General features: G+C 41.3%; 2 protein-coding genes across 3 annotated transcripts; both read right to left on the reverse strand.

Annotated features, from left to right (window-relative positions):
• Positions 1 to 42,273: 42,273 nt before the first annotated feature.
• Positions 42,274 to 75,834, reverse strand: HAO1 (hydroxyacid oxidase 1). The gene is made up of 8 exons (XM_063331239.1): positions 75,666 to 75,834; positions 67,530 to 67,681; positions 58,378 to 58,633; positions 54,779 to 54,954; positions 53,779 to 53,870; positions 50,734 to 50,892; positions 50,395 to 50,464; positions 42,274 to 50,005 (listed from the first exon to the last, which is right to left on the reverse strand). Exons 1-8 carry the CDS (start codon positions 75,800 to 75,802, stop codon positions 49,935 to 49,937), a joined length of 1,113 nt encoding a protein of 370 aa, XP_063187309.1. The 5' UTR covers positions 75,803 to 75,834; the 3' UTR covers positions 42,274 to 49,934.
• Positions 75,835 to 83,946: 8,112 nt separating this feature from the next.
• TMX4 (thioredoxin related transmembrane protein 4) lies at positions 83,947 to 106,553 on the reverse strand. Of its 2 annotated transcripts, none has more exons than XM_063331241.1 (8): positions 106,313 to 106,553; positions 98,301 to 98,416; positions 93,261 to 93,306; positions 92,621 to 92,749; positions 91,587 to 91,632; positions 89,285 to 89,386; positions 86,923 to 86,986; positions 83,947 to 85,642 (listed from the first exon to the last, which is right to left on the reverse strand). In XM_063331241.1, the coding sequence occupies exons 1-8, from the start codon at positions 106,513 to 106,515 to the stop codon at positions 85,356 to 85,358; spliced, it is 993 nt and encodes a 330-aa protein (XP_063187311.1). In that variant the 5' UTR covers positions 106,516 to 106,553; the 3' UTR covers positions 83,947 to 85,355. The 2 variants fall into 2 exon arrangements, with proteins under 2 accessions (XP_063187311.1, XP_063187310.1); XM_063331240.1 differs by having other exon boundaries at positions 92,639 to 92,749; positions 106,313 to 106,529.
• Between the last annotated feature and the right edge of the window lie 37,626 nt (positions 106,554 to 144,179).

A 144,179-nucleotide genomic window follows, 5' to 3' on the forward strand; every position in this document is an offset into this window, starting at 1 on the left:
AAGACAATTTATGTCCTCAGAATTACATCAGATCTTTAAACTCTATTTTCATGAAAATAAAAAAATGTATAAAATTTATGCTTAGCAAAACTTATCTTCTTTTACCCAATTATATTAGCAAAATCAAAGTACAATAAAAGCAGATGTCTTTTTACACTTCCTAATATGTGGTGTCCTTTCATTGTTCTACAACGCATTTTGCCATTTTTAATGTTCTCTCTTCTGTCTCTTCTTAATCTTCTTCCAATCTCAACAGAGGAGCAGTGAATAAGGTCCATTCATGGTACAGTAAGAAATGACCTGAACATTTATCCAAACTGCTTGCCAAAATGCTTGTGTCTTGACAAAATTTGGTTAACATTTTTTTTCCGGGTTTTGGCTCACATTGGAAGTAAAAGTGACAGAAACTCTACCGAGAGAAGCCCGTTCTTATAAGATTCCCTTTCTCACTTTACACAGGTGTGAGGTGCAGATCGCCTGGATATCCCCTGCACCCACGTGTTTGTGTAACAGCAAATTCAAGAGGACATATCTTGTTTCTCTTGCATGCTGAAGTAACCCCAAAGGAGTCCAACTCCTCAGTTATAAAGCATACATTTACACAGTTTGTGTGTATCGCTCAAGAGATGCCCGTACTGAAAATTCTCCAGTTCCTCAACAGAGCAGTACTGGTAATTAAGTCATGTGTTTGACTCAACAGTCAGGATGGAGTTTACGTTTTTGTTTTCCAGGCATGTCCCACATTTCCCAAATGAATATTCTGCTTTGATGACTTGCTTTTGCTTTTAATTCTAATAATTTTGGTTAAAGGAATCTCAGTAGGTAAGTCCAAGGGAGCCTAGTTCAGTTAAACAAGCTGATATTTATTGGCATAAGGGTGCCACCTATTGTCACGACAACTGATGTGAGAAAATCTTCAGTAGAATTTTTTGGAAAGCATACCCCTATTCATTCCTACTTTTGATCACTACCAACACTTTAGATGATTCAGCGTTGGCAAGATTATGTTTCTGTATAACATACACAGTCTATATACATACATACTGCTTCTTCCCCTATGTCTTAAAGCTGCGGAGCACAGTGATAGCAAGCTCCAATTGTGCCATTACAATTATATTTTCCTACTTGACTCTCAGAAGTTGGTCTGCTAGACCCAGTACTAGGATAACAAATAAGGTCCCAAAAGCGCCTGTATGCATCGACATCAGTGCGAACACATTTTATGTACTTATCTATGTACATAAATACAAAATTGGCAGGATTTTTCAGTACAAACATATGTATTTGACAAAAACATATCTAACACTTCCCATTTTTCATGATTACTGAAGTTTTGAAAACTAAACCTGGTTCAATATCTAAATTCTACTAGGTACCTAGTTTGGGAAGACAGAGGAGAGAGGGGAAGGACAGTACGGCAGGAACAGCAAAAGAACAGTTTTAAATAAAACCCTGAAAAAGCACCATTACTCCACTTCTGGAATTTTAAAGTGCTTCCCAACAGTATTGTCCCATTTCTTTGACCAGCCACAAATGCAATCTTTTTAACCATGCAAAGTGTAGTTTTCAACTATAAAAGTGACGATAGCTTTCTTCAGTGCTGACATAACAATATTAACAACAACAGCTCTGATTTAGCCCTTTAACTTTGAACTTGAAGACTAGGTTTCAGTGGACTTACAGCAGCTCAAACCATAAAACATTACATATGAGAACTACTATTAACTATGTAGGGAAGATAAAAGTGTATAAATGAGTGTACTTTTATGCAATGAAGTGCAAGCTCCAGTTCCGTGGACACTCACCTTTATACAGTGGTCTTCAATAATGGGTAATAAATAAATGTTCATGAGTCAGGCCACCCAGCCGCTGCTAAGAGGAAAGAAACATCTATTTCCAGGCCTACAGTTTTGAGGGCCTTTATGTTGACAAAACACTGGCAGAATAAACACTGTACTATGTGTCAACAGATCAGTATCTGCTTTTTTTTTTTTTTTTAAAACCACCAGCCTTAACTTTAAGCAGATCTGTGGGAACTGAAAATGCACCAAGACACCATGAAGTTGGCCCACCATATAAAAACCTAGCTAGAGACAACAGACTCACCGGATTTCTCTATCATCTAAGATATTCCATACTTTTGCCATTCTTCAGAGATATCAGGATACAGATGGACACTTCTCTCAGAGCATGTATTTGGTTTGGTATAGATTCATGCCAGGTTTGAGCTTTCAGCTTAAGGCTTTTGGTTTTTCCCATCCCAAAGAAAACTTACCAAATCTGAAGTGATGCAGGGCTGTTTTTTTCCTGAGTGTACAGGTAGAGCGAAACAGACCATCAAAGGCAGAATCAATCTGGAAAATACAAATATCACTGCTATTAACATGCTAGTTTAAGATCATTTGAGGAGACATGACCCTCGTTTCATCACCTTTTCCTTCCAAACCTGAATCTCAAAGGCCAACATGACTTTGTTTCTTACACGTTCCAGCCACAGTTACTCTGAACTTAATGCTTGTTTCAGCTTCTCATCCAGTGCGCAAAGAACAAGAAATTGTGTTACTCTTCACAGCAGCCAGAGAAAGAAGAAAATGCCATTATAATTTGGCTGCTATTTGTAAAAGTACTTTCTAATTTTTTAGAACCCTTTTTACATTAAAAAGGGGAGAAAAGGAGAGAGAAAAAAAGAAATTCCTAGTTCCAGGTTCATGCTATCTCGAGTTACAAACTTAAAGGAGATGCTTAAGGAGCATCCTATCCCGTTGTAGTCAGCAGGAAGAGAGACAACATCTACTGCCTGAGATGCTCCCTGGCAATACCGGTCTCTGTGACCACAGAAGAATTCTTGGACTACAGGGATCATGGCTCAGCTGGTTCAGTTAGCTTTATAACCATAGATTACCACTCACCATCAGCAGATCATTATCTATACATATACAGTTGTAACAGAAACTTAATTAGTTCTACAATATTAATATTTTCTGCCAGAAAGTATTTCAGCAGCATTTTCTCTGTCAGAATTGCTCGGCAGCTCTTGTGGTACTGAAGCCTGCAAGAATTGCATGGCAAGTCCACAGAAGGACCTAAAAAAAAATAAGCCTTGTGTCAGCACTTCTGGCACTCAGAGTACTGCGATTCCTACACGCCATGAACCCTCTCCTGACCTAATATGACTGAGTCCTGTCCCCCAAAATCCAACTGAAACTGGTACAGGTTGTTGATAAGCCATAATAATTCCTACCTGTGACCTATAACATTTTTTTCTTATATATGGCAGACACAAAATGAGTCTAGGTCAGGATCCACTTCACAGTTTGGAGAATATTTGCAAGGCAATAAAGAAAAACTCTCCATTTTGTTTTGACTTGGTTAGCAGCAGCAAACACACGTTTCCTCAGCTGGTAATACCTTCAATGAATTTGCTGACTCGTCACTGATCAACAGATGAGATTAAAGCCTTATTCATTTGTATCTTGAATGAACGAGTTTAATAAGAACAGCTGTTCCTAGTAACACACCAGAACCTTTAATTTGAGCAACTAATGGGACTCCTGAAGGCAATGCCAAAGCACACATCTTCACTGGAGAAGCCACATTATTTCCTTGCAGCCACATCCCCACAAATAAAAAGGGAATTAAAATAATCAGATTGAGAACTTTGTCTTGGTTCCTGCCAATAGATAATCTCTGTGCATGCTCTAAGGAGTCATAAAAAGATTTTATTTTTTATAAACCTTGATAGAATAAGAGTTTGCCTCTGAAATTAAGTCTTCAAAGGGGTTTGCAGGTTAAAAAAAAAAAAAGTGTATAAGATTCTGGGCCTTGTCTTTCAGCGCTTTGCAAGAAGTCCGTACCCATGTAACTAGTTTCAGGTTGTCTTTTCACAGTGATCCAACTGGCTGCAGTGAAATGAGCCAAGTGAATTAATTCTGACTTATTTTGCTATGGGCAATCCTTTCAGGAAGAATTCCAACTGCTATCCCAGGTGAAGGAAGGGAGAAAAAGAGCCAGTTCGGGTTCCCAGAGCATCCAGAGTCGGTCTCAGCCTTGAAAATTGTATAAAGGATGTGAAAGCAGATCAGCTGCTAGGGCTCTGCATGGCTTAAACATCTGCTGAAAACTCAGTAGTGTCCCAGCTTTCTCCTTCGCTTTCTGCTCTGCCAAATATTTGAAGTTTCCAAAGAGGCTGACAGGAAAGCTGATGGCCCCCATTTACACCAGTAAACTCCGCTAGGTTACAGCAAACGCCTCCAGAAGCAGATAGGTGTGACCACAGTGCAGAACAACAGGAACAAGGATATTCAATGCAGATGTTCATGCGGGTCCAAACTCCACAGCTTTGTACAAGGGCCACTAGTTTTTTTATAATGGCATTCTGCATTTTGGTTTTAAAATCAGTAAAGTTATATCAGCAAACCAAATGAAATTGGAATAAGGACATTTATCCCGGCATAACCGAATCCACCTTGCTGAACTGTAGAGTTATATCACTGAAACAATAAGGGCATGTGCAGAGAACCTCCTAAAGCTGGCCCCAGTCGTAAAGCTATATATAACATCCCAACACCACAAGGTGCTTGCTTAGATGGACAGGGAATGCTTTAAAACCTTTCCGTTAGGACACTTCACCTCTGTAGTACGCCTGGCTACTTCACTTCCACCACCCAGAAAACCACACATCCTTTCAACAAAATTAAATATTCTTGGTGCTGCAGCTTATAATTAGCAAAAACACTGAGGGCAGAAAAAAATGCAAAAACCAAAATAAATCTAGCCAGCAGTACTTGGTAAGAGCTCCATATTTATTTAGCATTCCCTTTGTTAGCAGTTACGTGCATAGTATTGTCATGTATATGTTTTGCTTTATCAGTTCTGCCAGCTCTTTCTTTTCCCTCTTTTCCCCACTTTACATTCCATTTTCCTCTTCAAGAGAGGAGGGGAAAAAAACACACCAAGAAAGCAAACATGGACTCTGACTCTCACACAACATTTCCGTCCCTTGAAATATAACATGCAGTTGTATATTGTTGGGTTTCCGCTTGCACTTACAGTTACTTTCTTGGCAAAGGCGAGCTTGGAGCTGGCTAGTGAAAAATCTCTCCCCTTTGCTCCGTTTTGCCCACCTACTTGCCTTCAAAAGCCAAAAATCACAATCCGATGTACAAAGGGAACACTCAGTGGCTCCGAGTAGCCTTCTCCATTTATTTGCACTCCCTTGAGTCTAAGCATGCACAACAATTCCCTTCCTTGTCTAGTCTTTCTGCTCTACTGACACGGCAGCATGATTGACACTGTCCATTGTCCACACCAAAATGAACAAACATGAAACGACACCAGAAAGATGCCTGTCTAACGTTTCTAACTGGAGAGAGGAAAAGAATAGTCTTATTCTTGCCCTAATTCCTGACTGAAAATATGACCACAATGTATCTGAAAAGATGACCACAGCTTGTCTCTCATATAAATATCACTTGAGAGCTGAAAGCCACCTGGCCAAAGACCTCTTAGAGCTGAAGAACTAGAACTAGTTGTAAATACTAAAAGAGAAATAATAATCCATGGGATTACGTTATATTAAGTGTGTAAAAAATGTAACAAAAACCTGAACTATCTATTGCCAGCTTCTTCATTTCTGTATGCAATGGTCATGCTCTGTGCTCCTTCCCTCTTTGTATTCGGGAATCTGACACAGGAGGATTGCTCAAGTCTACCTTTGTTGGAATTCCTCCATGTCTTGGGAAGCAGCACATGGCCTACATGTTGTGTATGTCTTCAGAGCAGGGAGCACAAGTAGGAAAGGAGCCAACAGATGCCCCAATATGGATGACCACGGGGCAGAATAAACATGCCCTTTGGGATGCCTGACACTGTCTGTGTACCATCACAAAGTTGTTCATTCTCACAGGATAAGTCTTCCCTTCACAGACTGGAAGTAAATCCCAGGAGAAAGGCGCAGAGGGAGAGCTACCTGCCAGCATCAGTCTTCATTTTAGTGAAGTCTTTGTTGGTGCTTTTCACTGGATATCCTCCAGTATTACTGAAGACAATAGCAATCCATCTTTTGCCATGTCCAGGTATTCACTTGGGCTCTAAACTCACATGACATCAAATTAAAAAATCCACACTAGGTCTGATTTCTGCTGCTCCCAAAGCCAGTCATAAATTTGATCAAATTGGAGGTAGAGGAACCCCACTTGGCAAAATCCCCTCCGTCACTCGTTAGGTATATTGCAACCTTGCAAGACATCATAAATTTTCTTCACATAAACAGTGAATAATCTGCTTAGCGGTAATCACAAGAAATGCAAATACTTCCTTAGCCAAAGACAGACTAATACTACGCTGGCAAACGCGTGCTCCCCACCTTAGTTTGGGAATAGTTAAAATGATATAAAAGTGTAACACCAGTGGATAAAGCCTGTAGCATGCTGTACAGCCAAGAAGTAATATTTTAATTCATGTGGGGAAACATTTTTGTGTGTTGCAGAGACCAAAACTCAGCTTTAAAGCCCCATGGGAGAGCTGATCTGGAAACGCTGTATAATTCTGTCTTAGTTGCCTCATGGAGCTGGAGTACAAACAGGTGACGTATTGTGTATTCTGGACTTCTCTTTGGAAAACTGGGCTCTAAACCACAAACATTTGTACACAGTCTCACCCTCTCACCAGGGCCATCATCTGTTTAAAAAAAAAAAAGTGCAGGAAATTCAGTGTGACAAGAGGATTGCCACACTCCTGATTTTTGCTACTTATTCTGATACTGGGTGGGCTTTTTCTAAAAAGAAAAAGAAAAAATAAAAGAAAAGAAAGCCCCAGCTCTTGGAATCTTGAGAACTTTGGTGTTTCTTTTCTTTTAGCTTTTGGTCCACGCAATTACAGAGAAAAACCTGGAAACATGAACCCCAAGTTATTTTTGCTTGAAAGTATTTTATTTTATAACTGTCTTGACTTTTGAAGCTTTGGTCATAATATTGCAAGGACCAACTTGTGATTTAAGAACCACTAGAAATAAGAAGATTGTAGATCGCTCCCCTGCATATTCCATAGGTTACAATCAAATCACTAGAATTATCCAATCCACCTATTATTTATGATGCAATTTTTTTTCTGCCTGGAAAGAACTTCCATTTCTTTATCTGTGAATTTTATTTTTTTTTAAACAGATACAATGAGAAAAATAATTACTCCTAAAGACAAATATAACTCTCCTGGGGAATTCCCTGTTTGCTAGAGCACTTTATACACTTAGACCAGCCAATTCAAATTGTCTTACATATATACAGGTGCACAAGCAAGTACTGTGGATGTAATTCAAGTGAGAGAAGCAGACCCAGTGCCGACTGACTGACAGACCAGGTTTCATCTAGTTTTGTTTTCTCATGGACATCTGTGCTGTGGGAACTGCAAGCCATACACAGTAAAAACGTTTGTTTAAAGTAGAGAAATTATCTACAGATTTTTAACATCCCCTGTGGCTCAGCAAACAAAATGACTCTACACTTGTAGTCTGGCATCCTCCTGGATTTTGTAGTTTGTATGAAGTACGTTGCATCCTTCTCCAGAAAGTACCAAACTAATGACTTTGCCTGTTCATTCCTGCCAAGTAGTAGCTGGCAAGTGAGGAGCACACTTCAGTGAGCAATGCCTTTTACTGATGACATTTTTACCCATAAAGCTACATTTTTCCATTAATTTGATTGACCAAACAAATCAATAGGGGAACAAGAACATCACTTTGCATGTGTCAGCGTAACATCATAGTAAACCAGGACCTGCACATACAGATCCAAGCAATGTTCGAAACCAAAGCTGAGTCTGGAGATTCTCACATCATTCCTAAACCTTGTAAGCAGCTCACAGCATTTAAAAACCAGTCAGCAAACCATTTCCCTTTATGAGTTAATTTCCTGGCATTGTAATAAGACTGTTTTCAACTACAGAAAGGGAATCGCAGGCTGTGTGTAAAGGTAGCTGATGCGAGCCACAGCCTATCTGAGCCTGTCTCCCGGAGCAGTGTTTGCAGCGTGCAGATTACCTGCTCCACTTGGCTTTAACCCCGCTGTGCAATGTACTGACAGGAGTCAAGCTTGAGATAGCAGGAGCTGCAAGAGTCTCTCCAGGTCTCGGGGCATAGATAAAGCTTCATCGAGGAAACAGCTTCAAGATGCTTTAAGACTTCCTTGTTCCAGAAGTGTTCCTTCGGGACACTTTACTAGGGATTACTGACTTCTCCAATAGCTATGAGCAAGAATACCTGTCTATATCCCCTGGTTCTTTCCTAGGTGGATGGTGTGAGCTATAGGTGATCTTGCCAGGTTTCAGCGCTATTTATGTCCTCCGCGCTAGCTGGATTAAAAATGACCCTGTGTGTATATCAAAGTCCCATTTTTCACCTGGTGACATGAGCTTTAACAAGCTCTACTACTTACTGAAAGTCTCACTGTAATTGATTTGCTTTTTTCTCTACGGATCCTCTGGCATTTGAGAAAGATGGTTGTCTGAGCACTTTCTCATTTTTGATTCTCCACCTTGAAATTAAAGCATATTCTCAAATTTTCAGTATATTTAGATGGGAGAAAAATCTCATGCTAATTTAGACCTGAACCCTGCAACTGCTTCCACACGTGCTTGTCTTTACTAGCGTACCATTCCCTGGAACGAGTGGATTCCAGCAAGCTGGTGTCAGCGGCAGCAAGCTGAAGCCTGCTTCAAACTGTTTGCAGGATCAGGGCTTTCTCCTCCTGGAATGCATCATTGTAAAGGAGCACAAAGTTTTCAAATAAGGCATCTGCATTCAGACACTGACACTCACTGGAGACTCTTAAATGCTTCTTTTATGTAACTAAAGGTCAAACTGAACCTCCAAATGTGGAATTTCTGACATCCAATTAAGTAGCCCACGTTAAATATCGGGCCAGTGTTTAATTATGTCTGGAGAATACATGAGTTCAGCTGAGACAATTCACACTCACCTCATGTGTTTCTCAGTGTTTTTGATGGCAAAACTGAATAAATATTCTTTTGCTCCACAGATGCACTGGATCAAGGTTTAGCTTGTTACACATAAAAAATAAATCAGCTCATATTTCCTTGACTTCATTTTTCCAGCTTTGTCATTCTGTCTAGGAGCATACTGCACGGTCAAGCCAGGCATGGCTATGCATGTTAATAACCCTTGGAAAACTACGGATACTTCTGTGCAAAATCCTCTTTATTTTTTCCAAATAAATAGTCAAAGTGCACCTGGTGAAAGATACTTTTCTTTCTCTTTTTTTTTTTTTTATTAAAGCCTGTGCTTCAAAAACCATAAGTGGAACCACAACTGTGGTGCTGCTTTTCAAATCAAAAGGACAGTACAGTCTTCACAGGATATGGCTCCCAGCCAGTTGTTTAATGCTTGTAGGTCAATATACAACCAACTCAGCTTCTGCTGCCTAATTGACAAACCACATATCAGGCACAAGAAGGTTAACAACTGCGCTTTCTTTCACCTAAGATCCTCTGTCAGTCCCTGGGCCCTCAGCCCCTTTTTATTTTATCATTCACAAATATCTACTGTGAGCTCCCTCTGGGCACAACAGACTAACTGCATGCCTTAGAAAAAAAAAAGAGACCCTTGGTAAGCAGTGGGTGTCTGGTCACTCAGGAGCCAGGCTAGCTGTTCATCATGCTCCTCGATTTCAGTCTGCCAAAGAGGTTTAGACCTACTGCTCCCAGTCTAAGTTATTTGTGGATGAATGAACCAGGAAGAATTTCCTCCAAAATATTTTTGATTAATGGAGTCACGACACCAAACGTCAATGCATCAACAAACAGTCTTGATACAATCCAGTAACCTACTCCAGCTTGTTTGTCAATTGTCTGTGGTTTAAGGTAAATATCTCTTTGCAAAAACAAACGTTAAATGTCTTTACACAGAAATGATCCCCAAAACACCAACAAAGAAGTAGCCTTCCTTTTATTATGTTTTTTCTTGGTATTATTCCCTGCCCGTTTAAAGGGAAGAAACCTAGTGGTAAGGGAAGATTTCTGGAGGGGCGCACCTGAGAAGAGCAGAGAACAGAGACGGCAGGAAAGTCACCTGATTATTTCACCCCTCCTGTCCCCTCCACATCATGGCAATCACAAATAAGGGAAATAACGGACAGCACTAGACCTCCACCCAACACTGTAATACCTTAGTATTATAGTAGTATAGTAGTACACTACTTAGTAGTATAGTAGATATGCCTCAGACTAGATACACCAGCACTAAAGGGGCATGAAAAGCTACTAATATTATTCCAGTTAATATTCTTGTCCAGATTGTTGGGGATACTGCCCCTACTATATCATAATAGTAATACCTTGTACTTCACTCCGACACAAAGTACTACGTTGGAGCGCTGCAGCAAAGTCTGACAACGTAAGCACAGAGGTTTCAACTCTGTCTGTGGCCGTAAGACACTGTATAGTTACATAAAACCATCTCTGCGCACGATGCTTCCACTAACGTTGAACGGAAAACCGTCATCTGGAAGAGAAATAACCTCGTGAAGACTCTAACAGTTAGTTCTGAGTGCAACATGCATCCAGTTATGCCCTGTGTTGCAAAGACTTCATGATTCTTAGTCCCTCAGGGCTGAGTGCTCGTGTCTGAGTGCCTAAACCCTTATATTTTTCCGTGAGTTTGATGTGCACCTTCTTTGAAGGAGACACTGAGTAGTTCTATTAGCAGCCCGCACAGCTGTTTCCACCTGCTTTTATTAGCCAGGAGAGACGTACTGCTGTCTACTAGCTGTTGTTTTCAATGTTTTTAGGGTTTCTGACCTTTGTTGTGTTTGATAGTGGTGAGCTTGAGGTGTGAGGACTGTGCCCATCCAATAGTCTCAAAATGACAGAATTATCTTTCCCATCTAGGTCCAATAGAGGACACAGACAGCTGTGCGGAGATGCAGAGTTTGGCTCTACAGTTTGATTAGGCTAAGGGAAATAACCTTCCCTGTGTTATCTGTGAAAAGTAGATCCCTCTTAGGCCTCCTTTCTTGCTACTAGTGTTTGTGCTACCGAAGGAAGAGATCAGCATGGCTCTGTATCCTTCCGTCACCTGTTTCAGGCAAAAACATCAATTTCTTACCCTTAAAGGTTCCTGTGGAATGTTTTGAGGATATTGCCTTTCAGCAAGGACCTCCTTGTGTGCATAGTGAATGTGTAGCAAAGCAACGGGAGTAAATCAACCCATGCAAAATAAAGCAAAAGCAGATACAATACTGCAAAACCAGTCAAAACCAAAAAATACTTGCATTCAAACATTTGCTGATGGCTCGCAACATGCAGAACATGAGACAGACAGGAAGAACCGGGCTTTGTGTCTAAGCTTTTCCTGTGCCTCAAGAGACAAACCCTAGCCTGCTTGATCATTTCTCTCTGCTTCCCACACAGTTCCCATTTTTTCTGTAATGCATAGGATTGCATCTGTAACAAGGTCAACACAGTAGAAAGGGCACAGACACAGGAGTTCTAACTTTAGGTCACAATGATTTCTGTCAGGAAAATTACTTCAGCTTCGGAAACACAAACGTATCTTCAAAGATTTGAGGGCCAGTTGCTGTTTCTGCATGTTTGTTTCTTTGCCTTATGTGACACTGAGAAATGCGATTCCTCCGGTAAAGGGGGAAAATTCCAGTATCCATCATTTTGAAGGATTACAGTCAGTGTCATTAACTTGTGAATGCAGCTCTAGTCTAAATTATATTTTCTCTTAGGGCACTCTGAAAGTGAAACTGAGCATGAGACTTCAAATTAAACTGAATTGGGAACAGAAAGCCTGGGAACCTCTCCCCTTCCCATAAAGTCGCTGAAGCCATTTTACTTTGCAACAGCACTGTATAATATGTTTCCATTGGCCTGGAAGACAAAGCTCAATTTGTTTGAGTAGCTTGGAGAAATGGAATTGTTATGATTTACAAAGTTAAGTAAGAAGTTCTTTTTAGTTTGATGTTCAAAAGCCAGTTTTCACCTCCCTCAGTTTAATTTTTCAGGCCTTCATATACTTCTGAGCAATTTCATCTGCATAAAACTATGTTGGTTTCCCTCAGAATGAACCAGGTAGAACTGTCACATCTGTTTCTGCACAAATGCAGGGCCTAATACTTTTTTCCATCTTTGACATTTTTCACAGAACTGAGATTATAAACCTAAAGTTTCATTTTTAAAATAAATTGCAGACAAGATTTTCAGAAGTGCCTCTGCATTGCTGTACTGGGAAGGTACCACTTCCACTAAGGACAGCAAAACTCTGACACACTCTATTAAGCACCTGAGCAAGAGTTCTTGACACTCTTCAAAAATTACGTATCTGTTAGTCGGACTATGTAAAGCCATGGCATTGTCCTCAGATGTACTCTCCCTAGGATTTCAGAAGTTCGCAGGTTATAAATACAATGACATCAGTATTCTTCTTCCTCTATTTGGAAAGACAGTTCTGTATTACTAAACAGCCTTGTTCTCAGGTTGCCCAGTTGATTCTTATGCCATTCTTGCTGCCTCTTACTCAGCTGACACGGTGCCACGATGGTAGCATTAGAAAGGTTTCTGCTCTCATACTAAAAATAATTTCACAACCCTGGTCTAGGCAGATTTACAAGCAGTTAATGGCCTGATAATTTCAGTGGATCACATATTTGGTAGGATTTTGGAAACATAACCTATTTGTTTTCATTTTAGTTTTTTCCTGTTTTTTTTCCCTATCGTTTACAAGTCTGTTGAAATGTAAAGCAAATCTATTTTATATACTGCTACAGCTTTTTCAAACCACAGCCATCAAGTAAATATTTGCAGATATTCTGTGGTTTAATTAATTGGCTATGGTCTGTTCAAAGTGTGTGCATAATGTTGGTCTATTTGCAGAAGAACACCACTAAGGAATGCCTCTGTTTCTTCTCTTTCGTGTATGTAGGATTTGCCATTACCTGGTATATCAGATTAGGAGTGTTACATGAATATACTCATTCTGGCAATGAAGTTTGGAAGTAAGTGTGTAGATCTCATCTGTTATGTTTCTATGGTTATTCATGAATATTATGGCCAACCTCAGTCAATATATGCCATTTGCAAATGAAATATATATTTATTTTTTTTTCAAATTGCAGAAAGCTGTTTTCTTTCAAAACTCATTTCAGAGTACTCAGAGAAATTCGGTGAAATTTTTATTAATGTCATTTAAAGGATGCCCAATGCAAACACAGTTATTCGGTGCCAGTGTTTTCATATTTGGACCAACACACCGCTACTATGCATTGTTTACCTCCACACTGAGTTTGGAGGGGAGACAAGCGGGAGGAGTGGAAAGGCTGCTATAATGAAATTTAAAATAATCAAAAGGTCCTTTGGCAGTTTCCCTGTTCCCTGAAAAATTAATGCACTGCTTGGAAAATTAAAGGAAACCTCATCTGTAACTCCAGTGGAAACCACTTGTCATCTAGTGTCCAGATATGAGAAATGTTGCTTTTCCTCTTCCATGCATGCTGCAAGTAGCAATCCAGCTGAATGCTTTGCGGGGACTGGAAGGCCACTAGAGACCAAACACAATCATCTACTCTGGCTTCCTGGATGACACAAACCATGGAATTTCAAAGCCTATAACTCCTGCTACAGCAACAAGAACAGTTTTCAGAAAGACATCCATTCTTGATTTAAAGACTTCCAGTGATGGACATCCACTATGTTCCTGGATAAATTTTTCCAGACTTGTTAAATAACCTCATTGTTAAAAATGCAGCCTTACTTCTACTTTGAATGGATCCCTCTTCTTCTATTTATTGTTTCTTTTTATACCTTCATCTGTCACAGTAGAGAAAACTCCATGATTACAATCTTTTGACCCTTAGGAAATTGCACACAGTGAACGTGGCACTTCACTTTATTGAGGAGAAGAACCTGAACTTCTTTCATCTTTTGATGCATAGGACTGTTATTTATTTACTCCAGTTTATCTTTCTCTTTGAATAGTTAGTGTATGGAAACAGTCTCTATACAGAGACTATGTCACGCTTTACCACAAGGATAGCTGGTATCTGGTTTAGTCTTTCCAGCCTTTAATATTATAATTACTATTAATATTATTTTAAGAGTCAAGAATCCCTCCGTATGCCTTCACCTCCATCCATCATGCCTTCCAACATAACTGAAGTAGATAAAAGATCAATATGAACAGTCAGCATGAAGGTCTCATTCATAGATATCAGAACGATATGAGACTTGCAAACATTTGATCCTACTTCCAGGCGACATCACTCAATGCAGGAATACCCACCATCTACTCCATACTCCGTAACCCATCCTATTTAGAAATTAAAATTGCGAAAGCAAGAAGTGGCTGTTCATTGTCCCAACCTTTTGGACAGGAATAGAGCTAAGCAGTAAAATAAATCTCTTGGAAAATCTCCAACTCTTTTCTTTTGTTTGTGAGATATTCTCAGATTTATTTGAAAGGACTTGTGAACTTCTTTGCCATTTCCCTCCCAAAATAACTTATGAGAAGCTTGCCGTTAACGTTTCGTTATTTAATTTAGTACACTGCATTGTGTAAATTGTTTACAAAAATTAATCATTACTTTTTCCATCCCAAGATTGGTTACTTAGACTAGATCTGCAAAGGTCAAGTTAGGAACTTTACACAGAAATGATAAATGTTTCAGCCAGTGTTAGTGTAGTCCTATATAGAATGGTCTTGTGAACCTTACAGAAAAAGGATCACCCTGCGCTGGCAGGGGGGTTGGACTAGATGATCTCCAGAGGTCCCTTCCAACCCTCTGATTCTATGATTCTATGATCACAGGAGAAGAGATCAGACAGCAGGAGGCACGTGTTTTGGTGTGGGACCATAAGCTCAGGATGAAAAGAGACAAGCAGTAGAGCTGCGTACGCAGCTGCTAAAGAAATGAAATCCTGATTCATCCAGCACCTTTCTGGTTGCTGCATCGTATATTGCTAATCACACTGTACATGCTCTTGCTGCTTCATGCACATGCAGGAAGAATGGATGCAAAGGCACTGCAAACAGGCCTGAATTTTAAAGTCAGCCTGATACCACCTGCTCAGGAGTGGAGAACAGGGTCAGGATGTGGACAGCCAGCTGGCACTTTTTGGAGAAGCATTTAGACTGACCTTAGACTAATTTAATAACACCTTGACAACTGGCACCTCTAGGACCAAGGGAAGAGAGCCATGAATTACAGCCACTCGTTCTCCTTCCTCAGAGTTTGTAAATGGAGGATATCACCCCGTATTTCTTATGTAGAAGTACCCTTTAAAGACAGCATTATTTCTACATTTAGAGCTTATTCTGGAACTCTCTTAACTAGTGCCTGAATACAGTTCAAATCCAGTCCCAATGCTGACATTTGTGCATGCTTCTATCCAGTATTTTCTCAGGCAAAACTCCATTGGCTTTGAGAAAGGTTTTACTTGAGCAAGAACATCAGGTTTGACCTTTCAATTGCACAGTGACAATTAATAACAGCTCAAAATAGATATTTTTCTCTTTTTTTTTTAAGCACAATACAAAAATCCCAGTCTATTACAGAACGTTTGCTGCCACTGAACCTCTCTTCTCCCAAAACCAACAGAAATAAACTTTTTTTCCAAAGCTGCTTCGACATCCCTTGAAGAACCTCTACAGAGTTCAAGAGTTATTAAATCAGCACCTTTCTGAGTGCCCATGCATGCATCAAATTCAGCAGCACAGTCAGAAGTCTCTGATTCCCAGATATAAATGCAGCCTAAACCAGCTATACATACAAGTACTTCTGTGGCAGAGCGGGAGTGAGAGCTCAGCTCCCACCCAGTCCCCTATCCGTTAGTAAATGTTTTTTTCCCCTTTCGACCTTAAGACAAGCAAGGGAGATGATGTGGTTGGGAGTGCAGTCTAATTTATCGCCTCTGTAAATCTTGTGAATTGCTATCTAAACAACTATTCTGTAAAGCAAACCCTTTGACTGATTGGTCCCATGTGTCATCGGGCCAGGTCAGACAGGTATCTCTTCACTTATTCCATGCATGTGAGAGAGAGGCCAGCATAAATCTCATGCCAAATCTATGTTTATTTAATTAGACTATTAACTACATGTGACAACAAAACCTGCCACTGAAAGAAGGAAGGTGACTTTATACTGTGGAGGAGACCAGGTGAGAAACTGTAAGTTTATGAGCTAGTCCATCATTTCATTCCATTCATTCATCCATTCACACTTTTTTATTTTTAATTTCTGACATTTGAGTCAGAGCTCCATTTTCCAAAACAGCCTGAAGCTCCCTCATCTTTCCAGTGGTTGGAGAAGAAATACTGAAGTATGCCCAGATTACCCTGCTTAGCCCAGTGTTTGCCTACACAGTTGAACAAGAGGCACTTGACTTGCTCTTTCAGTCTTGACCGCTGTTGAGGCCCGGGTAAAGTCTTGTCCCCTTGGAAGACAAAAGGAAAATTCCCACTAGTTTCATCAGAACCTAGGTTTCCCTCCTCGTATGTCTTAGCTAAGAAAAGGAAGCAGTTCCGAGTTGTTTGGGTTTTTTTTTCTTTCTACTGACACGTAAGACTTAGAGTGACTCTTGTCACTTAGAGGCATTCGAAGTCTTAATTTTGGAGCCTGCCTCTTTTACCAAAAACGTTGCCAGGCAGTTTGGAAGCTGTAGCCTAACAAGGAACAGTAAATCATGAATTTGTAAATCATGAATTTAGATCGACTACTCTAGTCATCAACTTGTGGGGAAAATAAGTGCCCACATGATGCTTCAGTCAGTACTAGAATTGTGCTGCGTCGTGACTTAATTACAGAGTGTGATGCTGTATGGAAAAGCAGATCTCTTCCAGTTCTCTTTGAGTATGTTTCTGGTGAAGTGCACACAGAACAGAAATCTCCTGTTTTAACATTTCTATTAGTTCTAACACAGAGCTCATACAAGCACGACATGTCCCTCCTGGTTCGCCTTGCAGATCAATGGGAATTTGCCATGCTCTCCCTAGCTTGCTAATATTTTCTTTGGAGTGTGGATAAACCTCAGATGAGAACTCTATTCATGCTTGGATCGATTTCCTTGAGATGGATGCTACATTACTCGGGAAAAAGAAGCTGAACTTGTAGATGAAGTGCTGTCCAACACCTCAAGCACTGCTGGTAAAATACCTGGTTCTACTGTGCTTTTTAATGCTATTTACTTGATCTCTCTCTTTTACGGTACCATGTTTCAGTAGCACCTGAGTACCCTGATGCATAAAACTGACAAAAATTGAAAGCGCGCACAGTGTCCATAAAAGATTGGTTTCTATCCACCTTGTCTTTGGGAGCTAAGAACTCTGCTTTGACATAATGTTTTTGATTTAATGGCTTTTTTGTTGTTATTTAGTATGAGGTAGATTGGGTTGGTAGGGTTGGAGAATCTTGAAATAGGACACTGTCAGTATGGTTTTACTTTCACAAGTTTTTCAAAGAGGAAGATTTTGTAGTGTTTCCCACTGATGGTCAGGCCCTTTACTGCCTTTTGAAGACCTTGCATGGTCAGATCCTTTTGCCAAATAATAGTTTATTGTTCATCTCTCGTTCCACAGAAATGTGGCTGTAATTGTCTTTATTGCTTCAAAACGAGCCCTGTGGGTCCAGAACTTAAAACAGAGATGGTTGTTCCCTATTGTGCCTAACATCGCTTAGAGTAGCTACCACAAGCGTGCATACTTAACTGTGTCAGCACTTAGCACAGAACTCTAGATATCGTACCCTCTAGTTACTTCTGTAGTGACATCATTAATATTTTTCAAATCTGATCAATTTAATTTGGTAATTTCCATCTCCTTTTGCAAATGTTTTAGACCACGCTGCACTACAACAGCTAGCTGACAGGGGAAGAAAGGGTTTTTGAGTGCTAATGAGTGCTACAGTGAGGAGAGGCTTACCGGACTGATGGAGTTAGAGAAAACATGGAGACCCTAAAATTCTGCTAAATCAACATCCAGTCTGAAATGTTCTTCTGTACTCTTCTACTTTCCATTCCAGACTATGTTCATCTTTATGCTTACTGTCATACTATCTTTTAATCTTTTACCAGTTCATTGTAAATCTTGATATCATTATAACAACAGAACTGAATCACGCTAAGGCACACATCTTGACAGGACCGAAAGCTACAAAACAGGAAGTCTTTAAGTCAATAGCTCAGAAAGTATCGCACAGAGGCCCTAATAACTACTGAGCTGTAGAATTACCAGTTTTGCCAAAAGCAACAGATTTCCTTCTGATCTCAGAGCAACTGTTTCCACACAAATCACATGTGGAGACATTTTATAGGGGTTATGTTATCTATGCCTCTTCTGTTTTCTCCTTGCATAGATTCTTGTATTTTGACACTACTTCTCCTCCCATATAAATGACCTTGTAAATGAAATTTATAGCTTCACAACTGGGGTCAGATCAGTACAGTTTGTTCTAGTTTGGAATATAGAATAGGAAGGAGTGTTCTTAATGGTTTTAGGACAGACATTACTTCTTGGGAATGGAAACAGACTCCACCGATCACTAGAACAACAAACTGGGAATTGGGAATCCCTTGTTTCATCTTGGCTGGCTGTGTGAACAAATCATGAAGTCTTTCTGTGGCTCCAGTTCACCCATCAGTAAAGAGGAAATCTGATCATTCCTGTCTACTTCAGAGGGAACTGATCTGCTCTAAGCACTGACATATTGACATAGAAATGACTATAAGCACATAAATCTAGGTCTCGGTGGTAAATGGTAAAAGTTAAATCAACTCATTGTTCAGGAGAATCACTCCAAGCCCAACACTCCTACCATACCCTGAGCATGTTAATTCTTACCGACACAGTATTTATCAGATACGTCTTTGGAGCTGGCAGGCACTTTGCTTTATTACCGTATGCATAATATGCTTTATCCATTTCCTACAGTGAACACAATGAATGCTGCAGATATCATGGTATTGTTCACTGTCAGAAATGGAAAAATAGTGGTAATAAGATTATGGCAACCACTGTACATGTGCCAATGTGTAAAGGCTTCAGGAGGACAGACGGAACATTTGTCCAACTCTTCCTGAAAAGATGATTTGCCAGGCTTTAAATTTCCATCACGTCACCACTTACAGATGCCTAATTTCATATATTGCTATTGGGTGTATACGCTATTCATCACCGGCAAGTTATAAAACAATCAAATGATGTATCAGACTGTATAGTCACTATGCAGAGAGAACTGTCGAAATAAAGGGAGCATGAGAAGCCAAGACCTACTAGCAAAGACAGACAGAAACTGCACGGGTAGTTTTGTCGCTGCTAGTTACAAATCATGATTATGGCAGCTTCATAAAAAGCTGAACATGTTTTTTTCTCTGCATCTTTCCCACCGCTGTTCCCACCCCAGACTATTTTGGCTGCCATTTTCCTGCTAAAGGAGGCAAAGTTTAGTAAGCAGGACACAAGACCAGGAGTCAGCACACTTGGGCTTTACTCTTGGCTGTTCCAGTGACCTGCTGTTTGACCTTTTCCATCACCCCATGGAAACAAATAGCACCTTTGTGTGTCTTTATTTTTGTTCCTACACTCTGCAAGTCCTATGAGCAGAGCTGTCCCTACATGTCCAGGGTGTAATTCATAACAAATCTCCAGTCTTGGTCACGGCCTCGACATCCTCAAATACTAAAATAAACCAAATAATTGTTGCTAAATGTCAAAAAATGCACTCTCAGAGAAACCAAATGGTTGGCAGCAGATGCTGTACAAAAGTGTCATTCTTTCCATTTTCACTTCCTCTCGCTCTCTTTCAACTTTCAAATTTATATGTTAATCCTACAAATATTAATCCAAAAAGTAAGAGTCATTCATTGCTCATCTTTCGGGCCTAATACTGGTGCAGTCTTTACTTGGGTAGTCTATCCATTTTCTAAATTAGTAGTTGCTTTTTTGAGGACCCCATCCTGACCAATGGTTAATAGATCATGCAGTTCACACTGACATAGGACAGGAAAAAAAATTTAAAAAAAAAAAAGAAGAGAGAGCAGCCCAGTACCTTATAGCCTTTTGCATGTTATTCTCCTACTTTCCTCTGCTAGGCTTCTTTGGATCTTGTTTTCAACACCTGGGAATAAAAAAATGAAACACTTAAAACCTGTCTAAACAGAGTGGCCAAAATAATGAGAAAGTGATACCACATGACCCATTGGAAAATTAAGTTTCGTGAAGGCTACACTGTAAAGCTCAAATCTGTCCCTAGTACATATCCTGCAACATGACGGGACTTCCAGACTGTCTACGTTGTAGGAAGATGTTCATCCTGCACTCCAAGCCAGCGTCAGTTTAGTGCGCATTTGGAGGAAAAATGAAGTCTTTGTTGCCATTATGATTTTTTTCATTAAATCTGATAGAAGTCTAGACATGTTATAAATAACCGGGAGGAAAGCAACAGGCAGAATACAGTTAGAACAGTCAAAAGCTGTGTGATATACATTGATTATCCATACCCCTCTACAGTTTCATCACAGTGAATATAAATAATGCATTTGTGTATGTCCATGTTTGGAAAATGTAGTTAAATAATACAGACTATAATGTATCTAGTAATAAATAGTTGTGAGTATATATATTATCCTATTTATGTTTGGAGACTCCAAATAAAAATAACGAGTAAATTTTTCCAAACCTACAATAAAAAAAGAAGCCCTTGTTCTCTTGAATGTGTAACAATGGTATAACCCAAACTTAACCAAAGTGCCAGACTCTGGGATCTATTGAAAGCTATATCCAAATGAGCAAGCTTGAGTCCTTCCATAGCATAGAGAGTGTGGTAGCAGCACTAGCACCCTGATCCTTAGAGACTGCTTTACAGTTCACTCTTGGCTAAAGCTGCTCTAGAAACAAACAGGGCTGAAGGCATCTGAAAACTTACTGTTCCTCAGCAGTGAGGTCATCTCTTACATTCAATCAGCCAGTAGGTAAATTGTATAACAGGGGAATCCAAGTTGAAATATTCGAACTGCCAAGGATTATGAATGCTTTGTTTTGCTTTGGAAACAAATGCACAGTAGAGACCAGAGTCACAGTGCAAGGAAGACATAACAAAGGCTTTGTTTGTAAGGGGATGGAACCACTGCTCTCTGGTCAGGGATGAGGCTGGCTGATGTGTTTTCCATAATAGTCAACTGAACAATCTCAGCACTCAATCCCGGCCAAATACTAATCTGCTGAATTGATTACATTTGGGGTTTCAAATTAAAATTACCATCTGTAACTCAAGTGTGGTAAACAGCACAGAACATGTGACAAGAGAAAAGAAGCACCTCATGAAAAGGTGGGCAAATTCCACTTGGTTTGAGGAGAACTGTGACACTGCCCACTGAACATTTCTTGCTGAGCAAAAAGCACAACAGCTTAATGAGGTTATTTGTTAAAAAACCCTCTGTTCACCTCAGTAATGCTCTGTGCAGCCCAGGTCTGGAAATGTAGTTGGTTTGACCAAAGTGATACTATCAACTGAACAAAGCCAAATTTCATAGGAAAAATGCCATGGTAGCCAGAAATAATACACATACACACACAGAAGAAAATCCCAGCGTGGGTTTTGGTTTTTTTTATTTTGTTTTGTTTTTAAGGTTTCTGTTCTCACAATCATAAATATTTTCCGGCAACAAAAGCTGATTCAATGTTGCAGCTATGCAGTTTGAGGTGGGTGAAATCCCGGGCCACTAAAACCAGGGTATCTGGACTTCTGCAGGCCCACCATGTCACCCAGCATCCCTGGTCCATAAAGCTGCTGGTGGTGACTCTATGTCTAATTCCTATTATTTCAAGCAAGCCTGAATTCACTTTTTTTCTCTTTCATTACAACTCTTATACAAGTGCTCTCTTCATCTGAAAACAGCAAGTCTATTCATCTCCAGTTCAATAAACCTGCAAGGTATGAATGCCAGTTGGTTACCCGCTTTGTACTTTCAGTTTGACTTCTGCCAAACCATGTGTTTGACATGATTTCTGCACTGAGATGGAAGTGGGTCTGGGCTTAGCGGAAACATGTCACATTGCACATGCACACAGCGGTGCAAATTACCTGCAGAATGATGTTGGGTAAAACTGGCCTAAAAAATTTTTTCGAGAACAAGTCTGTTACCAGTGATGCATTTTTATTAACCTTGTTTTGTCCAAGTGTCTGCAAATCCTATGGGTGAATGTTTGAATTCATTTTTCTAATGAGGGTATCATACAAGTGATCCTGTTTTACAGATCCCAGAAGTCATAAGAGTCTTAGGAACTACCCAGATAGGGTCTTCTAACCCTCCCATGATATCATTGTTTCCAGTTCATATTTCTTATTACAAATCAAAATAAATAGGGTGGGACCCCAGTCATGCTAGGTGTTGTACAGAGTGTCCATGCTTACAGTCCCCTGTGTAAAAAATGAGGCACTGGCTAAGAACTGGTCATAAAGTCTCCTCGTACAGTCAAAGGAGATGGGCAGGTTCACATGACAACTCATCCCATCCCATGGCTCAGCTCTGTAGGTGCTCATCTCTCTTTGCTCCCCAGGAAGAGAGTAACTTCGACAAAAAGGTTAACTTCAGTTTTTTAGGGGTTTAGTGATGATTAGTGCTAGATAAGGCTAGATAACATTTAAGGCTAACAAAAAGGCTTCCTATCCTCATATTGCAAATGAGAACAAGTAAGGCTAAAAAAATGATCAGTCACTTGCTCAGAGTCACATAAAAGGTTAGTAGAAAAGATAAAAGTTAAAACTCAAATGTTTTTCAGTTCAGCCCTTCCTTCCTCATGGTGGCAGTAAGCAGGAAAAGAGGTTCTCACTGCTTTCCAATAAGCAAAAGTGAAAATACATAATTGATTTATTTCACACTTTGTGCTTCCTGACCATTTCTCTGTGAAAAGAACACTGTCCCTGTTGTGTTTTTTTTTTCCTGACCTAAGTCAAAGACGTAGAAATTTAGGCCACTTTTCCTGTTTCCTTGGCATTTACACCTAGAGACGTTGTCTATGTTGTTAATTTCACGATGGCCCGATTCGTCAACTGAGATCAGTGCAAGACTTGCAACCAACTTGAATTAACTCAGTATGAAGTCTTAGACATAACTGTTCCAATGCAGAAAGACAACAGAAATCCTATCGGCACTTTCAGGGAAGGAGAGGGTTAAGGTTTTTTCCAAGCCTATAATGTGAACATAATCTTTCACACAAGATTTCGGTTTCATTAACTCCCACTTCCCAAATTAGATCTTTGTTCTTTTCAGAAATAGAAATAATATTTTTAAAATTATGTTTCTTCTATCTGTTCAGCTGAGGCATCAGCACAGAAAGAGCAGGAGCAGAAAGACCTTTGCAGAAAAGTCCCTGAACGAGCATTTGGTTCACTGCCTGGAGACCGTGAGACAAGTTATTTTTAATGGTGAATTATTACAAATAAAATGGCACCTAAAACTGACCATTTGGCAAATAAAGCATCAGTAACACGAGAGCTCATGAAATTACCGAAATGGTGTTGAAACCAACACTTACTGATAACAGAAGCTAAGCAGAAAAGAATACATTTCTCAAATTTTCCAAAAACCTACCTACTTGCTTAGGCGGGCCATCCAAAAAACTGTTAGAAGCAAGATCTGACTTTCTACTTCAAGACGTCAATCCACAACATCCCAGACCTCCGATCTCACACCAAAGTACACACGGATTGGGAGACTCTTGAGGCTTACGAGAACAATTGTGAATGCCACAGCAGATTCAGAGGAACCCTGGTGAGAGAGCATTGCACAAACATCAGAATCGCTGCAGGCTCTTACATTTGACATTCACACTGGCAGGAAAAGCCCGCAAGTTTAGCTCTGACTCCCCGGTATGATGAAGTGGCCTACATCAACACCAAATCCAGTTTATATTCCGTCCTTTAGGACTCGAAAGCCATTTAAAAATAAAATAAGATAAATTTGGCCATTTTACATGTCAGTGAGATATGCTTAAAAAGAAATATTTATCCAATAATGGCAAATCCATGCTAAAGTCTAAACCCCAAATATTTTAAATTACATTTTAAAAATAGAATTAATATATATATTTATTGCCAAATTCGAACAGAAAGTTAAACAGTGAGTAGATCGATGACACTGTAACCAAAACTTACTGAACTTAGAGCTAACTTCTGATAGCAGGACCTCTTCTACAAAAACCAGAAGAAATATCGTCCTAATTCTTGTCCATTTAATCAGTTCTCTAAAATGACTACTTCATTCAGAATCAGTAAAGAGACTGGGATTTGAAAAAGAAGGAAACTCTCTGTTCCTCTCATGATCCATGCATGAACAGGAAAGCTTGGTTTCCTCGTAGCTATAAATAAAAGATAATTATGAGAGGATGATGCCTAATAATTCTAAAATGTTGAAGAACATGATAACCAGAAGCTGAACTTTTAATTTCTTGACTTTTGTGTTTAACAGGTTAGTTTTACATGCAAAGTACCTTCAGATAAAAAAAATATTTTCCCATGTAATCAGGAACATTACAATATTTTAAACAACTACCAAAACCTTTTGATGGTCTTTTTGTGCATTATAGTTTAATTCCAAATTTTATCTAAATACAGTCCAGAATGATGAACAAGCGAATACTAGGCAGCTAGTAAAATGAAATATATTCTTCATCCTTTTCTACTATAATTCAAATTCTAGCAATTTTTGATAGTTAGGAGTCCTAACTTTATTATTACATAATTTCCTATATACCTTATTATATACATATTCTATACTTATGTATATGTGTTATATAAATATATACTTATATACATCATTTCTTATATACATGAGAAATTACTACATGATTTCTTAAATATACACATAGGGAAAATACTATAGCAAAAAAGGTCATACCAAGGAAAAACTTCAGTAGAAATATACCAGTGAACATCAAATTTTCAAAAATTTTAAAGTACCTCTAAGACGAGGCTGAAGTGGATTATTCAACAGATTGTTTATATGAGGACTTCATCACTGATCATATTTAAAGACAGAAAGAATATCTCTGCCACCCGCTGCTTTTCCAGCAAGCAGCATGGACTTGCCGGTGCACCCCTGCATTTTTCTGCCTTCTCAACTCCCCAGAGGTAAACAAGCATATGCAGGTAGCCAAAAAAAGAACCATGTGGAGAAAATACAGTTCAAGAGGCATCTCAGCGGCAGGCTCCTGGACTACACATCTCTCTCTCACACCATTTACTTCAGCCAGTTCTTCTTCCCCTCTCATAAACCTAAAGATTCTCCCTTGTCTATCACATTTTCTCTAACGTCTCCCCTGCAGCAATCTCTCCCAGTCTCAAGGAACTCTCAGTAGGAGACAGAGGAAGCCTCTGCCAAGGTTTCACATCACTTTGCATGAAGAATACGTGCCCATAATGTTCATTACTGTCCAGTGCTGTGGAATCACCTTAAAAGACATAACTAAAAGCGGAGAGCTGCACGGAGTTTGGGGACGTGGAACGGGACGGTTAGGCTGTTATTTCTATTTAGCTGCTAGAAGTCTATGTGGAGCAGAGAGAGTTACAAAGATTGACATTTGTGTTTTTAAGTTGACATTAACATAATGGAAATGGTGTGTAACTCCCCATCTCCCCAGCCATCAAGGGTCTGTCAGCCTTAGTCAGTGTCCCAACGCCCTCTCACTCATCCTCCTCAAAGTAAATGAGTCGTTATGCATCTGACGTTTCTTCCAGAGGCAAGCCCAGCAGGGTCCTCCTTCCCTCTAACTTGCCGTCGTCCAAAGTTTTGTGTTTTAGTAACTTGAAACATCCTGTAAAATCTATCAGGATTAGTTTCCAGTATAGAAGCACTTGTACTTGATCCAAGCTAATCAAATGTTCTTTAGATACTAAGCCCCAGGGTTTAAGTGAGCACACCCAACATATTAAGCAAAAATGACCTTCTTAGTGTGGCTACTATATCCTCCTTTTTGACCCCTTCTGACACAATTTTGGCTGAGACAAGACAGACAATTAAAGCCATTGTGAATGGGCCAAAAATAATATAGTAAGTGTGTCTCTGATGTCACCAGAATGTTATATCCTAAGACAAAAAAAGCTGGTTTTAGATGGAGCTGGACATTTTCTACATACTAGTAAAATGGGCTTTTCAATAGATAATATTTTGTTTTCAGACTCACATTTCAGTCTTTCCCAATGGAATTAGTAACCAAATTAAGGGGTTTAGGAGCTCGTATTATAATCAAACACAAGTCTGAACTTACAAGTCATGTATGACCTGGCAGTCAAGAGGTTACGGTGAGTAAGAAGGTAGACCACAGAAAACCAAAGAACAGGAAACTTTCAGTCTAGTGTTGATGGAAAAGCTTTGGATTAGATGGATGCAGTACTGAATAACTTATTTCAAAGCAAACAGCTCTAACAGAAGTTTCTGACCCTTTTATAGAGGAAACGCTGAAGATGTATGATGTAAGAATTCAGAAGTGCACATGTTAAGCTGCAAAGTCTTATTTTGAGTTATATACAGCAGGATCTGTGTTTACACAGCTATACAGAGTGACTTCCCCTTCTTCCATTGATGGGCTCCATCGACTGACTGACTTCCTTAATTTCAAAACCCAGTATTTATTATTCCATGAAAGTTGGTTTAATGCTCAGCCCATCTATACGCCCAGACAATTTAATGGACTTTTTGGAGGGCCCCGGATGTACAATACTTAAATAATTAATTCAGTTCAGTCCTCTGTCAAAATCACTCTTCCTGTGCAGCCATAAAAAGAATTCCTTTTTTTACCAGTCACAGTTCCAGAGACATCCAGATGCTGACAATTTAAAAAATGGAAAAGCATTTCAGGAGAATTAAAATCAATTCAATCCAACATTTCCCCATTCTTCAGGGGTAAGCGGGGGGCTTAAAATTGGAACATCACACATAAGCACGAGCTTCTGTCGCTGACAGATATTAAGGGGCAACAAATGAAATGGCTTAGAAATTTATGTTTCCAAAGCCAGCTCTAAAACCACATGAGGTTGTGTTGCGTTAGCTTCAGTATTGTCTTGGATTCAGGTGAATAGGAGGTTAATTTTAATTCTGCTCACTAAAATGCAAGACAACTTGTCAATGAAGAATTTAGAGTAAAAGGAGGCCAAGCTAATAAGAGGAGCTGAGTTTCTTGAGTGAACTTAGGCTTGATTAAATTTCTGAAAATATAATGTAACACTAATAACAAATTTAAACTTTGACCGAGGTTAGCTCTTTAATTTCCATTGGAATAAAAGCAAACAGATGTCTCTGGAGTAAAATGAACAAAATAAAAAATATTTTAAAATTGGACAAAAAGTCCAAATCTCACTAGGGAAGCTGTACATGCAGTTCCCGTTCATATTAATTGTAAGCATTTGTCTAAGAAAACATGTGTGATCAGTTGCTACAGCTCAGCTGATGACTGGCAACCTGATGATGTGCTTGAGGCCAAAGTCTAGAGGCAGACGCTTGTGCTGGCTGACAGAGATGCCTGATGTTTAAAAGGATGTTAATTTCCATTAATATTGAGGGTGTTCAAGTTAAAGAACAAATATCAAAAATGAAATCTGATAAAACTCAAGATACATTCATTTCAGGGAGGAGAGCCCTCCCCACCCTTTCTATTTTGGGGCAAACCTCCTCTGGTTACTGGTAGACTTTCACTGGAAGGGCCTCTCATGACAATGACGTAAGAATCCCAGGTCCACTCACTCTCTCTATAAGGTAGAAATGAGTTAATTGAATTCAAAGAACCTAGTCCTATCTAAATCCAGATGAATATCAAAAAGAGACACTCCAGTCACTCCCAGAAAGTCCAGACTAACGCATATTAAGAAATCCAGGGACCAGGGGAAGGCGAAAAAGGCTTATACAACGTCTTGACTGAGTCAATATTACTATTTAACTTTCACAGTCGGTAACAAAACTCAGCCAAAACCCCCAAACCACTAAATGGCCAGATTCTTTTCTGGTGTGAATCAGTATGGCTCAAACATATGTACCGACTGTATGCTTTTTAAAATAACAACTCAGGTACAAGGCATTTGAGATCTGATTCTGTATTCCAGGTAGTTATTAGATCCATATTACCACACACTTATAATAATATTTTTTTTATTTTTAAAAATATCACAAGATTTTGGGCCAAGTGAAAAAGGAAAAAAACCTTTCTTTATTTTAAAACCTCCATGCTATTTTCCTGGTTGTAATTTTGTGGGTTTATGACATGACATTTATTCTTAGATATCAGATGTTAAGAAATATCAGATCACTTTAAGAGGCAAATTAACTTTATTTTCTTCCCAGACCTAGATCACCCGACCTGGGCCACAATTACTAAAGCTAATATTCTCTTCTATCATAAAGGTCAGAATTTGCTGATTCCACTGATTTTTGCCATACTCAGCCTACTAAAATCTCTGAGAAAATATATGGTTTGTTTGGAAACATGCAGAAATAGCATACTTGGGTATCACTTCTCTGAAGCTAATTTATAGATTAATTTAAATATTCTGGATTTGTTCTTGCTTAAAATCCTTCCCCATCAGAGCACAGCAACAGTGCAGGAGGCCTTGGGGTGGGAGAGACAGTGGGACTGACACCGTGGTGCACTATGGTGCAACTGAGCTACTGGGATCAACACAGGGTTACTGTTCGGAGGAGGGAAAGTTTAGCGCAGAAAGGGAATGGAGGGCAGCCTGGAACAGAGATCGGTGTCAAGGGGGAATCCTGCTGCGAAGAATTTACTGAGCCCAGAAACTGTCTCTGGTTTTATTACTATTTATAATTATAAATAAAAAATGGTAATTTTTAAAACTTTCCTTTCACAGCAAAATACCAAGGTCATGGGAATCACCAATGCCACAAATAGATGACGGAGACAAAGACACAAAAACCCGCAGCTGCACAGGGACTGTCCACTACGGGCTCCCGTTCCTTCTCCCCTTTCTCCTCACCCCCACTGGATGGACTCCCTGCACACTGCAAGGTGAGCACTACGTCAATTATAAGCTCATGCAGGACTGGCAAATTATGGAGTAAATCAAGGTTCACAACACACAGGACACTGTTCTTGCTGCTTCCCTGCGAGATCCTTTTGGGTTAATCCAGGCATTCATTTGACCTCTGCTCTCTCTGTTGATGGTAATATAACTGCGATTGCCACGAGGACCTTTGTCATCAGTAGGGACTGGGACTGGAGCCCAGTACAGATAGCACATCCTGAGTAATATCCATGCCTGGAAGAGCACTTCAGCTGTGACCCTAGCAGTTTCAGGAGAAAAAGCAAGTAGGCCAGGAGAAAAAGACACATCTGCTTTGAGTGATGGCAAGGAAAGAGCATAAGGAGAAAACTACCACGATTACGTCTTCCCTGATGGACTAGCTTCTTCCCCACCCCTCACCTTCCAACCTTCTTTTCCTACAGATCCCAGTCGTCTAAGATCTTCACGTCTTTCATCATTTGTACTCCAACACTTGCCCTGACAGCCAGACCGACCTGAGAGAAGATTTTCCTGCCATGTACTGCTGGCTAGTATCTTACTCACGTTACTTTCACATCCACTAGAGTTCATCTTCCTATTTATCATCTGCTGAAGGGAGGTTCAGCTGCCTCTCGAACTACTCAGCTCCTGTAAGTTTTAAAGTCCAGAGAAGGCCAGAAAGATGCTCAGAGGTCGGGAGTACCTCTCCTATGAAGACAAGCTGAGAGACTTGGGGTTATTCAGCCTGGAGAAGAGAAGGCTCCAGGGAGACCTTATAGCCCCTTCCAGTACGCAAAGGGGGCCTACAGAAAAGGTGGAGAGGGACTCTTACCAGGGAGTGTAGTGATAGGACAAGGCGTAATGGTTTTAAACTGAAAGAGGGGAGATTCAGATTAGATATTAGGAAGAAATTCTTTACTGTGAGCGTGGTGAGACACTGGCACAGGTTGCCCAGAGAAGCTGTGGCTGCCCCATCCCTGGAGGTGTTCAAGGCCAGGCTGGATGGCGCTTTGAGGGTCCTGGTCTAGTGGGAGGTGTCCCTGTCCAAAGGCAGGGGGGTTGGAACTTTAAGGTCCCTTCCAACTCTAAACATTCTATGATTAAAGAGCTATGTCTTTATCAGTACTCAAATGTAAAAAATAATTCTGCAGGAAATTATGGAACCATTTAAATTTGAGTGAGAGTGAAATCCCACAAACTACCTTCAAATCATCACCAGAAGAGCATAGAGAAACTCATATAACGTTGCCATGAATCAGTTTGTTTGTTTGCAAAAAAGCACTAGCGCTTTGTTTACTACAGGTCCTAGCAATCATAGCTGTTAGATCATATAGCTCAATATTTTGAGTTACTTTAGAGGAGTTACTATAGATAACAGTAAATTTATTACTGAAAACAAGGTGGTTTGTGGCTGCTCTTGCACAATGCAAAGAGTCCTGAAATGAAAATTACTTGTCCTAAAAGTAACTTGAAGTTGGACAGCTTAAAATGAACATAGCCATATGCCAATCCCGGGACATTCTGCCTGCCTGAGACTTACTGGAGTAGCTTCACTGTCACAGTTTCTTTTGAATGTGTGGAGCTGGTAGGAAGTTCTTCCATCTAAAGCCATCTCTATGTCCATCAGAACAGTTCCCTCCAAAAAGAGGTTGTGCCTTCCATAGAAAACTGCAATTTTTCATCAGGAGAGCTAAAATCCACTTGGCAAAAAGATTTTCAGCTTTTCAAGACAACAAAAGTTCCCTAGAAAAATAAAATGTTTCCAACATCAGCACCAGGCACAAATTGCCTGGAAGCCCAAGGCTAATTGGGCCACTGTTTCCCTCTGTAGTCATTCCCTGGGTGTCTCTCTGCAGCACTAATCCCTAGCTGAGCCTCCAGCTAAGAAATCATAACACCCACCATGAGTAAGCATTATAGTTCAGTGAAAACTTTCCTCAGCATTTGTTCCTTTGTGCATGACTAATCAGGATATAACTCAAGGTACTTTTCCTACCCTCTCTTTTTAAAATATAGGTGGTGCAGTTACATTATAGTAGAAACATTATTCCAGCTACTGCCCTTACCAGTAAAGACACACGTGCTCCTTTCCTCCTATCTAGCCTGAATGTAACAGCTTACTAGCACCGCTTATGTAGTGCTTGCGGAAGAGCTGCATCCAGCTACCAACCAACAACTGACAACAGTATCACCACAAACCGCATTTCCTACTTTTGTGTTACCTTCTCCCATGCCCTGTTTTCCTGGTTTGCCTTTCAAATGAGCTCTGCTTCCATATGCACCATGACACAGGTTTTCATGCCCCAGTAAATCAATCACCTTTTAAACCTCACCACCTGGGATGGCAAAACCCCCAAGATTAGTAATTTGCCACTCCTCTTTCTTAAAAGCGAGCTACATCATGCTCACTTGCAATGTTTCACTGATACTATTGCTTCTTATCTAGCTGTCTAAAAGTAGGGAAAAAAATATTTCAAGTATAGTTATAAGTTTTTTCCAGCTGCACAACTACTGTGTTTTATTTCATTTATAAAATACAGGGGGAAAGGTACCAGGTTCATTTCCACTAATCAGCAAATATTTCTCTGTGGGCAGTCTCAAGGAAGTCAGGAAGACAGCTAACTGAGAAAGAACAGAACAATATTAGCCTAGGTATTTCTTTATGTCACTACAGAAAAATGCAAACGAAGTGGAGAGAGACTAAGGATCAGCTTTTCAATACTGTTTAAGCACAGACAGGCACTTAATAGGGTTTTCAAAGGTCCCTACAGAGGTTAAGGATCTCACTCCCTTTGATAACACAAACATTTAGGAGATCTAGATTTCCGCTGAAACACCAGTGAGGCCATGAAAGCACTTAGAAAGACACATACCTTTTCCTGAAGCTGCTTAATGTAAAGCTACATAATCCCATGTAACGATTTAATTTTGATAAAAAAACCCAATGTAGATGCCATTTCCACAGGAAGAAGATACACGTACATCCTGTAACCTTGACAGGCAATGATGCTCAAACCTTTACACTGAGAAGTGTACTGTGATCTTTCCAACAAGGCTAAGAGCCTATGTAAGTCGTAAGTCCGCAGATAGAGAAGGTGCTATTTGCTGTAAAATCGGAGTTTATGATAATGTATTTTGGTTTCTGTGGCTACAATAAAGCAGATTTTAAACGTAAACTGAGCTCAGAAAACTTTTTCATTTTGTCAGGGTGCTAAATTTTGCTGTTTAATTCCACATTCTCTGTCAGGTTGTAGCCAAAGAGAAACCATGGTGTATCTAACTGTCTGTGGGAACATGAAAAGTGAGCTATCTCTGTACTTTTCTATATTTGGTGTGCTTACTTCAGAAGTACCATTCTCTCCATTTTACAATAAAAATCTCTAAGATCCTCCTCCCCTCCCTCCCTCCCTCCCCCATCCCTTAAAGCAGAGTTTGGAAACTAAAACCCCTAACTGTGCCATCTGCAATAGATATGCCATCTCAGCAGCCATCCAGCTACGCTCGGCCAGGTGGCAAACACCACCTGAGTGCTCTGTCTTCAAACATCTCAGTCTGTCCAGGGAGTCTTTCACTCACACCAGATAAAATTCAGGGCACAAAAAGGACCTGGCTGAGGGAGGGAAGGAGAAATAATACAGGATTTCCAGTTCCTTTTTCAGTCACTAAGAAAATATCCTTTGAAATAACAATCTTTAAGGTAAAAAAAACATTTGTAGTGCTCAAAGATGTGATTTTTACACACACACCCCTTTTTTTTTTTTTGAAGCAGAACAAGACTCATGCATCCTTTGGTCATTTTTGGGCTCTGGCAGGCTTCAGAGAGGTTCAAAACTGTGGGATATACAGTTTTATTCCTGCATCTGCAGGCTTGCTGCAGGGAGACCTCTAAGAGCTGAAGGGACCTTTCCTGTGCCTCTCTACAGGGTCCGAGCACTGGAGCACCAGGGGACTTCAAGCTACAGCACTATCAAGACTGGCCGTTTTCAGACCAAAGGCACAGCTAAGAGGCACAATTAAATCCAGTTCTCACTTCCCAGACACACAAAGCCTAGCCATGTCACAACTGAACAGCCAGAATAATCTGTCCTTCCCAAATCAGACCCCAAATCAGTAGCAAACAGCAAGTCGCAGGGGCAGCATCAAAGCTGATGAATTCAAGTTCAAGCATGCAAGTGATGGGCCACTGCATGGACCATAGTGTTCACATACCCACTCAGAGACAGGAAAGGTAAAGCTCTGCTAATGCACCCCAGTGATGCCGGCTCCAAGTTCACCTGTGCCCCTTCTGGTAACTCTGGTGCTCACTCAATCGTGTTTCCCTCTGAACACGAGTAGGGAGCATTCCCCATTTACCCATCCTTATTTTACATGAGGCACGATGGGACCCTGACATCAGGATGTCATTTTTTCAGTTGAAGTGATCGTGAGGCTAATTTGCCATTCACTACAGAGAACAGACGGCCTTCCTGTACAAGTCCCAAAGTCATAGTAGTGACCTTGGTTATTTTCATGTCAGCCAAGAAATAACCCATCCCTGTTACCACACAAGGGCATTTGTTTAATGTTGACGGAGAAGGAAGTGTACCACCTACTGAGTCACCAATGCCACATCCTAAACACCTGGCTTTTGCCTTTCTGGGCTTCCATTTAAGCATGAATCTATGCTGAGTGGAGCTGTAGAAAAAGTCTACAATAAAACCTCAAACCACACAACACTTTCCTGGATGGGAGGTATATTGTCATCTGCTAAAGTTCACAGACTTCCAGAAGAAAACTGAAATCCTTTCCAAAGTAGACCCATCTGCTTTGCTTTTGTCCAATTTCAGAGATAACAACTGTGCATGTCACATCCCAAAGCAAGATATAAAATTAAGTTTCTTTGAAGTGAGAAATAAAATCACAGCTACGTTGCTTTTTTAAAAAAAAAAGGTAATTGCAGAAAATTATGGCCAAATCTGCCAAGGTTTTAGATGCCTAATCTCCCACTTACCTAACTACCTTTGTGGAAGCTCACCCAAATTCTTATCATTCTCACAAGACTTATGTACAAAAAATACAGATTTCTTAAAGCCAAACTAAAGACATTTCTTACAATTTAAACTCTTGGCTATTAGGCAATAAATAATTTGCCACCCACAGTACATCCCATAGTTGACAAACAAAGCAGCATTTGCCACCCTATTTCAAAACACAGTACAACGTATTTTGGGAAATGATTCTTCACTAAAGAAAACATCATCTCGGGCAGTACAATGCTGCAGAAGTCACACGAATGTGCTATATCCTGTGACTGGCTCTGAAGTAAGCGTAAAAACAGCCACAAAACATTTTGGGGACAGGAGGAAGCACACTCTTTTCTATGGGACACCGGCTCACAGATGGGCTCGCTCACCTTTGGTTTGTCCTGAGTTAGACCATGGTCCCTTGAACCCCCACGCTGAGGAGATCAGCCTCTTGGCAGCTCTCCCACAGGCAGGATGATCTCGCCAACACCCCTCGAAGGCACTTTCTGCAACGTGCTGCCACAAGGCAGCGTGTGGTTTCCACAATGAAATTAATGTTTATCTACCTAAGGCTTCACTTATTTCTGTATCTGCTACCTGAAAAAATGAAACAGCTATGTGCTCAAGCTCAGAGGCCAAAACCATAAATGCGTGGTTTGAAGGGAGGAAGAGGTAAGCTAGGGAAGAGAGGAATGACAAGGAGGGACATTTCTGTAATTCACATCCTTTTTGAGTCTGAAATTCTTACCTCTTTTAAACTAATGTTTGCAATGGGCAATTTTGAAAAACCTTGTGTTGCAGGAAGCATTTGCAACAGCTATGCTTTTTATATATAAACTATAAGGAGCATCACCCCAAATTAGAGCATCATTGCACCCCAAATTAGAGCATCATTGCTCCCAAGGGAGAGAAACCAAGCGCACTCAGAGAGTTCCAAGAGCAAGATCACCTCAGCACATACCGCCAATAGAATTATTAATAACAATTCAGTGAGACGTCCCAGTACAGTCTGGAACAAGGGAAACCACGCCTGAACAAGGATATGGACTTGAGACATTAATAACATCATCAGCGCATTTTCTTTTCTCAATGCACATCATTTTCAAATTGATAGCACTATACTTAAGTAGCAATGAGCCCCCACCTCAGCAGGACTACAGCACCACTTTTCTCAAGAAGTACCCAGCAAACCACGGCAGGCAATTGCTCTCCAGGAGAAATACCACTGGCAGAATATCTAATGGGACAAGTTAGCTTAATCAAGACTTTGCTTATATGCAGAACAGGAAGATAAGATTCCCCTAGTAGCATAAAAATCCTCTACACTGATATTTCCCAGAGGAAAATGCATCAAAGATTAAGTCATCATAGTAACTTCTTGTTTGCTTTGTTTCTTTCTTTTTTCTTTTTTTTTTTTTAATAATTTCAACATAAAAAAGACATCCACGCCCATTTTCTTTTCATTTTGTCAAAATAAACTTCAGTTTTCTAGGAGAAATAATTACTTTAATTGTCACTCAGACTCAGCCTAAAGCCATATTCTGAAATCTAAAAATGCAAAGTTAAACAAATTATTTGCCCTTTGCACAGAGTTCAGCTTCTCCAGACCCTGCACACAAGGAGCCCTGCAAGGAACCATCCTCTCACAGGCTGATTCCTAGTTCCTCAGGCCTCCTGGGGTACAGGCATGGACAGGCGCATCAGAAAAGGGCAGAAAAAAACCACCTCACAGCCATCTTATCCTGCAAAAGGAACACCAGTACCCATTCCCACACTGAGACGAAATCCAAATCTGCATCGTACAACAAATCCAAGAGTGACAGAGAAGAGTCTGGTGAGGAGGAAAAGATGAGATTACTTCCAGGTTTTGCCCAAGACAGGCAGGAGCCATAGCAGGATTAGGGCTGCAGGCCCTGACACCATGAGGCTGCTTCACCGCCGCAGCACCCTCTTGCTTTCTTGCACTAAATCCACCTTCTACCTGCTAAATCAAAACACAGGGACTACAGCAGAGACCTCTAAATTTTGTGTTTGTAATAGGAATAAACCCATTAAACAGCTCAATTTTCTTTAGATTATGGACTAACTTCCAACTCCAGAGGCTTTGGCTGCAAAGCCAGAGCAACCTGGCTTCAGGGGAACTATTTCACATTTCAACCTGATGCCTCTCACACTGAATTCAAGTTGTGGGGAAGAGGCTATCACGTCAGCGCTCTGGCTTAACGTTTTGAGTCACATATTGCGTTAGTCACAAGACACAGTAATTGTCTTTCCATCCCTTTTCCCTCACCGAGATGAATAACTCCTCTTAGGGGCAGGTTTTCCTAGGTGCTTTTGGTCGGAAACAAATGGGTCACCTTCCAAACAGGCTCCCGAGCAGCCCAAAAAAGCCCAGACACCTCCACACGCACCCCTGACTCACAATTATCAAATAATCCTGCTGAAAAAAAAAAAAAAAAAAAAAAAAGAAAAGAAGAAAAAGAAAAGTTGCATATTGCTATTTACTTGTGAAAGGGATGCAGGCAGTCTCGCTGTGAGCCCGGTCTGCAGAGCATCAGTGTACAAACCACTGGGTACAGCCAATGGGCCAGACCTGCCCCCGGTGCAAATCACTCCGTCTCCGGACAGGTCCCTCCAGTCACTCCCCTGCTGTCCGGAAAATCATGCACAGGTTATCCTTCCTGTCACGGCTGATTTTATTCTTTTTTTTTAATAGAAGAAACTGAGAGCCTTCTCACGTGCAACCTCCGCACTGAAATAAACTCCCCATTTTGGATCACAGCAATGAAAAGACAGGGAGCAGCCGGGCTTTGCCTCTGTCCTCAGCTCACTCTGGTGCAGTTCGGTGCCAGAGGGATCAGGGAAGAAGCTCTGCACTCCAAGCGCGCTGTTGCTCTTCCCTTCTACTGCTGCGATACGAAGCCATCCAAAAAAACGGGGTGGGGGGGAAAGTTCAATTTACACAGAATGCCCCGAGCGCCCATAAGCAGGACACGCCAGTACTCCTGGCACATCCCTTGCTTTTCAAATCATTTTTCAACTTTACAGCTCGGTGGTATAACAAAAACAGCTGCGCAGCGTGGCCGGGTCCCTCCCCGAGCACATTTCTGCCTTGTCCTTGCTGCTGCTGCCTGAGGGTGAGCAGCTCCTCGGCCCCTTCTCCTCCCGGCACATTGTTGTCAGCTGGCTGGGCACCAGGTGCCGGCTGGCAGGCAAGGACAATCTCACAAATAAATGGCAAATGTTTTGAGGACTTCCCTTTCTTTTTCACAGGGGGAGGGGGAAAAATGATGTATCGCATCCGGGCCTGTCCTGGTTTACACCGCCATGTTCTGCAGAGCCCACCCGGCACACACACACGCACCTTACTTCATCATGGCGCATCGCATGTGTCTCTGTGCCTTGCTCTGAACTCCCCTTTTCCTCAGCTCCCCTTTTTTTGGGGAGTTTTCCTCACGATTTTCACCTGGCCGGCTGCAGGCCAACAGTGGAGGTGGCAGCTGGGAGGCCCCCAGTCCCCTGAGAGGGGAAACGCCAGAAGGTTCCAGGGCTCTGGGCTGGCCTAGCAGCAGGGCCCACACTGCTGGGCACAAACTCAGCGTTGTTTCTTGGGGGGGGTTTTTGAGGTATTTTTAAAATTTTTGAGGAAAACTAGACCTTTCCCTACGCCCCAAATACCTCCGCTCCTAGTTACGGGCACAAACCCAGCACCAACGAAAAAGCCGGGGAGGGAGTGAGGCATGGCCACCCTCGCTGAGGGCTGCCCGCCAAGCCTGTGCCACCGGGCAAACCCCTCACCATGAGGAGGGCCCAGGCTGGGCAAAGTCCCACGGGATCATGGCCACCTCGCTGTACCCACACCCCTCGCCAACCACCCCTGAAGGGTGTTGCACCCTGAGGGGAAGGCACACACCTTCCCACCACCCGGCCGCCCTCAGCGCCCTCCTCATGGCCGCCCCAGCTTGCTGCTGCGTGAGGAAAGATGAAGCAGAAAGACCCCCTCAGCATCAGAAACTGCTTCCCGTGTTTATAAAGATGGCGGGACGTCCAGGACAGGACACAGAGCTGCACCATCTGCCTTTGCAATGTTACAATGGCTGCCGGGGAGAGGGCAGTTTGCCTCAGGGGCCAGGGGTGGTCAGAGGGCAGCCCTTAGTACATCTAAGTTTTCCCTGCCCAGGGAAATAAATACTTGATGTATTGCAGCACCATCTGCTGGTTTCTGTAAATGGGACACGAGGACATCTCCACACAGAGCGGGAAGGAGCAGAAGGCCTTTGCTTTCGTGGGAGGGAAGGCCCCTGTGGTTTCTTGCACACGGGTGTTTCCTGAAGGTTTACCTCCTTTTAAAGGAATTAAGGCACCTCTAAACAAGCAGTCTAAGAAAAGCCGCCTCCCGGAGAAACAACAGACAAATTGGAGTTTAGGAATTTCACTGAAGAAGCACAACAGGCAAAATCTAGGCTTTTCCCCTGTTCTCTACAGCAGAGCCTGATATATTTTGCAGAGCCCTTAGGGAATGATTTTCTGAGGTGACCGACTGATTCTGGGCACTTCTATTTTTGCTGTATATCTAAGCCAGGCTGCCTGCCTTTAAAGGCGCTTGCGTTTCATGCAGTCCCGAGCTGCTGCTTTCTGGCCCCGCGGTCCTGTGAAGGGGGCTCAGCCTGGCCACCCGCAGCCCACCCTCGCTTCAGTAAGCCCTGGCTGGCTTTCAGCAGTTACTTACTTCAGACGGTTTCCTTCCTGGGCTTGATTCATCCCAACAGTGAAGTTATGTTCGTGAACTTTATTGGAAGTTGCTCCTTGCTGTTAATTTACAGCCTGGTGAAGGCAAAAGGAAGAGATTTGGATTCCCACCCCCCCTCAGTGACTGACTCGAGATAATACAAATACAAAGAAATACATTACTTTACTTTGAAATTATGTTATACAGAGGAAGGACACTCACCTCTTTTGCTTCCTTAAAATTCAAGTGCAATACCATCTAAACCAGTAATGCTGGAGACTGCTGATATACACAGGAATTACTGGGAAACTGCTGTTTTGCAAAAAGCAACATAACTTCCATTTTAACCAGACATTTATCGCCTGCAGCAGTTAAATGCAACACAGCGTTTGTGCTGGGGATTTGTGCAAAGAGGAAAACATAGCTGGCTTTTAGTCTCTCCCAGCTCTGTGCCCAAATAATTCATTTCCATTTGCCCTCATCTCCTCTGCTTACCAATAGCTGTGCAGCAACTTGCAGGACAGAGGTCTGGTTTCAGGTGTGTTTCTGGCACAGGGGATGAGCCTATAGACACCATCCAGACACCGTCCTAGCCTGGCACAGCCAGGCGCTGCTGCAGGTCTGTTCGTTAGTGACACCCCGACTTTAACCCTTTCCATATATTCTCCCTCAGCCTGCCTTGCAGCTGCACCTCCTCAGTCCCCACACCACCCTCTAGCACTTCACATTCCTGTCTGGCCCCCTGTTTTCCTACCTATGACACCCTGTTTTACAATTAGAGCCATCACAGCAATGACTAAACAAAAGAAAATTGGCTAGTTTTATAGCGTATTTGAATGGAAAAAAAAAAGGTTTCCCTTTAGAGGGCCCAGCAAATATCCAAGGTTCAAACAAAGTACAAGGTGCTAACGAACAGAGTCTTGACAAACCTTGTTTTCCTGCAGAGGGGCTCAGTACATAATGATTTCATTCAGCAGCTACTGTTCAAGCATGGAAAGTGTTGGTAAAGAAATCCCACAGAGTTCAGACAGCCATTTTCCTAACTTAAGCTTCCCCCTCTGCTCCCCACCCCCCCTTTGCCTTTCGGGCCTCTGCCAGTCAAAACATAAATATTCATCAGCTGATATTTGCAGTAGCTGTGAAGTTATGAATGAGGCCAAACGCCTTTCCCTCCTGCCCCATCTGCAAAATGGCAGCTTCTGGTCTTAGCTCATGGCCAAACGACACTTTCCGAAATCCCCAAAGTGCACTTGCAGGCTTTTCAAATTCAGTTGGTTTTTTAATGCGCAAAGCAGAAATGCTGTCTACCTAATATTTGCCCTGGGATTACTGAAAAAAAATAAATATATATATATTACTTTGCTACGCTTTAAACTTTGCGATGCCTTGACGTAATAGAGAGAAGTGTTGGCAGCTCAAAATGTTGGTTGGTTTATTTCAGGGGACATGACTGCTGCAGGTTTCCTTTCTGAATCGAATACCAGACACTTGAACCATTTGTTGTGCAGAAAAGAGAAACAGCTTTTCTTCTTAACGCTGGTTTCTTAACCACCTGGGTGCTGTCAGAAGGAGCCACATGCACTGGAAAACACTTTTAATAAGACTTCTTTAATCCTGTCTTAGACTCTGGATCCTGAAAAATGGAATCCCCACTGCCTGTTATATGTGCTTTCCCTCTGCAGATTAGTGAGGGGCTGCTGCCTTACAAATGTTCCCTTCTCACAAAGCCCGGAATTATGCTCTCAAGCCTACCGTGGGTCAGCAAGACAGCGAAGCATCTGACATATCCACACCAGCAAAGTCAAAACCAGGGATATCAGAGAAACAAGAAGACAGCCCAGAGCCTTAATGAGTCTAATTCAGCAAGGTACCAATCCTGCCAAAAGAGCTGTACTGATGCACACGGATGGGGACCTTAAGCCAAAGCATCACTGGATCTTAGAGGCTTAAAAGTCCTAAATGCCCTAAATGTAACAGTGAAGTTCTGATAAAGAGTCTCAGCACCATTCAGAATCAGGGAACAGGTACACATCTTTGTAGCTTGGGTCACACGCATCAATCATACAAACTATCCTATCTTGCCTGATTCACAAATAAAATAAAAAACAAAACAAAACAAAAAAAAAGTCAAAGGAAAAGCAATAGGCTTAGTAAGTTTCAAGGATCTTGCAGCCATCCAATTTGATTTTCACCATGAAAAACCCAGAACATTTCACCCAACCAGTCTCCAATATTTTGTGGCCAAAATGGAGCATATCTTCTCAAAACACATCTATTTTTCATTTAAATACTACAAAGGACAATTTTTTTACCACAACCCTTGGGAACATTCACATACTAATAACCCGTGCTGCTAAAAAAAAAAAACCCATACTTTAATACCTTCAGTTTCCAGCCACTGGATCCTGTATGTCTTGTTTTGAGATGACTGAGCCTCAAAATTATCTTGCTAATACCTCCAAACCAAGATCAGGTACTCTCTCCACCTTCTTAATAATCAGCTATGTACACGTCTCTGTATATTTGCACTGACACAAAGCCTGCAATGGTCTTAGGTCCTGCACAGCTTCCACCTACAGGCAATAAGCAGGCTTCAACCCTGTGAAATAAGACCCAAGTTCACCAGCAGGTTCAGTGAAGATCTCAGGCGGCCTTTGCCTAACATATCTCAAGAATGGTAAAAGCAATAAGCTCAGGGAGCTGCACATTGGCCAGAGCTTTATCCTTTAGAGCCACTCAGCTATGGATATAATTGGATTCTAAAAAGTCGTGACCAGGGAAGCAGCAACACGCAGTGTTGGCTTAGAGATACTTTACGTTGCAGCCAACATCTTTTCTCATCATATAGTACTGAAGATTTCCAAACACAGCAGTAAACAGCAACACAAATTAATAAACGAGCTTGTGGGCTGGATGTACTCTACAGTTCCTTGTTCTTTGAATGCACTCTACATCCTCTATATCTGACAATACAACTCCCATCAATATCAGAGCAATAATGGAAAAAGGATTGAGAATCAAAAGGAATACTTTTTTTATCTTTTTATCTTTATGGTAGAAGGGCCTTTCTCTGATAGATCAAAAGTATGTTTTTATGTTGGGGGGGACGCACATACACCCAAACCCAACACACTTAAAACTGATAAAAAGCAGAGCATGCAGATGGTTGAACTGTCTGGGTTTACTATTCATTAGCATGCCAGCAAATTATTTAGGTCGTGCGTGGTTTTGTAGTCTGTTATGCAGCAGTTACAAACGTACACATAACTGCTTGCAAGTGGCTATCCATAGACTAACATGAGAAGACACTGTTAATGATGCACCATGAGGTCTTCCGAGTTTCTCTGGCACCACCGTATAACCAGAAAATAAGATGGAACCATCAGAAACATCTTTCAGGCCTGCTGTACAGCTGTGGCAGTCTTCCAGGTTAACATTAGCACATTAAAAACAAAGGTTGCGAGACTGAATCTGGGTAAGGTATAGTTTATGGATAGATAACGTGATGAGCAAAGTACGGAAGTCATAAATTACTTGTTTATTTATACGTTAAAGTGTGCATGTCCTGCACCAGGGCTGTTCATTTTTCCATTCACACAAGATGGTCTGACGTTCAGTATCAACTCTGTAACAGGACAACTGTGGTTGGGAAATATCAGCAGCATCGAGAAGGTAACTGTACGAGCCTTGCCTAACTCAGAAGAACCTTCTTGGCCTCGGCACAGAACTTGATGCTTTCCCTTCAGCTGTTGTCTCAAATTTCCTGATAAAAGCGACAATCACGCACCTCGTGAGACAGCTGCAAGTCCCACAAATTCAAATACTATGGGCCTGATGGGACGCAACGCAGAATTTCCAGCAAAACCAATGAAAACTTTGGTGCCTCTTGGGAGGGTAGGGAGAGAGGGCCCTGTAGTTTCTCAGCCGACATACAGCAGTACAACTCCACAGATTGCAACAGAGCTCGCTCACAATTTGGCCCTAAACTTTTTAGACAAAGATCATATCAGCATCTAAACAGAAGAAGTGGAAAGAATGTTGTAATGGTGGTGGGCTTCTTTATTTACTCAAATGCATGACCAGCAGTAGTTCTGGAATAGCAAGCCCTAACCTCCCTGGCCCTGGGACAATGTTACTGAGCAAGTAACACGATGTAGGCAAGAGCACTTCAAGGTCTTTGCTAGCTGCCTTTTTAACTTCTTTCCCATGGCTGTAGGCAGCGCGTAGCCTGGGAACCAAGGACTGGGATCCTCTGCCTTGAAGAGGCACTTGGTGCTTTCTCTACAGATGTAAAGTGCTGATGAAGCACCACAGGCCGCCTATGGCTTACACCAAAATCCTACCTATGCAGGTTCCCTTGTCCCATCTGGCAAACCACTATAACTAGACTCCACTTTAATTCTGGGTAGGGAACTCTTGAAAAATGAAGGAGACACCTTATCTTCTGGCCAAAAGCCCTTCATCAACACCCACATCTCTCCATGCTTCATTTCAAAGTATTTCCAAACAGCAAAGACTCTGCCCAAAATTCCCAAGCATCTCTTTTGTTCCAGCTTCCCTACGGTATCAAAACCGAGAACTTTGCAGCAATGGCTGGTGCAGACACAGCAGCAATAGGCAGGACGCAAAGCCACAACAAAGCAGAGACAGACGCTGGCACCCCTGGACCTACAGCCATGGATTAGGAGCTGCGGAACAAACTCCCCAATAGGCAGTAAGGAAACGAGGTGGATTATTGCCAGCTCTTACTCTTTATTTGCAGATATATTCTGTTGTGCTTTCCCGAGACTGTGACTGAGTTCTCTTTTCCTAATATAAGTTGCTCTGTTTGTAACTCTTTCAAAGAGCTTGCCACTGGAATTTCTAATATGAAGGGTGCTTTTTTAGTTTTTCCAGGTTCCTGTGTAGAGCAGCTCGTCAAAGGGAATTCGCTTATGCCAAATTCAGCATTTTTTGATGGTCTTACCTACCTGATGGGAAGGCTGCAAATGTGTAACTCCGGAGTCAGTGACGGTTTGTATTACAATTATAATAGAGACCCCACCTACGCTCTTCAACACACCAGGCTACCTTATCTTTGCTAGAGTATGCATACAGACTCTGAGGAGAGTCTGAGGTGACTCAGGTATGTGAGATGATTCTGCTTTTCAAATTCCCAACTCTGATCAGCATTCAGGTCTCATCTGTTATGAAGATTGTTTATCTCACCTCCATGCTAGATTTCTGGGACCAGTAGCAATACGTGCTGAACTTATTTATAACCATTCCAAGTGGAAACGTGTGCAATACACATCCTGAATTCGTGTAAGAGCTAAATTTATACCATGTTGCTTCCTTTGAAGTCCTTGTGATCAATTCTTGAAAATTAAACAAATCTCATGTGAAATGAACCTAACCATGAATACCTGGGTCTGCAGGAACCTTTTTAATGATAAGCAAGTGGTTTAAATCCACTACTTTCAAGAATCCACAACAATCCACTCCTAACAAGAAATCTAATAAAACACACTACACAGAATTACAGGGGTTAGTATACTGAGGGGCTTGGGGAGAACCCAAGGCAGAATCATGGTATGCTATTGAATTATAGACAACCAGCAAGAAATAAGAAGTCTTCCATTCCTGTACTGCAAAGCTAACACGATCAGATTTTGCTCGGCAAACTGGCAGAGCGTAAAATACAGTCCCAGTTGCGTAAGGAGCTCCACCTTCTGCAAGGAAAAATACATATAAGGGCCTAGCTGTGGCCCAGCTCTACCTCTGCTCTGTAGTTCATCTGTGGACCTTCCCCCATGGTTGTTAAGTGTTTGTGTTATGTGGCATCTACCTCAGAGTTATCTGCCTTAGAGAACAGCATGATTTATAATTAAGGCAGTGGAATAGATATTCCAGTTAACTGGGGAAATCACTTTGTTTCTGATCTCATTTTAGCGAGACTTTCTCTTCCTCTGCCTGTCAAATTTACGCTTCAGGCTCTGCTTGCAGAAAAGCACCTTTGCAACGCACAATGCTGTCTTGACCTTGACTGGAACTTACAGCTGCTGTTGTCATAAAATAATAATAACAATCATTGTCAGTCTGGTTATATGTCAGTCTTCCGCTTGCCTGATCAAACTACCTGTAGGCATCTGCCAGCCTTCCGTACCACGAAGGTGCCACCAGTGCACTTGATTACTGGGTATGGTTAACTACACAAGGACCCTGTAGGACTGTGACAGAGGAAATGAGATGTATCCGTGGCCTTGGGACATTCCTATTGGGGTGCTCCTGGGCACAATTCATCCTCCCCATCTGACATGACGACTTAGGAGCTGGAAAGCCCTAAGGAGGAATAAGATCTTTGAAGTTCAGCTGGGAGAGCCTCTAGGTGCCCCTTTGAGAGCTCCAGGGCCCACAGAAACATGGGGCTGGCCCTCAAGGGCATTCTTACGTTGGCACGTGATCAACGTACCTATGCAAAGGAAGAAGCTGAACTGCAACACAAAGGCATTTTGCATCTGGAAGACATGTTCTCAAAGCAGCAAAACATCTTTGTTACGAATGTAACATATGTGGTACTCTCTCTCTGTTTGGCAGGAGATAAGAAAAACAGAAGCAAGGCAAAATGAAAACAAAATGGAACATATAGGCATCGTGAAACAATTACAGTGCTGTGTCTCATTAGTATCTAAATTTGGGATTGCCAATCTTGTTTTAAAAACAGTTTTGTTCAACACTCAGTGACAGAATTTAAAAGCTGACATATCTTGCTGTATTGTGGGCCACAGTCACAGCTGGTGTAAATCAGTATAAACTAATGAAGTCAATGGAGCTTCTCTGATTTACACTAGCTGAGGTTATGGCTCAATAAGGTTAGACTTGCTTTCTAGGAGTGTTCAAGGAAGCCAACTTCTGTGTGTCCTGTGATGAAGTGGTTATTTATAATGGCCTTCAGTGTGGTTTGGAGCCAAATTTCCACATCAAAAGTAGCTTTATAAGAGATATCCTTACAGTGAGGTTCAGTGCAAAATCATGACTTCAGAAGCCAGCTTTCCTCGTGCTCTCGGTATTTGATTTCAGCCTGAAAACCATTTGAGAAGCCAAGAAAAGCAGAGCCATTCCTGCCTACTTCCCCGGCTCTGCTTCATCTTTGAGTCGCCTGCATATCCAACAGGCCTCGACCTACACTGCCCATTTATCAAAGCAAGTAACTCTAAGTGTCTGTTTATTTATGTTCAGAAATTCCCAGTAAGACAGACAAGTTTCACACTTAACCTGAAAAGTTAGGGATGGAGGTGGAGTTCTTACCAGTTCCATAGCTATTTGTTTGACTTGGCCACTAGTAAAAATAAAACACAATAACGTGTCCCAGAGTCGCAGCAAGAGGTGGAGGTCACAAGAAAACAGATCATGTCTTTCACAGCTCTTCAGCTTCAGTGCACTGAATTATGACTCCCGTTATTTACTTACTGGATTCCCCACCCTGTGCGCAGGCTCCAAGCATTCAAAAAGCAGCAGGTCTCTGCTTCAGAGAACTGACAGGCTAAGCGAGAGTAAAATCTGTCCTGAAGCTGCACCAATCTCCTCCTCCACTTTTTATCTGAAACGTCAGATAGTCTCGCAACCCTCGATTGACTTTGCCATCTTCTGCTCACCAGACTGTCATGCCTGCAGTCCGGCACCTCCGTGCCTCGGCACTCTCCTCTGCTGGATTTAACTGCCAGGCTCTCATGGCAAATATGTTCCCGATACAGCCAAACCTCTCCTCCAGGCCCAGACCGCCAAGGTGTTGCAGCTCAAAGCGGTCTTTTGCAGAAGCATATTGTTTCTTTCTTAGGAGGGCCCTGCTCCCTGTATGTCTAGCCTTGATATGCTCTATCAGATGTCCAGACAACGTCACAGGCTCTTTCACTGACGTTGTCACTTTGAAACAGACTGTCTTCTTTAGAACTGTAGAACTTTAGTACTCTCAAGTCCATCTGTTGAGATCCCAAGCCAGGGCGGAATCCTCTCCAAATCTCCCAAGTGGTTTCTACACATCCTCTGTGGAGTGCCACATTCTTCCGTATCCTCTTCAGGGGGTTTAATCCTCTATAGGCTCGCTGAGGCCTAGGAAACAACTTTGCGGAGATGCTTCCAGAAAAATGGGATCTTCCAAACTGACAGCAGCAGAGAAACCAATGTTGTAGGCTGAATATGAAACATCAGTATGTAGAAGCCTGCCTGACATCTTAGCCTCTTGGGAGATACCACTTTCTCCTAAGACGTACAGGAGAAGTACACTACTCTCTCATATTCTCAGGCTTGGCTTATGGTCTCTCCTCTGCCCACAAAAGATCTGATAAATATTCGGTCATTAAGATTCGCAATCTCCTTTTCCGCGGAATGTTCCTGGTCTACCACAGAGGGAATTAGGGAACCCCGTTCAGTTACTGCTCAGTCACCAGCCTCCCAAATGGGTTGGTTTTTTTTCTAGGCACCCAGCACACCAGTTGAGTGCTGTCTTTCTGGGTACATAAATATCACTCACTGTTCCTCCCTTATTAGAACTTTTTCTATGTAGACATTTTTTTCTTGGTATCTATGGCTTAATATGGAGACAAGGCAAAGTCAGAAAATTATTTTATAATTAAAACCACCAAGACACTGCGTTTCTTATTTGACGTACAGATAGGCAGATCTACTAAAGCATCATAAATATAAAATACACCTTCCGTTCCCCCTTACCTCTATTCCTGGGTCTGAGGATTGTGACTAATTGTTCCCAAGAGTTTGCTGGGTTCACTTGTTATTTTAGAGGCAAATATTGTATTTTTCTACTTAACGTATCTCAAAAAGACCACCACCTATTATGCGTGCTATGTTTTCTTCTCAGCTTCTCCAGATTAAGTAACTGTGAGGTAGATTCTTTTTTTTTTAGCCCGGGCATTGTTCAGCTTTTAAAATTGTTGAGGGCACTCAGTTTTCCTCCTTTCTAACCCAAAACCAAACAGAATTCCTACCTTTTTAAAATAATTTCCAGAAGCAGTTGTGTTTGGTTGTCTCAAAATCAAGGGAAATTCTCTTCACTGTGGAATATTTTATAAACAGAAGTCTACCAGGCAAATGAATTTCATTTCTGTTAATGCCGTCCCACAGCCTTTCAGTATTTGGCTCTAATTTTGGTTTTTAATGTCTGTGTATTCTTACTAGGGTTGAACTGGAAGGCAGTCAGACAATTCTCAGATAACAAGCAGGAAAAAACAATGTAAACCCATTATCCCAGAGGAACTAGAAATAGTTAATTACGCACAAGTAATGAAACCGGTTTCCTCACCATCAGAATTTATCCTGGACCACAGAGTTACAGAACTTTCCTTGAATCTGGTTGGGGCAAAGACAGGAAACTACATCTTCTAAACTTTAGAAATAGATCTTGAACATGTAAACATAAGATATTATGCCCCTATCTTTTAAGTAACATTTATATTATCTAAAATAAACAGTCTTTATGAAGTTAGTCTGTAATTGACATCTGACACAGTCCACATTGCAACAGATATGATAAGTGCAGTAAACAGCAGAAATTATGCTTCTCTATGCTCTGAGAAACATTCATATTTCCTTACACAGATAAACTTTATTTTGTTGCTACGCAACCCTCACACAACACACTACATTCTGCAGTAAATAAGAGTACAAATTTTACAACTGAAGGGCAAGCATGTGGCCTTTTGGGTTTTCTCCCCATTTGGAGTTCCAGCCCCAGCTTTAGTTCACATTGAAATATTCCATCATTTTATTACAAAGCTGCCTCTAAAGCACAGTGAGGGATATCTCAAATAGAGCAAAAAGGGAGAGTCAGAATGCATGAGTTCTCCTGACACTGATGGGAAACAAATGGTAGAGGCAGTGATGTCAGTGACAGCGGAACAGTGAAATCAAGGCTTTTTTTTTTTTTTTTTTAATCCTCCTTTAAAATGGACACTAAATTTCCACCACAAGATTTTCAAAACCTTTCTGCAGTGGTCTCTCCCTGCTCCCAGTAACATCACTATACCCGCAACAGAAGTGAGACAGATGAAGAGCCGCCCTTAGTTTTACCCGAGATGAGATCAGTAGTCTTACCTCCTCTGCCTGCTCACTTTGGGAAAGGCCACTTGGCAATATCAAACTATTCCTATCTTCTTCACAGTTGCAAAATTTCTCCCGAATTCAGTGTGTATTTGGATCGTTCAGAGAACAGAGGAGCAGATCTCGTATGTCTCTCTATCCTCAGCATAAGCAGAGTTGAATAACACCAGGATTTACCTCTGTCTGAAGGGTGTTCATGGAAACTGAATAGAGCCACTAGGATCTTCCCAGCTTATGGGTTAATACCTCAACTATTCAAATTTCTCGTTTGCACACGGCTGCAAACCCTACAAACTCTCCCAGGTAGCATCAGCCTTCACTTGCCACTGTCAGCAAATAAATCCAGGTGAAAAACGTGACTCAGGGCTCCAGCTGGGTGCAGTCGGCACGGTTTGGTGAAGGCAAAAGGCCTACATGGATTTGCACTAGCCAAGGATCTGACCTATACCTAATGCACGGTCTTCTGATTGCAAAGGGGTTTGTGTCACTTAAACAGCAGAATTTCCCCAATTTCGCTTTGCTGTTCAGTTCTTTACAACTAAGAGCTCCCGCAGCCTGCACGCTACAAGCCCACATGCTTATAAAGCAATAGCACATAGTCGCCAGGGAAATGACACGACGTTCATAAGAAAGCAAGATTTAATCTCTACGATCTATAGTGTAGTTTCTCTAAGCAGTCAGCAAGAAGTATCTTTTACATTTTAAATTTCTGCATTTTAATAGCTGTTTGCTATCAAAACATTTCTGTTTATGGATTCATTTTAACAGTAAAGTTACTCCCAGGCATGTAAATTAATATTAGTGTTTGTTGCAAAACACCTCGAAGTTTCTATACTGCTCTCGTATAAAGGCCCATCTTTATTCACATCTCCCAGTAGAGGAGCTTTCCTTAAGAGCCCAGGAGAAAATGGAAACACCTGTAAAATTTGCTTCCTTTCTTCAACAAGTGCTTCCTTTCTTCAACAATCCTTTCTCCTACAGACCACCCCTTCTCAGTCAGGATTGCAGGATGCGGCCCAAAGAGCGAATGCAGTTGCTTTATGTCTGGTAGCACACTTCCTGTACAACGGACGACACATGAGGCAATAGTCTTCAGACCTAAATCTTGGAAAACAAGACTTGATGTCCTCGTATCAGTGTCCTGCCAATTTCTCCTACTCTCCGGCATCCTGGAGGAGAAGGTACATATCAGTTGAAAGCCCTGCTTTTCTATCCCACTCTAAGCCTTTTCTTTCTCTATCACATAGAAATCAACATCCTGTCATGAAATCCAGCCCCTAGTGACCAAGGATTTGCCACTACTTTTCTATGGATTTATTGCTCTCCTTGTGAAAAAAATTTTTACTTGTTTTTACTTAATCTACTCAGTTCCTCATCTGTAAGACAGGGATAATGACAAGTCCTTTTCCCATCTCTCCATAGCCTAATCTGTTTATATTGCAAACATTTTCATCTCCCTTCTGGAGGTTGCTACAGCGTCTCGCCCAGGGCAAATGAAAGCTATGAGGAAATGTGAGACAGAGGTGGTTATTTCTGAGAGGAAATGATCATGTCTCACCTGTCAGTGCCATTGCTAGGCGAAACTCTTCCTTCAGCATCTGGAGAAATTCTTTTGCTCCTTCTTCACCCTCAGAGATTAGGGGAAAATAGGTACCGTTACGTGTACATACAGCTCGTGTGTGTAGATACAGACATGTATACATGATACAACAAAGTTTTATGCACAACTGTAACTCTTGGTTACTTGTCATAGCAAATTTTAGATTAGATGGCCTGGATACACACACACCCCATCACACACGCACCCCTATGTGCACGCATGCATACACATGTACATTAAGCCTAAACAGCGAGTCTAGGTATCTAAAAGCATAAAATTGAGCTTTTTCTAACTTACTTGATAAACCAAGCCCCAGATGAGAGGTCTTCCGATGAACACAGCTTTGGCACCAAGAGCTAGTGCTTTGAGAACGTCTGTGCCTTTTCTTACACCACCATCTAGAAACACCTCCACCTTCCCCTCCACAGCCTCAACGATTTCAGGCAAGACATCAATCTAAAAGAGTGAAACCAGGAATACAGCTTGTCCACTTCTGTAACCCTATTTATTTTTTGAATGATTTCTTATGTAAGGATCCAAGCTTTAAAGAAGCTAAATGAGCATTTGCATACCTAACTGTATGCACAAATAACACAGCTTTGTATTGAAAAACAGCAGTGACTTAGCATGTTAGCAGATATATACAAAGGTCAAATTTATTTGGAGAGTCACATAAATAGAATGAGAATCAGCAGGGTCACACAAAATGGCCATCTGATCCCATGACATGTGTCCAACACGAGCCAGCGTGAAATACTTTGGAAGAATATAAGAAACAGCAAGGACAGAAGAGGCCTTTCCTTTATCCTACCCTCCAAACTTCCAGTGTTCATTAGTTTGGGGATGAAATTGAATCACTGTCACTTTTTAAATAATCATCTTCGCTTTCTTTTTCAAATTTATTATTCACTTATACTAAGGGCCAGCTAGCATCCAGGAGTCCAGAGGCAGGCATTGTGCCTACAGACATGGAGCAAGAGAAGGATGTGCCCTGAGGAACTTAGAGTTGGCTGAAAAATTTTAATATGTTTTTCCTTTTGAAATGCATCTTGATTACAGGAATAATTGTAAACTTCTTAATCTAAAAAATAATTATCTTTCCTCTGAGTTTTGAAATGCTTTCTTTCAGCGCACATGTATGTTACTTTCACCAAGCTCTACTTATCCCCTAAACCAGTGATAAAGACAAGGGGGAAAACGATTTTTACAGTTCCCAAGTTACAAATAAGTAAACGGGGAGTTCAGTAAAATGCCCACACCAGGCAAGAGGCCCCAGTGAAGAGATGAGCCTCCTGAATTCAAACCTCAAGCATTAATTACAGGGCAACCAATGCCTATAATGCCTAAATAGTTCCTATTCATGAAAATCAGGAAAGACACAAAACTGGAAGTCAAGTACTAAGGAGACTGGAAACAGTGTGTGGTAGCAAGACAAAAGGCACACAAATTCATGCCTTTCAAATACGGATGTAATTCATTTCCTTTCTAATGGATAAAAAATGACTAGGAGATGGGGGGGAAAAAAACTTGAAAGTGCAGTTTGTTTTTAGATTTGGATTAAAATTTTCTTGAAGTTTGGCACTTGCTGTGATTTTTTCCCCTCCCTTTGGTTTTGCTCTCTTGCCAAACATATTTTGGATCTTTTTCCATACACAGAGACCACTTTCTACATCCTGACAAACTGTAGCAACACTAAAGTGCTATAATAACTAAAGTATGATGCAAACCATAATTAAAACATAGATTTCCTCAATGTGTAACTAGACACTAGAAATATTAACCAGCTTGGGTTCAGCTCACGTTCTGAAAACACATGAAATTAAAGCAAATTATTATGTTTCTAAAACAGAACCGTTTAGCATGATCTGGTACAGAAATTTATGCTATGAAAACTGCATTGTGAAGTATATTCTTTGTACAATGAAATCCAGTGAACACATCAGCTTTAATAGTGCCTTCTCCTCTGCACTGTGGTATTGCCAAGGAATAACTCATCACAAGTACTTTGCAAGTTTAATTTCTGTTCTACTGCAGTTGGCAAAAAAAAAATAATTCACATTTCTTGAGATTTCTTGTTTCTCAAAATGAGTACCTGGAGAGAGTCGGTCAAGAGCATCTCAGAGGATAACGCCTCAACTCAGAGGACAATGCTTCAAATTCATTAAACATTTAGAAAACCATTTGTGCTGGCATTTGGCTCCCCAATGCGAAGCTCGACTGGTGAAGAACCAGCCAACACTACCAGGAGATCAGTGAGGCCACGTGAAGACTTCTGAAAATCAGCAGATGAAGGAAATTGTCTGGGGAAATCCTCAGCTGCCCCTGAGGAGAGAAGCAGAGTGCCCCAGGGGACAGGGGGACATGCCCGTGGGACAGCCGGGCAGATAAAGTGCAAAGCGCTCCACAGTGAAAAGGGGCTTACCTGTGCCCCTCTCCCTTCAGAAAATCATCGTGGAAAACAGGAGGTTTTTCATCAAGGACACATTAGGACTATTGAAACAGTCACAACTGGGCTTTGATTCTCCTCCCTTTCATTTTCTTTTTACTTCTGCAGCTTTCCCACACCAAATGAAGCAAGATGAGTGATGACTGGAATTTGGGGGGTTTTCCTTCAGCCTGAACACGTACTTCTTCATTTTCCTTTGCTTCTTTCTTTTTTGCCAGTTGAAAACTTCTCAAATCCCTTTTCACCTTTGGAAAAGGTATGCGGTAGCACGACAAGGAAAAGGAAAAAACTGTTATTTAACCACTCTGTACCTTTTCCAGAGGTGAAAATGTTTGAAAGGAGAAAAAGGGAGAGTTTCATTCTGCCTTTAGCTGTTCTGTAACTCTCTAATTTTTCAGAAGTCTCTGAAGAATATTAAAGGGGAAAAACAACTCTAGTACAACCTTCAGTGAACTGCAAAAGGCAACAAGGCGTTTTCAAAGGAGGATGGGAAAGGAGAAATAAAAGAGGAGATGGGAAAAAATTTCTTAAAGCCTTTCCAATTTTTAAAATAATTAACTGACAATAATAGCCTAATCTGCGATTGCTCTTCTGGATTTCCATGCAGGGTGCTGCAGCCAAGAAGAGGGTGCCCAGGTAGCTCAAAGAAACAGCCACCTGTAAAACCTCCTGTGCTTTTTTTGTTTGATCTGGCCAAGGGAAGGCCGTGTCTAACTCAGAGCATGATGTGACATACACAGAGAAGTGGAAAGAGACGACCGCTCGTGGATTAAGGCATGTAACAAACATATTTACAGGTTTTTCCTCCAGCTGCCACGTGTTCAGAGGAAGCAAACAAGAAGGCAAAAGGTGGAGAGAACGAGAGACCACTGCTGCATATTGGCACCAGCACTTACAGTTGCAGGGACCCCATCAAGCTGTCGCGCTCCATGATTTGACACCAGGATACCATTTACCCCAATCTTTACAGCTTCTTTAGCATCGTCGGCTAGAAAAAAACCCAAACAAACAAGATATGTCCTTCCGTAACTGGGAGCTTATTGACACTGTGGTGAGGGAAATTTTGGCATCAGTAAAAAAACATTGCCAGTTTGGGCTTCATTCCACCAAAGTCCCATCTCAACACAGAAAACAGTTTCATCTTTAAACAATAAGAGCAGAAAAGTCATTTGAAATGTTGGAGCAGAACATTTTACCACTCTGGATTAGCAGCCGTTTTGGTTGCTAGCCTTTATTTTCTCCACTATGTCCCACAACTCATCTCTAGGAAAGTATTTTGCTACATTATTTTCTCCAAACCTAAGTTATTGACATGATTACAGTAATAATCCATACTTAATGAAACCATGGTGTTCAGTGCTCTTTTGAAAGAATGGAAATCCTGCTTCCCTTTGTGTGGTGTATGACTTGGGTCGGAGTTAGAGTTTACGGGCGCAATGAAGAGAGCAAGTTCAGTCTTCCTGGCTGCATCTGATGTCAGATATAACTGACGCGATGCCAGCCGACCAGCTGACTAGTTTAGTGACCGGTGGCTCTGGTCCCTACCTACTGAGCATCAAGGTAAACACACCCCGTGGCACAGACACACAAACCATCTGACAGCTCCAAGTACTTCTTTAAGCAGCTCCTGTGAATGTCTTGGTTGCTGGGTTCCTAACCACGCATGAGGAAGAAAAGGGTTTTTTTCCCTTTGACTGTTTTTGTCTCTGTTTTGGCACAGCACAGAATTATGAACGTGCATCCCACCATATTCCCTATCAGCAAAGCAGATGCTTGCTGTTAAAAAAGTAACGCATTTCTATCGAAATTTCCCCAACACGAGCACTTTTCCTTCCCTGATGCCTCCGTGAGAAGAGACGCCTCGCCTCCCCCATGGGGAGCGGCAGAGCTACACACCCCTGAGGATTCCTTTCGCGACGATGGGCAGCGAGGTCAGCCCTCGAAGCCATTTGATGTCCTCCCAATTGACACTTGCATCAATCGCCTCGGCTACGTACACAGCCAGTCCACTGTTTTCTCCAAAGTCTTTCCCTGAGGAGAATGCCAGGTCGTTGCTTGAAAAGTTTTTCAATCTAAAACAAAAAAGACATAGAAAAATACTCTAAGAAAGATTTATTGTGGACGTGAATCAGTCCCTAGTACCAGCATTCAATATACCTGTGTTAAACCTTTGCTGTACCACGGAGCAGGAGTGAAAACAGCCTGTCCCAGCCCATCAGATCACAGTCCTTAGTAAGCCAAAACCTTTGGCTGGCAAAGTATTTGGTAGCATTGGTGCAAGTTTCTCTGGCCTGAGGCAACAGTCTCAGCGTTTCAAAGGAAACAGGTTAAAGTCCAAAATCTAAAGATTCAGCATCAAACCCACAATTAGGAGGAAAACCCAACAGTGAGAGCGCTAATTTGGGCTCAAGCATCTGTGCTCCCGTGTGACTTTGGGCACAGCACTTCGCCACTCCTTTTGCCTCAGTTTCCCACCATAAAATAGGAATAACGGTATCTGCCAGGAGCACTGTCAGGATAAACGCATCAGAGACTGTGGGACGTTAAGACCCTAGAACAGTACAGCCTGGAAGTGAGAAGAGAACATCAATCTGGCTTGATATCACCCAGGACCCACTGAAGTCAAGAGGTGCACCTCTACTTACCATCAAAAAAAAACCCCTTAGCTTTCATGCAGCGAATTTTCTTTTAGTTTTTGGGGTGTTTTTTTTTCCCCAAATCCAGGGAATTCAGCTACTGGAGGGAATCGGGGATTGGGTAGGTGGGAGGGGAGAAGGAGGAAGTGAAATTTTGTTAAGCTCCATGAGTTAGATGGGTCTGCATGAAGCCTTGCATTCGGCCTGAATTGAGAATTTCCATCTGTCCAACAAGACCAGTTCCCCTTCTGTCTTGTTTGTGTGTTTCCTTGTAAAAAGGAGGGGGAGGAAAAATGAAGTTCACATGAAAACACCAGCTATTATTTGCTCATTGGCACCGAGTTAGCCTCACCAGTTCTAGAAACTGAATGATAAACGACAGCCCCTGCACCGAAGAGTTCGCAGCCTTACTAGGCAAAGCAGGAGAAGGGGAAAGGAGGGCAAACAGAGAAATACAGGCTGTGCCTATATTAGAAAGCTGAAGCAGCCCCTGAGCGCTCACAAGCATTAAACCACCACCAGCAACAGCAGTACCACCAAGGACACCCATGTCCCGCACGAGGCGGATGGCTCTGTTCTTCGGAAACCCTGTCTCGTTCCACATTGCACTGTTTTATACTCATATTCCACGTTTAGGGAAAGGCACAGTATTTTTGTATGGAAACTGGCTGGTTTCACTGCTGATTTCATGCCTGCAACAAGTCGCATTTCACATGGCTTTTCTGTCGAGTTCCAGGCCCAGAAGAAAATGGGAAAGGAGCAGGCTCTCAGCAAGATCCAGCTTTTCAGCTGTTGGTTTGTGGAGGGTGGGGTACCCAGAGAAAAACAGAACCATGGATAAGATTGTATAAATAACTGTTGTTTTTCTTGGCCTGTGACACGCAGATCAACACTTGAATGAATGTTGCCTTACATACGTTTCTGAGCACAATGGCACCTTGTTGTTGCTTTGAAACTTTGTTGAAAAACCGAAGCCAAGAAAAAGTTATCCCCTAACTGAGCGGAGCCCTGCGCTAGGGGAGTTTCACCGCCGACTCTGCAACAAAACACTGTCCGAGGGTCGTTCTGAAATCTGAAGTGATTAATTTGAACCTTTAAAGATTATTCCAACTTCACATTATTTCACACGGTTCACTCAAACAAAACCTTGTTACGGTTCAGTCAGGTGGGGTCAAAGTGTTTCAGAAACGCTCTATTGCTTTCCTCAAATATTTTTGGGTTATTTGACTCACATTCAAAAACCCCAGGCCTTAAAATTATACTGCCCTCCAAAAAAGCTATTTAAAGAATTTTTTTTTTTTTTTTTTTTTTAAGGTAAAATGACAGTGTGTACCATCAATGTTTTGTCAGTCACAGATCTATAGCAGGATTACTGTAAGGGGCATATTTTAATTCTAGATTTGTCAGGGATTTTTGGTTTTCTGGTGCTTTACTTATTAATTGTACTTTAATACAGAAATCATAGGAAGAGTTAGGGTCGCTCTCTCAACCTTCATCATACCATCTATTAGCTCCAAGTACAAGTGTATGGGGGAGATCTGACACCCCAGGCTCTGGAGGGTTTTTTGCTTGAAAGGTGAAGAATCAAATTCATTGCAGAGTCCCACAGCTTATCTTAAAGTTGAATATTACGAAAAAGATGAAAAACCTCAGGATGTGATCTATTTCTTGCTATGTACAAGTTACATGTAGTATGTACATAGCACAGCATAACAGCCTTAGGAGACATAGGAAGAACACTTCATATCCATTGATAATATTCCAAACTAGCTTTCACCCAGAACTCAAATCAAAGTTAATCTGCTTCTAAATACATTCAGCTATCCTAAATTTTTTTCTTTCAATTTTTGTGTTCATTTGCAGGCTCTGAATAAGAGCAATATACAGTACTCTTAATATATGCCGTGGCGGACTGCAGTCACTACCCAAGGCCTATTTGCAAGACTCTCACAAGACTTTTAGCTCCATTTTGCAAACCCAAGTCCTGGATATCCCATCCACTAAATACACCGCTAACACGGTGCCAGCGCTTCAGCGTATGTTTATTGGGGTGGTCTCTACAGTCTACTGATTTATATTTACTAAAGGCTAGTGAGATCAGTGCCCTTACAACAGTGCTGGATAACTGTTAAAATTAAATGCTTCATAGACCCTGCAAGTAGAGAGGAACTAGAATTAGTGCTGAAGTCAATTATGAGGCTACAAATTCTTTTGAGATATAGAAAATGTCACAAAACACACGTGAAATTGTGGGAATTGTCCTCATGGAGAATTTAGAGAGGCTGATCCCCACATGTTTCTGTATTTGACAAAAAGAAGAATTGAAGTTGCTTGGAAAGGAGCTCTGCGGTCAGTAGCGACACGGCCCTGGACCCAGTGCAGTGTCAGAGGATAACATAAGTTAGAAAGGACCATAACATCGCTTGGAAGGGACCTTTGGTCCACTTACTCCAGGCCCCCATTTGGAGCACAGCCAACTCTGCAACTGGATCCAAGTCCAAAGTCAGAGCAGGTTGCACAGGGCTGTGTCCAGAAGAGTTTTGAAGGCATCCAAGAACGTATTGACAGATGTACGACGAAGTCCCCCATCACTCTCACTTCATCACTCCACAGGCTCATTTTGCCTGGCACACAGTGTCTTTTACAGTCTGCAAACAGCAAGCTTAGTTTTGACCCAAAGCAGATCATCGCCCAAACACAGCAGGAGACAGGTGCTCAGTTCCCCGGTGTTATTGCCCAGCACAGTGTGTGGCACCTAGAAGAAACTCCTTGTGTCAGAGAAAAATTTTCCCCACAGCACCTCATGGTGACCATGGCACTGCCATGCACCCATCCCACATCCCACCAGCGGGCACCTACCTGAGGTGGGGAGGAAGCTGGAACTTGTTGCGCACATCGTCGATGCGCCGGCCGAGGAACGGCGTGTCCACTGTCACGAAAATTCCTTTGTAGCCAGCTCTCTCTGCACGCTTCACGAGGGATTTGGTAACCTCCCGGTCCTTGTACACATAAAGCTGCAGCCAGCGAAGACCAGCTGGAGCAGCTTCAGCCACCTCTTCAATGGAAGAGGTGGCCCAGGAGCTCAGCATCATCCCTGTCCCCATTGCATGGCAGGCTGGAGAAACACAAAGTTACATTCAAGACTATCCGAAGCACAGAGGGTGCTCTAAACAGGAGCACTTGGCTCACGAGGGTGTGTCAGCACACAATTTCACACGGCCTTTCCTCAGCGTTAACACATTTTCAGCCTTCCAGGGAAGGCTACATGAATAGTTAGCAGTTACTAACAGCGGTGGGCTGCTGTGAGGGCTCTCTGCCTTATTCCCTGTCTTTATAGACAAATTTCTGGTGACTGCTGTCCGCACGTTGTTCTTCTTCAATACTAGAAATAAAATATATTATAATCAAACTAAGCCTAACCCATATTAACAATTCTTTCTCCTATGGGGAACCTTTTTTTAAGCCCCTAACGCCGGGCTACCACTCGACAGAAATTTTGGCGTATACATTTAAGGACATACACACACGCACAGTTTTAAATGATCTAAAAAAAAATCTCAAAAATTGCATTTAAGGCTTCCAATTTTTTGTACACTGCCACATTGCTGCAGATTGGTGTTTTGGGTCTGTCATTCTCGACATTGCCCATCAGTCCTCCTCACCACTGCCACACTCTCCCTTGAGCATTTTGATCATGACATTTTGCCTTTCTCCCACCCCCAAAACGCTCGCTAGCATTAAACCTATGTTTCTTGAAGTGCTCTTCTAGCAACTGCCTGTTGTCATCTCCACACAGTATTTTGGGGCATAATAAGATAGTGGGACACAGTCCAGCAGGCAGCTTCATTTAAAGACTCAAGGGGAAAGCTCCACTGTTCTTTTCTTCAACACTTTCATTGCCTGCCTCGTGCCCTGAAGGACAGGAACCCCACATCCATTGTGTAATAAAGCTCAACGCTTCTGCAAATTAAAAAGTAGAAGTTCTGATCTCAATGAGAGTGAGAAACACATCCCAGGTGGCAGGCCTGACACAGAATACTCCAAAAAACAAAGATCATAGAATGGTTAGGGTTGGAAGGGACCTTAGAGATCATCTAGCTCCAACTCCCCTGCCCTGGGCAGGGACACCTCCCATAGACCAGGTTGCTCCAAGCCCCGTCCAGCCTGGCCTTGAACCCCTCCAGGGATGGGGCAGCCACAGCTTCTCTGGGCAACCTGGGCCAGGGGCTCACCGCCCTCACAGCAAAGAATTTCTTCCTAATATCCAATCTCAATCTCCCCTCTTTCAGTTTAAAACCGTTACCCCTCGTCCTATTGCTACACTCCCTCATAGAGAGTCCCTCACCATCTTTTCTGTAGACCCCCTTTAGGTACTAGAAGGTGCTATAAGGTCTTCCTGGAGCCTTGTCTTCTCCAGGCTGAACAACCCCAACTCTCTCTCAGCCTGTCTTCCTAAGAGAAGTGCTCCAGCTCTCTGAGCATCTTCATGGCCTCCTCTGGACCCGCTCCAACAGCTCCACGACCTTCGTATGTTGGGGGCCCCAGAGCTGGACGCAGTACTCCAGGTGGGGTCTCACGAGGGTGGAGCAGAGGGGCAGAATCACCTCCCTCGCCCTGCTGGATACACTTCCTTTGATGCAGCCCAGGATGCAGTTGGCTTTCTGGGCTGCGAGCGCACGTTGCCAGCTAATGTTGAGCTTCTCATCAACCAACACCCAAGTCCTTCTCCTCAGGGCTGCTCTCAAAGATGAGCCGGTACAACAGAGAAGTGGTCTCCAAAGTCTTTGCTGAGGCCAGAAGGATGGGTGCTCATGCCCAGTGTGTTTTGGCCTCTCCTCCTGTACCTTCAAAAAGCTGTGGAGTGAAATCACTCCAGCGGTGTGGGCAGCCCCGAGGTTAAATGTCATTGAGCAATCCCAGATGGGGTCAAGCAGACGGAGGCTTTGTGCTGACTGCCTCCCTGGGGTGACTTCCAACCCAGGCTGCACTACAAACCAGCGAACCTCATACAATTACATTTTTAGAATTCTATCACTTATCCTTTTTCAAGTAATCTGTCACTTAATGTAATACAAAGGAAAACACGCCGTGAAACTCAAAAAATATTATATAAAGTGTTATTTTTCTTGGTCTACCGCAGCATGCATATTTTTAATGTAAATGCACCTCTGTTTCAAAATGTCATCTCCAGCCCATCGAGGAATTAAAAAGTGGTCTTTATGACAACATTTTATTAAATCAGGATTACAAGCCTCAGAGTGGAAACTTATGAACAGCTTATTCAAACAAATTGGTTTACGCCTTTCCAGGGCCACCAGGCAGCTTTCAGTCATTGGAAACACAGTACCAATGACCCTGAACTCTCTACATTGTAGTCGTTTCATTCCTCCCCTTAAAATTACTGAAAATAGTTCCCTCTCACAGATTAAATACCTAGAAATTAGTTTCTTCTGAAGAACCCAGGCATACTGAATGCCTAAAGTCCTGTTAAAATCAGCTGCGGTGGGTCATCGCAAATCCCATAAGTGATTTGCCAAATCAAGTCTGTTAAGTGATGCTAAGAAACAAGGGACCCGCGTTCCTGTTGCTCTGTCAAATACGAGTTCATGAAGGAGAGGGTGGGTTGCTAACCCAGCAATTGCAAAACCCTCAGATCAGATAAGGGAAAAATGTAAACGTTATGGTTCCATCTGCCTTTAGGTATCCATTTGTTTCCATTCTTACTTTTATTCCCAAGTCTACCGCTACAGCCCTACGGACACAAGAATAGTCACAAAAGCAAAAATTAAAATAGAAACTGCACAATAAAATATATTCACTGAATAGAAGATTTAAAACACAAAATACCACAATATCCTTTCAACTTATCTGCATACGTAGCAATAGAGAAAACAATGCTTTCATCTTAATTAGGATTAGATTTAAGCAGTTTGGTTCAATCGGAGTTCAACTGTCCCAAACTGGGTTATGGCATTTTCACTTTCACAAAAGCATACTCACAAAATTCCTCTTGTCTGTCCTGTAAAGATAGCGACTGTCTGGTAAAGCACCAGCTCAACGCGTGTGTTTTGGATCTGCACGGTCAGATTCAACGTTCACACACACAAAATTTTTCAAAGTTTTAGAGATTCCACGTTCCAGGTTTGGTTGATCTGTGCTTTATTGTGATCATTTTAAAGCTTATTGTGAGAATTTTCTAGACTTTCAAAAACATATGATACATAGTCCTGAAGTGTTGCCAGGTTCTTTATTCCTTTTTTTTTTTAACCTCGAATCAGGTTTTGCTAAAAATATACTCCCAGTTCTTGCACATTTAGCTGCAGCTGAAGAAAACAGAAGCAATTCATTTCCTCCAACAACCGTATTTTACACTTCAATTTTGGGGCACTGCAAATACCTCTATTTATTATTACAAATCAGTACCACTAGATCCATATTCCCACGGGATGCTCTTGCGGCAATATGTGACATTTGCCAGAGTTTAAACATCAGATTTCTGTAAACCAGCCTTTCCTCATGGCATTTCAGACTGCTTTTAGGGTTTGGGTTTTTTTGCCTCCAGGTCACCTTTTAATCCCCAGCCCTGCCCAAAGCATACGTTTACCTTTGTACACGCTGCAGGCTCCCGTTGAGGTGAATGGCAGCACAAAGCGCGTGGCATGAACCGCACACAGGAGGCTGGGGAAATTTTCAATATCGGGATGATAAAGCTTGGCATTATTTGTACTCCCCTTTATTTCAGGGCCAATCACAGCTAGAATAGGGATATGGTGCTCCACGGCCGCCTTGAGCGGACGCAGGTTTCTCAGCCCCACTGTACTTAGCCCAGGGGAGCCACCAGCAAGGACGTACCTTCTCACCAGGGAACAAACACTTTGATAAAATGGGACTTTCTTCATCCTTGGGGAATGCAACTGAAGTACTCCACATAGGGACAGATCAAGGTAGATAGACCACGGAACAGGACCCGCTTGGGAAGTCCCCAGGAGAACAGACTGATAACATTTTTTTAGCCCTTTTTTCAACCTGAAACCTCAGAGTCTCCTTCCCCCCTCCGACGGGGCATCACTTCATTAAGCGGTTTCAAAGGGTATGGATTCTGTCCCAGTGGGCAACCCAGAGGCAACATACTTCAGGCAAGGACACGGGAGAAGAGCCCAGCTTAAGCTTGTGTATTTTGTCAGGGTTACCTTGTATGCGAATGGGAACTTGCTATTTTTCTCTAGCTGTGCAAATTCCCATCGTTTCCCTCTTAGGGGCATCCCCGAAGCATGGCAGCCAAACTGGCCCACTGTGGCCATTCTTCCCTGAATCCACCAGTGAATCCACTGTCCCAAAGCTAGGGGCCAAAGGACATCAGAGGATCAACACGATGTCCTTTTGTCACGGTGGTATTTCTCAAGAGAAGTAGCTATGTTCTTGGGGCTGCATCTCCTAAGAAACAGAGTTGTTTAAAGTACTTAACGTTACTCTCTTGACGAAACACACTTGGCTGAGAAATCCCCTGCCCAGCCTTACCTCACTTACCCCTTACAAAACACTGCGTGCGAGTTGTGCCTACGATCATTTTGTTGACACAACGCATTTTGTCAGCTGTGCAGGAAGGCTGGAGGCAGCAGGGGAAAAATACATGCGGCCAACACGGATCTAGCTGGTCTAGGAGGGCCGTCATGCCAGACAGCCTGCCTACACTTGCACTAGAAAGGCCCCTGGCCGTGCTGGTCTCTGGGGGGAGTCAGGGCCAGGTCAGTCCAGGCCACGTTGTCCCACGTGAATATTGTCCTCTCGATGACTCTGGAGTAGACATACCTCAAAATTAACATAGGAAATAGGTGAAAGATGGGTAGAAATTCCTGCTGTTATCATGGTGGCTGAGCACAAAAAGCAACAGATTGCAAAATCCCTCCTTCACAGTCACGGGCATGTCCGATGAGCACAAGGAACATGAACTCAGATGCTCAGCAGCATCAAAGCAAACAAAAAGCACGGTAGAAGTCTGTTAAGAGCTGCTCCCTCTCCAGTGGAAATGATAGAGCTGCCAGTAACTCAAACCAGGGGGGGAAGCTTTTCAGTCAATATTCCTATTCTCTATTTGGCAAAGCAAAGCGTGCAGTCACATCACAGGTGATGGTGAAACCCTTCTTGCGTCAGCAGTAACTCAGAAAGTTGCTTGAGAGCAATTGCAGAGGGTAAACATAAAATCATCAGATCTGAGCAACTGGCATTTAAAGTTGTCAAAAGATCCGGCCAGGAAAACAGTCGGGCTTTTCAGCAAGTCTGAGAGAAGTCAGGTATTGCAATACCCCCCCGGGCTAAAACAGGAGAATGTAAGGTAGCCGGTCAGTAAGAGCGCGCTATGTAATTAGCAGCAGTATAAACAGAATAGAAATCTCAAAATAGTGCTATATATCTGTTTACAATCAGTTAAGCTTTCAAAAAAATTGCTATTTCTTGCTCAGCAGACGGGCGGTGCGCAAGACTTTGTTTCGGTGCACGTGAAGGTGGGTCTTATTTACAGGAGCATGAGCACTACGGGACTTTCAGGGAGACGATATGGGGACCACACTGGTTTGAAGCACAGCATGAAGTCAGGATGGCAAATTAACATCCTTGTATGGAGGAATAGCGAATCTCCTCATGAACAAGTGAAAAAAACCCCATCATGTAGAATCAGAAAAATTCTGTTGAAAAGTGTGTTGAGAATAGCTCTTTGCTCTTTAATGATGGCTAAGATTATTCATCAAATTGGCAAGTAGTTTTAGTTAAAGAGGTTGAAATTGGAGTGGGAAGGACAAGAAAAAAAATCGCCTAAGTCAAAATGTCATGTGTTGATATTTTCAAAATGGAAATGTTTTCTTCTGAGCTAACACTTTTGTTTCAAAACAGAACTATGGCTAAAAGCATTAGCTAGTAGGAAAATGAAATAAAACATTGTGGTTTGGATCAAATTTAACATTTCAGTTAATCCAAAACAATTTTCCTCCCAATTTTTCAGTTTCTACTGAACAGAAAATCCATTATTTGGAAAATTGCCACATACACTGATGAACTACAACTAAAATGCTGGGGAATATACTTGAAGACCGACCTGGAAAAACTGGAACAACTGCCAAAGTCCCTGAAGTTGTTTCAAGGACAAGAGAGCATTCTCTAGAAGGAAGGACTCCAGGTCCATTTAGACATGTCAGAGAAAACTGAGGAGCAACCTTACTACAGCCTATATGGACAAATATCTTTTTTTTTCTCCTTTTTTTTTTTTTAAAAAAAAAAAAAGCCTAGCTGAACAGAATTATAGCAAAATGCAACATCTGGATTTGAAGCTGTGCGAGGTCTGACCACAATCACAGTTTATACCGCTCGGAGTGGAATTAGTTAACCTTTGGAATAATCTATGTTGCGTTGGATTGCCCGTCACCAGTAACTTTTAAAATCACAACTGAATGTTTTTCCCAAAAAAGATCTTTTACTAATGAAACAGAATTGTCAGTGGCGGTGTCTTTAAGGCAAGCTGCCGGACTTTGCCCTATCTTGGGTAAGGTGCACGCTCCTCTCCACCGGTTTTGGTTGCTGCGGGAGAAGCATCATCCATCCCTCGAGGAGCAGCAGCAGCGAGGCGCAGCAGCTCCCAAAACCCTGACAAGCCCCCAAGTGCGGGGTTGTGAGGGTGAGCAGTTTTACCTAAGGAGGCCCACCATGACGTGCCCTTGTCCCTGGAGAGGACATTTACACTGCGAGCCGCAGGCAAACCCACTGAAAGAGCGGAGCAGTGCAAAGCAAAATGCTGTTGCATCCTCCCGGGGAGGATCAGGCATGGTTCTTGAAATCCAAAGATGAAGGGGAAGGAGCTGTTGCTGCCTGCACCACCCTGCTCTGCGGGTAAAGGTGGTGGGAACCCAAGATTATCTCTCGGGGTTTAATCCCAACTGGGCAGATGTGTTGCTTGTGGCACCGACAGGAGCCGGGGCACACACCACCTGCTTCCCTGGCTGGGAAGGGACAAGACTGAGACCATGCCGGGCTTTTCAAGGGCCATCACGACAGCAGAGACACCACCACATACATCGCTTCCTACACATCCGAGCCAAAAGTCAATCTTACAAAGTACGCCAGGTTTTCCAAAGGCCACAAAACTGTGGATCAGACCTTCTTTGACTGGCATAAGCTGGTCCAGCTGAAGCAAAAGCTGATTTAAAGCAATCAACAATCTGTTCTCTTATGTTTCAGAGATAGTGCAGAATTTAAAAGAAGCTGGATGTATCAAAACCCCTGATGCCGAATGTCCCAAGTTTAAGGGAACCTTTTAGCCAAACGTGTACTTTACAGCTAATCCCTGTCATCTTATAAGGTCAAACGAAAAGCTTGGCACTGAATGCCCCACTCCACCTCTAACAGAGCACAAAACCAAAGCCGTATTTTTTTCTACAAGAAACACTAATGCAATACAGAGGGTGTGATTTTAATTACGTTCTCCTTCGAAAGCAACAAAAAATTTACCAACTCCCATGGATATGTTTATCTGACTGCACATTCAAACCGTCGCCAGGACACCACGCTCTCCTAGCTTGAAAACCTAAGAACATTAAATGCAATAATCATACGTTAAAGTTTGAAAATCTAAGTGTACAGAAGTCAGGGAATTCCAAAAGTAAAGTTATCTATCACAACCATAACTCAGCCCCGGTAGTCAGCCTTGTTGTACCACTCAACCCTACATGCCGTTAGAGATTTATGCCTTACAACACGCCGGGCCGTGGTATCGGTGGGAATTTTTGTTAAGGAACATCCTGAATTTTGTGTGTTTCTTAACATTGCGTTAATATGTTTGCTCTCAACGGTATAGTGCTTCAGAGTTTCCTCCCAGCATAACCCGGGCCAGAAATAATCCGCAAGAGCTGCCAAAGGCCAGGACAGCACCAAGGCATCGCACTGGATGCCGCTTCTCAAACCAATTCAAGGTATTGGAGCTCCATCGTGTGGAACGCGCCGGCACATACAATAGGCATAAAAGTCTTTAGCTTCCTAATGAATCTCTTGGGAAAGAGAAAAACGTATCCCCAAACATACTATAAAAGCGGAGAAAGCTGCTGTTACCGAGATTGCTGCTGGAGTCGTGCTGCAGCCCATCACGGCGCACATCGCAGCGATGCGGCTTTTTAATGAGACTTGAGACCAGCTCCCACTGCAGGGCAGATAATTAGACTCACTTCACACTAGCATTCGCTGCATTGGTCACGAAAACATTGTTAAATGAATAGCTCAATCATGCACAGGATTATTTTATTTTTTTTTTTTAAATATTGCCTCTTCAGGTTCTGCATCCTTTTTCATTTAGTGCTAGAGCACCAAGATACGCAGCAAAATGCAGTTTATATGCAACAGGCACCCCCTGTGATCTCTTCCTCCGATCTTGCGTCATCCTGCAGCCCGGGTTCAAGGAGTAAGAAACCATTTCACACCCGAATTCTGGCCAACATCTCGTTTCTTGCAGCCTTTGAGGCTGCAGCCTCCGTGCTGGCAGCACCTTTGCGCAGCATCCAGCCCAGAGGGCCCTTATCTCGCTGGCTCCCTGGGGCGCTCTCGAAGAGATCTCTTCAAAGCGAGTATTTTTCCCAGACAAGCAAAAGCTCCTGAATTTCTAGGAACAGTTCTGTTACGTTCTGGAAGTATGTTGCCATGACAATATATATATATAGTTATATTTATAGAATGTATAGGAAGCTGTATAGATAGATGTAGGTTTTCATGTTGTATTTGTTACAAACGATTCCCCTCTCTCATCCCGCATTTCTCATCCCTGTTTCATGGCAAGGGAGAACCCAAGCACAGAACAGGCAAAGGAAAACGGTAAAAAACAAAACCAAAAATAAACCCAATTACTCTTGAGCAGCAACTCAAACCCATCCTGGCCACAGCATCTGGAGCAAGAAACCAAGCCGGGCTTCACAGCCAGCAGGCACGGTATTACTCCGTTCCTCTCTAATTCACCGCGGGGGGGACTTTGTGTGGTTTACCTTTAGCAGTAGCCGTCTCCCCGTCCGCGTGAGCCATGCGCTGCATAGCGGTCGCCGCGACACACACTGGCATGCTGATTTTCTGCCCCAAGACTGAAGTTGACAGGTCCATTACCGACACGTCCCTGAGCACCCGGGGGTACAGCTTCCACCTGACACCGAGACAAATAAAGAGAATAAAAAGCCTGCACCATCGGGGTTATTTACAGTTCCTAAGGGGCAAGAGCAGATTTTCCTGCTGTCAGGAGAAACATGGTTAAAGCTGTGTTGGGGTTGGAGCAGAACCTCGTTGCATGACCCAGAGCTGCAGCAGGACCCACAAAATGCACAAAGCCAGGAGGGGGCAGGCAAGGAGGGACCAAAACCCATGGATGGTGAAAGAGGCCTTTGAACATTATTGGCTGGTATCATTTGAAAGAAAAGACAGGACCTGCAAAATAATACGGTTCACGGTGAGTCTCAGCCTCCCCAAAAGCATTGGGGCAGAACTGGATGACAGAGGGTGCGCAGGAACAGGAGAAGCCATCAGCCTCCCCTGGTTATTTCTCCTATGGACTAGGGAGCCACAGGGGATAAAATTATCCTGACCAATATGCTTGGCCCTCCCAGTCCCCACGGCACAGGTCTCCGGAAAGAGACTGCGCAGAAGCGAGCTGCCACGTTTCTTCCCGTGGGAAGCAGGTGGACAGGATGGCTGCCCCGGTTTTCCTCAGCTCAGGGAAGGTGGAAATCCACTGCTGGCACAGAGACTGAGTTGCGTTGCTTGGAGAGGCCCCGGTCACCAGCTGCCGTGCAACACGTAGTCACAGGGACTACAGCTGCAGCTCCAGGGACAGCCCGTCGTACCGCAGGGACCCCAGACTTCCAGGAAAAGACCAAACACAGCCACTGGAATTTGGTGCTGGAAAAGACGGAGTAGCACAACTGCTTTCCCAATAGGGCAAATTACAATCTAGTCCTTGAATGATGTGGCCCAGCATCCGCTCAACCGTTCCCAACCTTGCTTTGCCTTCAACGTGTCTGCCAGAAACCACATCGGCCCAGAGCTGGGCTTTATTCTCCACTGGAGCCTTCAGCTCAGGTACAAATGGAAGCTGGCTCCAAAACAGAGCAAAGTAAAACACGCTTCATCTCAAATTACAGTTTATTGCAGTCAGGCTGGACATCGCATGCTTGCACACACAGAAATTCATTTCCCACACACACACACAACAGCAGCATCACGATCCCTCTTACGATGAGGTCAACTAGATGACACCGCGGTATCCAAACTTGGCTTAATAGGGTCGCGTTCCTGGCGGTACCTGTGAAATTGGGCTTTTTTCCTCGCCATCCAGGGGCTGGTGCAGCGCAGCCACTGTGAGGAGAAGCCACAAGAGGGTGTGCAATGGCAGGGGCTCTGAGCCAGGCCAAAGCTTCCCTGCGAGCAGTAGGAGGGTACGCATGGACCTCCGGCTAAGGCATCCCTCCCTCGGAAAGGACTCTGCACTTTGAGATGATGGCTGTTGAATCTTAACTACAGAAAATAATTAACAGCTTAAGCTCTGGTGCTGCTGAGCCTGACTACTCAGGCCTAGAAAGCCTGAGACTAGTATGACTAGCAAGGAGATAGCAATCAGAGCCACTGTTACCTTTAGACTATGCTCCAACAGCAATTAGTGGTCAGCTTGAGCTTGCATATTAAGCTGACAAGTGAGGGGAAAAAAAAAAAAACCAAAAAAAAAACAACCAAAAAAAAACCCCCACACAACAGAAAAGACACAGTCTCTTCGTTTTACGGAAAGATCAAGAGACATTTCCATAAGGCGGCTGGGACAGAGCCAGGCTGAGACCCAAGTTTCTGAAGCCCTAGAGCACGGGGCCGTGCCAGCTCTCCAGGAAGCGCTCCCCGGGGAGGAGAAAGATGGTTATGGTGCTTGGAAAGAGACGCGTAGTTGTGGGAGTCAGCCGTATTACTCGATGCCAAGACACACACTGCAAGTATGTCTCCTCAGACTTGTTTTCAGGCTATTGTATCGCGTTGTTATTTTTCGGGGGAGGATGGGCTGAGGGTGGGACAAAGAAAACATGACTTTGTTCTCCCCCTTTCTTCCTAAGCCTCGTTCCGAAGGCTTTCTCCCAGCTCTGAGACATCTTTTCCCAGCAAATACAAAGAAAACAATCTAATAACCTTGCTGATTTTTTACGGTCAAACTCAAAAGCGTAAGGATGTGAAGTATCTCCCTCTTCCCCAGCCTGCTAGTTTCTCTGCTGTCCCACATTTTTACCTGGTGCAAACCACGGCCGTCTCAAAGCACGCGCAGGAGGGCCGGCCCAGAACGACCAACATTTCTGTAGTGCTTTTAACTGAGAAAAGAAACGGAAAGAGCAAAAATCCTCCCAAAAGCGTATACAGGAAAAACGACGCTGTTCCAAGCAGCGATGAACAGCCTCCTTCCCGCTCACCTTCACGTACCATCACATTACTCCGTCCACGAGCTTTTGGGGGTCTTCAAGCTCGTTAGACCCAGACTTCGAATGTAAATGTCTCTCCCAGGTGGCTTCTGTGGCTTCTCTTCCCCTCACACCTTATCGGGTCACACCCCCTAGACCAAGATCAAGTCAATACTCGTAACTGAGTATTTGCTGGGTCCCAGGAAAAACACCAAAAGGTGATCCTACCTTATTATTCTTTAAAGGATTCTTTAACTAAAACCTGATCTCGCTTTGAAAACATGGGTGATTTCAGCTGCGATTTTGCCGGACACTTGAAGTGAGGCACTTTCTGGACAAGCCACAGAGAAACGCCCTTAACAGCAGCAAGCGAAACCCCAAGAGCAGATTGCCTTCGTCAGGCTGCCACACACCACCTGCTTCCTCCACATCTTTGAGTCAAAAGATTTCCTGGATATTTTGTAAAAAAATTGATTTTTTTTTTTTTTTTTAATCTTCTCATCACCCTTTTTTTTTTTTTCCCCAGCCAAGTCCGCACTCGCGTGCCGCAATCAGCAACGGGAAGTGAGCGCATCTTTCTTCCCAGCTGGAAGCGGGGAGACGACGCAGCGGGGCGGGCAGCGAGCACCCCCGATTTAGGAATCTTCAGCTAAACGCTGTTTTGAAGGAAGGATGAAAGGAAAGGAGGGGGGATTAATGTGGGGTTTCTTTGTTTTTTTTTGTTTTTTTTTTCCTTTTCCCTCTCTGTTCAAAAGCTTCAGAATGTAAATTATCTTGCAGTTTGGTAGGAGGGAAGCACTCACTGCTTTCCCCACTCATTTTCAGCTGTGAGAAATGCTGAAATTTTCAAACCGCAACACATTTTGAAGCAGCTCTTGTTGGTTTCCTTCCAAAAATCCGTGCTAAATAATCCCTCGGTGCTGCATCGCAAGCAGCGCGCTGGGGGCAAGGACGCGCCGTTCGGGCATCCCAACTCCAACCCACTTTGTTGCCTTCATCTCCCCTACAGCTCCGCTTCCCGCCCCGAGGGGCAGGAGCTGGTGCTGGGCCAGGCTGAGCAACAGCTGCTTTTGCTTCAGGAAAACTGATTTTCTCTCCCAGGGTGTCTCGCCATCCGCGCAGCGACTCTTCCCGCAGCGCTCTGCGAATCCGAGGTGAAAGGCATCGCAGAAACGTAATCAACTTATTATTGCAAGCATTCCTTTCCTTTTCTCCCTCCTACAACTTCACAAGCTTGTTTGACCCCAAATCACATTGCCAGCCTTGCTTTTTTAACCAATATTTAAATTATTTATGTGCCCGCTCATTTTAACACCCTTAACACCTAGCTACAAGACGATACAGCCGCAGAGAAATACCCATCGATGCTGTCACCGATAAACCAGCGGCTGCTGCTCCTCGCACATGACAACAAACCCCGTCTTCTCCAGAGGCCGCCGGGGAGTCGGTGGCAGAACGTGTCACGGCGGATTAACAGAAACGTGTTCCTACACGCAGACGTCCTCCTTCATTAAAATGCCGAAAGGGGAGATTTCAGATTGATTTCTTGAATGCCGCCAAGCTAAAGGGGACCCGACCTTGTCATGAAATCTATTCTCCATTCAGGCCCCTTGGTTCCTTGACAACTTGCGAGCGAATTTAATGGGGAGCCGGCACGGAGCTGGAAAGACACACGGTGTTTCGGGACGTGGAGCAAATGCAAGTTGAACACAGTCAGACGCCATCAGGAGTAACGTATGCTCTGACACCCGAAATCATGTTCTCTGGCCTTAATGCCTCACTCATGCCAGTGCCACCTCCACGTCGTTTAAAAAATATGAGTAAAAAATAATTATCTGGCCTCAGCAGGAACACACTGGTGTCGATACGTGAGCTCCGGTTCTTCCCTCCATCCCACAAGAACTGGAAGCCAGAGGAGACTTACTGTACCTGGTGTTTACCTCATCTTAAACACTGGCCTTTCGGAGACATTTTATACTCTGGTATCTGATTACAGGTCCAAAATACTTCAAGCTCCTGTGCTGCCAAAAGGCCAGGACATTCATTTTATAATCTAATGGGTATGGATTGCACTGCTCCAAAAATTGCACGGGTCATTCCAAAGGTATTCCAGAATCTATCAAAAGTACCATTCATTTGCTAGGTCAGTCCTAAATAACAATCTATTTATTTCTCCATAAATGCAACCATTCGGTTGCCAAAAATATAAAGAGCTCCCAGACAAGCCCAACACTGATTTTTCTCCAAATACGATCCCAGCAGTTTCTCTCACCCGAATAATCTTGTACCACAAAGGTATGGGCTAACAACTCATGCTTCTGGTTCAATTTCGTGCTTTCTCCTTTTCCATTTAAGCATAAACATTTGTACACATATCTATAAATATTTAAATGAACTATAAAAGTTGATCGCCAGGCTGAATCCTGTGTCCTGAAGCCGCATGTGGCTGAGCTTTGGGCAGCAGACACGGACGTGAGCTCTCTGGCAGTGGGGAATGAAGCTGAACGTACTGGTTTCTTTCACAGAGTCATCTGACTTTGTGACCTTTGCGCCTCGGGGGCGTAAAGTCCATCTCACTTTATATTTACCCACCAGCTGCGCTCAGGAACAGGGAGAAAAAAAACACAGTAACCTGCTCAGAGACACAGAAGAACCGTGTGAGAGTCAGAGCGAGGAGCAGTCCGCCATCCTTAACAATAGGGCCATCCTTCTCCCAACAGCATCAAGGAAAAAACCAAAGATTTCAAAAATTCCGCATGTCAAACAGGCCTTATAAACCAAAATACCGTGAAGTCTTGGTACCAGGTTTCTACCTTTTCTAGACGTGTCGCCAGGAAGCCATTGCAAACGCGGTCTAACGAACCGTTAACGGCAGCATCCCATGTGCTTAGAGAACAGGAATCCGCCACCGCGCGTTATCCCTCAGCAGCAGCCAGTGGGACCCGCCGTAGGTGTCGCGGTGGAGCCCTGTGCTCGACGTGCCCCCACAAAGCTTCAGCGGCCCATTCCAGGGGTCACCTCTGCGGAGGGGAAGGTCCACCTGGCCGCAGGCAGCAAGCGCAGGCTGCTTAATGGAGATATCCCAGTTTGCAAACAGACGGGTACAGGAAGGCACTAGAAATGTTGAGAATGATTTAACTTGGGTTTTTCAGTGCTACATTAGGGCTATTTTTAACTCTGACCACCTTTACGATCATCTCCTTCTCATTACGGACGGACAAAAGAGCACGTTTGCCCACAAAGCTGTAAATCACTGTACCCGTGCTCCAGCCCTGCATCCTTTCCACGCCATCCAGCTCGAGGTGGCAAGCCCCGGCAGATGGCACCAGCTGCGATGCCCATCCCCTCCCGCTGAGCTGCGGGCGCCCGGCAGCACCCCACCCCCCTCTTCGGTGCTTTGGGGGACGCCCAGAAAGAGCCGCCGGTACAGAGCGATGGAAAGGTAACAAGCAAAGCTTTGACTCCGGCATCTCTGCCCCGTGACCTCGCTCTTTGGCTGTCGACAGGTTCTTTTTTTGTTTGATGATTTAATAGAGCACGCTCCATTCGTCAGGTCTTTTAGACTTTATTAACTGCCTTTTTGGAAGAGATTTAAATGGCCTAAAGCTACGGCGGAAATTAGATCTTGTTTTCTTTAAGACAAATATACAAAGTGAGGGGGAGCAGAGGCAGAAACACAGCTTCCATCCCCTTCATACCTTCGCTGCCGAGGAGCAGGAGCCCAGCACTGAGGGCCTTTTAGCCACCTGGCAAATTTCATTTACCTTTTTTTAATGTCTCAGGCTGTTCAAGGCACTGCCGATTAATAGCTCCTTGAATCCCAGGCTGCCTGCAAGCTCCGCAGTCTGGACGCCTAAAACCAGAGGCCCTTGCTGAAGGGATGACAGAAGATGCCAGGAAAGAGGAGAGGAGCCTGAGCCCCACAGGTGACCAGCCCGATGCCAGGAGGTCTTGTCGCAGGAATCTGCCCCCGCGGTGGGAGACGACTTCAGAGCAGAGCTGCTCTTATCTCACCACTAACATCTACTTCCAGACCCAAGTGGATACACCCAGCTTTTTGTCAGCCCGTCTCCGGGCAGATTAGATCCAACTGCTGTTTAATCATGATTAGCTCTAACAGTTAGTAAGTAAGAAGTTCACTACTACTACAGTTTATTGCCTCTGAGCACTTCCTCCGAGTGTCCTTTCCTTAATATCTCATTTCGGTTTTACCAGGGCAAATAACATCGCAGCATCTGGAAGCATTACAAAGAAAAAAAATAAAATAAAAATAAGGGTGAGCACTGCTACATCTGCTATTCACTCCTTGGAGCTGGAGCAGCCTTTGCCTTGTGTTAGAACAGCACCAAGCACAGAGGGATTTCCAATCCGCGATGGGGGATTCCGCATAAAACTAAGAGGTCTGGAATAAGCAGTCACAGCGGAGGTTAGTTTTCTTCTCCTGACATCATAAAGCTTTCCTATATGTGTCCCTAAAATTAGGGTTCTGGCCTGACTTCTGAGATCTGGCCATTGAGATCCTAATGTTAAACTAATTACTACCGAGCTTCCCAGAGCCTTGCTAAGGCTGCAAGGGATTTCCAGCTGAATTGCTCATAGCCTATGGAAAGGCAACCGGAGCCATAAGCAGGGTTGCTGCTCTACAGCAGAAAAGCAAAGTGGGGAGGGAGAAAGACTAAAGGCAAATTGGAAAAAAAAAAAAATAAAAATAAAAATCTTGTTTTAGTTTGTTAGGCTCAGAGGGATTTAAGACAAAGCCTTTAGAGATTAGCAAAGACAAGCACAGGGGGGTTAAATGTCTGCACCAACAGAGCACCCGCAGCCTCCAGCTGCCGCCTTTCCTCCGCGGTGCTCGGGCCGACGCTCTGGGGACAGAGCGGCAGCGGAGATTCAGGGGACGAGGAACCAACGGACTCGACGCAAGTTTTGACGCTTTCCCACCGAATCTGACAGCAAACGCCGACTTACATCGCGTCGACCTTGTACTTCAGGGTGTCCTGCTTTCAGGTTTTGACACCAGTTCAGGGGGCCAGCCAGAGTCAAAACCGGTATGTAATAGTTCCCATCGTTTACAATATTTCCTGGCGAAGTGCTGAACTTCTGCTGGAGGCCCCTCGAGCACGGCTTGGCCACCCAGGGCTGAGCCTTGGCTTTCATGGCTGGCTCGAGCTCGGGTACACAGCTCCTTTTTGCTCGGCCGCGCAGCCCTGATCCAGCGATGCCGCACAAGCCCTTACAGGGAAGGCTGCGGAACTCGCTCAGTTCAGGGGGAACAGGCAAAAAAGCAAAACTGACTCAGGAGCTGAAAAGGTACAATCCCACCACGCGGATCCCCTGCCTGCATTAGAGCCCAACGTGTAGGAATTACAGTTTCATCAGCTGATTGGGTATTGGAGCCGAAGGACTCTTTAGAAAACGTATATTAACAAAGAGAAATAAAATGCAGATAAAACTAAAAAGACGCTAATGGATTTTAGGGACTGCTTTTTGACAGAAAGCGTTAGGTGGAGGAGTGAAAGGGGAGAGACAGTTGTTCTGAAAATGAATTATTTGAGAGTCGTTCTGACAAAAACCAAAAAAAAAAAAGTTTCAGGAAAAATTGAGTTTTGTTCACACAAAGAAATCTAATATTGCACCACATCTACTAATAAAGGAGAATTTACATCCCCCACCTCCCACCCCAGCCTTAAATTATCCTCCTACCTTGCAAATGCTGCTACGTTATCTGCTAGCGTTTCCTGGTCACCTGCTCCGGATCGGTAATAATCATACACTGATTTGGGCAGAAATTTTTTAGCATACTCTTCAAAATCAGCAATGCAAACTGGTTTTCCAGACATGTTTGCAGATCACACAGGGCTAGTTTATTCCCACTTCCCTCTCTTTTAAGCTCTGTATTTTTGTCTGTAAATCATTAATACGGGACCTCGTCAGGATTTGACTTACCTACATACCAAAAAAAACCAAACCCCACACCAACTTCTTGTGTCATACTGGACTTCGGCACCGCATTTTATTTCATGTGGCCAAAGCCAACCTAGAACATAATGGGATAAAACATGGCAAAAAGAAAGAAAATGAATCGGCAAGGGAAGAAATAGATGGGTGCAGCACGCGTGACTTAAATCTGCAGTGACAGGAGTGTACTCTCTCCCCCGCGTGCCTTTATCACCCAAAATATCCAGGAGACTGAAACAAGACAGACACTCTTCATGCCCACAACTCAAAATCATGATTTAGGTGATTTATAAAAGCGGGTCCCAGCCTGGACTGGTGTTTAGGACGGCACCTAACACAAGCGGGTTTCCAGTTATTTCCATTAAAATCCCGGAGAGTGACTCAAATAGCAGTGACGCAGCTGCCGGGCAGCTCGGGCATCCAATACGCGCTCAGGCGAACGGCTCCTGCTTTTTCGGATAATTCCACCTCCACAACCCACAGCGAGCTCGTTATTCTTAAAATGTTACAAAGTCAGATGCACTCACCAGCTGGAAATAAAGCTAGCTTATCGAAGAGATGACGCTCACCCAAAGCGTAACAGACACGGTTCAGATTTCTTGATTGAATCCTGACTTAAAATGGAACCAACATACATCGCTTGCAACAGGTATTACAGTATTTGACAGGGAAAACTTACAAGTATATCATGTGTGTACATAATTCAGTTTTCTAGCTGCACGCATCTCAATCCTTGACGCCATTTAATTAAAACCCAATTTGGGGGAGAAGGGAGAAATCAATACCTTCGTTGGAAACAAATCTCCCAAGGCGTAGTGCAAGATGGGGCAGGGTTTGCGGGAGGCGGAGGAGCACGGCAGCACGCGCCGCGCTCACCGCACACCCCTCCCTGCTGCAAAAGCTCGTCTTTTGCTTGTTGTTTGCAGGAAGAAATGCAATGCAATAGAAATACGGCCGCGCTTCACTCCCTTGGGTAATTTCGGGCTTTAAGTGACTTGACTTTTTCATTTTTTAACCAGGGTGAAGAATTCGGGTAACACCGAGTGAACAGGCTGCCCGGAGAGGTGGGGGAGTCTCCGTCTCTGGAGACATTCCAACCCCGCCTGGACGCGTTCCCATGCCACCTGCTCTGGGTGACCCTGCTCTGGCAGGGGCTTGGACTGGGCGGTCTCCAGAGGGCCCTTCCCACCCCTGCCATGCTGTGGTACCTCTGTGAAAACCCCAGCCATCTTCCTTGCTGCTGGTTTATAAATAACAACTAGGAACACGATATTCTGCAAAAAGCAAGAAAAAATGCTTAAGATTCAAAGGGGATTGTCAAACATCTTGGGATGAATATCTCAGGGGCTGAGGCAGGAAGGATGGTGCCAGCTGTAAGCTCAGGAATCATTTAAAGAGAACGGCGGCACTAAGATTTGCAGCGATTTCTCCAGTGGCTTTCCCAGATGAGGGCATCTTAGATGACGTTGCACAGGGTGCGGAGGGGGTCGATTTATATCCAGTGGGAATATTCATGGGAGGAATTACTGGCAATGAATATCAACATACATACAATCGCACCATGGGGCATTTATCACACATCAGTCAGATACAATTTAAATGCAAACCGGCTCAACGCTGCCGTTTTTCCATGCTCCCAGCACAAAACTGGGGACGCATCTGCTTTCGTTAATTGAAAGTTTGCATTGCCCGTGCTAAAACCAGGTATTTATCCTAGAGCATGAGCCAGCACGCATTGCGCCCTAGCTAAACATTTTCATTTGTGCAGCTGAATTCAACCATGATGAATTCAAAATCTTTTCATGTTGGAAAGTTGCATAAAAATTGCCGAAGGTAATGACACTGTTCCATTACTGATCTCCCCACACTTTTATGTCTAGATTCACTTCAAAAAAAAAAGAGTGACACTCAGGCTAAAGTTCCTCTTTCATGAAGTTGCTCACACACCACCCATTGCGGACCCCCCCAGATGTGACCACCACACACCAAAGCCCAACTGGGGTCACTGACGTCTCGCTGCTGCCCAGCCCACGTGCCCTGGGAAGCTCCACAGACCCCAGGAGTCCACCAGGAGCCGGGGCCTCCTCTCCTCCAGCAGTACAGCCCCCATGGATGAGCCGGGGCGTGGTGGAAGGTGCCAACATCAGCACAACAGAAGCAAAACAAGAAGTTTAATCTGCTGCTGGACAAGGACTACTTGACCTTTCAAAGGTGGAATCCCTAGGAGAGCGCAGCAGACATCTCCCCGGCACACCTGACATCAACACACAAGCTCTGACATGGCTCTCCTCCAAGTAATTGGCTCCTCATTTCAATGAATCTCTCTGGAGAAGAGGTTTCCTCCAGCCACTTCATGACACATCAGCTGTCTGAACCTTAACCTTGGAGCAAAAGAACAGCATTTGACTTAATGGCAAAGAGTTTGCCCAAGCAGCCATGGCAAACCTTGCCGATAGAAACCAATGTGGGATTCAGTTGAAACGTTCAGATGCGTTAGGGCAGAAGAAAAAAAACCAAGCAAACAAACAACACAATCAGGGTAGCGTTAACATCCTCTCCCACATCTACTGCTTCTCACTCCTCCCTTTGGCAGGTCACCGGGGAATTACCGACAGAGAACCGTGTAACTGGAGCCCGGCTGGACCAGGCTCTGCAAAGGAAACTTTGCGCTTTAGTTCAAAAAGGGGCAAAGAAAAACCCCACAGAGGGCTTTAAAATACAGAGATACAACTTCTGGCTTAGAAAGCACTCCGATCAAAAGCCAAAAAAGTGTTCTAAGAAGTATCCCGACATGCTCGTCCTTGCGTGTGTTATTTGATAGGGGGAGATTGCTACACAGCATTTTAGTCCAAACCATTGTGTCCTACTGCAGGACCACAGAGACAACAGCAATGGTCTCCTCTCGACATGCAAAACCCTCCATAGGTGAAGGATGAGTCAGCTGGGATCTTCTCGCTTCAGCTAACTGCAGTAAAGATTAACTGGAAAAGTTAACTGCAGTATATAATTAAAATATTCCAATGTCCCAGTGATTACCTATTTCTCAGGACTGTTGTGCAAAGCTGTTTTCTCAAGCACCTTTACGTATGTAAGTGGCTGTTTTGACTTCCAAGTTCCCCGCGAGCATTCCTGAATTTCTCCAAATCAAGTCAGAAAGTGGCTGTTTTGACTTCCAAGTTCCCCGCGAGCATTCCTGAATTTCTCCAAATCAAGTCAGAAAATACCTATTTGCAGACCGTGAGCAGGATAAGGTGAAGTGTTTTCAGTGAGTAGCTCACATCAATCACAGCTCAACCAATTCGCTCCAGCCCCTCCAGCTCAGTCAGAGGAATCAACAGAAAATATCTGTGACTTCAGCATGAGGCCGCATGGAAAACGACGGATCTGTTGCAGGGATGAGGACAGTTTCTTGGCCGCTCAGCGCAGGCAGTGAGCACAAGCCCCACGGAGTGTCTATTTTGTCAAACAGATTGGGAAGTCTGGGTACCGCTGGGGTGGAGGGGGACTGGAAGATCGAACAGAGGACCTGGGAGGATGCAGACCACTTGGCTCAGAATGAAACCAATCCAGGGGGGATCTACAAAGAGGTTCCACGCAGCATTTTTGCCCCCTCCAACTGCACAGTGACAACCAGATGAAAAAAATATGCCCTTATCAAGTACGATCTTTCATGTCCTTGAGGCGGGACTGAAGGTCAAACACTTTGAATGACCACCATCATTTCTGCATCCTCCGCAAGCCCGAGAGCTACTGGCAGAGCCTGTGCCAAGACAATCGGCAGTGTCCACGTTCAGCTCTTACACCCTGCTGGAATTCAGGTTCACAGATGTAGAAGTATAAAATACCAGCAGGCTCTGAGAAACTCTAACGAGCCAAGAAAAATGGCTTTTGCGTATAAAATGGAAATTCAAATGAAAATATTTGATTACTAAATCCCCATTTGTTCCCTGCATGCTTAAATACGGAGCCTTCCTTTCTCCTCCGGAAAGATGAAGTGGAAGTAAAAAGCACACAGAGGTTTTAAAGTGGTTTTCTACTGGGAAAGAAATGAAGACGTTTGGTTAAAAGTCTTCACTGCAGTCCTCATTAAAGCAAAACACACCACTTTTTGTCCCCCTGTAGGGAAGGGAATGAAGGAAAGGTATCGGCAGACTTGGATCACTGGTAAGAGAGCTTACAAGCGAAGCGCTGGTGCGTGACGGCTTGGGAGCGGAAGGATAAGCAGAAAATAGGAGAAAAAGCAGCCAGCTCCTGGGAAGAGCTGCAAAAGCATCCCAAGGGACGTGCGTCGCTCCCTCCAGGGCAGCCCTGCACAGCCCAGCGCAGCGTCCTGGTGATTCCTCTGTGTGCACGTGTGGGGGTAACGCTCGGGAAAGGGAGGGGATCCTTCCCCTTCCCACTTCCCAACAGGCCTCCTGCCAAGATGCCAGCAGCAGCCACCAGCTTTGCATTCTTGACACCTGATGGGCCCCGAGGAGGCAGCACACGCTACACGGCGCCGGTACCAGTGGTCCTACTACAGTTCCTACCGCTCCAGTACAGCCATCAGAGAGTTACCTTCGTATTTCCTCTAATAAACACAGAATTAATGCCGGTTGATTGCTTCACCAAAGTAACTTTCCAAACCCGACTGGATTTTGCCCGTGGTACTCTGCCTGCCCGCTTTCTTGGGGAAAATTTCATATCCTCACATCACCAGACAGAACAAGAAACAGCTGATTAAACAGTCAAACACCAAAACGCTCACGAGGGCTTCATTTGATCCATACCCCCTTCAACTTTACCCCAGGAAATGAATGCAATGGAAAAGAAGAGAAGCAAAGCGAATGGCCAATCACCCGCCCCACGCAGCAGTTCTGTTCCGAGGAAGGCAGGTCAGGAAACTCACCCGAAGGGAACAAATCTGTGCGCTGGATCCGTAGTTGTTCACACCATCCAAATATGTTGCGGCGATGGTTCCAGGTAGTCACTTCCCCCTCTGGCACGCCTGGCCCAAAGGCCTGTTTCTTCTTCTTCAACGACAGCTTGCTGTGAACTACGATCAGAAGATGCGCCATTTCGATCCGCGCGCTGCCCGACCACGTCAGGAAGATGAAACGTCCTGCCCTCCTCCAAATCCCAGAGAGAATTAGCACACCATTTGCAGAGAATTGGACAGCGGATTTCCCAAGAGGAGGAAAAACTAACCCAACACAGGGGTTCAGAGTTACACCATTTTGCCCAGCAAAATTTCGTCCATTTGAGCCCCAGCTGCATTTTATACCTTCCGGAACGTACTGCTCAGCCCGGAGTTACTACAATGAAAAGTGTTTTTTTCCCACTCATGTAGCAAGGAAGCAATTCATTAACGTACAGGTTTGTTTTAAAGAGTTTAAGGAATCTTTACAAATCGCAACCTGTATTATTAATTGGAAGATCAGTATTAAAAAAAATAATAATCTTTTGTTAATTACACAGATGAGCCATCTACACACTGGGAAAATGAAAACTAACTACAAGATCATGAATACAAAATTTATACGGAATTTCAGTAAAAATACCCATTGTATAAATTTGCAAACTTTCATATAAAAGACAAGCCTGTATAAGATTTCCATGAAGAAAGCCCACATAACATGTGTTGCCCAGCACAGGCGCAGCATATACAGAGTATTCCAAGACGTGCATACAAGTTTCACACAAATCTCGAGGACTGTAAGTATTTCTAGCCTCTTTCAAAAGTAACCCGCTTCATTATTGCTTTTAAGCATTCATGTTCAGATCCATCAGGGACTGGTTTTCGGAGAGTGGCACACATGCCCATTTGAAATTTAAATTGGTTCTCAAAATTCTTAAGTCATTTTTGACATACAGCTCTAGTTGACAAGCCTTACAGCCCTATCCTTAATCAAAACATTTTGACCAGCGTTACCAGCAGCTTCTCCAAGGACATTTTGTCTACACTGAGACTGCAAGAACAAAGTTCCATTTTTTAAAATTAATCACGACAGAGGACAGAGATAACAGAACACTCAGATTGCACAAAAGGTTGATACTGACTTTTTTATGGAAACACACCAAATTTAATACTATCATAATAGTCTGATTAGTACTATACTTGGATGATTCGATTAAAATGTGTTTTAGTGGAAAAAAGGGATATTAACATTACACTTCTACTGCATAGCCAGGAGTCTTTCTGTGAGACACAAGTTTAGCCTTTACAGTGTTTCCTGCTGGATAAACATTAGTCAAATTTGAGTATCGCCAGTATCATGCTACAATATTTTTCCTACAAACGTGAAACTAAGTTGGAGATACCAATGGTTGCATAGCATCTGCTTTTCTAAAGGCTTCATCACAATTTAGTGATCTTTGTAACAAGGTACTCCAATACACATCAAATACGGTCAAACCCGAGTTAGCATAAATATTCCCTACTTTTTAATGACAACATAGGAGCAATGACATGCGTATTATGTTCAAGAAACCTTAGAAGCCCAGTATAGCTCATTTCCAGACTGACAAGACATTTCTGTGAAGAGATAAAAGGCTGTCACTTGCTGCCCGCTTACTTACTTAACCCTTGCCCATCAGAGAGTGATCTTACAGTTAGGTCTATTGTGATGGAAAATGCTTCATATCATCATTTAAAATAATCCAAACTTAACGGTGACACGCAGAAACAGAGGAAATGTAAGCAGAGACTTCAGAGAACCACCCCACACCGGAGCTTTCTCACAGCATCTCATAAACCCTGATAGGATTAAGTGTCACTTGTGGTTTGTCTTTTTGTTTTTTTTTTTTTTTTTTTTTTTTTAGTTTCAGAGACACCTTAATGCAATCTAGCTCCTGTGAGAGCATCTTATTTGTCTACACATTCAAAAAGCCCGAATACCTCACCTTGAGCACTGGAAAGAGATAACTTGGCTTTTTAATACTTTTTTTTAATACCTCATACTCCAATGGCGTACAACAAAGCCACTGTAAGGAATAAGGAAGTTCTGTATCTTTTAAAGTTAAAACCTCTTTAACCAGCTAAAGATGATTTTATACGACTGGCTCCATGTTATTACAAAAGTGAAGTGAAACTGAATCAAAATTTAATATTGACATGCTCCCTCCTACACGCTGAGTGTCACAAGACCCCATGGAGTATGAAATATTCTCTTTGGTACACACCAAGGTCATCGCTGCCCTCAATCTGTGCTGGATCCAGTCCCACATATTTCTAGTGTCTGGTAGCTTTGGATCCAGGACTGAGGGGGTGTAAGTCTATTATTATCCTACACGAGTTCACGTATCTGAATGTACACACTGACTCCGGCTTGTCTCATGAAATATGGTTAAAGTCTTATTTTCATTTTAGAGTTTTATGCAGAGACAATGAAAAAAGCAAATACATCATGGAAACCACAAAACTGTAGTCTGAGCTTTTAAGTGCACAGTTCTTCCCTCCAGACTACACTGGCCACAAAGTTTTCTTAATTTTTGCAATTAAAAACTTAGCTTAAGTTTGGGGGTTTTGTTTTTGTCTTTCCTTTTTCTTTTTTTAAAAAAAAAAAGCTGCAACACAACTCAACTGCTACCGAGTTGCAGTCTGTAAGCTTCTGCAGTTGCTCAGTTACACGGGACAACTCCCAAATGACACAAGACAAACTGTTCTCAGTGCAGTGCAATGTATATATGTTCTCAACTGTATGTTTTCACACATGTGAAAGTATATTTACATGTGTCCACTACATGAAATTCAAGCTCCAGACTGAGAAGGTTCCTTAAAAAAATTCATATTCAATATATGCAGTGTAATTTTGTTCTTTACACAGCTGTAATAGACAAATGCAAAGTGTCTACCACATAGTTTCACGACACGATACGCAACAGGACACAGACAGGAAAAGTTAAGCTTTCTTAGTAAATATGCTCTTTACGAGCATTTAAAACAAAAAGAAAAAAAAACACTTTCAACACAAATTGGCCCTATTAATCTCAGTCTCAAAGGAAACCAGCATTTTGCGCTTGCAACTTGTCTCTTCTAACGAGATGATTTCATCTCTGATTACTCTTTATTCTTGAAGAACAAGATGAAATTCATGCACGTTAGCAAGGTTTATGCAATATATACATTTAAAAAAAATAAAATCAAGATTAAAACACATCTTATGCACATGAACACACATCAACAAAATAGGAACATACAGGACCCCACTGTAGGTATTCCTCACCAAAAAAAAAGCCTTATATATTAACCAAGTCAAAGGAGGGAAATACTGATATCTTTAATGACTTAAATCTTCTAACCACGCCTAATGCTGTCTATCTAGCAAGCCATTTCCACATTACACAATTCAATAGATACACGTTTATCTTGATAAAAGATAACCCAAAAAAGCTTTGCCCTACTACCCACCCCTGCCCCTCTCTTTTCCTAATGTGCCGATTTCAGTGACAAAAAGTAGAAAAGCGATCAAAGGTAAAACCTTAAGTGCCTCTTCAGTTAATATTACTGAAGCAGTTTGAGTTCTGCCAAAACTATTCCGAGATGGAAATGGTAGAACTGCACTGCATATGACACGCTTGTATTGGCAAGAAATACACAACTTGCTGCAAAGTGAATACTTCTTGCTACAATCTATTGAAAGGGGAAAAAAGAAAAAAAAAAAAGTCCTGCTTTGGCAAAAATCCGCCCCCCACCAACATAATTTCCTTTAAACCTTTCAAAAGTTCAAATATATTTTAAACATTTAGCTGCCATTCTTTCTCGGACTGAGGTTTTCAATTACTCAGACTCCTTGGGTTAAAAAAACCCCACTCAGCTGACAAGCTTGAGCTGTGCAGCCTGCCTCCAAATTACCAAAAAAATGAAAAATCTGGGGGCACACAGCATACTGTATGATAAACTTTCAAAACAAACATTAATAAAAATGAAAGAGAAAGGTGCTTCAGTTGAAAGCGATAAAAATAAATCCATCATACACAACATTTTTAACAGAAGACTAGTAAGGTGCCTTCTTTCACTACTGTATCACTTATGTGGTGCTTCCGTGGCTTTTGGAAACAATAAACATCCAGACAGAAAAGTCACAGTCCTGCCAAGCTACGGTAAAGAGTTAAAACTCCTGATCTTGCTTAGGTCAATACCTAAAGGAACACAAACATAGATAAACCATTTTATAGCTGGTGAACTGAGACGCTGTAACACCTCTTTTCTCTTAGAAGACTGCAAACAGATAAGATATACTTATTTTGATTGTCATGGCTAAAGTTATACAATACACAGCATATGTGCTTATAAAACAACCCAATGAGCAAGTATTAGCTTAAAAAAAGAGAAGCCTGCTGACAGAGCAGAGGTTTTGCGTAAACACAAATGACAAATCAAGTGTAAGCTTCAGCTTCAGACGCAGGGTCTGATACTTCTTTGGTCCAAGTGTACAAAATACACCACCAAAACAGCTATAGTCCATTATCAGCCACCTGACTTTTACGCTGCCTTACTGAGCTTTCAGTCTCTGAATCAGCTAAAGGTTGTTCACTTAAGTCTTCCATTTCTTCTTCCCCTGATTCTTTTCCAAGCGCTAAACCCTCCTCTGAGTCATCAGCACTTGAATTTGCTGCATCTTCTCCATCTGAGAGATCTTTTACATCTGCAGCCTCTTCCGCATCATCTGCGGAAAGCTCTGCAGCCTCCTCCGGTTCTTCTAATGCCGCATTCTCCACATTATCCTTTGTAATTGCTTCATCTAAACAAAATAAGAGTTTCAAATACTGGTGTTAGACTGAATCTCAGTTACATCACCATGTTTGTATTCTGAAATATTCATAAACATTATTGAATACCTGTATAGGACTACATTTTTCTCATTTCTCAGTTATTTCAAATAAATCCCCGGTAGTATTTACCTTCCATTTTCATTTCTTTTTCTTGCATATTGGGCATAGATAGCTTTCATTTTATTCCACCAAGTTACAGACTAAAGACGGGTCACTTTTACTTGGCTCTTTGAAGAGGTTTAATTATCAAACAAATCAGTGGGAGAGCGGTAAGTTACTGGTAAGCTCTGTCAGGTAACATCTGCTGTGGAGTCAACCAGCCAACCGGACAGCATACTGCACAAGGTGTGCATAGATGTGTTTTTCTTTTGATAATGATGAACATCTAAGATTGTGAAGATGGTGATTTTGCACACTTATGAATTCTAGATTTGGCTAAAGGCTTAACTCGCAAGTGTCACAGATGCATCTTCATCTTTAACAGCAAACTAATACACACAAATGTATGCAATAAAAAAATAATTTCTTTATTATAGTTAAGTTTTGACGCCGCTTAATAGCACAAACATAGCAAAAGGTGTTCTGGAGCTGGCAAGAGACTTTATTTCAAATGCAAGTTTCTGCCTCCCATATTCATCAAGAGCAGAATACTATTCAGAAGCCCTCTCACTAAGGATCAGAAAGACACATGCTTTCTTCTTGTATTTGAAGGAGACGCAACACCTTTCCCCTTCCTCACACCTGCAGTCTCTAGATTCATTTGATTCCCTCTATCTCCTCCTTTCCCCAGCCACAAGTTACGTAGAGAATTTTTCAGGTTCAGGATGTTGCACCTCCTAATGCAACACACAGAGCGTACATTAGGGTGTGGATCTTTCGTGCCAAAGCAAATTCCTTTCTACGTTTAAGCAACAGGCCTGGTGAATATGCACTTGCATAAAATACACCAACCCCAGTATCTTTCTTCAAGACTTCCTCATTTTAAATGCATTTAGCCCTTTCACAGTTGTGGAAGCTAGAACAATTACTGTTGAGCTGGGGTTTTTTTTGTCTGCTTTGCCATCCTCCAGGTGGATGCTTTGACATTGATATTTGAGAGCCACACATAGCAACCCTTGCCAGCGTGACTAAAGGAATACCTGGATTATTGGTTCACATTGAACTTCTTGACATCGGTTCGCAACTAAGTTCTCCCTCCTACAAGCGCACATTTAGACCTACAGTATCTCACCCGCTGAAGAGTTCTTACCAGACGTTTCAGGTCCGTATCTTGACTTGGATGGGCAAAGGCAGTCCGAAATCAAAACAAGTATCTGTGTAAAGAAAAAAAAAAAAAAAAAAAGGTATTTATTAGCAAACCATCCCAGCAGTCCCTGAGCTATTAAGTATTTTCCTACTCATCCTTTTTAAATAGACATACAATAAAATCTAGCAAATTATACTATCTTGCTTGGAGATAAGAGCTGTCCTAAGGAGCTAAATAAAAACACTGAAAAGCAGTGTGTTCTCAGCATATACCAACCAACATTCTCTCCTTTTTATTCCAAACTTTCTGCCTCCTACTTCCCTAAATTTATTCAGTATTGAAATGGATTGCATCTCTAGAAGACAGGCCCAGAACACAGTTGAGGAATTTTTATTTATTTAACACTTATGAAACCTTCTTGGGCAAGATTTTCTATGTTTTGGGATGTTACTCCATTCCTACCCATGATTCCCCAATACACAATGTGTACTTCCACCTTTTGTGGTTGATTTTGTCTTTTATGGTTTTTTTTTTTGTTATTATTTAAAGCAGTCTAGTGCAGAACGCATACAATCAAAATGCAAGGAAGGTATTTGTGTCTCATTGTCATGTGCTAAGAATAATGCAAAGGAAAGAACAGAGACAGATGATACCATGTTAAAAAAATACATTTCAATCATTGAAAAGCTTTTTAGAAAAAGCCAAGAGATTAACTTTACATGTTTTGAGCTTTTCCAGTTTGGTTTTTTTTTTTTTTTAGTGAAGGAAGGAGGAGGAAAGTTTTTTAAATCATCATATGCATTTGCTCCTAGTTATGCTAACTTGATTTCCACTCATTTGTTACTGAAAATCCACCATGTAGAAAAATGCAGCTGTTTATATAGTGTAATAAGAGACATCTGCTCATCTATACCAATTCTGTGCACACATTATGTATAAAAATGTGTGTTTGCCTACATTCACACACACTGCTTTGAAATCACTTCCCTGGACTACTGAGAAACATACCACAGCAATGTTTCTTTATTTCACTAAACACTAATATTTGGGCTGAAGGGCAGAGTGCTAAGGGCCAGAAAAACCTTTACGCTTCCTACATGGAGTAACAATTTAGCAGCTAGTTAAACCAGTTAACAGCATAACTGTTTTAAACTGTCTTTGCAGTTGCAGAACACACTTGTGGACGAAGCAACTAGCCTGTAAGAAGTTCTACTCCCATCTACATCTCCTTTTCCAGCTCAGTTTCTCATTTAACATTGATATTGGAGACGTAATAGAGCCACAGAATTCAAATGTTCTGACAGGAAATAATTCCAGCTCCACAGGTAAAGCAACTTGGAACTGTTTCCACTGATGAAACAACTCAGGACTCAGGATATGGTCCTTAACATTCACATCTATAGCTAACAGGTTTGTCTGAATAGCCTTCCTCATGTTTTGAAGACTGACATACCAGTTCTGGGTAGTAACGAGAGAGGTCAGATTTTTCAATTATTAATGACAACTCAAACCAAAAGATGATGGGGAAGGAAAGAAGTGAAGTAAGATTTCATTAAAACCAAGCTGCAACCAAAAAGTATTTTCAAAATACATGAAAATATTTTCAAAAAAAAAAGAAAATATTTCAAAAAACATTTTTGTCCTTTCATTTTGAGTAACAGTGCAGCATCACACTTACATTGCTAACCCACACAAATACAATCCCATTCCAGCTAATAACAATCTCCCCACAAAGTCTGTGTTTTTAGAAAGTTGGAGTTTTTACAAAATTCTGATCGCGTACATTCAATCCCGGTATACAAAAGTCTTAGATACAAAAGGGCAATATAAAAAATAAAACCACTTGTTTAGTGGATGAGCTAAACAAATTGAAATTGAAGCATGAATTTCATAAAAAGGTTAACTTAGAGTGAACCAGGCTTAACCTTTACCAGAAGCAGGTAACAACACTAGAGGGGGCATCTGTAGTACTAGATACTTAAGAATTTTAATAGAATAGACTATTTCATTTGGAAGGAACCTGCAACGATCACCTAGTCCGACTGCCTGAACAACTCAGGGGTGACCAAAAGTTAAAGCACGTTATTAAGGCCATTGTCCAAATGCCTCTTAGACACTGACAGGTTTGGGGCATCAACCACCTCTCTAGGAAGCCTGTTCCAGTGTGTGACCACCCTCTTGGTAAAGAAATATTTCACAACCCTTCCCTAGCACAGCTCTGAACCATTCCCATGTGTCCTATAACTGAATATCAGGGACAAGAGATAAACTTCAGTATATCTTATCAGCGAAGTTTATTCTTTTCTTCACAAGTTAATGCAAAGCTCTAGTTAACTGAGAAAAAGAAAGTAATATGCTTTCTTACCAAGCCCAGGAACAGGCCAATCAATAAGGTAGCTAAGAAGAAGATTGCATAAGAAATCCAAACATGAATTCCAAGAGTGCCAGTGAGGTAGGTATGAATTTGCTGGAAATGAGAAGAAAATACTCAGTAACTTCACACTTATGATTTATACTGCCGTCACCATTACGTAAACTGATATCTAATCAAGACCTTTCATTTAACAGTATTTATACTAAAGTCTTCCCTTTCAAGCCCTAGTCATCCTTAAATGTCATACTGTATTTCTTTTGATACCATTAAATCTTGTTTTTCTTTACCAAGTTGTTCACACCAAAAGGCTTTTTAAGCAAAGGGTGCACAATTACTTCTTCGTGAGGTACTCGGCACTAGACATGCCATACATAATCTTACTGCGGATAAATGTATGAGGAAGGCTCAGAGAATACAGGAAAATATCACAACATCCTTGATCCTTCTATTCTGTAAGAAGGTGGCAACAATCAGAGACAGGCTTTTGAGCTAGATGAACCCACGGCATGAACATGCACAGTTGTTCTTACGGCCTCTGTTGTAGGAAGGAGACCATACGGTAAGCATCCCTGACAATGACAGTCACAGCACTAACAGAAGTCTGTGAAGCTGATTATTTTAAAAAGGTAATTTAGAACCAAAAAACCAACGAAATCAGGTTAAAAGGTGGGTCCTTTTATACCCAGTTCACAAGCATACCACCAAGTGAAAAAAAATGAAACCTCATGCAGAGCTTTATCCCCATAATTACACCTGGGGAGCAGAGCAGTAGATACTTAAAAGTTGCACAAGATCAAAATACACACTTAAATTTGGGAATTTATTCATTAACTAAAACTGAGCCATTTATTTCTTACTCAAGCTCTTAAAAGGAGCCGTTCCAAGTAGACACTAAGTGATTTCACTTATAAATTTGAAGAGAATAATCCAATACAATATTAAGATTTCTTTGAAACTGAAGTCTGTTATTTAAACCTACAAATTCAATTGACTGAACCAAGCATCACATCAAGTCAGATAGTCCGGGTAGGAAGTAAATTATGACATTAGATCTCTTCCAAGAGTACGTCCATTACAAAACAAACCACAATCAACATTTACAAAAGTTTCAATATTGAAATTCCAGGCTTTTTTTTTTTTTTAATGTTAGAACAGCTTCCCACATTTATTAAAGCATATGCAAGGACAGCACAGCAAGGAGAGTGAGGAAATGCACAGCTGAAATATTCATCAAAGGGGAAAGCAAATTAGAGAAGGTTTCTTCCCAGAGCATTTAATCTTTCAGGAAGGAAACTAGACAGAGGCAACATCATTACACAGCAACCATGGAAGAGAAATGCCAGAAGGCTGTAAAAACTTAATACTATCCAGTGTAATAAAGAATCAAAGATAGCTTGCACAGGAAACCTAATAACTGAAAGTTTTGTTTGATTCTGGGTTAGCTACATGCTTACTGGAAGTGAGGCAAACTCTGCTCAAACTCTCTACTACACTGATTTTTTGTAGCACGCATTACAATATTAAGACCTTTTATACAGTCAAAGACAGTCTCTTGATCTTGGCTATGCTTGAAGATTTTAAGAAAATGTATGTTTCCTGACCAAAACTGGAGAGGTCTGAAAATTCTCAGCATCTACATGTTACAGGAAAAACTTTTGAGAGCTGCCAAATGAAAGTGTCTTGACATATTTTTAAGCCCAAAGCATACTTCAGTGTACGCTACGCATTTCTCCTTTACTTCCGATGACTACTCTACTGTCCAAATTTGTTGTGCTCCTATGCAAATAGTGTTGACAGTCTGAAATCCAGATGCAGACATTCTTACTAAAGAATAAAACCATTACCCTTTCTTCTCCTGTACAATACACTGGGTGCAAATGAACTGCAGAAGAGCTTGATTTACAACTCTGAAAATGAACCTGGATATAATCTTTAAGAATAGTATTAAGTGGAGAACCTAGTAGATGCTAAATGAATTCCTGATGTTTACAGCAGCTCTCAAAAAACTACTTTATCATGTTAGCACACTTTAACACAACGTTCTAACTATACCAAGACAATACGAATAGTAAGTATTTTCAGTACTGATGATAATCTTTACAATCAAACTGCCATTTTTGGCATACACTATTAGTACTACAAAATTTATGGTACAAAGATACTATGCCTCCAGTGTACGGGAAATGTAAGGAAAATTTAACTTTCATAAAATGATAATAAAAACATTCAGTTAGGTTTTGATTATTCTAAGCATAAAGAGGGGAACAGAAAACACCACCACATAGTTACTTACCCTGATCCATCCAGAGAGGTGAAACAGCCCTGCCATGCCATGCATCCTAGAAAATAAAGACAAGGAAGGAACAGGTTTTAAGACAGACAGGAGATGAGATGCACAGCAAACTGCCCAGTAACCAAAAAAAAAGATTCTATCTATCGACTTTCAATGCCATTCAGCCCCTAGTTATTGTCAGGAGGCTACTGCAAATAAATACATTTGCTCTGTATTATGTTCACTTAAGCCAGCTCAACACAAAGCATTGAAACAGTGACTTGAAAGGTGACATTTGAGCATAATCAAGAAATAGCAGCTCCACAGCTTAAACCTGGTGCAGCTGTAACTGCCTTTTCCCCAACTCACAGCAGCGCACAGGCCTGTAGCTTCTCTCCCCATTACCAAATATCCCACAGATCACCTTCATTCTCACATAAAAGGTAAAGACACCCACTGGATCTTTGACATGGATTTACACGTAATAGCTTTAGCCAAAATGAAATGCAGGCCATTCACATCTTTGGTCCCTCCTTTACACCTTCCAAGCCTTCTATGCTACTTCAAAGCAAATTCAGCGCTGTGAAAACAAATTCTGATACACTGTATAAGCACTACACTGTTTCCTATTACAAGGGAGGACACCAGACTTCCTTGTAAACAAATAAGCAAGAAACCCTTAAAGCTAAAGGCTGCCTGCCTCAAGTAGCCAGAAGTCATGAAGTAATAATCTACATAAACATGCATTTGATTCCAGTACTCAGCAGATATTGAAACTGACGCTTGCATCATGCTCAGTGGCTGTACTTTTTTTCTTTATGTAGTTTCAAAGATGATATAAACAAGCTTTAGCAGGCACAAGCAAAAACAAACGCAGAAAATAAACTGCTTTTAAAGGTGAGAAACTGGAAAGCAGACTGTCAATACAGATTGCTTCTGCAAAGCCTAGACACCTAGGGAATAAAGGCCTTCTGTCTTTGAGCTGTCAACATAGCACCCTTAATTAATAATGAGCTATAAAAACATGTTTCTTGTTAATAAAAACAAAGTGTTACATTATAGAAGATGGAGACCTCCATCCTGCTACAGGCTCCACAGCTTTCCATTTTCTTTCTAGAACATAAACTTGAAGATCTTCCAATGTCCGTGAGCCCCGGTACCTGCGAAATACTCCATCATTTGCACTAAAAAACAGAAACACACATTAATACAGATAGGCCCTGAATTGTATCTATGGTAAAAAAAAAAAAGAAACAACCAAAAAACCCATATACGTTGCAGATTTTACTTGCTCAGAAAGTTGAACACCTAAGCGCTTTCGATATGTTTTGAAACTGTGATCCATGATGGAAGGTCTCGGTTTTTAAACAGCATGAGACTGATTAAACAGCATGATGAAGCCAATACTGCAAACTTGCACAAACTTTTAAAAATGCTATTAAATGTTTTTTCCATCCTGAAAAAACATCACTTTTACCTAGGTATAAAACTGTTTGTGGGAGAACCTTCCACCATAAGTTAAAAACACATACTTTATGTTCATTTAGTGCATCGAGCTCCTGAGAAATGTTTTAGAGACTGACAAAACTGAAATAAGGCAGTTGTCCATTACATCTTCAATGCCACTGTTCAAACAGGACAGGAAAAAAGAACACGTACTGAGACAGACAACTGTTTCTAGTACGACACACTTACTGGTAAATTGTAGGAAGTGTTGTGACAAAGAAACGACCACTCAAACCTAGAAAGGAAAGAAAAAGCCACATTAAATGGTTAAGTAAAATTGAAATTACTCAGCATCCTGAATTACCTATAAATATCTACAGATCTGTTTTTGTAGACTAGAAAGAAGCAGACTGCATATACTCTACCACGGTTTTGTAAATACAGGTTAACAGTTTGTCTTTGGAAAAGCTACAAACAGTAACAGACACTAAATACTGTTGACAAACTAAGGAAAAATGCTGACCTTGAAGAATATTTATTGCAAGGTAATTTTTCTACATGGATTTCCCAACGAATATTTGCACACAGCTGAAATTTTTGACCAGATCAGCAGTGTGCCCCTCCAAGCAAGAAACAGAAGAGCCACACAAATGCACCCATATTCCAGGATGCTGTGAGCTTCCATCTGCACATAGTCTCAGCCAGATGACCTTTGTTTCATCTAGGAAGTTGGGCCACTAACAATAGCAATGACAACAATGGCTTACAAACTCCAGCTACTGCTTTTAATTCATCCTCTAGCTGATTTTAAATTATTTAAGAGCCACACATTTCAGATTTCATGTACTTCGAGTCATTAAATAAATTAATCTTTATATTTGCTTGTTTGACTCTTCCAAATAATCCATGTACGCTGCACGACCAGTCTGTTCTTATATCCTGTAGGAAAGCTCAATCTCTCTCATAAACATGACTGTAGAAAGACAACGTTCTGGATGTTTCTCAGTTCTTATCCTTCTCTTCCCGTACATCGTTCCTCTCTAGGTAAACCCAACTGGTATGTCAACAGATTGATAATAAAACTTGGGATGTCTCAGCATTTATGGTTGGACCAGATGATCTGAAAGGTCCCTTCCAACCTAGGCAATTCTACGATTCTGTAAAATATTGCACATTTAAGCCATGCGAGTAATTTAATCATGTTTCACACTATCCAGAAGGGTGGGTCATGTCAGCATTTTGAGCAGCAGGCATAAGACAGCAGAAAGGACAAAAAAAAGGCTGAAGCAGGGCTTCAAGAGGCTGACTGGAATTGATGCCCACACTGAAAGTGGGTGTTTCACTGACTGGCAAACACATAATAATCTTTTTACAAGTATCACCCCAGACAGTGACAACACAATGCAGCTCATAGGACAGAGAAACTAGCGCCACATCATCAAAAAGCAGCTTGTGGGCAGAAGGTGTTTGAAATTCTCTGGTCTGGCACTCAGTAATGCTACAGAGTAATAGGTGCACGTGCTTCCAGCTTCATTGCTGCGTGAAGATGTCCCAGTGTATGAAGGGTCAGCTGTGAAGCAGAAAGCTCCCAAGCATCTTATAAGCAGGCTGTCTGCGTGACTCAACTAGCTAAGTTGTCAGGTGAAGACATCACTCTCTCTCCTCTGCTTCCAACTCAGAGGAAAGTCAGGGCTACTTGACACTACCACCCCCTGACAATTATAAAACCTGCAAGTGAGAGGAAGAACTCATCTTAGTGCTAAGTAATATTATTTACTACTCAACACATCCATCTTAAAGACTGCAGAAATGGAAAATGTGCTACTAATGCAGTTAAAATACAGCAGACTTCACAGATTATCAACCCCTAGATATGCAGTTACTCCATTAGTAAGAGCTAAATTCCTCTAGCCAGCAATAGCCATTCAGATAAAGTACCCACGTAAAAAGTACAAATCAGTTAACTTTTCCTTTTATAAAGTTCTGTGAAAACCTTTCGGAAAACTAAGTCCTTATTTGGCTTTCAATAAAGCAAACATCCTCTGGCACCAGGAAGTTAGCCATGAAAAACTACTGTAGCAAGAGATTCTCTGCCTCTAGAGACAAAGATAAGCCAGACTGAACTAAGCCAGGTATTTTTAAAAGCGTCAGTAATAATCTTTTTTTCTAGTGTGAATTCCCTTATGGAATACGGAAAAGAGGTTTGTGAAGGCTTTTGTTGTTTGGGATTTTTTTTTTTTTTTTTTTTTTTTTAAGATGTTTAAATCAAACCAAGCGCAAGCATCTTTAAAGTTCCAAAAAGGAAGTCATCTTCATTTCAACTTTTCAGCTTTCTGCCTTTATTGCTATGAGAGGCAGGATGGCAGAAAACTTCATGAAACCGCTGAAAGCTGTGCCAGCACAGGCAGATACAAAGTAAACAAAAACACAAGCGTAACAGTAGAATTCATCAAGCTGAAAGCACAGCTGCACAAGAAAAACTAGGTGGAGAGCCATAAAGAACATAATAAGCTTAAGAGCAGAGAAAGTCATGGGAACACTGAAAGATTCCCTGTAGTTCTCCCAAATGCTTGTCAGACAAAGAGAAAATAAAATAGCAGGCATAAATCTCTTCTACCAGTAGCCTATCCTAGAGCAAGTACCAATGGTCTCAGAAAGAATAATGAAATCTGTAATTTATAAAATATAAAGCGTGTTGCCAAAATGCACCTAAGCACGCCCAAAACTTTAATTGGAGGTTTGTTGCTTATCTAAGACACCTCCTTAGAACAGTAAAAGCAGATGTGAGCCAGCTACAGAGAGCTAAGAACAGACAGTAAATTGTTTTGGTGCGTGTATAACACAAACTTGCACTGGTTAATGGTTTAACTTGAAATACAGTTAAGCATCTGTCTTTGTTTGCAAATTAAAAACAGACATACACCCATTATGAAGTCAACAGCTAATCAAGAATAGGAAAAAACCTTCAGTATTTGCACGCCAGCCCCAACCCTCCCAAAAATACAGAGAATAGAGATGTCATCTAAAAATACAGCTGCTTTCATCAAACAACTACTCAAAGAAGATTACAGAAGGTCCAAGAAGTCTCGTTTTAAATCAAAGGTAAATGTTGTGATTGTAAGCTTAAGAAAAGCACCACAAACATACAGAACTTTGAGACTGAGAAGCATTTCCATTACTTGCACTTGAAATACTGAATGTTTCGATAGAAAAGATGTGGAAAAACCAGGCACTTTAAGACTAGTACATCAAGTGACTGAAATATGCTGTAAATCCATTAAGGCTCTGGTGGATTTATTCTTCGGGCATCTGCTGTAATTAAGTACCATGAATGGCTACTTTCTCCTGCAGCTTTTGGAAGTGCAATTTTACGCTGGTCTGCACTCATCTAGTGGTTTTCCCCTAATTTAACACATTTTGACTACTTTCAATTTGATGAAGGGATTACATAACCAAAGCTAATTAAGGTACCATTGTGCAAGGAAGAACAAGAGACAGAACACTTAAGCACACCAGCCCAAAGGCTGAAGCACAAGCCTATGGTAAAAATACCTCGATAACTTTGGAAAGCTTCCAAAGGAGCTCATATACCTTCAAAATTACATCAGCACCAAAGGTCAAATATGGAATAAATGTTTGTTTCCCAGTTTGAGTGTTCATTAGTTTTAGAAGTGACTACATGCTTTGTGCTGAACTGGACATTGTAGATATATGCTTAGGTACAAATTCATCATTTTGGGTCAGTCCTTTGACTTGCAGAAGTCAAACATCCTGTGAGGTCAAGACTCTCAGCAACGTTAGATATTCAAATATTTAAGGAACTTCTGGTTAAAAATCACATCTAAGGTCTTAAGAATCTGGCATCAGAAAAATTTATACCATAAGAAAGTATCAAGTACCTGACCCTTTCAGGTCCCAACACTGCCATTCAAGTTTTTTACCAGGAAGAATAATTTTAGTTTTACAGCATCACTTCTGAAAGTGCATTTTTAAATTACAGTCACATCGAAACGCCCCAATCAAGACTGAAATCCTTTTATTTGAATACTGCATAAACAAAAGAATCCCTGTCTAATTGGAAGAAAATAACAAGTCGGGATTATAATGAACCCCCATTTGCAGCCTTAACTGCAGAGTAGCCACTACTTTGTTAATGTGTAGACTAAATTTTTACCTATGCAGAATTTTTTAATATTCAAACTCATCTGTTTAATAAACTGTTAATGATTAGTATATGCACTAAAGGAGAGTACCACATCAACAGCTTTTTGGCACCAGAGTTTTTGTATACTTCTAAACTTTTAAGAAAACATTAGCCTACACAAGGTCTAGAACAGCTGGCATTTTCTTGTGAACTTAAATTGCTCCGAGACCAGAGTTTAAGTCATTTCCCTTCTGTTAACTTGATAAAGCTAACTTGTTTGGCATGTTTTCAAATAATAAAATGGGAGATATTTTCCACACGCTTTATAAGGCAAACAAAAATATATAAAAAAAATAAATCAGTAAAGCTTGGTCTTTTTATTCTAGTAACATCTCTTCCTAACTCTGTCAGTCTTGATACTGCTGACAAAAATCTTTTATCTCCTCAAAACCAAAACAAGCATGAAGCATTCCCAAGAGATGCAGAGGTTTAAACAATATTAGCACTGCTTACACAAACACACATTCAAAACTTTGAAAGCGAGTCACTAAAGGAATAAATAAGATTGTGCTCATGCTTCTGTGGATAGTTAGGAAGCTCTTTTTGTAAACACATTTGCACATGTGCATCACCAACAAAAAACAACAATAATGTCTGTACTTTAAAGCACTACTAAAATTAAACAGGACAATAAACCAGCACCATCATGGAAACAGTTAAGAACTTATTAAAGCAGGCTCACACTGTGGTAATGTTATCACACCCTGAACCTCTCGGTAACTGGAGGCTACAAAACTGGATTCTCTGCAGACAGTTTGGAGGAGAGAGCAATGAGACAGGCAACAGCTTTCAGTCAAGCAGATTAGAATAGAGATTAAGTCCCTTTTAATACAGTATTAAGACAGATCACTCCCCAATTCTTTAATCCTTCAAATTGAGTTTATAAACTTAGGCTCACAGACATGAACTATATAGAGAAGTAAAATGTGGATAATGTTATTTTGACTCAGAAACCTCTTTTCGGACTTGGCTGGTATCCCAGGTCCTCCAGTAAAATAAAGCACCCTCCCAAAAGTACCCACTGTACTAACTGGTACTTATATTGAGTAATACCTTTTATTAAAACAGTCTATTTCATACTATACCTGGTTCTTGAGTGACATCCACCTTTCCCACAGTGATACCTAGATGTTCGCTTTCCTTTGCGAAACTCTCCCATGCCAATTCAATCTGTTGACAAGCTGCACACCAAGGAGCATAGCTAAAGGGGGAACACAGGTTAAATATTTTAATATTCTTACACATATAGACATTCAAATTGCTTTACTGTACAGAGAAAATACAAATGCATCAATCACACAGGAAAAAACACCTACATTTTTTCTTAATCAGGTCTACTGTTTTCCCCAACACTGGACACTTCTAAAATTCAACTGGAGAAGGTGCTGGGCCATCTTCTCTAGACCATGCTATTGCCAAGAAAGGCTGGAACAGATGATCCTTGAGGTCCCTTTCAACCCGGTATTCTGTGATAATCAAGTAGTTTTATCTCAATCCCTACATTCCTCCTCATGTTATTAAAATAAAACCAAATCACCACAGATTGGAGAAATTCATATACAAACCCCTCATCACTTGTGATTTATTTTATTTATATATGCAATAAATCCACATCCATGGCAGCTAGCCGAATTATTGAAGCCAGGCTGTTGTCTGAAGTGGTAGCCTTCAACATAACATTTTGCATTGATTTCCCACACCTCAGAACTTCCAGAAATTTGCCTTAGTCTACTACTCACTACATCAAAGCATGCCCTTTTGGAAGAGTGTACATCAAATTCCTACTTCTTATACTGATTGTCCTTCTCAAGTCCTGTTTTTCCTCAGAATTCATTTCAGCAAAATAAGAAAGTCTGTTTCAAGAGCTTTCTGTACTACCAATTGGAACAATCAAACCAAGTTTGCAGTTATTATTGATAATTAATCAATTATTGTTTAAGGTACTATCTGATCTTGAAATAGCAATTTGGGATGTACCAACATTTTGGTTTACATTTGACATTCATAAGCATTTATTCTAAATGACATTAAGTGGAATATGCAATACATGTGGCTAATATTCATATGATTATAAATATTTTCTTTAGCTCAAAGCAGCATTAAAATCCACTCATATCACAGTTCGGTAGTGACAGAACATAAAAATTAATTTCACAAGAAGCCTTAGTTGGTGGCTTCCTAGTTTTTATTATCAATATTGCATGTGGCATGGCAACAGTCACATACAAGGCTACAAGACCCAGACACTCCAGCTGAATATTGCCACAGACACTCAGGCTTAAACTATTTGGTTTTCATTCATGAAATTACATGTTCAATGTTTTGCCAGTCAGGAAACACCCTGTCCCTACATAGACAAGAGAGAACCTGCAATAGACATCACATTTTTGCAGAGTTATCACTGCTGTTTACTTCAACATCCTCACTTTTCTGAAGCCTTAATGTCGACGTTTGCTATGCAGCACTTGAAGCACTAAGAATTCAGGAGTGCCTCCTGGATAAACAAAAACATTCTATGGCCACCTCGGTCTTAAAATACCTCCCCTTACACTTTCAGTAAGATACAGAAGAGTAAAATACTTCACACTTAGGTCACCTTCATCAAAAGTTTCAAAAAACTTTTTGCACCCTGAAGAATTCAAGCTTAATGGAAGTACTTTATTTCAATATAGGCTTCTAATGAATCCTTTAGAACTGCGGATGCTTTGTATTTCTGCAAGAGTCACGGTAAAATTACCATTCTTGTCTTCCCCAGAAAAAATATCAATATCTGTAGAAGCAGGAAAACAGATCCACGTGTGTGCTGTGAAACCAGTCTTCACTGCTCCTCCTCAAGTCACAAAATGCACGACCAGGTCACTTACAAGCACAGATGTAACCACATTTCTTCTGCCATACTCCACAGACAGAGCAGGAAATAATTAGCACCTCGTCAACACCACCAAATTTAGGGCGGTTACTCCTCTAGCTTTTCCCTTTGCACAAGGGGATACCTTTAGCTGTTAACTTGTTTGCACTGTGCCATGTGCCCTACAAGTGTGACAAAAAAACAGCACTCTGGTCTTTCCAATTTAAAAATCAAAGTCCACTGGAATTTAAATCAAGAGCTGGACACTTGGTTAAGGAAGGAAAGTTTTTAGTAGCCTGTTACACATTAAAAAGCCATTTACTGACCTCCACCACTTAGAAATTAGATTGAAAACACCACATACTTATTAATTACACATTGCCAAGTTATTCACTGCAAGCAGGTATAGCACAACTCTCAACATACACCTCATTTGTGGCATTACCAGACCTCTTACATAGCACAGAATTTTACAACTCAAATATCCTCATCCACAGTCTACCCTCCACAAATGAGACAACATCTATCTACCGGTCAGGTTCATTGCAAGAACAGTTGGCTTAGGTGGATTAAAATCACTATTGCAAAGTAGCCAGATGTTCTCCAGTTCCTACTCCAATCACTTACAATACCTGAAGCTTTTTTGGAGGGCATAACGATAGCAATCCAGAAGCAGAATGTTAAGCTGTTAAGAAGTCAAAAGCAAAGTCTATTTCTATCTCTGGTCTAAAGCATAAAATACCAAGGTTTGGCTTCTAAATACCAGCAACTTCACCGATGGCTGCCACAAAAAAAAAAAAACAAACAAACCAAAACCAAAACACACCAAACAAAAAACCCCCCACCTTAAGTCAAAACCAGTTTGAACAAACGTGCCATTCAGTCATTTCACTGCAGAGTTGATCAGTAAACATAGAACGATTGTAATAAGCTTTACTGATACAGTTTCCAACTCCAAGGCACTAATCTCTCTTCTTGTAACTGCTTGGCTAGGGAATTCAGCAATTCACCCATTTTCAAATGAACGTAACTGGCTCTTATCTGCTTTTTCACTACCATTACCGTTAACTATCAGTGTTGAACAGCTGTAACCTCGAATACCATTCTATTCTTTGCTCTGATGGTAATTTCATGAAGTTTCAAGAACCTAGGAACAAAAGAAAAAGAGCTTACGTATATAGGCATGGGAGGATTTGGTGAAAACAGCAAAATAGGCAAGATGAAATTTTCTCCGTTTAGTCTATTTTTTCTCAAGACACACAACTTTTATAAAAGGTACTGCTTACAGTAAACCAAGCTATTTGCTGGATTTCAGATTGGGAGAAATATTAAATTTAGACGCGCAAATGTTGAGACAGTACCTAATAGAATGGTAAAAACAGTATCAGAAAGAAATAACTTTTATTCTTTTAAATAGTTTTGCCTTATTGCTACAGATTTCATAAACATACCAAAAAAAAAAAAAAGAAAAAGAAAGATGGCTGATGTGGTTGATGGCAGTGGTTGATGTCTTTGGTTGTTATCTTAAGACTATCATTAGATTTGTCCTTGTTCCTAAATACAGATAGCTCTTGAGGCAGAATAGGCACTGTTGCAATTTCAACAAAAGATAAGTTTCAGAAAGACAACTATATGGTTTTAGTCTACTTTTCAAGTGAGCAGGTGGTAGCGAAAGACACAAAAGTTAGTCCCTGTAATCTACCAATACCTGTATCACAATCATACGGGCTCTAGAAGATGACAAGAAGTTTTCTCCAGTATGCCAAAACACCTCCAAAACAGACAAGACCTCCCAACCTAAAAACACTGGCTCCACAACAGTCAAACAAGTGGGTTTTGGGGTTTTTTTTGTATTTATATATATATATTTTTTTTTTATTTTACACACTGCTGAAGCCCTTGCTATCTCAAAGAGAAAACAAAGGAGGTTTCTTCCCTGGATTCTCCTGTCAAACTTTACTCAAATGTCTTTAATCACAGATGGCCTGCTGAAGTGAGAATACACCAAGACACTGCTCTGGGGAAGTTGTTTCAGCACACAGGCGCAACCTTACGAATTACCATTCTGCTGTGTCTACTTCAGTAACCTGGCATGCATATCTTTTCCAATAATACCTGAATAAAGGGGAAAAGTAACTGCATACCATTGCAATGCATTAGACGTCAAGCAAATTGTATTCTCTCAGATAATATTTCAAGCGCTACTTTCCACTTGTTCTACAGGTCAGTAACAAAATGCACTTCAAACTTCCAAGAATAAGATGAGGTGGCAAAGCAGGGTATATCCTAATTATTTAGTGCTCTGTTTTCAAAACCAAGAAGAGGATATGAGTGCTATATGCAATTAAAAAAAAAAAGACCCCAACAACTTTCCATTCACAAGTAATATTTTTTTAAAGATATAGAACTGATTTTTAAAACGTAAAGCAAATCAATCACTGAAAAATTATGTGAAATCTTCTAGAACTTGAGCAGATCAACTTCCATCATTCTAGATGTATTTGTCCCCTTCTATAATAACAAAGCATCTGCTGCCAAGGATATTTTAGTTTCCCATTTTATCGGTTCCTGTTCAGCCAATGCATGGCACAGGAAATTACCCACACGTTTGGTTATTTAACAAGAGTCCATAGATAATTTGGTCACTTCCTCTGAACTTAGTTAGCAGGGCTACAGAAGCTTCAGAACCGAAAGAGAGCTTTGGTAACTTCATTTTCATTCCCCCCAGCTTTTGGGGGAGGTTGTTTTGTTTTTTTAAGAATATGACAAAGAAAAGCCTAGACACTAACAAATCAAGAGGAAGTAAAAGACTATACTCTCACAAAAGACAGAAAATTCCCAATCTTAATGAACTCTAGATCTGTCACAATCATCATTAAATAATTTACATAGTTCTTCAGAGTCTTTCATGCCAACTGTTTAAAAGCGTTAAACCATGTAAATACCAAAAAATTCAGGTAGATCTTTAGCACACTCCCTTGAAACCACAGACAAAAGTGCTAATGGGAGGACTGAACCCTTGTGATAAGCCTACTAGATAGCAGGGCAATGTTTAACAATAAATGATAATAAGAAAATAAAGTATGGGCCTATGCTATAGGTATGATAAGCTAGCCTTGAAAACATGACTACTACTTACACCATTCTCCCAATTTTCACCTGGCTAGAATTAAAATAGAAAATTAAGACACCGTTTTTAGGTACATACAGCAATAAGTATGTGCTGAAACAAATGGGAACCAAAACATTTAACACCCTTTGTGGGAACTAAACTAGAGATTTTCCTGATGGGCAAGTACCTAAAGTACTGCAGGTGCAACAGGGGCATATTAAATACCTTCATTTATAACCTGAGGCATAACAACAAGTTGTTTATCATTGGGAGGTTTTTGCGTGTGCGTTTGTTTTAATCTACTTCAAAAGGAAGATGATGTTAAATTAAGATCAATCAAGCTTGGAACAACCTGTGTTTACAAGTGCAAAATGCACTTCTAAATAAACAGACCAGAAATTATTTTTTTACACTCCTAATAGACACAATATTAAAACTAAAGACAAAAAGAAAATTCCTCATATTAACACATGATTATCTTGCAGCTACAGACTAGAAACGAGTCAATAAGGAAACCTTTTGTAACAGTTCATTCCAGCATCACACTCACAGCACTTCAGCGAGGATCTGTGTGCTGCGATAGTAACAGTAAGCAAGACGTGTTGCAATGTCTTTCCGAGACACAGTTACCCAGAACATTTTTATCAATGAAATGCAGCAGTGGCTCCAATGCCTGCCATTTTGCCAGCTATGAATAACTGAATATTTACAAAAAGACAGCCAAGTACACACACTTTAGCTAGGAGGAATGAAGGAAGAAAAATCCCTGTTTCCACTGCAAATCCCCCACACAAGTAATTTCTGACTTAAGTTTCTCTATTTGTGCACCTGAGGTCAACAAAACAGCAGTAGCCTGCAGTAATTCGCCTACACTAGTTTCACAAATAGAAAAAGCAACATTAAACTGAAATAGTAGTACCCATTCCTACCAGGGCAGAAGGCTTCAAAACAGTAATCTAGAACAGGTGACCAAAATAAGTATTTTTTTCATGGAGACCCTATAATAACATTTATACTTAAAAAAAAAAAAGTACTGCTTGGAAAATAAAGGTTTTATAAACAAACAGAAGATTCTTCAAGCAAAGGATGTTTCGATGAGCGATACTGCAGTCTTGCCAACAGACCTACCACACAGCACAGAAGGAATCAATGAACTGACATGCAGGACTCCTGCCCAGATCACCAGCTCTAAACCAGATAAAAATCAGTAGAAGCCAAAATCCACCAGCATGAAAACAACTGCAAGGATCGTAAGAAATCAACACTAGATCTCAAACTCCTGTTTAGCCACAATTGGGAATTTCAGACTCTCGCTAATTCAAGAACAGCAGCATTGAGTTAGCAAGAAAGACAAAGGTTCCTTCTCACTTAAGAGAAAAGCAGAAAGAACTAGAATGTACCACAGAAAGTAGCATGGAGAACCAAGGATCTTTCACACATCAAACACTGTACATAAAATAAAGTCTAATTTAAGCAATGTGGCAACACATACCATATTCAGCTAGCACTAAAGCTAACTTTTCCACCACTGCCATTGTCAGACTCACAAAGGATTTGAACTGTTCGCTATCCTACCCACTTCTGATTTCAGACACTTCCTCTCTTCTTTCTTCCTCAGGGGTAGACACCACTAATTATTTAAATATTTTCTCTTAGAAATAAAAACTTTGAGTCACCATAATCTTTAAGATTCACTAACTCCTGTATGAATCAGTAACTTTCATACAATAGCTTCCACGTAGGACTAGGATGTCAGAAGTGAAAAAAATTCAATTTAAAAAATGAATTTATTTTCTCCCACTCCAAGATCATCTCTTCCCCACCTTTTATAACACAATAAATGAAAAGGGAAAAAAACAGACTCAAAATCAACCTCAAATCCATAGTCACAACAGCGGGCATCCCTGGGTACCTCAATCAGCTATTTCAGGATTGTTCCCATCTATTCACTGATTAATAACAGGTGCCCAGTAGGATCCTGAGCATTAAAGCCCTAGGGGAAGTGACAGTCCCTCTGCCTAATAAGACTGTAGATAACTCAAATTCAATAGTAAACCAAAACTTAAAGCAGGTGGGTAACTATTTATGAATGAGCATGAGTTCAGATGTTGTAGGGCAACCTAGTCTGTTTCAGAGGCTACCCAGTCTGTTTCAAACTGTCCAAACTCAAGCACTTCCACAGAGGAGTTGCACACATGCCACAGTAAAATCCCATTTCATAGCTGCGCAGCACACAGATATCATGTGAGCACACAGCCTACTTAAACTTCTCCTTTCTTCAACTGCTGTCTTCAAAAAGCCCTCGAGTTCCTTTTTCCCCTTCTAAACACAAGCAGGTGAGCTAGCCACCAAGCCCAAAATGTCACGCTTCAAGAGTGGTATCGTGTCACACACAAAGCCATGACACCACTTCTAAGAGAAGCACTCAAAACCCCAGCCCACAGTAGGCAAACCTCTCTAGCTGTCACCAGGATAAAGCAACAGCCGCACTGGAAAGTTAATGGAACCTGATGCACCTCCTTTGAGGAGGAACTCTTGGGCAACGCGGCTGGAAGTGAGGGCGTACTGGGATATTAAGCAACTTACCACTTTGGAAACCTACTCCTGCTGAACGTGACCTACCGAATTTGGCCTTCCTACCTTGCACAGAGGCCAGCAAAAGCCCCTAGTGTGTGAGCAGTGCAAGGTGCAGTGCCTGACACTGTTCCTCAGCTGGCAGCTGTCTGGGATGACACCGCTCAAATGTAATCAAATGACACCAGGGCTTACCGAGACGTGCCCGGTTTAACCTTGGGGCCGTCAGGCCTGACCCTGAAGGAAAGACACCTTTATCAGACCACCTCCAATTAGGCGAGCGTGTGCCTGCAGGCTCAGGGCGGACAACGCTGGTGGAAGAGGGGATTCAGGTGCTTTAGGTGTCCCTGGGTGGACGCCGCCCGCCCCACCGGCCCGGGCCAGCCACCGCAGGGGCGGGGAAGGTGCGCGGCCGCTCCCGCACTGCCCTTCGCGGGGTGGGGAAGGCCCGGCCCCTCTCCCCCGCACCGGTTACCGGCCTCCCCGAGCTGAGGGAACTTCCCCCTTCCCTCCCCTCCCCTCCCGGTGCCTCAGAGTCGGGCGGGACAGCGGCCGTTACTCACAACTCCAACATCCACTGGCCCTGCAACACCAGGCTCCAGTTGGAGCCGCCCAGCACTTGCACGCGGCTCCGCGGCTCGCCGGGGCTGCCCGCCCGGGAGGAGGAGGAGGAAGAGGCGGTGGCTCTTCCCAGCACGGCTGCGAGGAGCAGAGCGGCCGCGGCGCAGCGGAGGATCGACCGCCCGCCCCGGCCGCCCGCCGCCATGTTCAACCCGCCCGCCCCAGGAAGTGAGGGCGTGGGCGGGGCCTGCGCGGGGCGAGCGCGCGGCGCGGCCGTTGGGCCGCAGCCGTTAGGCGCGAGCCGGCGGGCGCCTCCTGAGGCGGGCTGAGCCGCGGCCGGCGGCCCTCCCTCCCCTCACGGGGAAAGGCTCCGTTGTCACAGCCCCGGAGGAAGCCTCAAGCCCCGCACTGGCAGCCTGTCTGCCCCAATGCATTGTTTAGCCCGTCCCAGACGCGGCGCTTCGTGTTTTCCCTTGACTTCAATGAGATTCCTGCCAGCCCCGCTCCTCGGGCTTGCGAGGTCCCTCCAAACAGCAGCCCTGCCCCTGAATGGAATGATGGCACTCGCAATTAATGGTAATTAGGATAGTTAACTTCCTTAGTTAAAAAGTTCTGGTAAATTGGCCAGAAAAAAAAATACGAAGAGATCACTGGACAGGTCTGAGGTGCCTTCCTGTGCTGTACAGAAATTGATTCCTGTTTGGCTGGAGACTGTCTTGGCTTGGAAGTAACTTGTGATGAAGAATTTTCTAACTCCAAAAGTTGGTAAGCCCTGTTGTTAAAACATTTACACTCTTTTTCTACCCCCAGTAGAAGAAAAAGTAGGACTTAGCACTTTTGGATTTTTTTCAGACTTTGCCAGTTTATCTTACGAGGCTCCTTTATATTACTCCTATACTCTCCATAGGAATCTGGGCTTTGATCAAACCATTCCTTAAAGCCTGAGTATAGATCTGGCCTTTATTCACACTGAAGCTGACTCAGCATTAGCATCTGGGGCCAGAAGCAAAAGATTGCTCCTAGTCAGGAGGTGTTTAGCAGCAGCCATGAGCTTCCATTGTTCCTCCGACACCAAGTGAGCAGGGAGACAGGCTTGCCCATAGCACCACTCACACTATGCAGAAATGAAACAGCAACAGCAATTTTCCTCATTTGCTGCCTCTCAAGAGTAGGTCACCTCTCCTAATGACTCAGTGATATTCTCTCCTCACTAGGTATTCAAGTAGTACCTGCCATTACCAAAGAAGATTTTTGTTGACAGCTTCTCAGCATTGTAGAGATCCCTGCCTTTCTGAGCTGTAAGCTTCTTGCCACCACAATTAATGCCAGCTGAGGATTAAGTAAGTAAAAGCCTCACAGAACACATGTATCTTCTAGGATCTTCCATGTGGTACACATGGACTGAACTCTAAGTCTCTATATTACAATTTTTGTAATCCTTGAGCTATTCTTGTGGTTTGGAAAAAAAATAATCTTTCTCTAATTTATCAGTGCACTTCCTGAATTTTTGAAAATTGTATGTGGTATTTTAGCAAGGTTTAAACCTGAGATACATAGCAAAGAGAAAGGCATACAGTGGTAGAAATTACTTGAGAAGGCACACACTTGTCTGACATTCGCTTGGGAGGAGGTAGTACAGAAAGGACTTTTTTCTGCTCTCAACAACAACTCGGGAAACATGCTAATTTTTCTATAGATTCTTGGCGGGGGGAGGAGGGAGTGAGTAATTGGCCAAACCAAGAGAGGTTTGAGATCTGGTGGAGCCAAATTAGGAGAATTTATGACAAAGAGCTGATGTGCAAAAGGGAAGGTTGGCAATCATTTTGTTGTGTGGTACAAGGTACTGAATAATTACATGTGTCCTCAAAGAACGTGCAAATGAAAGGGTGGCAAAACAGATCTCCATGAAGTGGCTAAGAAGGAACATGTAAAATAATGTCTCCACATATATAGGAGTGTTCCTGTGAATTCAAAAGGACCAGGAAAGAAAGACTTGAGGATGAAAAGGACAAAAGACTTACTGTATAAGTAATTTGTAAGTAATTTCTGTCCACATTCAACACAGAGGAGGTTTGCAGTTCAGGCAAAGTCTGTTCAGGAAAAAGGCAGAGTTACTTTCATTCCTAAAACAGAACAGTGTGTTCCTAAAACAGGGGAGAAATGTCACAGTGCTGCTAATCCCTCTGAAGTAGGTCAGGCTTACAAAGATGGAGAAGATACACCTCATTTGAACCTGATTAGGAGCGTGAAACAATAAATAGATAAAAAGAGAAAACAAGGAGGCCCAGACAGACAAAAAAAAAAAACCTGTCTGGGCCAAACAGTGTTGCTTTTGCGCTTACTTCAGTTACTGTCCCTTACAAAACTTACACTCCTTTGGCTTCATCGGGCTTCTGTCGAACCTGTGTATCTTCAACTTTTATGCTTATATGGGTGTGTTAATCTGCTGGCTTTGCATAGATCTTGAGAGTTAGTTTTTCAACTTCCATGCTTCCCACTGCTGTTACAGAGAAGGTTTAGCAATCAGGCTGTCAGTTTAGATTTCAACAGCTGTTGGTGGAAGTGTGTCCATTAACCACAGATAAGTTTTGGACAGAGTTTGGAAGAAAAAGATTTAACTGTTGTAGCTGTCTCTTTTAATCCTGATTATAAAATGGAAAGTTCAACAATAGTATGGTAAGAACAAGTAGGTGTGGTAGACCTGAATGAAGGGAGAGACACCAAGAACATATTTTTCTCCTGTTCTATGATACTGCAGGCACTCATGTCACAAATATTTTTATACTGGAATTCTTCTTTACCTTGGTGCCCGGTCCCTGCTCTGCACAGAGGATGCCACCAAAATACATTGTTTCCTAGACTTCCCTAGCAGTAATTTCAGTGTTTCTCTTGAAGGACATGAGGAAGACTGCTTTGTTCTCCATCAGTTTTTTTCCCTGTGCAGAGTCTTTATGTTCACTGAACTAAAATATAGCCCTCTGTGACAGTGTGGCTTTCCACTAGAAAAAAGAAGGGAATTAAAAACTCATTGATTTTAAGGGGGTGATATAGAGCTTACAGTTAGAAAACTTTTCTGTAACTTTGTTATGTTTATTTTCTACTTTATTGAATATTGTCCTATTATTAGTTTCTGAGTTTCTCATGGTAAAGAAAAATAGTCCAGCATTTTTGATGTGTTTTCTTCTACTGTGTGCCAAGACAGATCCATGACACTGCTTAGAGCAGAATAAATTATTGTAACACTCATTTTCCTAAAATATGCCTAATTTCACCATCTGTGTAATTTTTTCAGTTCTATATGGGATTTCCAGAACTATCCTCCTAAACTTTTGGAATTTGTTTTTGATGGATTTTTTCTAAAACTCAAAAATAAGAGGTTATCACAGAGACAACAGCAATTTTGATATTGCCAATTTTCATTTCATCTGTACATGACTAACAAAATAATAGTGGCAATATATTTTTCACTATGGGAATGGTAAAAGAGTTTGCAACTTGGTTTATAATTTAAGACAAATAACGTAGAGAATTAACTGGTCAAAAATAAGTATACCATGCATGTTCTAGCATGGATTTGTTAACCTCAAAGCTTGTTATATTTAAGGAGAATGGTTTAGTTTAAAATAGATCAGTAAGTACACAGCACTGTAACTAACTGTTAGAAACTCACCACAGCTGTCTTTGATATTTATTTAAAATTAACAATAACTTTTATACAAAAGTGTGACTTTTGACAAGAAATGTTCATATCTGTCCTTCACAAGAGTACAAAATTCATTGGAATATTAAAAGAAATATATAAAGAGCTTTCTTGTTCATATGAATCAAGTTCATATGAATCTAATGACTACCCAGCAAAAGGTAGGTATATAATGACAAGAGGAAATCATATTTTGCACATTCATAAAGAAAGCCAGTGAAGATACTGTACCCATAGTACTTCTAATTAAATGTAGTTTTCAAGAACATCTCTGGCTAACTTTGAGTTTTGCTGTCCTGCACAAATGTGAAGAACTAGACTTGTCCTGTCAAGCACTCCAATCTGACGATAAGTTACCAAAGGTACTCAGCACTGAAAAACGTATCATCTTATAAAGAAAACTCACCACTCATTTGTTGTTTATGCATATTCTACAGGTAAGTTAATATGCATCACTATAGGCACATTAGCATGCTCTAACAGTTCTGCCCTACCTTCCCGAATGGCTGCTCTTAATCTTGTAGTATTAAATAATATAAAAAAATATGCTTTTTCATCTTGCCTGCACGTCCAACTATGGAAGACACTCGGCTACTGAGATGAAGTTTGTCATACAAAGACTGGAACAGTTGCGCACCAGAACACAAGAGTGCTCAGTGTACTTTTCCCAGAGCCAGAGACATCCATAACCTCCAGGGAGCAGAGACGCCAGAGAGAACCTGGTTCAGGAAGAATGATGCCTGCGCAGGAGCTAAAGGAACAGCTTGCTTGCTGGCTTTGGAAAGACGACTGCTCAGCAGGGAACCTGGGACAGAAAGAACGAGACTTGGAACACAAAGGGCAGCCTGTTTGTGGTGAAATGTCTCTGTATTGGTATCTGTACATATCTTCCAAGGCACAGGAAGTCATTTGCAAGCCTTATGTAATATCCAGTCCTGTCAAGAGGTGCATGCTGGGGGATTCCTCTGCCCACACAGCGCTCCACCATGCAGGTATGCCTCCGCATCCTTGTTTTTGCATAACTCAAGCATAGACCTCCTACAAGATCATCTCCCACCTCTAATGTGCATCTGTTCATTTTCTGCCTGTCAAGCCTCTTCAGAATTTAAAAAAGAAGTTGCAAGAGATAGGAGAAGCAGCTTTCAAGTTTGAGTGCATCAGATATGGCCAGATCTGATAAGAAATGTGAATTTTTATTTCCCAACTTTTTCCTTCCTTTTTTATTTTCCAAAGTGGAATTATCCTGCTGTATCAGGAACTGTTTCTTGCAATATATTTTTCCTCAGCAATAAGAATATCCCCAAGGCAGAAGTACAGTTCTCTTTTCAGACCTGACACCTCCAAAGCCTGATATATGTAGCTAAGTGAGTTAGACGAAAAGGTATGATTAGGTTTTTATTAGATTATGATGCAAACTCAAGCTGGCTTGGCTCATCAGACAATAAATCTAGTGCAAACATCTCTGGCCAAATTCTGCTCTCACACATGTTGCTCTGACTGCAGTCAGTATTCTTCTCTACTGTGATACTGGTTCTCTTCTAATATTTGTGAGAAGGGCATGGGCACATAGGGCATGATTTGCAATGAAAACAGTCATTGACATAGAATAATTCTGATTGTGCTCCCAAATTAAATCATAAATAATACTATTAAAGGCAAGGGCATATTCTTCCCTACACAATACACAAATCCAAAATTCAGACCTTTATCACAAGACTAAGATTTGTTAGATATGGCATGGATATTTATTTATACACAGCTTTTTACCATCAGTGGCTTATTTCAAAAATAACCCCTTTTCAGCTACTTTCTGGCAGCAGCACGTTGTGTTAAGGAAGTGAATCAAACTGTATCAAACTGTGTTGAGGTCAGGTAGACATGGAGATCTTCTATTGACTTCAGAGGGACTGCACAAGGATTGGGCATCTGAAAGCTGCCCCGGGGTGCTGCAATCGCAGCAAGTGCTTTTTCCAATCCAGGCAGAGTGATAGTCTCGCTAACAGTAGGCAGCTCTCTTCACACTACGTCATACTCATTTTAAACCCATTCCCAATGCTGCAGGAGCTTAGCAGGGAAGCAGACTGCCCAAAAGCACAGATGCAAACACAGGCTAAGCTCACAGATGTTCCATGGCAGAGTATTTACTGTGCACTCTATAACACACAAAATATATGCTGTAATACTTTTTTAAAGGTCACAATACTTCAAGACTTCCTGTGAAAAGAATAAAAGCTCACCTGAAAAGATGGCATGTTTGAGAAAATGAAAACTACCATATTGTAAGCTAAGTGCTTGCTTGTGGTCAATTTTGGGTAAGTGTCTCAAAGAAATATTGTGGCAGAGCCATAAATCCAGATGCCATTGCATGTAATTTTCAAGCCAAGCTTCCACAAATTCCAACCTTTGTGAATATCTTTATATAATCTGAATTTAGTGCTGAGATAAACAGCCTCTGATGAAAGCAGCAGGATAAACATGAAAAAAATAAAAGAATTCCAATGTATCGCTGTACCTTCACTACCTTTTCAGAGTTTGTAGTCATTGTGTCCCTCAGTAAGAAAATCTGTCTTCATCTAAATGCAGTGAAAAATAATATTTCTGGCCCCCATCTGAACAATTAATGGGTATGCCAGCTTGATACGTACACCAGTATTTCTGAGGCTCCTATGGGGTTAGTCTTCTCTAATAATTTTCAAGGTTTAATAAAGTAATGTTCATCTCTCTCCTTCAGTACTCCAAAACAGATATAAAATTCTTATCCTGGACCTCCTGTTTAAGCAATGATTACCTGCAGCACTGAGCATGTTTCTCATGTTCCCTTCCCACTGACCTGTGCATTATGGAAAGGGGGGACAGCGGGAATCTTCAAATATACCAAGGCAATCAGCAACCAATTATCCTCCTGTGATTAAATGCAACTTCCAAATTGCCCATAAATATTTAAGCCTATTGCAACTTTTGAACATGTTGCTTGATAATGAACACGGACAGTGCAGAGGAAATTATTGATTATTCTCTGGGGGGCAGGGGGGTTCCTGTGCCAAGCACTTGTGTGATCCAGCTCTAGGATACAAGGACGTCAGGCACAAAGTCAAGATAATGTTTTTGTTTTGAAAGAAAGAAGAAAAACTGTAGAGGGTGCAAATTTATCTGAAGTGTGGGCTGATGATAGGGCTTATTTAAAACTTTCTCTCAGAGCTACCTTTTTGCAAAAGAATGCATTAGCAGATATCTAGAAATAGCATGGTTTTGTACAGAATATGAATGTTGAAGTTGGTAAGTGCTCAGAGCCTTATTTGCCAGCCTTTTCCTGTTAAGTACTGTTCAGCTGTACAAGTGGATGATGAAAAACAGATATAATCAATAAGTGGATTATGTAGGGTAACAACATAAAGGATACTTTAAGGATATAAATACATAGTCTTAAATGTCTCATTCCAGAAAAGCCCTGTACTGAACATTAATTTTTATTGCTGAAATATTCCTATCCATGTTGCAGCTTTCTACATAGCAACCACTTCATGAAAAGTGTTCCTGGTCTTTCAGCTTCATCAATAAGCTCTTAAGTCTGACTTTCCTGGATATACCTTCCCCTTGAGGGAACCCTGAAATATATTGTGCACCTATAAAGGTTTACATATCCTCAAACATCTTGTTTCCATCCATATCAGATGATTGCATAAGAAACAAGTTATCTTGCTTTGCAAATGGCATGTAGTTTATGATATCAAAGTTACTGAAGAGTAATTTTCAGGGACACGGACCCAACACTATAATAAACTGCTGTTGGCATACACTTAAGCACAGAGAAAGAGGCAGCTTGCAAAGCAGAGATCTGCTAAGCAGCAACTGCCAAAGCAAGTCTGCTTTGGTTTTAGACCCGCCTGTCTCTGACAAGAGACTGTAGATCCAAGTCTTACATTCCAGTCCTGCGACTCTTTGGTCACTCCTACAGCCTGTCCCTCAAGCAAGTATACCATTTGGCATACTTGACTCTAATTATAGCTCATGTCGCAACTCTCTTACCGAGTGGGAATATAACTGTCCCACTGCTCAAAACACTGAGGAAGGGCGAAATTCATATTTCTGTGCCTCACCCAGCAGAATAGCTTTTGATTCATGTGCTTCTGTAGCACAAGTGATGGATATTCTTTAAGTTGATATTTTACTTTTTTTTTCCTCCCATTTCTGTGAATTTTTCCATCATAAACGATTAGGTAAACATGGGAAAGCATAAGACAATGATGACCTGCTATGTTACTCCTTAGTTTATATCTAAAACACCCACAGGCAGACGTTTTGCTTCTGTCTTAGAGATGCATTAAGAAAACCACTAAGACTGTAAACCTGAAGGCAACTGAATCCAAAGGTATCTTGAAACAGCCACATTAAATGGCTGGCATTTATACTTGTAACCCTAGCAGATCCTTGGCCATAATAAGAAGATTACTTTCTGCTTTAGCTTCATAGAGAATTGTACTTTAGGCAAGCTGTAAGGATATGGCTATAAATTACCTGTTTCATTTTGATCTAAATACAGATCCATATGCATGGAATACGTCCTGCTAAATCACAGCTTCTCACACAGCAGCACTCTTGTTCCTCCCTTCATACATCTTTGTGAAGAAGCTGAATTACATGCCTCATTGAGGTAAAAGAAAAAAAACACTTTATTGCATTTTAGAAAACAATAAAAATCATTTTAAATTATTGAACCCTCCAAGCAATTTCTTAAATGCAACCATATGATTTCTGTTGCAGAAGGCAAAAAGAAAGCCATAAGAATGTGCAGGGAGTCACCCAAGTCCCACCACACCCTAAGAAATGAGCTCTGCTGTCATTCTCAAAACCAGAGGGCTGCTATTTGGAAATGCAACAGACATTTTTATAAGTTGTCTTAACTGTCTGTCTACCATTTGCTTCTACTTTTGGTTCAGTTATTTCCCAGTAAAATCCATCCTGCGAGTGAAAGACCAGACAATTAGAACAACTTTTTGGCTGGTAGCAGCTACTAGTTGCTTCTTCTGTCCAAAAAGGATTGTGTATTTTATGCTCAGAATTTCTTCTGGGGCTCCCTACTATCCTTTAGTGCAGATACCAGACAAAATATCAAGTCTCAATAATGCTTGGGGATTGCAGAAAAGGTGTAGCCCCTCCCTTAAAGTTACTGCACCGCTAATCTGCCATTTTTCCATTCTGTTCTTACTTTCCAAGAATTTCTGATAGAAGTACAGATGGCTTTTAAAGGGGCAGTCCTCATATTCTAGGCTCTTTTTGCTTATGGGCAAAGTAACCACCAGAACCTTCTATAGATAGAAAGAGAAATATGTTACAGAAGTGGCTTAAGAATAAACAAGTCCAACTACTACTTTTAGCTTCCTGAAGTCTGTTAGACTAGGTAGAAAGTCTTACAGGTACAGGCTAGAAATGTGCAAAGTATTATCTACTATTCCAGGCTCCACAGAAAAGTGTTAATCCCTGTTGTAGGTGGACAAGCTAAAAACCCATTAATGTTAAAAGCTTTTACAATAGATACAGCGAGGAACCATAGAAATTTGTATTTTCCTACTCAGAGCTATAAAACTAATTACACATTCATACAACTAACAGTGAGAACTAAAATTGTTGGCAAAAGTTCATAGCTACTAAGATAGGGAAGAGTTTGCTGGATATTAAGAGTGAACACAGCTGTAAAAAAGCAAACTACAAATATATTTTAACTAAGTACATCAAGAACTTGTTGGGAGCTACAGCCCACCATACCCAGAGCTGCTCCCAACATACCTGAAGCCGGTCTCCCCATAAAAAAAGACCTTTCCACTCTGTATACTTACAAACTTATAAGATGACTGGCTCCTCTAGAGAGTCCTCTTCTAACAGACAGCTAGACCAGGGCCCTGAGGGCACTAATAAGCTCTGTTGGCCCTGATCAGCCTCACCTGGGACCCCCACCCACACCCCTTCCCACAGGCCTTGGGCACTATTTAAGCTCAAGCTTGGGCACTACAAGCTGTTTTGAGATGTGCTGTAGGAGTGCTGGTCTCTAGCTGTGTTTTTGTGGTTCTTTTTAGTACTTATGTTGTAGTTTTGCCTCTTGCGTCTTTTGCCTGGATGGCTGGTGGGCCTGGTTCATCTTCCTCTTGTGCCAGGCTGTTGATGGATCCTGTTGTTTGTAACTGGTGCTGTGTATCATCTTCAGGTTCTGCAGGAAGGTGTTTTAGTTCGGGCTGTGCTGGGGTCACCTTTAGGTCTTGGCTCAGCTCTACTCCTCAGGTTGCACTATTTTTGCTGCTACCTGATGTGCTAAGTAAGAAGATGGATAGGCTATGTCTGGAATGAAACTATAGAGGGTAAAAGTTAGTGTCATTTTTAAAAGCTAAATGATTTTCTGAGTCTGTTGTAACACTGAGAAGTATCTGGTCTTAGTTTGAAAATATCTGGAAAGGAGCAATCCACTATTTCTCTCGTTAATTTTTTTAGAGTTTAGTTGGCCTAAGAAGCAGTGGAGGAAAGTAATATTTCTCAAATGGTAAATGCTGCATGGTATTTTGTTATGATAGGATGTATGCTTGTCTCAGACTTCTATCCAAGAAACCAAAAGGTTTACAGAGAGGGGAATTTGTTTCTGTAGTTTAGAATAGGCTGTTTAGAGAAACACGTTACTAGATGCTAAACTAATCTTTTGAAAGAATCTACTTCCAACCTGGAGAGGAATGGAGATTACTGACAGTTTCTTAAGAGAATTGAGATGTTTAATGCTGCTTATAGCGAGAGCTTTTTGTATATCTTGTATGCTTTACCAGAAAGTATGAATATAAGTGTTATATTCAGGTCAAACATCCATTTGTGAAGTATCTAGTTTCCATAAATGGCCAGCAGCAGCTTCCTGGAGAAATCAGATAAGAAATGTGTATATGTTGCTATACCTAGGCCAGATGCAGTTAAAGCTTTTGAAAATGCTATAGTTTCAGTACTTATTGAATTGGATTCACCCAGCTACTTATGGTTGGATTCTAATTAGCAACACTCTGTATTTTTCTGCAGGGTAGCATGGCAAACCTGGCATACTTAATAAGATTACCATGCTGCTTTCACAGCTTTAACTGTCAACCTACTTTTGCTCTGAAGAAATGGAAAGGCTGTTTGTTAAAATACAAGCTGAAAGGGGGGAAAAAGTTAGAGGGGATGTTTGGACTTCTGAGCTTTCTTGAGGTGTGAGAAAACAATGGGAGTATGTCAGTCTCCTCTACTTTCTAAGGATGACTTACCGGTAAAAATGTCTCTTCAGATTAAAATTTCCTTCCTCTCTGACTTGCAAAAAATATCTTTCCTTCTGCCAGCACATCTTAGAGTACATCTTGCTGTTTTGTAGCAAGTTGCTATATGTCTTGCTATCTTTGAGCTGCTTTGCAGTCTCTCTTAAGGCAACCAGGTAAGAGTAGCATTTTGAGGGGTTTGATGTTAGTGAATATAAAGGGGCAAATCAAACAGTCTCCTTTGCAGCTTCTGGTTTTAAGAGGCTTGAAAAGGTCTGTGTAAGCCCTCTTACATGTAATACTGTGTGCACACCCTAAATATATTTTTATCCTTAATATCTCAGTAAGGTTAATGAAGCTGATACAGATAGAGAATGACTGATGTAGCCCAAGGTCACCAAGCTCATCTGAGTAGAATAGAGTTAAATGTGCTTCCTTCATTGTACTGTTCTAACAACTCAGTCATGTCTCCTGCATGTCTTTATTTGGACAAAACAAATACCTACTGCTCTTCAATTTCCAGATAGCTATTCTTCATGTAAGGACAAATGTTGTATTGTTGTTTGCTAATGGGATTTTTGCAGCCTGTTTTTTATTTTGTCCTCAGGAAAGATTTTCCTGACAGACATAGGACTTTGGTTTGAAACACAATGGCTTTTTTCAGGGGTGTTCTACCTCTGTATGCTATTAAAAGTGAGCTAAGGGTTTTTTGAATACTCTCCCTTATTTCTACTGGTCACTAATACTTTACACATCACTAACATTTTGTACATGTGAGTGCCTTTAAAAGCGCTTGTGTATCAGAATAAGCCCTAGTGAGGGATGCTAATATTATTACTGTACTTGCTTACAAATTGGAAATTATAGCAAATGCCATATCACAACTCATCCTGAATCTATGGAGTTGAAAGAAAAAATGTTGCTAAGATAAAGTGAATTGTGGAATTTCCCTAAGTTACCTGTTTATGGACTCTGAGACCAGGTTCCTCTTTCTTATCTGACTAAACCTAAATATAAGAATTGCAAGGCTGGATCAGACAAACTTCTTTCAACCCAAGGGCTGCGATTCAATGTTGAGTAGCAATAAATTCCTAGGGAAAGAGCACAAGACAGGCTGTGCATACCATCTTTTCTATCTTGGAAACATCTGGCACTAATAAGGTTTCTGGAGCATTTAATTTACCTTAATTGTCAGCAATGGACTTCTGTGAATTTGCTTAGCCCCTCTCTGAACCTGTTCATAGTTTTTTGATCCTTTTGTGGTAGGTTCCACAACTTAATTATGCTTTGTATTGCAAAAATAATTCCTTTATTTGCTTAAGACTTGTGGCCTCACAACCAGTGAGTTGCCTCTTAGATGTAGTACTATAAGAAATAGGTAACAATTGATTCCTTCCCCCTCCTTTTTGGCATTCTGTAGATCAAGTGCTGCTCCACTGACTGTGGTGGAATCTGGATTGCTGATTTATGAAGTGAAAGTAAAGGCCTGCTCTAGATGCAAGTGCAATTTGCATTTTCTACCTCTTTCCCAGTGACTTGGCATTGTAATATGTTAATGACAGCTTGGAGCAGGTGTGATTTCCATTTCTGTCTGATGAACCAGTTGTGTACTTATCTTTTGAAAATGTGATGACAGATTGGGAATGCATCCAGTTAGACAACCCATGTCCTCCTCAACACTTGCTTGTGTTGGTGGATGCTGTGCTCAGTCAATTAACAGTTTGTCAACAGCTGATTACAGCATAGCAAAATTAAGATAGCACCTCCTGCTAAGTAGATTTTGCTTCTCTTGGGATATCGGCACCTTGGTGCCTGGAAACATTCTGTTTGCAGGCTGAGCTTGGTTTCCTTGCTGGTACTGCTAGCCTCTCTTGCTGTGCTGAGCTTCAATCTGAACAGCTTTGCAGTTTCTGAGACTCTAGAAGGTTTTCTCATTTTTCCTTCACAATGACAAGGAATTAACAGTGGCCCTGAAATGCCTTGGCAACAAATCAAGCCTGAAGACACTAAGACTGTGGAAAAATACTCTGCTTCATGGAGGTGAAGGGGCTATTTTAATTATGGAATCATAGAAAGCCCAGGCTGTAAAAGACCTCAAAAGATCATCTGGTCTAATGTTTCATGGGAAAGGAAGCACAGATGAGATTATCTAGCACCCTGTCTGGTTGCATCTTGAAAACCTCCAGTGATGGTGACTCCACCACATCCCTTGAGAGATTTGGTCTTGACTGAGCTTTCTTGTGTAGTCTGAGCTTATACATGAATGGCATATGTACTTTCTGTTTAGAAGAACTGTAGGTTTTTGAGTGCTTCTACTTGTCCTTGTCTCCACAAGGCTTTACTCCCAAGTGTTCAGCTGCCGCTTTAAGATGCAGCTGAGACATGTCTATAGCAGCAAGTAGAATGACTAGCACTTTTTCCCTCCATTGTCAATGCTTGCTTCCAAGTTTCTGCTAAGAAACATCCATATTTCTAGAGATCCTTTACACTTTCCTCTAGCTTCTTTCTGGTGTTAAGCTGATGTTTTGGTTTTTTCCAGTCTGTGCTCCAAAGTGGCCAAACTGTATTCTAGCATCTTCTATTTATTTGTAGCATTTTAGAGTGTTTACTTACAGATTCAGTTCTCTGTAGGGTATGGGTACCAGCCAATTGATTATGCAATTCCCTAGCTTATAATAAGAGACAAATAATGGCATAGAGTGCTTTAAAGATAAACGGTAATAAACTCTCTTGAAATTTCCATTTCTGCACTTAGTGCAAGGCAATGAGAGCTGTATGGGCTAATGCTATGGCCAATATTTCCATCAATGTAGAGTTGGGGGGAAAAAAACACTATGAAATGGGAAAAGCAGCATTTAATGCTCACTTTTTCCAGGTATGTGTAAGTGCTCAGGCTTCCTGGGAAGCTAGTCAGTCCCTGTGAGAACATCATTGTCTGATTGTGTGTACAAAGTAAAGATGTCTTTCTCAACTTCCTTTGTCTAGAAATTGTACATCGCTGGCATAAATTGAGTGCATTGGCTGAAGACGAGACCACTGCCTTTCTGCTGTCCCTTCCATGTTGCCAGAATAAAGTTGGGAGGGGACAAACTTTCTCAAGCCTGGAATTGGGATGGCAGCTGGAAGGCTGCCTGTGGAGGCTCTCCTCATATGCTACACTGTAAAAAGAAGGATCACAGGTTGGAGGCAGAATACTGAATTTTGTTAAGTCTAAGCATCACTGCAACCCACATGCCAGTTTGGAGATGCTCTTGGAGTTCAGGCAGGCTCTCAAGGCCAAGTTGCTTTAAGAGCCTTTTCACATCTATCCTATCTCTGCATATGCACACAACTCTGCATGGCTGAGGGCAGAAGCAGGTGTTATCATCTGTGTGATTGGTTTTTTTCGCTATTTATACTGCTTATCTCCTTTACCTGGCTTACTAAGTACAATTTGCATTCTGCATTTGTTAGGGAATAGTACAGGGAAGAGCAGCTGGAAGGAATGTTGAAGGGAAATATGCTAAGAATTCATTTATAATAGTTGATATGATCTGGCCCAAAATGTTTTAAGACTTATTCAGAAACCTTAGCATGAAGCAACTAGTGTAAAACCAGTATGCCCACATGAAATCATATTTAACAAATGTTAGTGTACTCCCCTTCAGGGATAAAATAACCCCTAATACAGGCATAAATATCTTGCAAGACCCATTGATTCCAGAAAATACAGTATCATTCTAAGCATTCAGAGATCTGACTTGAGCCTTTTAACGTTTTGAAATTTTCTGTCTTGACTTTGCTTTTGTGAGAGAAATGTGATGGTGAACCTCATTTCAAGTCACTTCAGAAATATGCAACACCATGAAATCTTTATTGAGTACTTTACTGATGTCTTCTCCCTTCCTCTCCCTCTGTTCCCCAGTGCTTTATGGCAGAAATCACTTCTGCAGTTCTCTTCAGTGGATCTTTCCAGTTGTGGGAGGGTTGCTATAGGACAGGTATAAACTTGAATTGTCTTTGTGTCATGCATGTTGAGTGCTTGATGAACTCCATGTTCAGAGACACTTCACCTTGATAGAGCTCTACTAGTTGCAGTGGACTGGTTTCTAACATTCCCATTTTTAATGTCAATAAAGTAATAGGGTCAGTATCATTAGATACATTAGAGCTGAATTTTCATATAGACGGGGAAACTTTCTTGGCTTTTTTCCAGTTTTTTACTTATTTGTCTGTTCTTGAGAGCAGAAACTGTGTGGGACAGTTCCACATAGGTCTTGCACTGCAGTTAAACTTTATTGACTTCAATCATAAAAATGATCTCAGAAAGTCTTATTAAAACTAAATAGTGTGTTAATAGCCTGCTCTTTTCTTCTTGGGACATATGTGAGCTGATTACTGGACTCTTGGTGGCTGCTGTTCCAATGTACATTTGGAAAATTCTTTTGCTGCCTCTACATAAGTAATGAACTTGTTTCACCTTGTGCCCTTGTACACATTATAAATGACAATCCTAATTAAAAGTAATAAAATAACAGAAACCAAATTATCTGCCTGCACCTTTAGCAAAATTTTATCTTATTTTAAAAACAAGGGAGATAAATTGAATATGGTAAAATATGCTGTGTCTGGATTTTGCAGCTCCCAGCTTCTGACAGTCTGTCTACATTCTCTGCCCTGGAGAAAATTCAGCTGCACATAAAGATAGGAATTAAAATTACTTCTTGGAGGCCTTGGTGTTAAACATTCCATGTTAGCTGAAACCTAGCAGAATGCTCACAGACCTTCTCAACTTTTTTTATGGAAAGCAAGAGCTGTCATTATACTATATGAAAAATGAATTCTCTTTCTGGAATTGTCTCCGTTAATTACAAGGTTGAAACTCACATTCCCTTGTTAAAATGAATTTGGACTTTGGTAATGACTTTAAAAGGAACAGTTCCATAGTCTTTTCTTGATTTTTCTTGTCAAAACATTGCTTCTTAATGCATTACTTCCATCACAATAAATTGAAGGAAAAGGAAAAAAAAGATACTAAAAAAGGAACATAAAAACTGTGCAAGGCATGGTGACAGATTGACACCTGAATTATTGTACATTCTTGGAAGGAGTGAAAATGCCCCCTTCGCACTCTGCCACCAGCTGCTTCCACTATATGCCTGGAAGCATGGTAGGACGCATACTTGCCTATTTCTTTTCCTTTGAGGTGACCAGATAGCATGGAGATAATATTAATAGGCAGACCTTCAAATTCTTCTCCCACCCTCTAGCCCAAGAGTGGGTGAGCAACCAGGAAGCTCTTATGGATATAATCTGTGGTTTTTTAAAGGCTCAGTGAATATTGAGCACTTTGTACCCTGCATCTTACTGAAACCCAAGAGAATTAGGCTCTCTGCCAGGTTTGAAAAGGTACTTAGGCTGAGTATTATAAATGAAACATTTTCCCGTGTGAATTTGGATTCTTAATTTTAAAAATTTTTTTTAAATCAAACATGCTTCACTTTGAGTATGTTAGACAAGGACATAAACAGTAAGAAGGAGCCAAAAAAATAATAATTGGGGACTACAGTAAGGTCTGAGCTGAAAAGCTTTTGCAGGCTACTTGTGAGGTATGTTCCAGCTGTAAAATAACTGTTACTAAAAATATCTTAAGATCACTGTATAATTTAGCCAGCTTTGAATGTCACATCATACAATGGAACACATGTACATATTTTAAAAGAAGAGAACTGATAAAATTAGCCCATTTCTGCTAAGATATTACTTGAACAGATGCTTCCTTTGAGCTGGCATTATCTCAAGTGTGTGGTGGGGGGATCAAGCTACCAGCTGGGTGAGAAGCAAGGGTTCTGGTCCCTTCTCTGCCATTCTGGACAATTCACCTTACCTCCTGGTGCATTTGATTCCCTGTCTGCAAATGGACTGAGGAATGCAGGTAAAAAGCTCTCTGCAAAAGATACATATGAAAACACTTATATACTCCTGAAGGTTTTACTGCTGTTATTCCTGGATCTTGTCTTTTTCATTTAGGAAAGAGTATGGCTAACTAGCAATGACACAATCACTTGGCATTTCAAAGTAGATACACAATATGTTCTTTAAGTAGTGTGATTGTGGACAGCATCCTAATTTAACTCCCATTGTTCTTGAAATACCTTAAGGAGAAACTATTTTCAAAAGCCTCAGTACAGAGTAACTTTATTTAAATACTAAGAAAACTCTATATTCCAGTTTTTTTTCATTGACATACAAATGATCAAAGCATCCTATAGAAATTAATCATTTCTTAAAAACAGCTTTCTCTGAAAATTGCAAACAACTTTTTGGATACATGTAAAAGTGCACTTACTGAATGACAGTGTGCTAGGCCCTCCATCTTCTGAAAACTAGAAATTCTTATAAAAAGTAATGAGTTACTGCTGCTTCTCTCCTGGAAATGGATGGCACAATTCATCCCCTATCACTCCATGCTATCCAGTTTTCATTGTTTATTTAATGAAGACAAATATTCACTAGTTCCCTCAGCAGTATGTTTGTACACAAACAATCTGGGACTGACAGTCATGGCAAAATGTTGGGTTTATAGTAGAAAAACAGAGAAATATCCACACTAGTGAAATGCTGTATGCAGATGCTGAAATGACAGGAGTACTGAAAAATGCTAATATTTTCCTTTTAGTATACTTTTTGCATATTCACTACTATCAGTTCTACTAGATTTGCTGATGTACATAAATTCCTGCATTACAAACTGTTGAGAGGTACTTGAAAATGAATAAGTGGTGGAAAGGAGTGTTGCCTTTGAACATCCAAGGAGAAATGAAAGCCAGAAATGAAAACCCATCCTGTCATAGTCCTTCCTGTAGAAGCAGCAGTTCCATTTAATAGATCACATTATCTTTGGAGAAGGGCAGCGGAACACAGGATACTATTTTAACTTTGAATGTATTAATTTATGTGCACAAGGCAATTATTTGTCCCATACAAATGGGAATATGAAAGTATTAATCGTTGCCAAACTTAGGTGAATAAATGCTTGTTTTAAATTAAAGTATTTGATCCCAACCCTACTCTGGCAAGACTGCCATTTATTTTAGGAAAAGGAGAAACGGACTCAAACTGTGTAGGAAAAATTAAAACTCTGAGCACATGGGTAATACAGGTTTTTTTAATTCTTTGCATATTGGATACTTTTCAAGGTTTGGATGGGAGAAAGGCATTTGAGTGGAAGAAATAGAAGAATTCATTTAAAATTTGAGCTACAAATATACAGTGCACTAGCATGTGCAAGTTTGCAACTCTCGACTTTCAAGGCTTTACTACTTAAACTAGATTTTTTCCTTTATGCAGGAGGTGTCTTCAATTTCTTGTGTATTGGGAATACATTAGCAGTGTGTAGGCATAGAGTGGCTTAAGACTTCCAATGGAAAAATTAAAGGAGTCATCTAAAAATCACAAATGGCTTCTACTTTTGTCAGTGTTAAAGTTTAACCATGTTGTAAGCCTCCTGTTCCAAGATAGTGTGAGGGAGCAGCAATAACCGGCTGCTCTGCAGGGAAAGTGGAGCCAAGATGATAATACAAGTGGGAGGGGGGACCAGGAGGGATGAGGGTCAGATGTAGACCATTGACCATCAGCAGTGATGACGCAGGTCTGAGGCCAAGCTAAGAAACCCAAGCTAAGGCAGAGTGGGTGCTAGTCAGAGTAATGGAGATATGAGTTTGGACACAGGCACAGCTGGGACAGACCAGAGGCAGGGGCCAGCAGTAAAGCCTCCACTTAAAATCACTTCCCAAGGAAAGGAGGGGCAGGCCCTCATTTGCTGGAGCCCTTAGCATGGGAAACACATGGACCTGTTGGAGCAGGTCCAGAGGAGGGCCACAAAAATGATCAGAGGGCTGGAGCACCTCTCTGATGAGGAAAGGCTGAGAGAGTTGGGGTTGTTCAGCCTGGAGAAGATAAAGCTCTGGGGAGACCTTATTGTAGTCTTTCAGTACTCAAAGGGGGCTTAAAAGAAAAATGGAGACAATCTTCTTAGCAAGGCTTGTTGCAGTAGGACAAGGGGTAATGGCTTTAAACTGAAAAAGGGCAGATTTAGACTAGATATAAGGAAGAATTTTTTACGATGAGGGTGGTTGAAACATTGGCCCAGGTTGCCCAGAGAGGTGGGAGATGCCACATCTCTGGAAACTTTCAAGGTGAGGTTGGGCGGGGCTCTGAGCAACCTGATCGAGTTGAAGATGTCCCTGCTCATGGCAGGGGGATTGGACTAGATGACCTTTAAAGGTCCCTTCCAACCCAAACTATTCGATGATTGCTAGCTTTCTTCACAAAAGCTTTCATCAGCAAAGGAACTGACTTTGGACTCAGCCAGCTAAACTACTTAATTCCTACATTTTGCACTCCTGGAAGGGGAATGTGCTCTGGGCTGACAGCTGGGTCTTTCATTTCCAAATTACGTTAACTGGGAAGCTGTTTTGTGTACTTTGCCACAAGCTCAGAATGCAGATGACTGCAGTAGAATCAGATTAACACAGCATTTTGCTTGCTGCCTTCTGCCTGTATTTTTAATATCCATTGCTGTTGATGGTGCTTGTGTTCCAGTTCAGAGTCAATTGAAACCAGTGGAATTGATTTCATCAACTTTTCTGAACATTGTTTAAATACTGCATGTGTCATAATATTCAAAAAGTTCAGAATTGTAATTTTTTTTTAGAGTTTAAATATATTCTGGCTGCCTTTATTTTCCTGCCTTCTTTTGGTTTGTGTCCACAAACACCATTTTAAATTCTTAGCAATTACTACATTAGGATAAGAAGACTTTTCAAATGTTTTAATATTTTGGACATCACTGGCAGAAACTGTGAGGATCAGTTGCAGTACAGTTAAATTGGCCATTGTCCTGCCAGTGTTTTAGATTACAGTTCTCCTAAATTTTCACAATCTCTGAAAGGATGAAAAACTAGCATTTAAGACTGTGCTCCAAAGTTTTTAACTTGTAATCAATTAAACCTAAAAAAAAAAATAAATTCTGGCTATGAATATTAAGTTGTGGGTGGCTTGAGGAAGCGTGTTTCTTACTGGTTTTTGCTGGTTCATGCAGAGATGACGATGAACTCCTTAAAGTTTAAAAACTACCTCATAGAAAATATAGAGCCCAAAACTATAAAGTTTTAAATTAGCGCTTTGAAGGTCAGTAAATTAGGCCTATCTTCACAGGGAAGTTGAGATTTGGTAAAAACATTTCATCCCTAAATGACGCATTTCAGCTATGAATTGTCATCAAAGTGCCTCAAAGTCATGTCTCCCTGGTCTTTTATGTAATCAAAGATGCGTCGTGGAACTTTCTCTTGTATTTTCATTTTGGGCTAATATTTACCATGCTTCAGGCATTCGGTGTTTATTCAGAAAGTGACATTTCTGCCAAAAATAAGTCTCTATGAAAGATTTTATTTAAAGTTCTGGCTTTCCCTTGAAAAATTTACCTTCTGATAAATTTTCTGCCAGATTGTGACTCATAGCAGATCTATTCCTTCTGAATAGTGAGACTATTCAATGTTGTATGTTTTTATGATACAGTGTGGGTTCTCTTTACTTAAGCCACTGCAGTTGTAGTTCTAGTTGAAGGACTCTCTTACCTAGAAATAGGAGAAATTGCATTCCGTATCTTTAACAATTAGAAAGTGTTTTTCCAGAGCCTCGTACACCTCACTTAAGTAATCTTTTCCCAGATGCACACCAGGAAATGCATTACAGAACTGGATCTAAATGCCTAGAATAGCTCAAATTGAAAATACTGGGGACAAGGCTGTTATGTGTGCATTAAAGGTAGAAGAGAGGCCACTGAAGAATGTCTTTTAATGGAGGATTGCCAAGAGGAAAACCTGTTGTCATTGGTGTGTATGTAGCAACTCCAAAGGACAATAAAGGTTCAGTCAGACCAAGAAAAAGAAAAGGGAATTAGAACTGGAAGCAGGCCGGCAGAATAATAGATAGCTAGTGGATTAGTCAGTACATGGAAACTTTATTTGGCATTCATGTAGTCTTCAGTCTCAAAGAAGAACCACAATGTTCCCTTGGGAGATTATTTTAAGATCCCAAAGAATGTATGCACTGTTCTTTAGTGTTGAGCAATTTCATCACGTGCTCATCCAGCCTGTTTTTTTTTAATTCAGAAGTAACAAGTGCAGAGCATCTCCTGGATGCATAGTTACTGCTGTTCTACTGGAGGGTGGGAGGGGAAGAAGGGGGTGAAAAGGTGGTGGTGGTGGGGGGAAGTATTCCCAGCTCCACAGTAAGTTATTAGTTTCCCCCAGGATCTGTTTTGCAGCACACCTACAGCCTGTGATTCTCTCACTTATTTTTATAGTCATGAGTGAGTTCTTTGCTACTACAAAGACAATAGATAACACATTTGGCATAATATCATCTATGGGAAATTGCTTTAGCTGCTAAATAGAAATCTAGTTCAAATAAATTGTAGAATTGCTTTCAAGGCTAACTTTCAACCAGAATTCTTAAGGCTTACTCTTAAAAAGCAGTGTGTTTGCTGGTTTTGTTGTCATAGGATTAAATTGTTTGAGTAATCAAGCCAAAATGGGTTTAAAGTGCAGCTGTGCATAATATTGGCATTTGGACTTGAATAGCCAAATAGTTATGGTATCTGAAAAGTCACTTTCTTGTGAAATACACTTTCACCAACAACATTACAGCTAAACTACAGTTATGCCAACAATACTAGTTTGCTATTAGAATGTCAAAACTATAGGTTATTGTGGAGATGATGCACAAAAATAAATGAAAGCTTCACTAAGGAACATCAAGCCTAAAAAAAATCTTGTCCTTATGTCCCATCAGGGGTTAAAATGAAGCATTATTTACTACCAAAAGCTGGGTGACAAACATGTGCTGATTCAAGCAGATTAGAAGAGAAAGGCTTTTTTTGAATGCTGAAACAAGAAAGACTTAGTGATAGCACATATTCATCTGCTTGCACTTGTTAGCTGATCTGTATAATCAGATTACCCATAAAGTCACATTCACCAGGGCAAAGTTGAATGCATTGTCATATAACATCACTGTCTGTTTCTCCTTGTAAATATTGAGTAAAGCAGAATATATACATGATTTTGAAAAACAATTTGGAACCTGTTGTAAAAACTTTGGCAAGTATTGCTTTGTCAAAATAAGATATTAGCTCAAATTTTTACTAAAATGAACAATTCCAGTTCACTCTCCAGTCAATATTGACTACTGTCAGTGCCTGAGCAATACAGGCAAGAGAAAGATTCAGTATAACTTTCATTCTGCCAGAGAAGCTTAAGATGCAGAATACAATTCCATTAAGTTTGTTTTAAAATGAACTGCATAATATTGCATAGTAGATGCAACCTTTCAGGTTAGTAATGTCACAAGAGATCACCCTTTCTTCTCCTTTCCTCTTTTCTCATCATGTAGATATGCATCAGAGCCCAGACCTGAGAGGAACAGAACTGCTTGGGACCCAGGTCTGGCCTTCTCTCGCTCTGATCTGGGAGGATTAAAGCTGTCCTCAGGGTAGGCCTGAAAAATAAATGTTGCAGTTTTGTCTATGGTGTAATGCGGAATGTGGGAGTACAGCTGAGAGAAGCTGGATAATAGACTAGAGTATCTGTAGTCTATTGAAGAAATAAGAGGTCCATGCAAGCTACCTGTAATACTGTGGGATGGGGATGTGCAGGCTAGGAATGGTCAAGGTATAGCGCTTAAAAATATAGAGCATCGATTAAACACATGGTTGTATGAGTGCAACTGCTAATGAGCAGTGATTGTGAGTAGGCTTACGGTTTGGGTAGAGTAACTGAACTACTAAGAAATATGTGACAGTAGCTGGTAGAAGAGTATAAGGAGAGAAAGTATAAAAGAAAGTGGTTAACTGTGTATGTAAGGGAGAGAATTTGGATTTATTTTTTTTATTTGGCTTTCCAACAACAGGACCCTGTTAGCGTCTGCTGTTTGGCTATTGTGCATAGTGTTATGTTTGGGGACATTATGGTCCCTGGGCTGTTGACAGTGCCTAGTGAGACAGAGCAGCCAGTAAGTGTGACAGACCCAGGGGCAACAGCCATGAGGGGCCAGTTCTGGAAACAGCAGGATTTCCCTAGTCTGCCACTAGGCAGAGCCCGGGAAAAGGCTTTTTTCTTCTTTTCTGTCACTGCAATAATGGACAAACCCCTGTGGCAGAAGATGCTGGAAGGGCTCAACATTCCTTTATCACTCATAGCTGTAAATTCATATCTCTAATAGATTGCTGGAAAAGCAATGTATGTGTCAGAAACTTGGCAAGAGCGTGCACTTTGTTTCTCTGTTGCCTGATGTAAGGGGAGGATGCTGTAACTAGGAGAATCTGTCACTAGAGGACATGCTGGTGAGAGCAGTGTGAAGGGACTTGAGTGGCTTCTTCTAGAACCTATGCAAGACCAGAGGAATTGGTTAAAACTGGCGTAAACAAACCCTGCTAGATTCAAGTTTGGGCCATGACTGGCACTCTATTTCAAAGCTTGTGCCAGCTTTGAAAGAAAAGTACTGTGCCTGTACTAAAGGATCATGCTGAACCTGAGCTAGCCCTACCCAGAGATAAATTTCACATCTGCATCAGAACCTGTGTGCAATAGGTGGCACTGTTAGTTTGTAACTTGGGCAAACCACCCACAGACAAGTGGGAGTTGATGGTAGCTGGAGTCCAAAAATAAATTTCTGTATGCTGGGCTGAAGAGCAAGTGAAAACTGTCATTGCAGGTCGGGGGATTGATTGACAAATACGTTCAGCTCCTTGCAGAAGTCAAATGAGATATGTAGAAGCAACCAGCAAGCCATACTTCCGAGCCATGGATGTTATAAACCTTGTTCTGTCTTCAAATACACCTGTGTGATTCCCAAAAAAGGATTAGCCAAACATTCAATGCCTGACAAAATGCAAAACTTTAGGTTTGGATTTTTTTCTTTTAAGTTTAAATCTGGCTAATGTTTATGCTTTGTTCCTTCTCCTTTCTCCACTGTTTTCTTCTGCAGCTTTAATAACTACTTATGCCCCCTGTTCTTCCCTCCAGAAAGGGAGGTTTTTGAAGTGTGCTGTGATTCTCTGCTTCTAAATGACTGTATTTTAAATCTTCCACTGCTGAAAATTACATAAATGACTTACGCAGAGGAATTGTGTTTCTTTAGGTAGCCGGTATACTCATCAAATGCCGTGTGTGATCGAGATACGTAGGTATTATGATTTCAAGACAGGTGTGCTAAGTTCTAGGTGCTGAATAAACTTCACACTCTACATTTCAGTAGGTGAAAGCTCTCTATGCAGGATGGATACCCAGTGGAGACAGACTGTTCTCATTTTTAAAATCATGAAAGGCTTTTGACACTTGCTCTATTAATTTTCTACTAAGGACAGGGAGTCCTTAAAATAACTGTTTAGCTAACCTCTGTGTGAACAGGCTCTGCTTGCTACTACTAAAATTGGAAGTACTCATTGTACTAATGGATTCTGGCTCTTTGCTGCTTTACCTTTATCTTTTAAGGATAGATGTTATTATTTGAACGTTTGTTTTCTGAGTAAAAAGATAAAACGTGCATTTTGAATTAATCCTCCTTATCCTCTTTGCAGACCTCTCCCCTTAGAATTTCCTGTTAGAAGCTCGGAACTGCTGAACCATGCAATTGCTAATGTGCAGTTCTGTCAGCTAAACCAACACTACTGACACTTTGCCTAGCCATACCTGTTCTTCGGCACCAGCATTTTTTTAGCTTGGCTTCAGTAAGTCTTCAATCTCAGGACATGACTTTACTAACCCAGTTAATAAAGCTAGAGACATGTATTGTGAATTATGGAGAGATGCATTGACTCAAAGTTTTGTGCTGTCAGTGTATTACCAATTATTTCTATGTGTTAAGTATTTCACTCTATTTTAATTCTCCATTCCACAAGTTTAAAAGCTCAGTGTGAAGACTTAGGGCTGCTTTGATGGACAAAGTTAATCACTTCAGTGATTCAAGCCCCCTGCCTGATATATATCAAGCCTCAAAGATGTGTTCAGTTGCTAACTTCAAATCCTGAAATCCCAATGGAAGTATTAGCGGCAGGCTTCAAACTAATTTCCTGACTACCTGGAAAGGGACAAAAATCAGCTGCAGCTGTATACAAGGAGGCTGGGCTGAATTTTGGAGTTGCATCACACATTTGCATGCAATCAATTTTCATCTGATTTAAGACCTCAAACTCATTGAAAAGAAAAAAGATTGTTCTTCAGAGACTTTCTGTAAAATTCCTTATCTTCCATATGTGTTTTTGGGAGGGGGAGAAAGCTTGTTCTAGAACAACTTGAAGTATATTCTGTGAAAAATGTATATGTAGCTATCCTAACATAAGATTATTCATTGACTACTATAAAGTATGAATCTGAAGTACTTGGATTAATGGTTATCTACATTTTATTTGAACATCATCTATTTTGGAATCCAAAGAATTCCCAAGATGTAGCACATGTAACAGCTAATAAAAACTCTGAAATGGAGTTATCACTATAGTTCGTGGTGCATGCTCTGAGGACTGTCTCAAATATTTTTAATGCTTTTTTCTCAAAGATATCCAATCTGAAGGTGCTTCCAGATTACCATGAGATCTGACAAATTGTTTTTTCTCCCTTTTTAATGAGCATTCAGTGCATGTGTTGCCTTGAAAAATATTGGTGTCTTTGCTTGTGTTGAGGCCCCTATTTTTCATTTCTCTGTCATGCCACTATTGAATTACTGTGATGTCTTCTACATATGAAGTCAAACTTTTCTGTACATACACCCATGATTGCTGCCTGATGTATTTCAAAGTGTTAATGTTTATCTCTTGGGGTCATCTTGGCCTGTTTCTAGGAGCACTGGTTGTCCCTTACCCAGTGCTTAGATATTGCACCCAGGACAAACCCAAGGCTTGTGTGCGGTTGGTGTGATGAAGGCCCAGAAACTGAGACATTTGCATTCCTCTTCTGTCATTCATGGTGACTTTCCTAGCACAGTTCTCGCCCAGAAGTGCTTGTTCAGATCTGTCTCTAACAGGTTGAGTGTGGAGGTGACAGAAGTGTAGATTCAGCACTTGTTGAAACCCATGAAGACCTTTCCATGAGCTTCAGTGGATGTTACATTAGAATCAAACTTCATCATACTTTCACTGCAAGATGTGGAATAAGCACTTCAGTTTCCAAAGTGAATGAAAGTGTGTTCCAGCAGTGATAGGCAGTCCCTTAGTGAGACACTATTTACAAAGCCTGCAGCTTCTGTGATGCTTTCCACTGTCAAGCCTTCCTTTTTATTGTGCTTTACCAGGTAGTCTGTGATAGGAGAGACCTGAATGTCTGCTATGCTTTCTAGGTGTAGAAATCATTTGAGAAGGTCGCAAGCTAACTGCCTAAATCTGTGGGCAGGAAAAAAAGTACTATTGGCATTGGGTAAAGAATTGCTTGACTTTTTTTTCCCCCATGCAGAATACGCCTTGAGTAGTAACTGTTTTTCTGTTAGCAAGGCAAGCAGAAATGGCCCCATTAATGTCTTGTCCATTCTGAAACCTCTGCTATAACCCTGTCACAGTAAAAAGACCGTGCTATTTTAGATCGGCTGCTTGCAACTAAAGCTGATATAAAGATGGTTTCCTCTAGAATATAACTGCTTCTGCCTGCAGTTAGGATGGTCGATGGAATGGATGTCATGGTTTATCTGCAAATCAAACTAGGTTTCAACTGGAAACAATAAATCCCAGCCTCCAGATTTTTCTTAGTGATAAGAAATAATTTTGAATTCTTCAAATTAAATTATAAAGATTCTAAGAGTTGTAATTGGGTTACTGATTCAGTCTTGAAGTTTAAAATATCAATTAAAAAAGACACATGCCCCTGCTCCTTAGGAAATTATGCAAGTCCGTATTGGGTGCTTTTTAGTTCTCTTGCTTTCAGCTTATTTTTTGAGGGATTTAAGAATTGTGAATTTCCTAGTACTTAAAATAAGTTGACATACCATTGTTAAATACTGAGTATCAGGGTGCAGTGTGGGCTGATAGTTGGCCAGGGAACCAGGAGCTTTGAGGGATTCCTGGGCATTCCTTGCAAGTCAGGGTCTGCCCCAGTGCCCCCAGCGAAGGGAGCAGGGCAGGCTAGGGGGTGGCCTCTGGCCCAGGACATCAGGCATCTCTGTGGGGTGACCATCCAAGGTCAGTTGGGAAGTCAGTCCGTGGAAGGGAAGAGAGATGCTCTAGGCTGTGACATCAAGAGCCTGTGCAAATAGGCAGAAAATAAAAAGGAAGAAAATCCCTGGGGTTCTACTGTGCTTGTGACTCGCTGCACGCTTGCTCCTTGCACTTGGTGCAGAGCAGTCCTCAATCCAGAAGTATATGCACTAGGTCTGCAGAATTTTCCTTTTCTAGTATTTAATGTATACAAATAATTGTTTTAGTTGCACTAACAAAAACTTAGCATGGTTGAATAAAGCTTTTGAATTGAATTTTCTGTGTCTTACAGTACTAAATAAACCATTTACTAGAAGGAAAAACATATTATAGGTGAAAAGGAAGTTTCATACTGCTTCTGTGGTGTGAATAGGATTCTCTTGCTAATTTCTTTTGGTGGTTGTTAGGACCCCTTTCAGATCATTTGCATGACATTGTTAAAAAGACATATGCCTTAGTTGACAAATTTTAAGTGAAATATTGTCACAAGGACATTCATCACTTCTGAGAGCTGTGAGTGGGTCCCAGTCAATGGTGGCAGCTCACGTGGCCTGGGCAGCAGGTTGGCTTCCAAGGTAACAATCCCATTTCCTTCAGGGATTGTTGGAGTGGAGCTGTGAATGGCAGTGACTCATAAGTGATACAAGTAGGTATGACCAGGGCAAGTGGATTAAGATAGTTTATGTGTTGATATCTTAATTAGCACACTTAATGACTGGCTGGTGATATAGTTATTGGGTATGCTGAATAGCTAATTTCAGTGGGTCTGCGGTGGAGTAAGGTAGTGGGAGTCAGCAAGGGTACTGGAGTCTGGACGCGTTTTATCTACGCTTTCCACCATATTAGGACAATTATGTGTTTGTGGACCACGCAATTGTTTGACAAGCCTGTTCTCAGGCAGTAACTCTGAAAGTACACTACTTTGTACATAAATCTGCCATATGGTTTGTTAGGTAGGTCTTTGATGCCTTTCACACTTGTTTAGTCAAAGTGTATTACATACAACCCTTTGCACATGACAGAAGAAGCATCTGTTTTGTGACATGAAGACATGTGAAACGTAAGTAAATCACTTATAGTTTGTATTACTGGAATACCCGTCAGCCCTATTTGTGTATTGGAACTGCACTCTGCTAGGCGCTGCGCAAACAGAGAACAAACAGTCCCAGCTCCAAGAGCTTAAAAGTCTCAACTTGCTGGATTTGAAAGTGTACTAACATGAATGCTTGTATGTAAGGAGGAGCCTCTCACACTATTACATTTCGATCAGCTCAGCGTACTATATAATATTCAAATATTCTGATCTGCTGCAATCCTGGCATAACTCAATTGAAATCAAAGTTATTGCAGCAAGGTTGATCTCAGTAAGATAAATGCTTTATTCTACTACAAAAGCTCAGTCCAACCTCCTCTATGTTCAAGCCAGAGAGTGTGCAAGAAAAATAATTTTAAGACTATTTTTTCCTTAGTAAGCCTTAAGATAGCAGCTCAGTTGTTTTAGATGTTATTTATTAAATATTGTTTAATTAAAAACTGGTTTAACTGATTTGGAGCCTGAAACAATTCCCATTAATGCCATTGAGAATATTTTATGCAACTTTATTAGCAATTAGATCTAGCCCTTAACCCTTTGGAAATCACCAACAAAATGCATATTCAGGAAAAGCAGATAAGTATTCATTTCGTCGGCTGTCTGGAGACTGCAAATGTTCCAAGGATTAAATAGATATTATTTTTCTTTTGCCACTGGGCAAAGTTGTCTGCCAAGTTCTCACCAGATGCATGTTAATAAAGCTGGGTTTTATAAGCAGTTCTGATGCAGAGTTCAGAGTGACTCAGAGTTACAAACACACTGAGGAGAGTTCTCCAGTGCCTTCTCTTAGCTCTGGTTTGAACTGAGATGCAAGCTTTAAGCAAATTAAAGTATTACTTGATAGTCTTTCTTAAAAATAGTGAGAATCAAGTCCATTCTCTTAGCTGGCAAGTGGCATATCTCAGAAGAGCTGTGTAGTTGGCAGTACCTGACATCTTTGAGAATCCTCAGAGAGACCAAGGACCAAATAGTCATAAAGCATTAATTGCCTTCACGCCAAGCAAGAGCGTCCAGGTCAAAGTGCAATGCATTGCCAGAAGAAGGTGGGAAAGGTTGTGTTCCTGTCTGAAGAAGGTGTTCTGGGCATTTGGCACAACACTAACAGGATAAATGTTCTTTTCTGAGTGTAAGAGTCGGGTTGGAGTGACACTTGCTTTACCAAATGCATTGACAACTCAGGTGAAGGTTTAAGAGCTGCAGTCTGAGGACAGTTTGCAAGTTGCAACAGTCCAGCTGTAATTTAGAAAGAGCCTGAAACAGATATGCCTAAATCAATTACTTCCTGCTTTTAAGGTTTAACACCTTCAGTCTAAGCATGTAGCAGCTGTTAATTACAGTAACAAACTCAGAGGTGGGGACTAACAAGCAGAAAAAAGTAGGAGGCATGCAGTTTCATTTCCAACCCACTTCTGCTAACAGGACAGCAAACGGGCAAGAAGCTTTTTGCTGTTCTCTTATGTTTACAAGCTCAGGTAGTGTGTATGGGGATATGGGAGTGTAAGGTTGGGAGGAGGATTCCTATGTCCTGTTTTTCTTTTTCAGGGACTCAGAATTACTTGCTCCCTAAAATTCATGATATGTTGAGTTGCAGTGGTAAAGATGACAAGAATCTTCTGTCACCTTGGACTCTTTGTTACAGCTAGTGGGGGTGAGAGATCTAAAGCATTATCAGTCATTGAAGCAAGCCCAGAGCTGAAGCTGAGTCAGGAAAATCTCCCCCTAAATTTACTAACAGTGCTGGCTACCCAAGAAGAGAAATTTAAGTTGGCTGAGGAAACATACCTGTTGTGTGGCTCCACAAATGTCTAGGGTCTTATTTTAGAAACTAAGAGTCCCTCCCAGAGCTAAAGTCCCCATTGTCTGCCATTATAAACACAAAAGTTACTGTGCATGATTGAGGCGCTAGGTTAGGGGTTGCTTCCCACAAACATGTATGTTTCTGTTGCAAATTCAGTCTGGTGTGTTTTGTCTCCTTTATCTCTCTTCTGCTACATTGTCTGCTTTTTTACTACCAATAGCTACTTCCTTCAGAGTTATGTATCTCCATGTGACCATTCTGGAGGCTGTCATTCTTGACAAATAACAAGATAAAACAATAGATATATCAGAAAGGAAATCCTTTGATAAGACAGAGCTGGCGGTGTGACTGCTAACCAACAACTTAAGAGACTGACCATGTTTTCTAGCTCAGTCTGGCCCTTATTTCATCTTGTGCAATTAATTTAATTCATCCTTTTCTTTTGGGGATGATACCCTTTTATAGGGATGTTGTAATCCGTTAACTCTTATGAGGCTGTCAAGCTGCATTGCTATATAGTATTTAAGTACAAGTTCCTTGTAATATAATCAGAACAGCAATGTAACTCCTTCACTATTTTTGTGTTTTGTCCAAACTGAATGAATGCCAATTTAGTTGTGTTGCATGTGAACCTCTCATAATTCATACTATATTAAAGAAACAACTTTTATTACCATACTAACTGCAAGCAAGGGTAGGAGAGAATGAAGATACATATTTTACAATCTATTAATTCTGGATCATTTTAGAGAGCGCAAAATACTTAGTGGATTACTTAGGCTAATATCCTTTCTCTAGGCTGCTCAAGGTCATATATAATGGATGATGTACCTTTTTGTGTACATATGCATAATGCATGGGGTTTGGACAAGTTGTAATCAGGTCTAGGAATTATGCCAATTTATTATTGGAAAAATTTATGGTATTTAGCACTTATGTAGCACTTTACATTTTTTCAAGGGGAATTATAACTAATTAACTCTTGCATATCTATAGAGCACAATTGTTATCACAAATGTGAATTACAATTACAAGAAGTTAAGTGATTTTGCAAAGTTAATACCAAAGCTAGAATTAAACCTCAAATTACTTACTATTTGTCTGGTCATCAATTGAATAGGCCATGTCACTTCCTTTATCTCCAATAAAGAGTTGCTAAAACAAGGACTGGCTTGGTAGAATCCAAGAGTGTTCTGGCTTATTTGAGGGCTTGACTCCCTGGATATTACAATTTGATGACAGAGGTGAGCAAATAAATATCAAACGTAAGCATCCTATCATCAGGTCTTACACTGAGAACATCCTGCTGTTGCTTGGCAAGGACTCACAGCTGCCAGGGGGGTGGAGTTTTATTTGTTCTTTAAAAATTTACCCCACTCGGTTGACTTTTGTACACCTCAAACACACGAGACAAGGAATTGCAGGTGACCAAGTGAAAAGTTGAAAGCCACTCTGAATGTAACAGAAAGGAGGGACTGAAGAGGTATAGGAAAAGTTTCTTGGCTCAAAAAATTGTTGTTGTGAGTCATTATTGCCTGGGCTTGCCAAAGTCTTCTGACAGTTTTCTGTTTGCTAATTACCTATGACTGTAGGAATGCACCTCTTATAAAGCCAGTTTCTCTTCTCTTTCGTGGGGAAAAAAACAGTTACGGTTTTAATGAAGAAACTTGTAGCCCTATACTACAGAATTGAAAGAGAACAGCTTTAGACGAAGATCCTAGATGTCTGCTTTCTTTTCCCTTGCCACCAGCAGACCTGCCTTTGTGAGGGAGTGGGTAGGGTGTCCTTTTTGAAAACGCTCAAAAGCTTTTTAATTGAAAACAACGCATTTCTTAAAATAGCCATGCTGTAGGCTCTGAACTGGCATGGGTATAAAAATCTCTGACTTTTTCCTCTTTCTGTGTGATTCCACTGGCTGATTGCACTTGCAACTGGTATTTTCATTTGCTATTTCAATGCTGCAGGGTCTATTTTCAGTGTAATGTAGAATTGAATGAATGTGATTAGACCTGATGGCACAGATTTGGCTGATTTAACCCATATCTAAATCCCAGTGTTTCCCAAGCTGCTGTGAAGCACTAGAGCCAACCAGTAAGAAACACCAGACACAATAAATTAAGTGGCATCTAGCCCTTAGTTATGGTCTCTGCGTTACACATACAACCTGAGTTACTTTGTGGCTTCTGTTAATCAGGCTGGAACAGTATTTAATGCTAGGTTTTGCATCCTTATGAAGAATTTCAATGTGCTAGTATGTATGTGATAGATAAGCATACTGTTTTATTGTTGTTTTTTCACCGTTTGCAAATCTGGGTATTAAAAAGGGGCTCTTTCCTGAGTGTTCTGAATTCAAACCTTCTCCCCATTAGCATGTATTGATCCGTAACATTTGTGTGTCAGCACGTAGTGATTCTGTCTGTTTAAATGAATTAGCTGCCAAATGCCAGCCTGGTAAGGTTCTGCTGCTGTGTACAACAAACTGTCATGGGTTCCTTCCTTAGCATTTCTGCATTTCAAAATTTGCACATATGCATCTATCTTGGATCCATCTATTCTTTGCATGACCAAGGTTGCAGGAATAGAGGTATGAGAGGAATAGAGAGCCTGTCCTTTTTATAATATTGTATCTGCTTCTTTTGCCGAGCTTTCCATAACTGCCCGATTGTTTGGGGGTTTTTCCCCCCAATATCTTTGTGCCTTCAAGAAGCAGAAAGTTGGTTTTCCTTCAGGGGTTTTGTTTGGCATTTGACTTTTTTAATTAAAAAAAAATCTCTGGCTGAGAGGTCTTGATTTGCATGGATTCTTTTGACCTTATTGTTGCTTTTTAAGTGATTATATACGTTGTTATTTTCTGTTTCTCTCATGGCTTCTACTTATTTTTAAACATTGGTATGTGTTATGATATCATTTGTGCCTGCTTCTCTTAACTTTCCTCCTCCTTTTTTGTCTCTGAAATTGTGAGAAAAGACCTATTCAGGAAGTCTCTCTTAGAGACTGTATTTCACTTTTAAGTCTATGTATCTTTGGAAAATTGGGATGCTCTTATTTTATACCCAATGCAAAGCAATAGGCAAGTACTCCAGAGGAAGATGCAAAAAAAACCTCCAACAAAACAAACAAAAAAACCAAAAAACAACCCAAAAAAAGCCCTAGAAGAAACCCAAATCAGAACAAATCTCATCCCCAACTTCTGCAATAATAAAAAAAAAAACCCAACCCAATAAAGAAAGGTAGAAATACTATCCCAAGCGGATAGATTGTGCTTTGTTTAGCTTTTCAATTTGTTTGCTCTGGCCTGGTATGGTCTTAGGTAAATTGAAATAGTAATCCCTGCATAGCTGTTGTTTGGTCTTTGCTCAGAGACTCAGAGTAAGTTGAAAGTTCTGGCCATACTCCAGGAAGAGTGCAGTTTACATCTGTTGAATTTGTCTTCACCAATGTGCTGCTTTGTGCATTTTAAGAATCCTACAAAGGGGTAGTTTTCCTCCTCTGAAAGTATGGGACAGCATAAGCCAACTATATTGGGATCTATCTCAACATTTTGTGACAGTCTCTTCTTCATCCTTGCAGGACATTGGCTGTTTTAAAGGATCAATGCCTTTTCATAAATGCTTTTTATTCTAGTCAATGTTGCTGTGGCTATTCATATTCACATTAAAGTCCAATTCCTGTTTCCTTGCAGGTTAGGTTTTAGAATAAGTTGTGTCTGCAGAATAAACCAAGTTATAATGAAAGCTAAATGGATCTCAAAATGGCTTAGGATCTGATGTGCATCTGAGGTCACTCTAAACCTAAGTACTGTTTTAAAGTTATAACAATGAGAGAATGACAGTATAATCTTACTGTGAAAGCATAATTTGCCTGGATGTCTTTTGGTTCCCCACACTATTAGGCCTATTAAGAATCTGAAACACTCTGAAGAAGCATTAAAAATTGTTGATGAGAGAAGTTCCCATCAAAGTCCATTAGCATAAATGAGTGGTCAGGGTAGCTTGGGCTGACATATTTCATATTCTTTTCCTAGAAGAGTAAGTCTGAACTTCTGAAGAGCTTTCAGGCTCAATCTTATTCAAAGATTATCTCAGATGCCACTTAGCATTCCCATCATTTTTCATGCACTTTTGTACGAGGAGCAAGCGTTCTGAGAATAAGGTGTACATTCATTTTAGTAGATAAAATAAAGGTGGGAGGAGGGGAAAGAACTGGAGCATGCCTGCAAGGGAAGACAGTTTCCTGGATTCTCAGCTTTACATACCTGTGGAACAAAAAGACTGTCAAACCTCAAAATGGTCACTAGATACTCTATAGAAAAGAAAGAAAAGCTCCAATCCTGCTGTCAGAACCAGTAACAGATCCTTAGATATTGAAACACCACATGGATGCAGGAGGCATCATAACTTTGTGGTGTAATAAACCTCCTATTAAGTATGGTGGTTCTTAGCACTTCAAAACACTGAGCTACAAAGAAAGGTCACTGAGCAAAATCTTTAGCTTTTTATCAAAAAAAAGAAACTAACCAACCATAATGACTTCACCTGTTCTTGTCTCTAGTAAAAGTCACCTCAACTAATTCAGGTTTATTTGGAAATGTCTGTATCCACAAAAACTAAAAGAACACAGTGTGCTGGCTCAGCCTACCCATGGCAAACAGCCTGGATAACACCACCTACCAAGGTAGGAGCAGCAGCTTATAGACAGGGTGTGTGACTGGGCTTCGCAAGAGAGCTGTGAGTACATTTGTCCAAAACAACTCACATGAAAGTGGAAGACAACCATCAGTCAGAATTTTCAATAGATTTCTAAAATAAAGAAGACATCTGCTTGAAAAGTAGGATTTAAAAAAGCATAAAAACTTGCAACAATGGGGAAGAGACCTCGAAGCAGAAACAGTAGCTGCCAGAACTGGGTTTGGCACTGCCAGAAGTTTTCCTGTGGCATCAAGACCTCCCCATCTGGGCCTGGCCAAGCACCCTCTGCAGTGGACACCAGGAGTAGCCTGCATCAAGGTAGGGCACTGTCAGTACAGAGCACAGCAAGTAGGGGACCCCACCTCGGGGGGCTGTGTGTATGTTGGCATGTGTGTGAGTACTGTATTGTGGTTTTCTGTTGTGTTACTACTGAAAACACAGCCACTGGAATGTGAAAGTCAGAAAAAGTATTCTAGAACCCAAAGAGCTTTAAAGCTAATTTAAATTGAAATATAGCTACTTGCTCCCATCCTTGAGGTGGACAGGACGTTAAATCAGAGATGTCGAATAGTTTATTGAGCTCCATATTCAAAGAACAGCTCAGCATCCAAATTGGGGCCAAATTTCTCCATATAGTCCTAGGTAGTTACTTACCCGGCCGTGTTTTCTAATGAACATTTCAGCTTTGAGCGTTCATGAAGATGTGGATGTCTTAGCAAATCCCTAACTGGATATCAGAGGTCTTGTGAAAGTCTTGATTCAATTACAGGCACAGAGCATGTGCAGATCCGGTCCAGTGCTTACTTAATCCCACTTAGCTACATGCAGGCAGATCATTATTTTTAGCTGTCTTACAGTAGTTGCAGCAGATTTTGTGCTAATTTAAACCATGCCATGTGAACAAATTTTAGAGGAAAATTTTCTGTCTCCTTCAATTACATTAAAATGGATTAGGAAATTGAGTTTTATTTTACTTCTTGTGATATGATAAGTCCAGAAGTATCTAATGTAAAGAAACATTAACCATTTTAATCATTTATTTATACACTTAAACACTGTTTATACTCTAAACAAATTTTAAATGTTTATTTGTAATTACATCTTAGGTGTATTTGCTAAAGAAGAAGAAAGGTTAAATCAGTGGTATATTAGAATGCATTGCTTATTCATGTCAGCATAAACATGTAAAGTAGGGAATAAAATTAGTATTCTTAATAGCTGACTAGAACAGGAATATCTGTAATCATGCTTATGTTCCTTTGCCAGTTGTTCATATTGTTTGGATAAACGACATTAAACAGCAACAGTATTTTATAGGATTAGCCACTGCCTAATGTCTTGATATTCCATGCAAGCACGGATCCTTGAGAGGCATATCCTGCTTTTTTTATTTGTCATCTTTTATGACATCTCTTTGAAAAAGCAGTATCAGTTATCAAATGTTCTGAATAAGACTGTTTATCAACATAGATATCTTCTTTTCTCTCTGTTCACATATAAGTTTATAGCTTTAGGATATCATACAAATTATCCCTTAGATAATTACGTATTCTTTAGTGTGTGTTGTTCTTCCAAATGTAGTAAATGAATAAAAGATGGGCTAGAATTTGACATAATAGCATTGCGGTCCTTCTACTGTCCTTGTCCCAATAACGGATGGTGTTTCTATATATGATTCATGTGTCGATCACAATGTTTATCATTTTTCTAAATTATTGCCATAAATGTTAAGTCTCAGATTCTGCCTTTTTTTAACTGTCATGTTTTGTCTCAGAAGTTGTTTTTGTGTGATCATTGGGACTATTCTGTCTGTAAGAATATTAGCTTTTATTGACTAAAATGAGCTAGATTTTTTCTGGATCCTGAGGGTTATGAATTAGTGTTGCTTGGTTGCTTTGTACCAGTTCATATCACTTGAGGATCTTGGTTTACTTCTAAGTGGCAAATTAATTTTCATGGAGAAAGATCTAAAATATAACTGGGAGAAGACTTGTGGTAAATGCTCATACTCTCACCTCTTGCTTTCCTCCCTGTATGAAATTTTGAAGGCTCTATGTGCTGTACATATGTCAGCAGGCCTTTACTAAGTATGCTTTTACTATACATTTTTATAGTCAGTTCTTTCAGTATCCCTTTGGGGTTTTGCTCTTGCCATCTTCTCATAATCTTGCAAGCTGCAGAAGCTTCTATTCTGAAGTTGGTCCTTTTGCACAAGTTCTGGCTCTACAAACACTATTTTTGCACTTTTCCCGTGCTTCTCAAAAGAATAAATTTGTCAGGACTTTGTCACATGAAGCCACAAAACTTGGGATAAGGCCTGATTAAGCAGTGGAGGAACTTGTTCTGTTAATGGAAACAATCTCTTGAGTTCTTGTTATCCATCTTTTCTTTCGCACCACACAGTTCTCCTATGTAAAAGCCTTGTCTACTGTAAATGCCTGTTGACTGGCAAGTTATCCACAACAAATACACATTAGCTTCTGATTTTATTGTTATTAAGGAAGCTTTCAGTGGAAAGGCTAACTGATTTATGAAAATCATCAAGGCTAAACCTGGAGTAAAGCAAACGTATTATAAGTGCAAGCTAAAAATAATATATGCTGGAATTGCACTACAGAGATGTTGATTGTTTGAGAATAAGTTTGATTTAAATCCAAGTGCCAGTGCTAGGAGCCTTATTTCTGAAATATAAAAGGAATTATTATTGCCGTATTTTAGAATTACACTGTAATGATCTTTCTCTTTTAATCTGATATATTGTACTCCACCAGTTATATTTGTAATACAATACTTCTTGAATATTCATATGTAACTCCTCATAAAGTTCTCTTAAAATCGATACTAAAAGGCTAGAATTATTTGAGCTGTTGCAATTACTGACTGCAAAAAAATTGTTCTCTGCTGAACACTTAGAACAAGCAAATCACTGCCAAAATACTGCAGTTAGAAAGTGTTAAATAGTGAGTGTAATTCACAAAGCTATTACAGTGTTTTATATAAAATAGTTCACTAACGGATCACAAACCATGGTAGCTACGTTTATAACATGCAAATTCCTGAATTTAGACAAATACTAGGGTGTTTTATTGCACAAGGATTTGAAGATCACTGT

Source organism: Chroicocephalus ridibundus, chromosome 3 (assembly GCF_963924245.1).
Source record: "Chroicocephalus ridibundus chromosome 3, bChrRid1.1, whole genome shotgun sequence".
In the NCBI taxonomy this organism is placed as follows: domain Eukaryota; kingdom Metazoa; phylum Chordata; class Aves; order Charadriiformes; family Laridae; genus Chroicocephalus; species Chroicocephalus ridibundus.

What these genes read in the sequence shown, in the direction of transcription:
- HAO1 (XM_063331239.1), bottom strand. Translation starts at nt 75,802, where the DNA reads ATGTCTGGAAAACCAGTTTGCATTGCTGATTTTGAAGAGTATGCTAAA. An exon ending in AACGTAGCAGCATTTGCAAG is followed by an intron (nt 67,682 to 75,665) that starts GTAGGAGGATAA and finishes TCTCGGTGTCAG; the next exon opens with GTGGAAGCTGTACCCCCGGG. An exon ending in TCTGGGGCTTGGTTTATCAA is followed by an intron (nt 50,465 to 50,733) that starts GTAAGTTAGAAA and finishes CTAATCTCTGAG; the next exon opens with GGTGAAGAAGGAGCAAAAGA.
- TMX4 (XM_063331241.1), bottom strand. Translation starts at nt 106,515, where the DNA reads ATGGCGGCGGGCGGCCGGGGCGGGCGGTCGATCCTCCGCTGCGCCGCG. An exon ending in GGCCAGTGGATGTTGGAGTT is followed by an intron (nt 98,417 to 106,312) that starts GTGAGTAACGGC and finishes TTCCCCCTTTAG; the next exon opens with CTATGCTCCTTGGTGTGCAG. An exon ending in GGATGTCACTCAAGAACCAG is followed by an intron (nt 93,307 to 98,300) that starts GTATAGTATGAA and finishes TTTCCTTTCTAG; the next exon opens with GTTTGAGTGGTCGTTTCTTT.